Source organism: Peromyscus maniculatus, chromosome 2, assembly GCF_049852395.1.
Source record: "Peromyscus maniculatus bairdii isolate BWxNUB_F1_BW_parent chromosome 2, HU_Pman_BW_mat_3.1, whole genome shotgun sequence".
In the NCBI taxonomy this organism is placed as follows: domain Eukaryota; kingdom Metazoa; phylum Chordata; class Mammalia; order Rodentia; family Cricetidae; genus Peromyscus; species Peromyscus maniculatus.
This window is the reverse complement of record NC_134853.1, coordinates 125795464-125939642: the sequence shown is the minus strand read 5'-3', so window position 1 is coordinate 125939642 and position 144179 is coordinate 125795464. Positions and strand designations below refer to the sequence as shown.

Sequence of the window (144179 nt, the reverse complement as noted above, 5' to 3'; positions counted from 1 at the left end):
TAGTCCACAGTGAGCTCATACCCTAGAGATGTCTTCAGACTGTATCACGTCGTGGGGCGGCCAATCTCATCTACAGCTTCATGTTCTGTGACTCTCTCACCTCACTCAGAAAGGGCTAAATGGTCTCCCACTTCCCCTGTGCCGTCACTCTCATGGGGAAGCCTCTGCCTCCCCACCCCCCCACCCCCATCCCCTCCATCCCCACCCCTACCCCCACCCCCGCTTATTTGAAATCTGGCCTCACTCTCATGCAGCGGTCAAGGCCACCTGGGTTGTGCACTCTGCCATGATGATTTCAGTTCCTCAAATGTGTCTTGCTGAGGTTCATCTTCCTTTGTCTTGCTCCTTCAGGCCTCAGCTTTATTACTACTACTGTGACCTCAGCCTCCAACCCCATTTGGGTCCAGTTCATTGCTGTGAGTTCTGTGGCCTGTGACTCTCCCTTCCCCGAATGCCAGCTCAAATCATGGATGAGATTGGTTGGTCTATGCCTTTCTCTCCCTCATAATAAATTGCATAAAGCCATGGCTTCTCTTTTACGTTTTAGAGTTCTACACATCACCCCAGCAGAGTGCTACCCAGGGCAGGAGTAGGAAGACCTGCTGCTGCTGCTTGCATGGCTTGGGTCCTGGAATCCTGACTAGGGGTGACGAGGGAATAAAAAAAAAAAAAAGACAAACACAGACACACAGAAACGCTAAGATCAGGTGGACTGGCCTGTCTGCTGCAGAAGCCAAAGTACCCTGGAAGCTCGGTTGGTTTATTATATACAGTTAAACAGGGAGGCAGGTCTATTACAAAAAGCTGAGCATGCAGAGATTCTAGTATACCGCTGAGTCCAGGAGGCAGGTCTAGCTCACCTCAGTAGGACTGGTCTCTGTCGGGGACTAGCCTTCAGGCCGAGAGCATCTGGGAAGAGAAAGCTCCAGTGGACATTTTCAGTACACACTATCAACATTCACACTCAGACCCTGAGGAAGGCTTTGCCATCTCTCTGAGACTCACTGGGTAAGGGCTTTCACACTCCTATTGGGATGAAGCATGGCCATGGCCATGTCAACAATACGCATTCACTCAGGACTTCACATACTCCCTACAACCTATCATAAGTCCACCCTACCTTCTCTGTTTTACTATGAATGCGACTCCTAACAGATGTTCAACAAATGCCAGTGCCAATACTACATTATTTCTTTATTGCTATAGGCATCCAGCGCTAAGGTTCTCTCATGCCTGGGCCACTGGGATCAGATACCCAGAGAATAAGGCCAGCTGTCTGTGCTTGGACAAGCCTACTAGGTAATGCTAATGCACCTACAAGCTCAAGGACTACAGGACCAGACAAGCCCATGTCCTTAGAATAGAAAAAGATGGGTGGCAAAGTGTTTCCCTTAGCTCCAGAATTCTCCAGAAACACGCCCAATGTGAGAGCCTCCCAACATGGGATATTTATTTATTCTTTACTCCAACACAGATTATACTTGCACCTGCTGCATAGAGCTGGGAGGCAAGGTGGTTTATCAGTTATCCATCATCTCTTTAACTTACTCCACTGGAGAGTGGAGCACATGCTGGGTGTGTTCCAGGGCTCACTTCAAACCCATCTGAGTTTGAATATGGGCTCCTTCACTCTCTGCAAGGATAAAAATGAAGGTTGGCAAAGGTTTGGGAGAAAGAAAATTGTAGAGAATCCCAAGGTCCAGCTCTACCCATAGGAAATGGTGGTCCCTAGGGGGCCTCTCTCAGGGTGCGCGGCTCCCACCTCTGCTCAAGGATCCCAGCACAGCTAGAAGGCGCTCCTAGCTGTGCTGGGAAGGGCGTGAGGTGGGGTGCTCAAGCAATGAGCACACGTGTTTCGTATTATATGCAGCATTCTTTGTGGGAGCTCCAGTTTAAAAAAAAAAAAGTGACATGGCCAACCACCCTTCTCAGAAGGAAAGGCTGCAGGAAAGGGGATTGATTTTTGGCTGCTGGCTTTATCAAAAGTCGGAAACAAAGGGAAGATTCTGTGCTTCTTAAGAAGACAAACTTTGTATTTGGGATTTTGACGTTAAGTCTGGAGGGAGGGCGGGAAGATCAGTGGATACCTGAGGAGTCCACCTGGGACTCAAGATAATGGTAGGAAGTATACCACCTCCCCCAGCTCCCTGGTGCCTTTGCTGTGTGACATGAAGGGACCCACCTGCCACACTGAGCTTCCGGCTCCTCATTCTCCACTCCAACCTGACAGGGCAGACCATATGCAGACAAGGGGAAACTTCATCTTCAGACATGCCTGGTTAAAGCATACTAGAGAAAAGGGAAAAGACGGAGGGAAACATTGTTCAAAAACTAATCTAGCGGCATCACACAGTGGGAAGAATATGGATTTGAAGTCTTAAGTCTTAACTGGCCACAAAGCCCACCTTCACCTCTTACTGGCTCTGGGGCCTCATGTAAATTACTCGGCTTCTCTGAAACTTGACTTTCTCGTCTGCAAAATAGGGGTGAAAGTAACCGCCCCACCCCACCCCCCCAGCAATGAGATAGGGCAAGGACCGATCCTGATGCTCTCTTTCAATATCCTTGGTGCATAGACAGAACCGGATACAAGTAACAGCTCCGCCCACCGACCTGGGCTCCCAGACTCTGAGAGTCAGCACTACCCTCCTTTTCCTCTTCCAACTGCCCCCCCCCCCGCACCCCCCACCCCCCCACCCCCACTGACACGGTCTGAGAGCCCTTCATCGGGGTTCTAGCAGGGCTGCTTGTGGCCTCCATCAAGGTGCAAACCGATCTGCTTTCCCCTTTGCAAAGACACCAAGGTGAGCCAAGAGTTCCCCTTGAAGCAGCGTGGCCCTAGAACTCCTCGGTCAGACACAGGGAAAGTGTCACCACCGCCGTCCCCAGGCTTATTCCCTTGTATGTGTCTTCTTCAATTTCTAGGTCCCCAGAAACCAGTTCCAGGTTCCATTTCTTCCCAGTTAAGCTCCTTAGGGAAGCTTTTCCGGAAGAGTTTCCCAGCCTAGTTTAACCCAGCGGGTGTTGGTGAGGATTCTGACCAGGGAAGGAGAGTAGAAAGTAATATTTGTAGCCCATCTCCAGCTCCTCCTAGGCACAACTTTCAAATGCCATCGTGAGGGCCACGTTACCGGGGGGGGGGGGGGGGGGGGGGGTTGGCTCCTCTGACTCCTTTGAAGGTTCAGTGAGTCCTGCCTCTTGCAATCTGCCTTTCTTCTTACAGCACATTTTCCCCCCTCATTGCTGGGCATCCCAAGCCCAGGCCAAGCACTCTACCACTGAGTTACATTCTCAGCCCCAAGTAGGTATTTAGTGTCTTGGTGAATTTCATGGGGTGGGGATGCAATCAAGTATTTCATTTTCTAATATTTCCTTAGCTCCGATCACAGTGCCTGAAACAGAGAAACAGCTTAATAGGTGAATGTTGAATGAATGAATTCATGCATGAATGAACTAATGAATGCATGGAATAATCATTCTCAAGGCTTTCTATGTGGTAGAGATGACCACTTTCTGGATTTTGAGAAGAAAGGCTCCTCTTGTGGGCCCCTGTTGCCTTGCACAAGACTGAAAGGCAAAATTCACTTACCAAGGCAGCACAATTAGTGGTTGAGCTGAGATTTGAACCTAGGTTACCACTGGGCCTCGCTGTCTCTGATTTGTTTTACAGTCAGGCTGGAAACACTGTTGACAAAGGCAATCTTTCCAAAATAAAGAAGTGGAATGTGTCTGCCCATAATTCCTTCCCCACCCCCAACACAGCCTGCTCTGTGCTGAGCAAGAGGATTCTGAGAGCGCTGTGCAACCCACGCAAGGCAGAGGGACAGAGACAGGGGCTGCCCTTGTCCCTCTGCTGCCTCCGACTGGCTCCTCCGTGGAGCCCCTCCCGGCCTGTCCCCACTCAGGCAATCCTTGGATAAAAGTCTCAGAACAAAGCCCGCATTTCCCGTCCAAGTAGAGAGGCCACTGCTGGAGAAACAATGGCCTTGCTGCGGATCAAAGGAGCTGGGCCCAAGCTGGGGACAAAAGCCTAGCTTGATAGGGGTGACAACCTGCCCTGCCCCTCCTTTCACAGAGGTCGGGGGAGGGGGGGGTCTGCAGGCCTCCTTGGAGGCCTACCCCACCTTCTCAGCGCACCTCCCAGCCTCTGGTTTCCTCCCCGCGCTCAGAGCACTCAGAGAAGTGCTTAATGGCCTGTGTCCCTCCCTGGGCCTCCTCCTTTTGCTTTCGAGGCAGCTGCCCTTCCCCCACTTTCTCCTCCCAGGCCTCTCCTCAGGCTTCATCCCTGGAGATGCCTCCCTTCCACTCTCCCTGACCGTCTCAGTGGGTCGCATCACAGTCCACTGTGCCTATATGTAGAAGTGTCTGCTGCTCTGATTACAGCATTCATCACACCAAATGATCGACCACTCCTGGGTGTAATGCCTGCCATTCCCCTAGACGGGGACACTTTCACAATCTTATAAGGGCATCGCCTAACTCGAGATGCTGAATGAGGACAGCAAGGAATGGCAGGGAGGAGGCTTTTCAAAATCTGGAAATGCACTTGACTATCACTCTCCCTGTTGGAACCCCACCTGTCTGGTCTCTCCATCTCTTTCATTTTCATTTTACTCAGCTCATATTTTTAAAATGCCACCTTGGTGCTGGGAATGCAGTGACAGCCGAAACAGTAGAGTGAGTCTGACTGGTCAGAGATGGACAGGCAGACTCTAATCAACTGTGTGATTTGAAGTTCTGGTACACGTCATGAGGCCGCAGCAAGTGGCAGTGCAAAGAGCACATCCCTGGGCTATAGAGATGGGTCAGTGGTTAAGAAGGGGTGTACTCCTCTTCCAGAGGACCAGAGTTTGGTTCTCAGCACCATGTTGGGCAGCTGACCACCACCTGTAACTCTAGATCTACGGGGATCTGTCACCTCTAACCTCTGCAGGCACCTGTGCATGCATGCACACACGTACACACACACATACACACACACACACACACACACACAAGCATACACACACACAAAATCAAAATAAAATAAAGCCTTTTTAAAAAATTAAAAAGAGTTCATGCTGGTATTTATGCCCAATATGCGCCAAAACCCCACCAAGTGCCAGGCAGCATCTGGGCTGGGAATGACCCAAGTACCTTCCATGCATCTAACCTACCCTGTAATGGGGGCCGCTGGTTCAGGGTGGGGAAGAAGTGACTGAGCCACCATTGCAGGAATGAGTCACCTTTAGGGCAGATGAAGACAGTGTGGGAAGGCTGAAAGTAGGTAAGGATTGGTAGCATTCAATGGGGTGGGATTGCCTCTGGGTAAGCATTGAAGTTTACTGAAATGTCACCTAAGAACCTGAAAGCCGAGTTAGCAGGATCATCCAGGATGTGTTACCTAACACTCAAAGGCTGGGAGAGACTTAGCATTTTGCCCATATCCCCATCCTTGCGGTATATGGAAATAAACATGTTTCTTTGATGCCCTAGTTTCAGTCCAATAGTGTCCTGTTAGATGAGAAAAACCCATCTGAATGGTAGGCAATGGTGGCACACACTTTTAATCCCAGTACTCAGGAGGTAGAGGCAGGTGGATCTCTGTGAGTTCAAGGCCATCCTGGACTATATAGGGAAACCTTGCCTTGAAAATAGATAGGTAGATAGATAGATAAATAGATAGATAGATAGATAGATAGATAGATAGATAGATAGATAGATAGATAGATAGATAGATATAGATTGCCGAGCACACTCACTGAAGCCATCTCACGTCTCAGAACACAGTTCAAAGCCCCAGGTTTCAGAGTCAATGAGTGCTGTGCTCTAGTGGATTTATTAGCTGGTGTCCTTGAGCAAGCTGCTTCACTGCCCCTGGCCAGTGTTTCCTCTTCATCACTTGAAGCCAGTGCTCTCTACCATCAAGGCTGCCGGTAGAACCAAGTCTTCTAAGGTTGCCATAGCCATGTGTCACAGCCTGGTGACTTAAGTCCCGGAAATACACATCCTCACAGCCCCAGAGGCTGAAGTCTGTGATCAGGGTGGAACACACACACACACACACACACACACACACACACACACACACAGACTGTGGTTTTTGTTTTGTTGTTGTTGCTTTGGTTTTGATTTTTTTTATTTATTTATTATTTATTTATTTTGGGGGGTGAGAGGGGGACACAGAATCTCCTTGTGTAGCTCTGGGTGGCTGGGAATTTGCTAGTAGACCAGACTGACCTTGAACTTACAGAGATCCTCCTACCTCTGCCTCCTGAGTGCTGGAACTAAAGGCAAGAGCCAGTCACCCTTTCTTACAAGACACCCGTCACACTGAATTAGGGACACATGCTGAGATCCTGGAGGTTGGACCCTCAGGACAAGGAGTTAGAGCAGTGGTTCTCAACCTTCCAACGCGGTGACCCTTCAGTACAGTGCCTCGTGTTGTGCTGACGTGCAACCATAAAATTATTTTCAGTGCTACTGTAATGGTTGTAATGTAACCCTGTTGTACAGGATATCTGATATGTGACCTCCTGTGAAAAGGTCATTCAACCCACACACAAGGGGTCGTGACCCACAGGTTGAAAACTGCTGATTTAGAGGCACCATCATCTGCCTCTAACAGATGGAATTGTCCATCAAAATTTCTGCAGAGGCTGGCGCACAGCAGACCCTGAACAGATAGATGGACGATGTCTTTGACACCGATACCATGGGGAGGAATTTGGGACTCAGCGGCCCCAGTTCTTGCCCTAGGCTGAAGAGTCTTGGCTTCTAAGCCCTGCCTTGCTGCCTGAATGACCTTGGCAAGATCTTGGTGCCTTCTCCATGATAACCAAGGGCATGCTGAACCCCGTAAATCCTGCGTTCTTTCCTTTCTCACTAAGTCCTAATGTAAGTTGCCAAATCTGCCATGCCAGGAAGAGCCTGAGAAAGAGGAACCTGACAGTTTTCAGAACCATTTGCCTACCAGGAGCTTTGCTTCCTATCATCACTGCTGTAGACAAGCTGGGACAAGTCTCGGACAGTCCCCTTCCCACCCTTCCCCTACTGCCCTTTAGAAAGGGGTACCAGCCGCTGTCTGAGAGGAAGCCAGGGGGGACGCTATCAAAGACCTAACTTTGGAAACTGTGCCCATGAGGTTCATTTGTCCCCAGATCACCCATTGGTATTTTAGGCCACATGCATTCCTCTGGCCCCCTGCCCTGCCCTGGTATGCTGGGGACAGCTAACCTAGTAGCAACTGGTGACAAAGTCAGAATACCAGCCTTGAGGTCACTTTCCCATTGTCCTGCTTCCTGGGTAACATATAAGAGAGGTTGTTGGGTGGTTTGGGTTTGTTTGAGGTATTTTCGTTTTTCTTTGGGGTTTTTTTGTTGTTATTTGGTTTTGTTGTGTGTGTGTTTTTGTTTTGTTTTGTTTTGTTTTTTAAGATCATATCGGCACATCCAATTCATAGCTTGGGCCCAGGTAGTTCCCAAAGACAAGCTTTAGTTTGATGTTTGTGTTTTTTCTTTGAACCCAGTCAAATCCAGATAGTAACTGAAAGAGATGATTGAGCATTAGATAGATGTTGAAATGGCACTTTGGTACCCCACCCCCACAAAATAATGAATAAACATACAAATAAAGCATTTGAAAATGCATTAATTGTCCTTTAGACCAAAGAGGAGTTCCTTGTACCCCTTTATGAGTGCCATATTTGGCATTCATTTTCAAAACAACTCATGTTCATTATGGGATTGGGAAATGGAAAGACAAACTGTACGTGCATTCATGCAGGCGCACAGGCCATACCCTAGCAGTTAAGATCATCATCACTGGTGCTGGCTTGCTTTTCTTACTTCTTGGGAAACTGGGAGTGTGCTAGAGTTAAGGTTTTATATCTTTATTGTTTTAACACAATGTCCCCCTGAAACGTCTGCATAGCATTCTGTTACGCTGTGACGTGCCACCATTGGCTTAACATCCTGCCACTTTTAGCTGGCTGAGCCATCCTCCCACCATGGATATCTGCGGCTTCTTGTTGTTGATGTCTTTTTTGTTTTATTTAACTTGCCCAGTTTGGCCTGAGTTTTCAGCAATGCTACTTCTGACATCCATCTCCTCCATCCACCTTTTAAAATCATGTCCTTAGTTTCACATGCTATCATCGTAACACAAGGATGAGAATTAAGTGGAGACTTGTGGTGAGAACTGATGATTCAAGACACAAGGCACAGCTGGTAAACGCAGAGCTGAAACACAGCCTGCTCATTTTTGCCTGTTTGTTTTCAGGGCGAGGGGGGTTGTACTAGAGTCTTGTGTGTGCTAGGCAAGTACTCACCGCTGAGCTACATCTCCATCCTTCCTTTTGATTCTTTTATTTGGAGACAGAACCTGCCTAATTTGCCCCGTTTGACGGGAGACTTTTGATTTTTTTGCCTCATCCTCCAGAGCAGGCGGATACTATAGGCATGTACCCAGTCCTTTAGGCTCTAAGGCCCTTGCTCTTCCTGACAATCTGTGCTTTGAGTTAGGAGGCAGGTGACAGGAGCAGGTACCATTCTCCAGCCGGGGACCGAGGCAAAGCTGGAAATGCTCTGCCTTTCAAAGGAAAACTCAGAAAGCAAAAATGTCTCCCAGCTTCTGCCATGCTGACAAATTTGTGGAATGAAAATAAACAGACTTGTCGTAGGCAGCCACAGGGTAGAATTCTAACATCTATATGCAGATTAGAGCAGATTCCCATTCAGCATAAGAAGCATGTATTATGCTTTGGGTAAGCACAGGAAGCTGACATACACAGACTTGAGTTTGAATTCTCACTCCATTGCTTACTGTGTGACCTTGGGAAGGTCATGTGTGTTCTCCATAACTCATTTCCTACATACCAAAGTATTCCAATTTGATCTGAGGATCAGATACCATGGCCACTTAGCATATGAGTTGGTATGCAAGAGAGCTCACAAGATGGTCATCATGATTTTTTTTTTTAAATGATGGGTTATAGCTGTCTAACCCTGGCTGCATGGATAATCAAACAACACTGGGAGGCTCATGTGCCCCATAAGTGGAAGAGGCAGATTGAGAACAGAGTGATCTTTAATGTCTTTGGGGAAAGAGGGAAGGCAGAGTTTGAGGTTGCAAAAGACTTTGCCCCATTGCTTATCTACTGAGCTGTTACAAGCAACACTACCTTGAACAGCCTTCTGCTTTATCCACCTTGGTTCACCAACAGCCATTTCATTCATTTTGAGTCTCGTTCAGCTAGCTCATCAATGAGATGACTCTCCGGGGAGCACATGCACAAAATAAACCGTGCTTCTGATAAAACGGCTGCCATCAGCCTCCACGGCCCTTAACAACAGCCCCTGTAGTTTACAGTGTTCGAGAAGAGAGGCAGCCAGGATGACAGGCACTCTTGCAGCTCTCGGGCTTAGGATACCATCTGTGGAATTAGCTCTCCTTCCCCCAGAAATGTCTGCAGTTTACAGCGTAGGCTGCCTTGTCTCTAGGATGGTTCAGGATCATGAGGGCACTTCCCTGGCCCCCTCACCTCCAGCTATGGGACATTCGTGGGTTTCAGAGAGTTGGCCATTGGGGTTGGAATGTTAGGAGTGCAGCCTGACACATCTTCCATCAACTTCCTTGAAAAGAAGGATCCCAGAAAGGCAGCCTGCCCTCATCACCTGACCTCATCAGCCCAGCAATTTGGGGTCTTTATCTCTTCATTGATCTCAACCCTGACTGATGCCCATCACTTGAATGCCCATTACAACAGGCCACACATTCCTCATCCTCACAGCACAGACTCCATTCGTCACTAAAGAATGGACAGAAGCGCATTCAGGGGAGGGGCAGCTTGAAGCAGCTTCACCTCGTAAATTCTGACTGGGTACATCTCATCCAACTTTCCTTTTCCTTCACTGAGCGTTTTGAATTTGGGTCTCCTGAAAGCAGAGCCCAGCAAATAAAAGCTCTGAAGCCAGGCAGCCCAGATTTGGCATTTCTGATATAGCATAGAGCCTTGGTATGAACACTGATAAAGTTATCTGCCAGAATAACCACAGGATTGCAGGCAAATTCTCTTTGTCTCTGTGTAACTGTGTCCTCATCTGGGAGAGGTGACAGTTACAAAAGGTGTGTGGGAAGGAAGCACAATACCTTACACTTCTTTGACCTTACAAATCATGTGTCCTTGGCATATTATTTAATTATTGCACAGTTCAGAGCTATCCCTCACAAATAAACATAACCATCTTTCAAGGGAACAGAGCTAACACCTGGAGAGTACATTCTGTGCACTGTCAAGACCTGTTGTTGCTCTCATTGTTAATAAAAAGCTGATTGGGTGATGGTTAGAAAGAATGCTGGGAAGAAGAAGGGCGGAGTGAGAGATGATGCCATGAGATGCAGAGCGAGCAGGATGGGAAGTATATAGATGAGGTAAATGAGCCTCAGGGCAGAGCCTTGTGGTAGCACATAGATTAATAGAAATGGGTTAATTTAGGTGATAAGAGCTAGCTAAAAACAAGCTTAAGCTATCGGCTGGGCATTTATAATTAATAATAAGCCTCTGCGTGGTTATTTGGGCACGACTACCTGGACACAGAGAACTCCACCTACAGTACCTAACATGAAAAGCAATGTGACCTTCACTGACAGAGTGATGGCCACCCAAGGTTTCCATGCCAGGAGACATCACCCTCTTCAAAGGTTGACATAGATGGTCACCAGCCAAAGCTGCCCATGCCTAGGCAGACAATGAGGCAGGCAGTGTGGTACAACTGATGAGCTTTACCAGTGAGATCAGAACCAGACTGCAGCCCCACAAGCAGCATTACACACTCCTCAACCACTGCCTTCTACCCCTGGAAGCCTGTATCCCACCCTGGCTCAGGGTTTGCTATTCCTCTCGAGTTCATGGATAGACTCCCTGCTCTGAGTTTCTATCCCCTCCCCACCTCGCTGCTTTCTCTGGTCATCTATTACCTAAAAGTAGTTGGGTCACATGACCCTGGCTGCCCAAAGTGCATAATGAATCTCTAATATCTCCCAAACAGAGTTTAACTTTAAAGCAATCATGGAGGCTTGCAGAATTTTCCACAGTCCATCCTGGTAAGCAACCACGGCAAAGTAGGAGCTCCAGACTAGGTGACATACGTTCTCATTTAAGGGGCTGGAGATATGACTCAGTAGTTAAGAGCACTGACTGCTCTTCCAGAGGACCCGGGTTCAATTCCCAGCATCCACATGGCAGCTCACAACTTCCAGGGGACCTGGCACCCATGTTGAAACATCAGTGCACACAAAAATAAATAAACATACACTCTCATTCAAGCCTGAACCATGCCACGTGACTCAGGAGTACAGGGAAAATTTCCAAGAAGAAAAGGAGATGAGGGCTAGTCAGATGGCTTAGTGGATAAAGACTTTGTCATCAAGGGTGACATCCTAAGTTTGATCCCCAGGCCCCACATGGTGGGAGCAGAGAAAAGTGATGTCCTTTGACATCCACTTGTGCATCATGGTGAGTGTGTAAACACACAGACACACAGACACACACACACACACACATCATACACACAAAATATAATCATTCTTTTTAGAAAAGAAAGAGAGAGAGAGAGAAAGAAAGAAAGAAAGAAAGAAAGAAAGAAAGAAAGAAAGAAAGAAAGAAAGAAAGAAGGAAAGAAAGAAGGAAGGAAGGAAGGAAGGAAGGAAGGAAGGAAAGAAAGAAAGAAAGAAAGAAAGAAAGAAAGAAAGAAAGAAAGAAAGAAAGAAAGAAAGAAAGAAAGAAAGAAAGAAAGAAAGGGAGAAAGGAAGAAAGAGAGAGAAAGGAAGAAAGGACTTAATAATCCTCAGGTACTACAAGACAAAGCATGGCACTGAGCACATCCACATGTCATTTTGTCTCTTTCCCACAACAACCTCCCTGAAGGAGAGACTCTTACTATCTATGCCTTGTAGATGAGACTCGAAGCCATGACCAAGCCACACAAGCAGCCCATGACTGCCCTCCTGCTTGTTCTCTGGGGATGCTGAGCAGGCTTTCTCAGGAAGTATGAGGACCCTTTCTATTGTGAGGTTCAAGGCTCTCCCATAACACCGAGGCTGTGGTAGTGAGTGGTACTACGTGTGGCCTCCTCATGCCTGCTCACTCATCATGCTTGCTCACAGGAAAGCCATAGAGACCAGCATGGTGCCTGGAAATAGCCTAGATTCGAGATAGGGAATCATTACATCGCAGCAGAGTCCTATTTGCTCTGAGTGGGACATGGTTTGAGCCTTTAGCTGATATCTCACAGACTGGAGGGTCAGTCTATGACATGGAATTTTAGGAAACTGATTGCATTCACATGAGGTGGAGCCTCGAGGTCTCTAAGTCATTGAGGTCTGCCTTCAGAGGGGATTGCAGGACCCTGGTCTCTCCCTGGCTCCTCTTGCAATGTCCTTTCCCCTTCTCACGTGAATGTGACATCGTTTGCCATTAGCCCCTTCCAGGAGGCCATAGAGGGTAGGGGCTGGGGGATGAGAACATAAGGGAATGGAATAGTTGAGCTGGAACATGGACAGAGCAGGAGAGCTAGTAAAGAGATACCATGATAAATAAAGACATCATGGGGATAGGGAAAAACGGGGTGCTGGGGAAGTTCCCAGAAATCCACAAGGATGACCTCACCTTAGACTACTAGCAATAGTGGAAAGGGTGCCTGAACTGATCTACTCCGGTAATCAGATTGGTGACTACCCTAACTGTCATCAGAGAGCCTTCATCCAATTACTGATGGAAGCAGATGCAGAGATCCACAGCCAAGCACCAGACCGAGCTCCAGGAGTCCAGTTGAAGAGAGAGAAGAGGGATTCTATGAGCAAGGGGCATCAAGATCATGATGGGGAAACCTACAGAGACAACCAAACCAAACTAGTGGGAATTCATGAACTGTGGACCAATAGCCGTGGAGCCTCCATGGGACAGGACTAGGCCCTCTGCATAGGTGAGACAGTTGTTTAACCTGATCTGCTTAAGAGGCCCCTGGCAGTGGGATCAGGATCAGTCCCTGGTGCATGAGCTGACTCTTTGGACCCCAGTGCCTTACACAGCCTTAGTTCAGGGGGAGGGGATTGGACCTGCCTCATCTGAATGTACCAGGCTCTGCTGACTCCCCATGGCAGGTATAGCCTTGGAGGGGGTGGGAATGGGGGGGAGACTGAGGGGGAAAGATGGGGATGGGAAGAGGGAGGAGAGGGGCATCTGTAGTTGGCATGTAAAATGGACAGAAATTTCTTAATAATAAAAAAAAGAGAAAAAAAATCCCCTTCCACGCAACTAGGAGCTAAATGAACATTTTTTTTTCCTCTATGAAGTTAGTCAGCCACAATATTTCATTATGATGACGCAATTCGCCAGCACCTTTTACTTTCATTTTTAATGATTCTCACTATGTGTTATGGGAGTTTTCTCATGCCTTTTCCTTTGGGAAATTCTGTGAGGGCTTTGGTGAAGGATAAAAATGTATACAATGGTAGCCTCTCCAAACAAAATAATTCTTTGAAAAAAAGCCCAGCCTCCATGGAACCATAGAGCAATGATAACTCTGCCTACATCCATACAAGTTAACACCAAGCTGCTAGAAAATTTAGATACATAACATCTGCTTGACGTTTGAGAATCAAGATTTGTGGATTCCTAAAGTCTAATCAGGTTCACAGTAGTATTTGTCTAGCTTTGTCTTCGCTCACTTTTAAGCTGTTCTATAAGGGAATGTCTGATCCTGAGGAGCCTGCCTGACTCCATTTTAAAGGCAGGAGCCATTATGCTGTATTTTTAAAAATAAGTTTCTCTTTACTATGGGAGTTGAGTTGCTCTCTGTTTCCTGGAACCTGACCTTCCCCAACCCATGACCTTGTTTTTGAGAATACCCTTACCCTCCCTGATCCTCCATCCCTAATCACATGGTGACCACACGATTTTTTAAAACATTTTTTTGTATTTCCAACTACTGGTGACTTTACTCCTTAAAAGGGCCCAAGAAATTGACGTGGGGCTGCTCTCTTTAACCCGACTTAGGAGGCAGTCACTTGTCAGCTCTTGGGTGCACCCCAATAAAAATCAAGCTTGCTTCAAATGTGGCTCAAATTGTGGTAGTGGTCTTATTCTCGCTATTGGGATTAACAATCCCTCAAGAAAAGTCCTTTTCCCAAAGTCAGGCATTTGAGTAAGTCCCCATTTCCTCAGGGGCTTGAAGAAAGTGCCCTCTTGCTAAAAAGGGAGACAAATTCTCTGGCAAGAAGAACTCGTGACCCTCATTAACACATGACTGCTGCCTATTGTCAAGGTCAATGCTAGCTTCCTCAAGCCCTGACCTCAAGCCCACACCCCCTTTTTCTCCCATTTAATCCTATGTGTAACTGTAGAGTTTAAAAAGTGTATTCCTTCTTCAATAAAGTGCCGCCGGATTCACCTTCAGATTATGTCTGTCTCCTCCTTCCCTTCGCCAACTCCACACATTGGGACCTGAACCCCACCAAAGCAGATACATCGCAATAAAGTCTTGAACAGGCTGCATCTACTACCTAGCTTCAACTAAGGCTGGCCTCCCTACTTTACATTGCCCCATTTGTTTCTCAGCTCATGTTGTTACACAGAGTAGGGAAGGAAGACTGTAACACTGATGATGGTAAATATCATACCTGATCAGCTCATTACAATCTCTGCATCCACCCAGTGACTGGAAGAAAACCAGGGCCACATTACTGGGCGGCAGTGCTCACACAGCCCCACTCTCAAGTGAAAGGAACAGCTGAGAAACATGAGCTTGGTACATACACATGGATGAACTCAGGACCTGCTGGCCAGGATTTGCCAAGTCATGTAGCAGCAAGCCTAGGATAAGATTAGTTACACTCCCTGGAGGAGGCAAAGGTTTCATCTTAAAAGGTCTGAATGCAAGTCCCATTCTACCCCAACTCACACTGTATGACCTCACAAGAAGCAGCCTTCTTCCCGAGTCACACACACTCCAAACTGAGATACTCCAACTCAAAAACAGGATTTAAAAAAAAAGAGGAAAGAAACCCTGATAAGGGGCAGGTTAGGAGGCAAGGCTGTCGTTTACCATTGTGTCTACTGCCTGTTCCTGGGATGCTAGATTCTTCTTTGTCCCAGCCTGGTCTACCTGAGCACAAAACATGGCCTCATCCAACTTACCCAAGTCTGTTCAAACGCACATGTCCATGCTCCCCATTGTTCTAGTTTTAGTGTTGATGCTGTGATAAAATCCCCTTCAATACCAAAATCAACTCAGAGAAGAAAAGCTTTATTTAGCTTACAACTCCAGGTCCCAGCCCATCGTTGAGGAAAGGCAAGGTAGGAACTTGAAGACTGTCCTGTTTGCTCCTGCACACAGCGTCATCACTTACTAAGGAACGTGCTTCACAGCCAAAGACGTACAGGGCGTCCTAGTTTGTTTTTCTTGCTGTGTTTAAACACCACGATCAAACAAAACCTTGGGAGGAAAGGGTTTATTTGTCTTAGAGGTTACAGTTCATCATAAGGGGAAGCCAAAGCAGGAACCTGGAGGCAGGCATGGAGGCATGTTATTTACTGGCTTGCTCTCATGGTCTGTCTGTTCAACCTGTTTTTTTACACAACACGGAACCACCTACCCAGGGGTGACACCACCTACAGCGGGCTGGGATCTCCTACATCAATCACTAATCAAAAAAATATCCAACAGACTTTCATGCACGCAATCTGATGGAGACATTTTTTTTCAGTTGAGGTACCTGCCTCTTCTTAGATGACTCTAATGTGTCAAGTTAGAAAAAAAAAACTAATGCAGACAAGCAGGAACTATGATAAATCCTACTTACTAACTGGATGGCAGGTGGGCTTATATTCAGCTAACTTGCTTGCTTGTTTGCTTGCTTTTAGACATATGTTTAATTTATGTGTGAATATTTGCCTACATGCATGCATGTGCACCATGTTCATGCCTGGTGCCCACAGAAGTCTTGAGTGCATCAGAGTCCCTGAAACTAAAACTAGACAGTAGTTAGCGATCATGTGGGTGCTAAGAACTGAACCCATGTCCTCTGCAAGAGCAGTAAATGCTCTTAACTGCTAAGCCGTTGCTCCAGCCCCTCAGCCAGCTTTCTTATATAGTTCAGGTCCGCCTATTGAAGGACAGTACCACAGGTTAGGCCCTCCTGTATCAATTAATAACCAATAAAATATACACGCACATGCTCACAGGCCAATCTGATTTAGGCAATTCCTCAACTGGGGCTTTCCTCTGAGATGACTCTAGGTTGTGTTGAGTTGACAGTTAAAGCAGATGGACATCCACACAGCTGCTAGATTCGGATCTTTCCACACAGCCCTCGCTATCCTACCCATTTCCTATGCTTAATAACTCTTGAGGGTCGTCAAATGGCTGCACGGCTCAGTTTGGAGTCTCTCCAAATAGGACAGGCACTTAGCACAAAGGAAGAACCATAGGAGATTTCTAATAATTTACCACCTTTGAGCCTCAAAAACAGTGATTTCGTGTGGTTCAACCTAATTCATTAATGTACGTCCTTTAAATGCCATCCCCCACCTTCACAGTGACAAGATAGTTTCTATTTTAGGATAAGAAGACAAGGTTCCCAGAGCTTAGGCCACTGGTGTGGAATACATGCTTATTAAGGAACAGGTCATTTGAAATGCCTGATGCACACTGCCTTTCTCTGGTTTCCAACAGCCCTGTTCCTCAGGGGGAGATAGGACGAATGTGTGTCATCTCAGCCATCTCTGTATTCTCAGATGGCTCAGCCTCTGACTCCACATAGGGCCCTGAACGTCTCTGGAGGCCTGAACTGTGCGCACGTTTCCCAAAGCTTCATTTCTTGTTGAAAACTGAAGTGTTTTTCCTGGAAGGGCTCTTGGAAGGCAGCAGGGCTGCTGGTTTGAAGGAAGTGGCTTAAACCTAAGTGTCTTTCTGAATAACTATGCTTACTCCAGGCAGGGAAGGTGTGGCCAAGGGCCAGCCTGAATTAGCTGTGACTTTCACAGAGCCTTTGGGCTTGATGCCCCCAGGGGATTAGTGTCCTCAAGTGGCCTGAGGGCTAAAGGGAGTGTCTCTGTCCCCAGAGTCCACAGCTCTGCAGATTGAACCTTGGAGGGACTCTGGGATAGAAGAGAGGACTGAACACAGACTCACCTTTGTGGCTGTCTTAACTGGCAGTGTGGGCCCTAGAGGAAGGAAGGAGCGGAGAGGAGGACGGCACTGTCCAGAGGATCTACTACATCACGTCTGTGACCCCTGACTCCCCAAGGCGCCCTTGGTGTTCTCCTTCTTGTATAGAGACCATGAGTTTTCTCTTTTTGTTGGAAGCATATTCTTGCTATGTGTCCTGAACTGGCCTTGAACTTATAACACTCCTGCCTTCTGTCTCTTGAATGCTGGAATTATAGATAGGTGCTAGCCTGTCCAGCTGTCATAACTTTATAAGTGCAAAAACCAGGACGAAGTTAATACTGTCCCCCGACCTCCCCAGTTCCTTGAGGATTTGAGCCCAAGTCTGTCTGGTTCTAAAGTTCTGGAGTTGATTCCAAGAAAGGTGGGAAACAAAGGGAGGGGACTTACATTTGGCCCAGAGCTGGCCTAGGCTCTTCCTTCTCTGATGTTTTTATTTGTTCTGCTTCCTATAGAGAATGCATCACCATACCCATTGCACAGGTAAGAAAACTGAGGTCCAGGCCATCAGGAGCTTGCTTTCTTAGCATCACTCAGGTAGTAAGTAGCAGAATCAGGCTGCAGCCCAGTCTAATCTGAGGGTGCCATTCCTGCAGGCTGCTTCTTGAACACTGTACCCCAAAGTCTGAGTCTTTCCCTTACTGTGCAGCTACCCAGGTGTGTCACTTGGAGCAAATCAGTTATCTCTCTCCACCCCAGTTTCTCCTTCTGTATTATCAAAGATCTCAATGACCTCTAGAACCCCTCTTCCTCCTGCTAGGCTCCAAGTATTCTGTTGCTGGCCTTGGAGCTGACTGCAGATATCTTAAGAGATACCAGAGAATTGATATCATTAAGAATAGATGAGGGAGGGCTGGGGGAATGGCAGTGTGTGTGTGGGGGGGGGCAAGAAGTCTGGAAAATGCTTGAGTGCAGGGATACAGGCATGGGCTGGGCTCTGGGCTTGCTTACCAGACATCGCAATTTCTCTCCTCGGCCTGTAACAAACGTTCCCCAGATCCTCACTTGCACTGTCAGCCTCTCTGTTTTTTCTTCTCTTCCTCTCCTCACTCAGGGATGGGACCCAAGACTGTGCACCTGTGGGCAATCATTGCTCCAGCTCCCCTTGTTCTTTCTTCCAGACCTCTCCTATTGGCAAGAGTCCAGGCTCTGTGACCCTTTTGCAGAACTCAGTCCTAGGGCACCGGGCAGAGCTCAGTCAAACTCCACTAACCACCAGGAGAAAAGGAGCTGTGCGCCTGGTCCACTCTATGCCAGGCTATATTCAATAAAGAAACATACCCCAGTCTGGTGTTGTACATAATGATAAAAAAGCAAGACTAAGACCAAAGTAACTGCACATATGGAGCTCTTTTGTGTCATTGCCCTGGCATCTTGGCCTTCATTGTAGTCATCATTACAACTAAATAAGACAGTTGCTATGACTGTACCTTTATAATACAGTTCCTCAGGCGCAGAGTAGAAGAGTCACTCACAGGAACCCACAGAGGGTGGCTGGCAGATTGGGCCGACGAACCTGGGTCTCTTTGACTTGAACGGTTTGGCGCTTCATCTTTAAAGTAGGAGGCCTCTGGGACGACTGGATTCTCACATGTCACCCTGGTCGAGGTGTTTAGCTCTCTGAAATTTCTCTTCTGCTTCCGTAGAGTAGAGCTGTGTGAGGACCAGAGCAGATGCTAGATCCACCCATGGCAGTGGACAATGATGTCATACCCCGGGTGGGGGTCCCTGTAAAGTAGAGCTGTGTGAGGACCAGAGCAGATGCTAGATCCACCCATAGCAGTGGACAATGATGTCATACCTCGGGTGGGGGTCCCTGTAAAGTAGAGCTGTGTGAGGACCAAAGCAGATGCTAGATCCACCCATGGCAGTGGACAATGATGTCATACCTCTGGTGGCCGTGGTGGGGGCTTTGATGTGTCAGGCCCAGAGCTGAGTGAGGCTCTGCACTGACCAGGACAAAAGGCAGGGATGCAGCATCAGAGGCCACCAGGGCATGTCTGTCTGCACATCCAGAAGCCCTCATGGCTCTTACAAACCTTGTGTAAATGATTTTTAGGGCTATCATGTGCAACATGAGGGCTCATCCACCTTGGGACACTGACTTCCTGATGCTCCCCCTCAGCTCCCTCATTCCTCAGAAGGATGCCTGAGCCAACCGGAACTGGACATGAAATTGATTTCAGAACTTGCAACACATTGGATTTTTCTTTCTTTCAACCATGCAGGAGTGTTGGGCCTGGAAAATCCCAAAGGTGACTCAGATGGTCAGGGAAAGTGACCAACGCTGAGGCTGTTGAGCCTCTGGGGTCTGTACACTGTAGCCTTCCCTGACCAGGAGCCGGGGCTGAATCACAAGGGAACCCAGTGAGGGGGTCTCAGCTTGTAGTGCTATTTAACCCTGTTAGCAGAGGAGAGGTCTCTGGGCAAGTCTCTTCAACATTGGTGGCGTCATGCTTGAAGTGTGGGTGGAATTCCTCCCCTTGCTCCCACCGAGGCCACTACAAACACAGAAAAAGGGACGTGCTGTCTCATACCGCCCTTACCTACATAATAGAAGTCATTCAATCCCTATCAGCATTTACTCTATATCTAAAACTAACAAGGTGGTTCTGGGGAGCTGAATCAGCAGGGAAAAGCCCTTGCTGTGAGCTTGACAACATGAACTCAATGTCCAGAACCTACACAAAGGTGGATGCAGAGAACAAAGTTATCCTCTGGCCTCCACACACATACCGTGGCATGCATGTACCCACTCACTTCATGCATGCACACACACAATAATAACAACACCAACAAATTATAATTAATGAAATTTTTAAAAATATATTTCAAAACTAACAAGGTAATCATTACCAATGACGCCTGTGAGGGCCCAAGGAGGGAGCAAGATGGAGACACCAGTGATGGGAGCTGTGGCCTTGGGCAGAGGAGCGGAGATGTTTATGGTAGCAAACAGGAAGCAGAGGAAAGAGCCCTGCCATATTTCTCCCAACTCCCCACCTAATTGTGATGGTCTCAGTGTGATGGTCCCATAGGCTCCATATTTAGATACCTGGTCATCGGGAAGCAGCACTATTTGAAAAGACTAAGAGGTGCGGCCTTGTTGAAGTAGGTGTGGCCTTGTTGAAAGAAGTGCGTGACTGAGGATGGTTTGAGATTTCAAAAGCCCATGCTAGGCCCAGTTCTCTTTCTCTCTGCCAGAATGACTCCATGCTCCTCTCTATAAAAATGGACTAAACCTCTGAAACTGTAGGGAAGCTTAATGATCCCCAGTTTAATGATTTCCTTTATTAGAGTTGCCATGGTCATTTCGTCTCTTCACACCAATAGAAGAGTGACTAAGAAACTGTTACAGGAAACACAAATACAAACGGGCCTGAAACATACACTGGAAATGGGTGGGGGTCATGGGACTCGGATCAGGGAGAGGAAGGAGGATGGTGGGCTCGCAGGTGCAAGCAGAAGACCCTGATGGAAGGCACTGGGGCGACACCGTCCCCTCTCCACTTTAGAAGTATGAGCCTGGGGTCCAGAAACCAGCAGACACACACACAGAAAGAGACATACACCGACACACACACACACACACTCACACATACAGATACACACACACACACAGATACACACACACACTCACACATACAGATACACACACACACAGATACACACACACACTCACACACACAGATACACACACATACACACACACACAGATACACACACACTCACACACACATACACACACACTCACACACACAGATACACACACACATACACACACACACACACACTCACACACACACACTCACACACATACACACACATACACAGAAGGACTGACCAGCTGACACCACCACTACCACCCACGAAGCAGCAGCAATGGCTGGTCTGTGTCTGCCCCAGGCTGTCAGCGGCTCCATTCTCCTTTCTTTTGATTCAGAACCAGCTCACGGCTCCTGAGCATCCTCCTGGTGCTGACACAGGGTCATTTCATTCGCATTCTCCCTAGCTCTGTGACCTGGTTGCTGGATAGCTTTATGTCAACTTGACACAGGCTAAAGTCATCAGAGAAGAGGAAGGAACTCAGTTGAGAAAATGTCTCCAAAGATCTGGCTGTCAGGCATCTTCCTCATTAACGATTGTTGGGGGAAGACCCAAACGATTGTGCGTGGTACCATCCCTAGGCTGTTGGTTCAGGGTTCTATAAGAAAGCAAGCTGAGAAAGCCAGGAAGCAACACCCCTCCATGGTTTCTACATGGTTCCCCACCCTGCTGAGTTCTTGTCCTGACTTCCTTCAGTGATGGACTTGGATGTGAAAGTGTGAGCCAAATGAACCCTTTCCTCTCCAACTGGCTTTTGATTTTGATCATGGTGTTTCATCATAGCAACAGTTACCCTGACTAAAACATCTGAGCACTGAATTTTCATCTTACCCACGAGGAATGTGAAGGTCAGATGAATTCAGAGACTTATCCAAGGCTCCCACAGCAAGGAGGCAACCCAGCCAGGGCTCCTCTATTTTCTGTTGCTGTATCAAAATACCAGAGGTTGGGCACAGTTGGTAAAGAAAAGTGATTTCTACAGCTCACGGTGTTGGAAGCTGAACGTCAAAATAGCATGGCATTGGCTGTTACGAAAGCTGTCTTATCTGTGTCACATCTTGGCAGATGGTTAGGTGATAGGGCCATGGATGTAAAAGTGACAATGGAATTTAGGAGCCAGGGCAGAGCTCAGTCCATTCTTTTTATAACAAGCCTCTCTTGAGAACTAACAAAGGTCCTGTGTAAACAACCTTAGGCTCTTCAGAGAGCAATGTCCCAAAGCAACAAACCACCTTGCACTGGGCTCCACGTGTGAAAGGTCCCACCACACTGAGGACCTAGCTTCTGACTCTTGACCTCTTAGGGTCACACAACAGCCATAGAAACAAGGCTTTTCAAGTCTGCCAGGCTTTGTCCATCCCAAACCTCATCTTCACTGTGCATGAAGCTGGCCACCTCCTCTGCCCTCCTTTTGTTTAGCACCTCTCATCAGCCGCCGCCTCCTCCTTCTCCTCCTCCTCCTCCTAAAACTTTGCTCCTTTCCTGGATCTCACTCTGTAGCCCAGGCTGGCCTCGAACTCACAAAGATCCACCTGGCTCTGCCTCCCGAGTACTGGGATCAAAGGCGTGCACCACCCCCACCCCTGCACCATCAGCCTTCTTAACTGTAGACTTCAACCTTGGACCAGCTTTCTGGCCCAAGGCATGTCCGGTGGGGGTCCTCGCCAGGCCAGATTGGGTATTAAAGCATCTTTCTCCTTCACAGGAAATCTGGGGCACTTCTGGAGCCAGGAAGGCCCGTGCATCTCCCTCCTGCCCAGGGGACACAGTCTGCTGTGGTATGGTGACCCCTGGAAAAGTTGGCACCATACAGTCACCATGATGGCTTAGGCTTGCAGACTGACCTTTCTGCCAGGATCTGGTCTCATTGTGTTCTGCAGAGCTGCCACAAAGTAAAGACTATTAGCACTCCCTCTTTACGAAGGAGAGAGTTGAGGCTCAGAGAGTTTAATTTCATAATCAAAGGACACAAAGACAGCAAGTGTAGGGCTGGGCAGCAGCCCCAGTGGGTTTAACTTCCTCAGATGCTCTTTGTCTGTACTGGAAAGCCCCAAACAGATCCAATACTGCCCTGATTTTAAACGTGAGGGAGAGGGAGCGGTGGCCTGTCAGACACAGAGGCGAGGCTAGAGCCTGTGGAGCTAAAGCCACAGCTGGGCCCACCTCCTGGCAGTCCAAGTCTTCCTCTCGCCCACCAAACTCTGCCCACAGGCTGAGTTTCTCACTCACAGCTCCAGTGTGCGGGGGTGAGCACTGCCCTCCAGGAAGCCAATTTGCAGGACCTTCATGGGTCTTGCTGTTGACCTATATTCTTCTAATCCAAACTGGAGCTCAGCCACACTGCAAGCAACTTCTCATCTGAGTCTCAAAGCTTTGGCTAGGAAACAAGTGAAGCCAACCCCCTTTCCAGAGGCAGGAAAGCCCCCAAGGGTCCCATTCCCCAGCTCCCTTCAACCCACAAGAAGGTTGCTCTGAAGCCAATGAAAACTCTTGCCTTTCCTCCCTGCGATCCTCAGTAGGACCGCTGGCTAGGGTCACTGTCACCTCCCAACCAAGCCTACCTATATTTACTTATTTATTTTACAGATTTAAAAGACATGGTTTGGGATGGGTGGGGGAGGCAGCGTGGAACTAATTAAATAGGCAAGAGTGTCCTTAAGCGTCTGATCCTCTTACCTCTCCCACCGAGTGCTGGGTGACAGGTGTGGGCCACCATGTCCCGTGTACACATGCTGGAGAGCCGAGGGTCTTGTACATGCTATGCCAGGAACTCTACCAGCAGAGTTACACCCGCATCCCAAAGGGGAAACACCTTTTCAAAACCGTTCCTGGAACCACTGGGGAAATGGAGGCTTGTGGGGAAAGCAAGCCATGCTCCCAGCTGCACCGTAGGGAGGTCAGAGGTCACCAGAGGCAGGCCGGAAGCCAGGCCTGTCCTGCGAGGTCTAGTTCTTACAGCACACTCTGCACTTTATTTGTACTGATAAAATATCTTTCCAAATAATAATAATAAATTAATAAAAGAAAAAAAATATCTTTCCAAAGTGTTTCATATTATTCTTAAAATTCTGAATGACTGGAGCCAGGGAGACAGTGAGGAAGTAAGATGTCTATTGTGCAAGCCTGATGACCTGAGCTGAAACCTTGAAACCCACGTAAAGTAGAAAGGAAAAAAATCAACTCCATGGAGTTGTCCTCTGAGCACCACACATGTGCTGTGACACATGCATGTCTGAACACACACACACACACACACACACACATACACACACATACACACACACACACACACACACACACACACACCATGCCCAGACTTAATGAATAAAGCTTAAAACAAATTCTAAATAACTATAGATGTCTTTTCCAAAACACATCTGTGGAAATAAGAGAAAATAAAGCTGAGAATTGCATGCCCCTTTCTTTCATTACTTAATCTGTTTTATTGCTTAATCTGTTTTCCTCAGAGTGTCCTGGCCAAATTCAGTCTTCTCCTTTCCCTTGGAGACTTGAGAGAAGCAAGTTTAGGACACAAAGGTGGGTTCGGTGAGCTGGTGGCCTCAGTGAGCTGGTGTCTGTGCATTGCCTCCGTCCACAGATGTTTGTGATCGCATTTGACCACAGCACTGTGAGGTAAAGTCACGCCTGTGGGAGGGACCACGCAGCCTGGCTATGATGTTACCTGAGAAGAGCATGATGACCCCCTCACCCCAATGACTCAATGGTGACCCCTCACCACTCTAGGCAGAGCTCTCCTGTCCCGCAGTCACTCTCAAATTACCACACAGAGCCTTAATATTCATTATAAATGCTCGGCCAATAGTTCAGGCTTGTTACTAACTAGCTGTTACAACTTAAACCATTTCTGTTAATCTAGGTGCTGCTCAGAGGTTTGTGGCTTTTACCTCTATCCCATTTTGTATGTCCAACTCGTTCTCTAGCTGGTTGGCAATTCTTCTAACTTCATCCTTCCTCATCCCCTTATTCTTAGCTTGACTTTCCCACCGAACTTTATCCTGTTCAGCTATTGGCCAGTTAGCTTATTTATTAAACCAATCAGAGTGATATATATTCACACAGTGTATAGAAGAATTATTCCACAGCATACCACAGTGACCAGATCATGGTGACCCCTCACCACAGTGACTAGAGCATGGTGACCCCTCACCACAGTGACCAGATCATGGTGACCCCCTCACCACAGTGATCAGATCATGGTGACTTCTCACCACAGTGAATAGAGCATGGTGACCCCTCACCACAGTGACTAGATTATGGTGAGCCCTAACCACAGTGAGAGGGTCCCAGAACCAGATCTGGGGACCAGCACACACAAACTGTTGGAGCTCAATACTGTCTCCCTTCTCCAAGCCTGTTTCCTTGGGCATAAAATGGGTGTCATAGCACTGAGGAGTCTAGCATACTACAGCTCTCAGAATGTGTAACTGGAAGTTATCTTTGCATTGGCCTCTGACAGGGACTACATTTAAAAAATGGACTTCACCCCTGGGGTCTGTTAACCTAATACAGGCAAAAACTGTATCCGAAGGGTTTTTGATAGATTCCAGATGACAAATCCATAGTAGAAGCTAGGTACATTCAGGATTGGCATGCCACTGGCTAATTGAATCACAGGTCTTCTGGGGATCTGCTGGGGAGATGTATGGTTTGTTTCTCTTGGATGTGAGCTGGAGAAGTGTAGGCCTAGAGCTAGTAGGCACCATCTTGACACAATATGGATACTGAGAAGGAAGTCAGAGTGGGGGAAAGGGGCCTGGATGAGAGGGATGAGTATAGAACCTGATGACATACTTGCCCCCCCTTCCTCCAAGTCTTACCCCAGGGCATTGAAACTGTGTGAGTGGATTCATTCCTTCTGAGAGAACAATCTATCTAGTTGTCTGTCACTAGCTAGTGAAGGAATCCAGTTACCACACAGTTATTGAAAGGGCAGAAGTGACACTGGAATCCGGTCAGGAGGGTGGAAGGACACACTGGGTGAGGCACATGGACACTCCAGCAGGGCTTGCAAGCTCCCACGTCTTTATCCAGACGAGGGATATTGAGATATATCTAGTCCTATTCCTTATGCCTGGAAATGGCGCCCAGTATATTGTGAAATCTACCTAAAGAGTGCAACCAATATGTTCATATGAGTGAGAATCAAGTCTAGAATCACATACATATAAAAATAGTTATGTCTAGAAAGTGAAATTAGAGTGTATTCTTTCACTTTCTACTTCAGATTGTAGTGAATTAATAAAGTTAATTCCAACTGGGTATGGTGGTACATAATCCCAGAACTAGGGGGAATGAGGCAGGAGGATCCATCCAGAGTTTGAGGCTAGGCTTATGATAGAGGAAAAACCTGTCTGGGAAGTGTGGGGAGGGTGCAGGGCAGGAGTTGGGGAACAGGGAGGGGGCAAGAGAGAGAAAAAGTGAAACAAAGAGAAAAGAAAAAAGTTATTTTCAACCAACTTTCATTCTTTGAAAAATGAGGGCAAGTGCCATGTTCATTGTAAAGAGCCAGGGTGGGGGAGTGGGGGGGTGCTGAAGTCCCATGATGGTAAACTTCAGCATATAATGTGTAATTCCCCACAGTGTTCAATGCCAGGGTCCGAGTGTGCAAATGTCAACTCCTACAGCTAGCAAGTGTGCTTTGACTCTCCAGAGTGTGGCAAGCATAGAACAAGGAAAAGGCCAGCCTCACCGGCATGAGAATCTTATTTCGATCTAAAGAAATTAGGGCGAACTGAAGTACTCTCACCCTGGCTTGAGAACTTTCTTTTATAAACATTCTATCCTCCTGTCTTGAAGAGTCATTCACAGACATTAGACGCATGCCTACATTGGCCATCCCATTTGCTCGATCAGCTTCATTTTCCATCCTTTTCTCTTCAACAAAAACCTCCGTCGGCGGATGGTGTGGTCTCCTCTTCCACGTGAGGAGATCAAGGCTGAGGGTGATGGACTAGGTGACTGGGCCTCCATGTCTGACTTCAAAGTTCACCCTACTACACTCTACTTTCCCCATGCTGCTGGGAAAGCCTCCCAGCTGACTCAGCCCGAGCTTCTTCTCTGGAAAACAGGGGGTGATGAATGGCAAATAATCTTCACCCGAGTTTCCACATTTCTTCCCCCAGGAGCCTCAGTGTCTGGGACTTTCTAAAATTAAGCTGCTCGCTTCCTTTCCTACCTTGAGCCAGTTTTAAATATAGGCCCTCCTATCCATCTTCCGTGTTCTCGGATTTCCTCGGCACCTCGTGGACCGTCAAATCCGGCAGTACTTTTCCTATTGCCCTCTTGACTTCCTTCAAGAATCTTAGTGCTTACTCATTTTGGACTCACTGGCTTGTAGATGTGTGTTCCCTTCTTCCCTGATGCAAAGGAAGAGAAGGTCCCAGCGTTTCAGTCCTCCCTGATGGTTGGGCTCTAGGATAGCTTGAGGCCTGTACAACCTGGTCTCGAGAGTGAATTTCTTGAAGACGGTGAGATGTGGAGAAAGGATAAGCTGTGTGCCATTGCAGATATCCGTTGCTTCCTTCTAGCCTATAGGTGACATAGAATACTTTTTTTCTCCAAGCCAAACATAAGGTTTTAATTAAATATTCTCAGTTCTGTCCCCTGGTACTTGAGAGTTTTAAGGCAACTTCAGTTATTAGAGTTATATATTTTATTTATGTATTTTTACATTATACATTACTATAATTATGTCATTATAATTATGCCTATAATTACATATAGAAATAGTGGAAGCTGCAGGCTTCTGGAGCAATCTCCACACGACCTCTAGTTACTATGTGACTTTGTATGGTTTCAACTCAAAGTGAGTTTTAAGATCATACTGAGCTGCAGACAGTGTGATGCACGCCTTTAATCCCAGCACTCGGGAGGCAGAGGCAGGTGGATCTCTGTGAGTTGGAGGCCAGCCTGGTCTACAGAGTGAGTTCTGGGACAACCAGGGCTGTAACACAGAGAAATCCTGTCTCAAAAAAAATAAAAAAAAAAATCATACACTGAGCTCATGGGTTAAGTCACTTAAAATAATCCTTGTCCCTTGTGTCCTTGTGAGCAGGCAATTTCTGTGATCTATTTTTATTGTTACATTGGCATGCAGTGGGCTTTTCTAAATGCCAGGCTCTGTGATAAACTCCTTGCATTCTTTCCCTCATTCACAGTAACATGGCACACACATTACCTCCACCATCACCACCATCCTTTGAGCTGGGAGAACGTGATCCACAGAGAGGAGACGAATTGTCTCAAATTCCATATCTAGTTAGTGACAGCGGCTGGGTTAGTGTCAGGCCATCAACGTCATAGCCCCCCTTTCACCCGCTGTGAGCTTATCACCCCTGGCTTCCAGCTCCTTCCCCAAGGAGTCCCCTTGGCTCCTTCCTACCCTGATGTCTCAGAGATATATCCACATTAATCTTCGTTTCCTTCTGCTATTTATGTTCTGTTACCTTGCTGATATCACATCACAAGAGTTGATTCATCAGAAATTATGTCTCAGTGGTTATGACCCTAAGGAAATGTCCCAGCACATTCCGGAACCTCCACCAACCTGCCCCATGACTTCTTTCAGTCATGAATGATAGAGTGCTTATCATGGGGCAGAAGGCAGTCTATTGTGGGAATACAAAGGCAAAGGGACCAGGTTAGAAGACCTATAAGACACTAGCCTCACGGGGCTACTGAATAAGCTGCTGTACACATCGCCTACCATAAACAGGAGGGGTCAGTCCACACTGCTGACAGGCAGAGGCGCAGCCAGAGGCAGCGAGCCAAGACTTAAACCACAGGAGCTACCATCCTCTACAGATAAGAAAAAAGCTGTTCGTGGTAACAGACTCCCAGGTCATTATTCCTTGTCCCCAATCTAGCCCTCTTTCACCAAGTTCACTTGCCCTAAGGAAATAAATGCCTTAGATGCTCCTGTCCCCACAGAGCAGAATGCACCTGCCACTGAGGACAAACTTAGTCAACAAAAGTAACAGCAAAAGGTAAGCAATGTTTACACATATCCTGAAATGCCATTTCCCCCTGAGAACTGCACTTTTTTCTCTGTCAAAGCCACTTTCCCTTTAAGACCACGACGTTTTCTGAGTTAGGAAGGCGGGATGATGATAAATCTACTAAGCACAGCAGTCCCTTCCATCAACTCTTTAATGAGAAACACGTGGAGGTGGAGGGGACCATGAGGGTGCGGTGGGCAGAGTTCAGGAAGCCCCACCCACTTCTGGTGTACATGGGGATTTGTGGTATATTTCAAACATCCCAGCGTTCCTAGGGGGAGGTGACAGATAGCACAAGTCCCACTACAGCTGGCAGATGCGGGTCAGCAAAGATAACCGAGGCCTCCTCTGGGGAAAAGCCACACTCTGGTGCTGCCCTGTTTTCAATGCCACAGCACGCACTCTGTAAGGAGCCATTGTTCCATCCCCGGCCCCGGTGCCCACAAGACCTATCATGTTTACAAATCATATGAGGCTACAGTATCTCAACACAGATCGAAGGGCTGGTGGTAGAGTGCTTACTTAGAATTCATAAAGCCCTGAGTTCAAACTCCAGCCCAGCATAAAAACCAGGTGTGGTACACACCTGTAACCCCAGCACTTAGGAAGTGGAGGCAGAAAAGATCAGAAGTACAAGGTCATCCTCGGCTTCATACTGAGTTCAAGGCCAGCCTGGAATACAGGAGACCTTGCTTCAAAACAAACACACAAATAAAACATCTAAAATTGAAGATACTTGTTTAACGTCCTAAGCCTGCTCCCACTTTTGTGTTCTCAGTAAAAGACAATAATAATCACCCACCATTTAGCTAGGAAAAAAAAATGTCAGGGTTTTCATTCTACCTGTCATTTCCATATGCAGATGATAAGCAAAGGTAACTGTCTGTGCTGAGAAACGTCTCCCCAGCATCACTTTCGGACCAGGAGCACATGCTCAGACCTCTTCACCTCTTCCTTGGCCTTCTCATCGCTGTGGTCTGCTTCCCCCTGCCCACCTACCTCCTCTGCCTATGGACACGATCTTCCTGCAAACCTACCTGCTTGCGCAGCCCACTATTCTGTTGACTGCCTTTTGCTTCAGACCTGTCCATACTCCTTATTGGAGAGCACAAGACCCTTAATAACAAAACTGTCTGCCCCCCATTTTTCTCCCCAGCACCTCTGAAGGCTGATACCTAAACTATACAGTGCCATCACCCATCAGTCACTTCCTCACATTCTTATCTGTCCCTGAGACTCTTCTTCCTTCATCCTCTTGAGGAAGTTTTGGCTGACCTTCCACCCTTCCCCACACTCCATAGTCATCTATTGCTGCACTGGGTGGCCAGAGTGTCAGTCACCTGTGCATGTGACATCCTTCTTATTTGGTTCTTGTCTCAAGGACTAAGACTGTTTCATCTCTGCATCGCCCACTATTAGCCAAAGCCCAGGCCCAGTGGGAGAGGAAGAACTGAATAACTATAGAATGAATGGATGGGTGGATGGACGGACAGACAGACGGACGGATGGATGGATGGATGGATGGATGGAGGAATACTTGATGTATCTGATGGGCTTTTGAGGAAAAGTGAGGCGCCTAAGAGGAGTCAGGTTTGGAGACCCAATGAGTGGTACAATGAAGATGCCTTTTGTAAGCATATGAAATGCATAAAAAGCAAAGGTTTGGAGAGCGGGTGGCTGCCTTGAAAAGGGGGAGACATTTGGAAGGCACGGGGTCCCTATGCATCCCTTCAGTTTGAAACAGAACTATGGCTGGGAGATCACTGGAGTGTCGTCAAAAGGAGGAACTGTCAGTCATAGGGTCTAGAATGAGGAAAGCAGTGCAGGACAGCTGGGAATGCTGGCATTAAAGGCTGAGCAGAGAGGACAGTTCCATGTGAAAGACAGAGAGGAGCAGAGGAAAGCACTTTCTGAGAAGAACTACTGGTTTCTCCACGAGTGGCAGGCACAGACACCCGTGGGAGAGGAGGCAAGGCCCTTAGTCACCTAGCCCCTGTCTACCGCCAGGAGATGCAAGCCTACAGAGCTCAGGTTCTCTGCTTAACCTACACCATTTCACCTCCTCATACCTTTGCTCAGACGCTCCATCTGCTTTCAAGGTCCACATACGGGCATCCCAAACTCTCATTATCCACTCAGTGACCTCTTGAGCTTATCCTCCTGAAAATCCTTCTTAGCCTGCCTGGCCCACGAGGCCTCCACACTTTCATGAACTTGGCTCTTGTACATCGTCTGTATTATATTTTTCTTCCCATGTCTATCTTCCAGGCAAATCTGAGGTTAGCTTATTTACCTCTACAGTGTCAAGACTAGACGCAGGGTCTGGCATCAAGTCAAAAGTATATGTTACTTACTGGCAAAGAAAGAATGAAGGACTTTGTACACTGATATCACTCAGCATGAGTCAATACAAGCATAAAACCTACAAAGGTTAGTGGAAGTTTCTCCTCTACTGGGTTTTGGTTGAGTGAGGTTCCTTTGGAGATGCCTGGCTTAACATTATACAGGATATGGAAAGGACTGTTGTCCTAGCCTATGTGAGCTCCTCACTGAGGCTGAAATGAACTATTTTCAGTGGGAGGGATCATCTTCGGAGGTGGGTTATATAGAAACATCCGTTTGTGTTGAGGCTGCCAAATTGCCTTACCCTTACCCTCACTACACGAAGGGTGTCTCATAAATGCTAAATAATCATAATGACCATACTCAAGGGGATGTCAGTGGCCATAAAAGCAAGTTTTTATGGATGCTTCCCGAGTCTCCTAGTGGGTGGTTAGAAACTGCGTAGGCCTGATGGCCGGAGGTCTCCATACAGGCTGCATCTGAGAGACCTATAAGCTTGGGTGGCAAGAAGGCACTCCAATCATGAGCAGGAACGCCCAACCATTGATTGATAGTGGAAGGCCACCCACACTGTGCCTTCTGGAATCTCTTGGTGAGTCATGGGCCAAAGGATTATGTCTTCAATCTGGGCCATTGGACCTGATATTGAGGCATTTCCTCCTCACAGCTTAGGGGAGTTGTCCTGAGTGAGGGTGATGACCTCTAAATCCAAGACACAACTAAATGAGAGAAAAGGCCTCATCTCATTTACTCCTCTGGAGGTGGCTTCCCAGGCCCTTCGCATCTGAGTCTGCATTCTCTGGAACCCGGGTATATATTCACTCTGCCACTTCCCCATTGCATTTCTTCATTCCATGGCCACTAATTGAGCACCTGTGCTGGAGGCTAGGTGTATAAAGGTCAAGAAGAAATGAATCCCACTTTTACTGAATCAATAATAGAGAGGTAACTATTCCCTTGTGATTATATATATATATATATATATATATATATATATATATATATATATATATATATAATATATATATTCGAGGTGAACACAAAAGGAAGAGCAGGTGACCAGAGGCATGACGTTTGCACAGTTTTGAAGAGTCGGTAGAATCCCATCAGGCAGGTACAAGGGAAGAAACCCATGCCAAGTATGAGAGGCTGGGGAAGTGTGAGGCAGGCTGAAAGCCTCTAACTGCACTCTTCCAGGGGCACCACTCATGAGTGCCTTTGGCAGTTTGCAATGGCACATGTCGGGACCATGTGTCCTTGACAGTCCTCATCGGGACTGTCAGGAGTTCTGGGTTCTATTCCTGGTTGTGCTTAGTGACTAGCTGCATGACCTTGGACCACCCTCCTCACATTTCTCAGCTTCCTCAAGCAACGAATCAAGAAGCTGGGCTGGATGTCTTCCAGATGCAAGCCTCCCTCTAGAGTCATCTGTGAGTCTCTGAGTCTGGGATGAGATGAAGGACTTGTAAAAAGCCCCCTGTTCTTGATTTACACAAGACGGTTAATTATTGATATATAGAACATTAGAACTAAAAGGGCTGTTTAATTCTAGTGATTCATTTTCCAGAAGCAGAAGCTGAGGCCCAGAGAGAGTAAACAATTTACTCAAAGATACACAAGTCAAATGAGGACCCAGGCTAGGGTCAAGACCAAAATGTTCTGTCCTTGACAGGCATGGAACACACCTTTAATTTTAGCATTTGGGAAGCAGAGACAAGTGGATCTTTGCGAGTTCAAAGCCAGCTTGGGCTACATAAAATTTTTAAAAGGTGTTCTTTCCCCTAAGCAAGTAGTTATCAAATTTGGCTATGTCTCCCTCTGAAGAGCATAACCCCAGTGGCCTAAGTTTTAAGCCTATGAATAAAGGCAGGTAGGAGACAGACTTAGCATCCTTCTGTGGAATAGGACGCTAGCTGATGAAGCCTTCAACGATTTTTTTCCCCTGACTGTGACCATCCTGTTTCCCAGTGCATGCAGTTGACAAGCCTGGGGATAAGGGACTGGTACTTCTTTGAAATATGACAGCCTAAGCAATTTTCCACATAAGCAGGTTAAACCTCTGGACATACTCAAGTCACTTTAAACATGACCAGAATAGCCAGAGCACCACCCATTCCCCAAGGCACCCAAATGAACATTTCACATGTAACCAACTATTTCCTTTGCCCTTTTCTGCCTTTCTCTGACTCCAGCTAAAAAAACGAGGCCCTCCCTATCTCTACGTCACGGCCACACCCTTTCTCACCTGGCCACTATGTTAGTCATCGATTGCCTTCCTTCCACTCTCTCCCCTTGACAGCTTTGACCCTCTCCCCTGCTCAGGACATGCCACACCTACCAGCTAGAGCCTGGACTCTTCACCCTAACTTACCATGCCGTTTCCAGTTTCTCCTACTTCTCATCCCTGCTTATCTCTCAGGCACTCACACGCCACAAGAACTCATTGCTATTATTCACAGTTCAACAAATGCATTGCACTCCTTCAGGCCTGCATACTCTTGCTAGGGTTGTTTTCTGTCCTAGGAATGCTTCTCCATCCTCAAATCCATCTACCCAGGACATCCTTTTTGCATGTGTCTGCTTGGGCGGCCATAACAAATCCCCAGTCTAGGTGATTTAAAAATAGACAGTTAGCTGGACATTGGTGGCACATGCCTTTAAACCCAGCAGGCAAAACTCTATGAGTTTGTGGCCAACCTGGTCTAGAGAGTGAGTTTGAGGACAGCCAAAGCTACACAGAGAAACCCTGTCTTGAAAAACAAACAAACAACAACAAAACCCCAGACATTTCTTTTCTCTGTAAGTCCATGGTTGCCGTCTGAGCAAAACTGGTTTCTTGTGAGCGTTCTCGACTGGCTCACAGCAGCCGCCTTCTCTGTACCCTCTCATGCTCCCCCCTCTCTAGGACTACATAGACTACATCTTTGGGGCTTCTTCCTTTACTTTCAGTGGGATTAAGGATCACACTTCAAATATCATTTAACTTGAACTATCTAAAACCTCTATTGGCAAATACAGTTGAATTGTGAACCGGGGCAGAGGTGTGTGTGTAGAAGGATTTTTTTGTTTTGTTTTGTTTTTTGTTTGTTTGGTTTTTTTTTGGGGGGGTGGGTTTTTTGTTGTTGATGATGATGTTGTTTTTGTTGTTGTTTTGAGACAGAGTTTCTTTGTGTAGCTTTGAAGCCTGTCCTAGAACTCACTCTGTAGACCAGGCTGGCCTTGAACTCACAGAGATCCGCCTGCCTCTGCCTCCTGAGTGCTGGGATTAAAGGTGTGCGCCACCCCCACCCGGGCTAGGTGAGGGAATCCTAAGCCATCACTCCTCTGCTGTAGCTTTTTCCCTCTACGTGTTACGATTATGTATTTTCACATCTGTCTTCTCCACTGGATTCTGCAGGCCTTAAGCTATCTCTGACCCTAAAGTTTGCTAACATCTGCTCCAACTTTTGTGAGACTCCCCCCAAAGTTGCAATGGTGGGCCCTCACTAAGGAAATTATTAAAAATTATTATGAAATGAATAATTTAGTGTGAATTAGGGACCCGTGCAATAAGGCACCCTGGAGTTTCAGTTTCAGATTCTCACAATTCTGCCACTTGGCTTCAAGCTGATGAGCAATTAACATTCCCCCAGACCAGCAGCCCATTTTCCATTGTTTCTGTTTTTCCTCGCTCCCCAAGTAGTTAACGATAACGTCAGCCTTGCCTGAGAAGAAGAATAAAAGAAAACATTTCAGAGCAATACTAGCCATGTACCCTGCCAACCGACAATCTTTCCATCGGTTTACAGGAATCAGGATCACCCAGGAACTCCTGTGCCCAGTGGACAACATGAAAACTACATCAAGAGAATCAATCACTCTCTTCTTGGCCCATGTCGCCACCAAAGGGCACATGGATACCCAGGATCTAGGTCATTACCTGTGATCATGTTGGTGTCCAAGGGCTGTGCCACCGCGGGGGTGAAGCCGATTTTAGTGGCCAGTGCTGTCACCCGGGGCGTGGTATTGTCCAGGCTAGAGTTGCTGCCTGGGGCCATATATGGGTCGGTTGCCCTGCCACAGCCAGGGTCTGTGTTGATGTCTGTAGCTCCTGAGACCATCGAAGGCCATGCCAATGCCAGGGTTCTGGGCTGCCACTTAGGGCCATCTTGGTGTCTAAGGGCCATGCTGCTGCAGGGGCCATGCCAGCCTGAGTGATCTGCACTGCCACCTGGGACCATGGTGACATCTGGGCCTGGGCTGTGGCCTAGAACCATGTCTGAGTCTGTGGTCCTACCACAGCCTGGGTCTGTATTGATGTCCATGGTCCATATTGCCACCAAAGACCACACAGATACCTGGGGGCTGGGTCCTAACCTGTGGCCATGAAGATGTCCGAGGGCCATGCTGCCACCAGGGCCATGCTGATCTGAGTGGCCTGTGCTGTCACCCAGGATCATGGTGTCTTCCAGGCCAGGGATGCTGCCTATGTCTGGGTCTGTGGCCCTGCAGTAGCTGAGGTCTGAGGTGATACCCATGCTTCCTGTTACCACTCAGGGCTCTGCAGATGCCCTGGGGTCTGGTCAGTCACCTGAGACCATGTTGGTATCCGAGGGTCATACTGATCTGGGTGGTCTGTGAAGACACAGGGGTCATAGGGATGTCCAGGCCCAAGCTACTGCCAAGGCCTTATCTGGGTCTATGGTCCTACAGCAGCTGAGGTCTGTGATGATACCCATGGCCTGTGTTAACACAGGAGGTCATTGGAACCATGCTGTGCTGCCCTTGCCCTTCACTGGCCCTGTGGTCAGAGATGTAGATGGGCCAACTCTGAGGGCGTGAAAGCAGGAGAGCTAACCCACCACCGGCTTGTCTGCTATGTGGTGGTGTAGGTGAGAGAAAGATGCCCTCCCCGCTCCGCCCCTTGTTACCTGTGGCAGGTAAGAGAGATGGCTCCAGGGTCATGAGATCGAGAGAACTAGCCCTGTCCCTCACCAGGTGCAGCACACAAGAGAGTGGGCCCTGTACCCTGCCTGGGGAGCACATTAGAGCTGAGCCTGTGGGAGACACAGCCCTGAGGGCAGGAGAGCAGGAGAGCTGACACAACCCTCTCTGCATATGTCTCCTCCGGGAATTGGGAGAGAGGGCCATGCACACTGGCCTGGGTGGTGTGAGTGGGGGTGACCTAGATCTGAGGACCTGAGAGCAGGATGCATTGGGTGAGCTCGCCCAGGTAATGATGATGAGCTGGTGGACTGACCAACCCAGCTACCACCTAGGCCCAGAACCAAGGCTATGAGTCGGCCTACCTCAACATCCACCTGACCTATGAACTTTTGGAGAATGTGAAGGAGATGAACCTACAGATCCAAAACAGCAGGATCTCCACGAGACAGGACAATAACAGGATACCCACGAGGAGCCCCCCGTGGTGCAGCAGAAGCCAGAGGCCTTGAGCCAGAACAATGACTCATGGCAATGAACACTTACAAGTAAAGATGAATGGACTAAAAGGTATACTGTATGACTCAGTGAGCCACACTATAGCTTCCATGACAAGCTTTTTCTCCTTTTTTGTTTTGTTTTGTTTCTTTTAAATGTGGTTGTTTTCTTTGGGGGGTGCATTGCAAGGGCAGAGAGTGGATGCATTCAAGAGACCAGGGAAATAAGTGAGATGGGAATGCATGATGTGAAATCCACAACAAGTCAATAAAAGTTTAAAAAAAAAAGAATTGATCACTCTAAGAATTAATAACCACTCCAGTGCCACCTGGCTATGGCTAAAATTTATCTCCCTAGAAACTCAAGACCCCTGGCAAGGTGGAATTGGGGTGACAGCCTTCCATCTCCCTGCTTCTGTTCAGCTCTTTTCTTCACCTGTCTCTCAATCTCTTTGGCTTCGTTCAGCAGTGGTGGAGCCCGACCTTTCACATGACAGGCTCAGAAAAGTCGTAAACACAATAAGGAACCTAGATGTCTACAGTCTGGATCTGAATCCAGTTTCTCCTCTGAGAGCAGATGAGACCACTTTGGGCAGCCAGCTTTGACATCTGTACTCCCAAGTTTCTGGGCTTCTGCTACCTACCTGCAGGGTTTCCGTTGTTCTAAAGGTAACTGAGAATATATCCAATATTTGTTTCCCAGCTTATTGCCTGTGCTCTCTATAACAATCTGAACCAGTGAAGAAGGCTTTACTTCCTGGTGGCTAGGCTAGGGCCTTATGATGGCTACTCCACAATTTGTGCGCAGAAAGACCAAGAAGCTTCCTAGAAGTAGAAGGCATGGTGTCCATGGTGGTTTAGTGATCACCATTGTACTATTAATAAATCTTTGCCAAAAGAATAGGAAGGGCAAAGGAAATGCAAAGCTTAGAAGAAATAAAAACCATTGTTGGCTAGACTCTCTAGAGGAAAGCAATTCAAAATTCCCTATGGTCCTAAATGCTTATAAGGAAAGAATAATAAAATACCTTTAAAGGAAGAAAGACAGAAACACACACACACACACACACACACACACACACACACACACACACACACAGAAACCCCTTCTGGCAATCAGAAGAGTAAAACACAGGAAAGCCCCAGGCATTTGGGAGGACTTCCCAAGGACCCAGGCAGCATATTTATCTACTGCTTAACACTCCCTTCTTCTCCAAGGACTGGGGAGCTGCTGGCTCTGAGGGCCCCTGGTCAACTGTTCAATAGTGGTGCTGTCACCCAACAACCCCAAATCATGTCAAGCTTCAGTCCCTTCCAGCTTGAGGCTGAAAAGCCAGTCCTCCAATGGAGCTTGAACTCTTCACCCCAATCAATTAAGAGCAATCCCATCACGAACCCCAAATAAGTTTGCTTGGCCTGACCTTGGCAATTTAGTTAAGGAAACATCGCTCCTCTCGAAAGGATCTATCATGTTTTAATGGCTCACACCGGGGTGGAGGAATTCAGAGGAGGGCTGTCTCACAGTCCTGGAAGGCCAGAAGGAGCTCAGGACTCAGAGCCCATCCTTCATTACTGATGAGCAAATCAAGGTTCAGGCACATTTTTCTCAAGATCCTAACTTTGTTACTACACTGTTTAAAAGAATCCCTTACGCTGGTCTGGCTTCCTACGACAAGGCATTGCCTTCTTCCCCTTGAGGGTGTTGGTGGTTGACTGATGGGCTTCAGCAGAAACTTGGCCAGTTTCAATTTCACTTCCTATATGCTGTGTAACTAGTGACTTCGTCTTCCTGAGCCTTGATCCTGCCCTTCAGGTGACATAATGGTGGTATCTACATCTCCTCCGCTCTCCAAGGTAAAGTGAGATGGAGCTAACTTTAAGTTGCCACTTTCAATATTTAATAAGCCTGCCTGCCTTCCTTCCTTCCCTCCCTCCCTCTTTCCCTCCCTTCCTCCCTCCCTTCCTTCCCTCCGTCCTTCCTTGCCCACTCCTTTCTTCCTAAATACTGAACAGGAAATTCTGGCAATGCAAAGAAACATGCATGACAAAGGAGTCTCCCCCAAAGGACGCTATCTCCAAATATGCTTCAGTTTTCTCATCTGTGAAACAAGGAGGGAACAGAGGGTTTCTCCGGTTGTACCCCAACCCATTCACTTCCCTGCAGCCACAGATCTTGACAATATCCAATACAGATTAATAAGCACCCCATCTCCATCAGATCCTCAGCCACCCTGCCCGATACACAGATGTACTGTTCTGTCCCCAAGAGACCTGTAGAAATCTGCAGTAAAGGCCAGGGGGAAACACCCACAGCAAGCATGAAATGTATGTAAATAATTAAAGCACTCAGAAGCCAGCTAGAGTAGGGCACTGTGGCCACATCAGGGGCCAGCAAAGAGAGAATTAGAGGGGGAAACCCAAGGCGTTCTGTAGTTCTTGATTGAAACAAGCAAAAATGTTAAAAGGAAGTAGAAGTTTGCTTAGGGCAAAACATTTCTGGTGATGAAGTCCTCTGAAGACACGTGTAGCAACTATTGATTTACTCTGGGTGTTGGAGACAGTAAGCTTGTAGGGAAAATATAGTATAAAATTGAGGGGGGAGAGGGGGAGGAATGAAGGGGATGGAGAAAGAAGGTGGAGAAGAAAGGGAGGAATGGGGAGAGGGAAATATATGGGAAGAACCGAAGGAAACAGCCTCCAGTTCATACTTCTAAATCCAGTTCTCCAATATTCTTGGCTGAGAATATTCCATGAATGAAGACAAGAGGAGAGGGGAGGAGAGAGGAGGGAGGATATGAGAGGAAGGCAAGGAGAGATAAAGCAGGGGAGAGGAAAAGGGAAGGGAGAAGGAGGGAAGATACTCCTGAGGGCCATAGATAGCCAGAAGAAATGTCTGCCAAATGGGACAGAACAAGATACCAACCAGAGTCTACAGGCAGCCGCATCTGACTGCAACGATATCCCATCACGATAGTCTCATCGCATTCATGTTAACATGATGGAGGATATCACACTGTGAGACAAGGGTGAGGCCACCAGCTCAAGGCTCTGCTCCCTTTCTTCAAAGCCATTAATATCACCACAGGGGTCCCTCCTTCAGGACTTCATCAAACCCTCAACAGCTTTACCTTCTAATGCCATTAACATGAACCTGGGGGTGATTTTCACAACATACAGACCTTTACGGGATACCTTGAAACCATAGCATCATCTTTATTCAAGTCCTTAATGTACTTCTCAGTCTGCATTCTGGTCATGTTGGAACAAGCACAAATGTGCATGTGCAGGGAACTTTTGCCTAACCCTGTGAAGCTTGTGCATTCTCTTCCTGTAGTCACGGGTATATTCTTCCCCCTTGGCCTTGTATCGATCCTTTATATCTCAGTCTTTTTAAAAAATTTATTTATTTTTTCTATTATCAGCTTGATACAGTACAAATTCTTATCCTAATAGTGAAATGTTTCACTGAGACTTGCCCAGTGATTAAGTAAAATCAAAACTTATTATAAGCCACAGTCATCCTAGGGTCCCCCCTGCTATATAGCCTCTCTGGTTCTGTGGTTTGCAGTCTGATTGTTCTTTGCTTTATATCTAGTATCCACTTATGAGTGAGTACATACCATATTTGTTCTTCTGGGTTTGGGTTACCTCACTCAGGATGATATTTTCTAGTTCTATCCATTTGCCTGCAAATTTCATGCTGTCATTGTTTTTCTCTGCTGAGTAGTACTCCATTGTGTATATGTACCACATTTTCTTAATCCATTCTTCAGTTGACAAGCATATAGGTTGTTTCCAGGTTCTGGCTATTACAAATAGTGCTACTATGAACATAGTTGATCATGTATCTTTGTGGTATGATTGAGCATTCCTTGGGTATATGCCCAAGAGTAGTATGGCTAGGTCTTGAGGTAGATCGATTCCCAACTTTCTGAGAAACTGCCATACTGATTTCCACAGTGGTTGTACAAGTTTGCACTCCCACCAACAGTGGAGGAGTGTTCCCTTTGCTCTGCATCCTCTCCAACATAGACTGTCATTAGTGTTTTTGATCATAGTCATTCTTACAGGTGTAAGGTGGTATCTCAGAGTCGTTTTGATTTGCATTTCTCTGATGACTAAGAATGTTAAACATTTCTTTAATGTCTTTCAGCCATTTGAGATTATTCTTTTAAGATCTGTTTAGCTCTTTAGCCCATTTTTTAATTGGATTGTTCAGTATTTTGATGTCTAGTTTCTTGAGTTCTTTATATACTTTGGAGATCAGTCCTCTGTCAGATGTGGGGTTGGTGAAGGTCTTTTCCCATTCTGTAGGCTGTCTTTTTGTCTTACTGACCATGTCTTTTGCTCTACAAAAGCTTCTCAGTTTCAAGAGGTCCCATTTACTAATTGTTTCTCTCAGTGTCTGTGCTACTGGTGTTATATTTAGGAAGTGATCTCCTGTGCCAATGTGTTCAAGAGTACTTCCTACTTTCTCTTCTATCAAGTTCAGTGTAACTGGACTTATGTTGATGTCTTTGATCCACTTGGACTTGAGTTTTGTGCATGGTGTATATCTCAGTTTTGACATTCAGGGCTACAGCCCGTTCAGTAGACAGGAATCATTAGCCTAGGGAAAAACCTAAAGGTGAAAAGAATTCATCTGAGCTCAGCTTATCAAGCAAGGCCTCTGGGGCTGCAGTTGGTACAGAAAAAGCAGTGACTGGTTTGTTTGTTTGTTTGCTTGTTTGTTTGTTTGTTTGTTTGTTTTTCCTAAACAGATTCTTCCAACCAGGATCACCTGGTTGGCCTGAACTTATTATGTAGTCCTGGTTGTCCAAACTCACAGAGATCTACCTGCCTCTGACTTGTGAATGCTGGGTTTAAGGTGGACACCTTGATGCTCAACCTACGGGTAACTTCTTAAGTGTTCATAACGACTCTATAAGGGCTAACTATAGTCCTAGCGGTGAACCTTGGTTCAGACCCCAACACAGGCTAGCGTCTACACATAATCCTTTGGTTTAACTGTTTCCCTGCGGAGGCTGAGTTATTCCACAGCAGGGCCTTGTTGTCAAAAGTGCCTCATCCCACAGGCTCACAGGAGTCAACAAATGTTTACAAACTGACAAAGTGAACCAGTGATGACTGAGGCCTAGGCAAAAGTAACTTTTCCAGAGTCACAGCCAGTAAGCCGCAAGCCTGGCTTGAACCCCTGACCTCATGGAATGTCATCCGTCCTCCGTGGTAGGTCTCCTTCAACATGGTCCTCCTAGAAGCCAAGCCCTCAGAAACACCTTGTCAGTGTCGAAGACAAGCCAGAAGAATTTCATTCATTTTGATCACTCTTGTGTATCTTATTTGCCAGGTCACTGAGGGTTGCTGGCACACAGGAATATTTGGGGAGATTCATTTTTGCACCTCTGATTCCTAATTCTGCCCGTTCACCACTCTTCTTCCGATTTAAGGAGTGTTAGCCAAGTTCACGAAGCCCCAGATTTTCACAGCAGCTCTTGACCCAGGGTCGCCCCTTCCACTCTGGCCCCGCAAAACTACAGTGGCTTTACCAAGCAGCTTCTCGTTAAAGCAGTTTACACTGTGACCCTTTTGGGATGACATCCAGAACCCCTCATGACGTGCTTTGAGAAATTGGGGTGGGGGGGAGTGTAGGAAATGACATGTTCTGATCCCTGCCTTGCCATGCACTCGGGCAGGCACATCACAGGTAATTCCTTCTTGCAGAAACGAGATCCTATCAACACTGGACTTGACCTGCACAGGCCAAGACTCCAAAGTTAGGCCTGCCTGATTTTGGAATATTTGAAAGGACTGTGTGTGTGTGTGTGTGTGTGTGTGTGTGTGTGTGTGTGTGTGTGTTGGGGTATGTGTGTGGTGTGTGTGTGTGTGTGTGTGTGTGTGTGCATTTGTGTATCCACCTAAAATGGGAGCTATGTTCAATAGAGAAGCATGGTATCCGATGTCAGCCCTGCCATTTGACTTACTTTACTGTCAGCAAATCTCTGGGCGTCTAAACCACAGTTCCTCAGGTGTGTGGTGATATTTTATTTGTATGTTAATAAATAAAGTTTCCCTGGATCAGAGGACATAGATAGCCAGCTATAAACAAAAGTCAGGCGATGGTAGCACATGCCCTTAATCTGATCACATGGCAGATAGATTCTCTGTGTGTTCAAGGACACAGCCAAGCATGGTGACACACATCTTTCGTCCCAGTACCAACCATAGAGATCTGGAGGTCTGTACAGAAAGGCAGTGACAAGGAAGTGAAGTAGCTGGGCTAAGAGCCAATGAGAAGGCAGAACAGCAAGGCAATGAAGGCACAGGTTAGACAGGAAGAAGCTGGTTCTCTTGGGAAGCTAACGGCAGTGTGGTGAGCTAAGGTTAGCTGGTGGCTCTCACTATTTCTCTGATCTCTATGGCTTTCACCCCTGTATTTGGCTCTGTGTTTCTTATTTAATAAGACTGTTTAGAAATTCGGCTACACAGGTAAATCTGAGAATCCAAATGTCTGCCCTGAGTGTTTAGCAATCCCTTGCTTTGTGATCTTAGATCCTACTCTCGGCACCCCCCCCCCTTTCTTCTGTGCCCTTAGCATTATAGCAGAGCAGGAAAGCACAAGATCAAACATGCAGTTTAATCTTGGGAAGTTCTTCTCCGTGCCTCTGTTTTCTCCTCTGTAAATAGTGTCTGTTTGGTTGACTCGGTACCACAAAAGAATCTAAAGGACTCACATGGCCCATTGTTAAGCGCTAAGAAAGAACTTGCTTAATAGGTGTGACCCTTATTGGTAAGAAAAAGAAACTGTATTCCTTATTCTTTCACAATTTCACATATATATAATGTGCTTTGATTATATTTATCCACATTTCCCCCCTTAACCTTTTCCAACTCCTGCTGAACCTCTTCTCCACAAGTTCCATGTGTGTGTGTGTGTGTGTGTGTGTGAGAGAGAGAGAGAGAGAGAGAGAGAGAGAGAGACTGTGACTGCGTTTAATTAGGGTTGCCTGCATGAGTGGAAGGGGGTTATTTACTTAAGCGAAGGCAGCTTTAAAAATACTGAAAGCGAAGTCTTAATGGAGCAGCAAAAACCCAGACTGACCCCAGATGAAAGAGCAGCGCACCTGAGACCTGAGCTTCAGCCCAGTCTCACGACTCTCAGGCTGTGATTTTAAATAGTTACCCTCACTGTGTCGTCTCCATTTATTTCTTAGTAAAATGAAGGGGTGAGCACTCCCCAAGGGCCTTCTAGTTCCTACAGTCTATGGGTACCAGGATCTCTGCCCCTTGGCACCTGTTCCTTCTGGAGCTGAATCACTTGTGTCTCAGCCTCATTTTCTATGCCTAGGGAAATTTGATTTTCCTAGTGTATTTCTCCGAATCATATAGACACACCTTACTACTTCGAGCTATCATTAGTTTGTCTTGCTATCCCCCTATGCACCACACTGGGCGTTTCTAGAGGGCATGGCATGGAAGGACTGATATAAAATGTTAAGTTAGGAAGGCAGATGGGGTCCATTTTGATGTCTGCTCCCTACTATTTTGTTGATGTTGGATAAGCCGCTTCAGGCCTCCAAGTCTCGATTCCTGCGACTAAAGAGACAGCAATATCTGAATCACGGGGCTATGAGGATGAACATTCATCCAATTGCTGGAACAGAAACAGGAAAGGGCTGGAAGTTTGCCTGTCTTTCCGGAAACGTAAGGTGTGGCTGAAAGGAAGAAGGAACTACAGCGTTGGTGGAATGCAGGCGATGAGGGACGGTCCACTTGGAAATGTCAAACTCCATGGACCAGGCCTGCCGCATGGATAAACTATCAGCGGCGCAAAGATACTAAGGTTGAGCCACCCTCCTGGAAGCCCGGACTGATGGAAGCCACTAGCTGTTCCCATGGCATTCGGCGGAGCCTGTTCCGCCCACCGGTGGGGCGGTCTCTGCGGCCCGCCGTCCTCTAACTGCGGAGAGGAGGAGCTGGGGATCCGGTACAAAACTCCCTCAGCTGTGATCGCACTCCCTGGACAAAACCACAGCTACAAAAGCAGTCTGCATTTGTACTCTACAGTCACGTGGCCTGGACTGAGCCGCCCAGAATGAAGTTCAAACAGTTAAGGACAACGAAGGCCTCTCTGCCCACCTGGCAGTCTGGCAGGACATAGGCTTACGACAGACAGGCACCCAGGGCCAGGGGAGGAGCCCTGCCGCCCAGGGATCCTTGCAGCTCTCCTGAGTGGTGGGAGGTGGGGTTCGGGGGTGGGGAGGGGCGGGGGAGTCCCTAGGTAAACCCCGGTGGAAGCGAGAAGAAAGCCAAGGCATCAGGAACTGCCCACAGCTCTGGGTCTTTTGCACAGTAAGAAGGGCCACCTGAGGCTGTTGCAGGAGAAAAGGGAAAGTCAGACGATGCTCTTGGGGGAATATGTGTTTGTTGAAACTGACAATAAAGAAATTAGTGCTCTCCCCAGGGCCTGTCACCTCCCCATTCCACCCTTCTATCGCAGCTTCAAGTCCACCCTCACCCACAATCCAATGGGTATAAATGGCTGTCACACTCAAAGCTGGTCAGTCCAGTTCCTCTATCCACCCTCACCTGAACCTGAAGGGCGACATGAGACAGAAGGCAAATGGATTTACTGACTATTCAGTAAATTCTCCACAGCACAGAGGAGAAGGTCCTAACTCTACCTAATAGTATGACTTCCCAAGGGTTCTCTCTTGCTCTACACTACAGTATTACACGATCTTTGTTCTCAGCCTCAAAAATCCTCATCCTCCTTGCTCATCTTGCTCCTGTTTTATTACAGAAATAGATGCAATTAGGCCAGAACTTTTGAAAATCTTCCCCACCCACCCTATACCTAGGCTCCAGCAAGCCCCGCCTTCCTCTGGAGCAATCTTTGCATTATTTTCCTGGGTGGGATATCATAGGGTTCTTAGGCATCTCTAGGTCATTTTGCTCAGTAAACAGATATTCTCTCTTTTTTTCAATTTAAAAGTAGATTGAAACAAGAACAAAACCAAGCCAAAATGGCTCTTTCGGCTCTCGATCTCTTCGTTTGTCTAGTGACCTCCCAGTTCTCAATTCCTATGTTCCCAACAACCACAACCAAAAAGAACTGTCCATGCCAACAATATCCATCTATCTGAAGAGGGGGGGAAATCTGCAAAAATGGAGTACCCAACACTTTCTTAAATTGTGTGAAACCTCTGTTATTAGATTAAGTTGTTGCAAAGAATGCAATTAATGCCAACTGTGAGCACCAGGATTTAAAACAGACAAGTTTTCAAAACCTTGCTGGTCCACAACGTGGCTAGCACCATTCTAGGACATGAGGCAATAACAAAGAATGAGAAAACTTGGTCTGTGTTTCTGCACACCTTATCTAGGAAGTAAGAGAAAAAAACAGTAAATAAAGACCAGTAGGAAAAATACTGGGATAACTAGAGAGCCAGTTTTATGGGCTTAGTCTCGCACTGTGTTAGAACACAAGCCATGTTCTCCTGCCCTTCACCGTACAGACCTCAGCAACTCAGCAGGGGTGGGAGTTTCCACCTGCAAGTAAGCAAGCAGCCCCCAGGCACCGCTGGGAGTCCTCTACCTGAATTCAATCTGGCACTGTCTTCCAGCTCCCAGTGCCAGATCCCATGGGTGGAGGGCTCACTACCCAAGACTGTCTACTGGAAGCCCCAGTCCCAACTCAGGCTTCCAGACCTCCTGATGGACAAGTTATGTACGATCACTGTTCCCATAGCTACCTCTCTGGTTTGATTAACTTGTCAAGTGGCTCATAGAGCTCAGAGTAACAGTGTCAGTCTTCTCTGGGTATGCATCCTTCATGAGCCTCCAGTGTCCAGCAATCTGAAGGCCCTCAAGGCATGTCCTCTGGTTTGTTTTATGGAGGCCTTATTGCACAGTGCGACAGAAACAAAGACAGCCCTGTCCATGGCTTGCTCAATTACTTGCTGGGTTTCTTTTCTTTTCTTTTTTTTTTTATTTATTTTTTTAATGTTTATTTATTTATTTTATTTTACAATACCATTCAGTTCTACATATCAGCCACGGGTTCCCCTATTCTCCCCGCTCCCACTCCTTCCCCTTACCCCCAGCCTAGCCCCCATTCCCACCTCCTCCAGGGCAAATCCTCCCCCGAGGACTGCGATCAACCTGGTAGACTCAGTCCAGGCAGGTCCAGTCCCTTCCTCCCAGACTGAGCCAAGTGTCCCTGCATAAGCTCCAGGTTTCAAACAGCCAACTCATGCAATGAGCACAGGACTTGGTCCCACTGCCTAGTTGCCTCCCAAACTGATCAAGCCAATCAACTGTCTCACCTATTCAGAGGGCCTGATCCAGCTGGGGGCCCCTCATTGCTGGGTTTCTTATACAACCCAATATCACTTGCCCAGGGATAGCACAGCCCACAGTGAGCTCCTCCCACCCAACACACACACACAGACCCCAATCATTAATCAAGATAATGCCCCCACAGGCTTGCCTGCAGAGTGATCTGATGGAGGCATTTTCTCAATTGAGGCTCCTGCTTCTTAGGTGACCCTACCTTGTGTCAAGTTGATGGAACAAAACGAACACTGCTTTACACTAGAAGATCAAAGAGCTGCTCTTGCAGAAGGGTGAGGTAAGCAGAGAGCTTAGTGACAAAAAGGAGCAAGAGCTGGAAGGACGCAGGGAAGAGCATTCCAAGCAGAGGAACACTCCAAGCCCCGAGGAAGAGAATGTAGATCAAAGCAGGTCATTGTCACTATTTTGGCAAACCAAGTCCAGGAGAGACACAGGGATTTGTCAGTCTCCCACACAGGGGAGTTAGGTTGGGGTTGAACAGAGTGAGAAAGTAGTTATTGTGTGCACAGCATTTTCTGACACGGATCAGAGCAATGAGGTCCTCTGCTCTATGGAAAAGCAGTGGTTTTACTGAATATGACCCCCAAACCAGCCCACCCTCCTCACCCTTCACTGCCTGTCTCGGCCATGTGTCTCACCCACATCACACGGGGCTTCCGCCCACCATCTCCAGGTGTTGAGTCCTGATGTTTATCTCCAGCCCAGATGTCTGTTGTAACCATCTCCTGCCTGTTGACTCTGGAAGTCTGCCTCCAGCCCAGATGTCTATACTGAGCCAGAGCATCTAACCACCCACCAGAACAAAAGCTCTGCTCTGTTGTATACATGGTTGTGTGTCCAAGCCAGACATTTTGGGAGAATGCTGTAGATGTTCAATAAACCGGTATTGAATCAGTGACTTATACAACTGCATATGCAACTTTAATTTTCCAGACTTGTCTACCTTAATGCCCCATGAATAGCAAAAATTCATGTCCAAAGCGGAACTTAAGCTCTTGGTTTCTTCCAAACTGCAGTTACCCTGTATTCCCTCCCTCTAAGATTAGGACACACTCTGAAGACTGATAAGGTTAGAAGTGTGGGGACTGTGCTTCTGGGTTCCCCTATATTCACAGAGGAAGAAGTCTTCCCAGTTTTCATTCTTCCCATTTCTAGAATCCACATCTACTTTGTGGTCCTTTGTTGTGTTTGAAGTCTCATCACCTTTCATTTGGGCAATGGGCATGTAATCATCATATTTCTCTCCATCCCACCTAAGCCTTGTTTCAATCTGTTCTGCAGGTTTCATCCCATATTTTTCCTATTACTTAGTAAAATAGACTTGATAAAATAAAGCACACATCTAAAAATTTGGTAAAATTTTACAAGCAAACTACTGTATCACCGAGAAATAAAGAACTTGACAAAAATGAAATTACTAATGCCCATTATGCGAAAGTCAGAACTGTTTGAATTGGGGGGGGGGAGGGGGAGGGGTTCAATTTCTCCTACAATTAATCTGCATAGCTCCCTCTTGCTCTTTTAAAGTAAAACCAACTCACTGTGTTGTTGCTGTGTTTGTTGGCTTTTTTAAATGTTGAGACAGCATCTTATGTGGCCTGTGCTGGCCTCCAAGTATATTGTGAAGGCTGGCCTTGATCTCCTGATCATCTTGCCTCTATCTCCCAACCCCTGCAATTACAGGCATGTACCTCCATGTCCAGGTAAATCTCTGTATTTAAAGTTTGAATTCTTCTGTAGTTGAACTTCATCAGGAGTGCTTTTGGGTATCTTTAAAGACACTTTGAGGAACCATATTTATTGAGGGGAGGGGAGGGATGCCACAGAGCATGTGTGGAGGTCAGGGAACAACTTTTGAGAGTTGGTTCTTGGTGGAGGCAGCAGGGTCTTGCCTGTTTCTACTGCAGTGCTGTGGGTGCCAGGTTAGCTGGCCCAGGAACTTCTGGCCAACTCCTCTGCTTCCGTCCCTCATCTCACTGTAAGAGTGCAGGGATCCAGAGGAGGACCACTGTGTCTTCCAGGCTCTAGGGTTGAACCTTAGTAGGCAGATATGCATGGCAAGTGCTTTTGAGGGCTGAGCCATCTTCCCAGCTCTTTCCTTTATCTTTAAATATCAAGTATATCCACTTTAAAATATATCAGCTGAGCATAATCATAATTTATCCGATCATTTTTCAATTACTTAGCATGTAGTTTTGTTACTATGAACAGACTTCAATGTATATTCTTGTACATACATAATTTTGTCTATGATTATCCCTTTGAAAATTTTCTACATTTAATTATTATTAAATACTATTAATTATTATTAAATATTATTAAATTATTATTACTTTATACTATAAGGACTCTTGATGTATTTGTCGAGATACGAATCAAGTCATGTTATTCTCCTTTAAAAAAATCTCTAAAGATAAATTGTGGACAACAGTTCAGACTCCTGAGGTAGGGTATTCTGCAGACTTGTCCTCAGTTTACCTCTCTGACTTCAGCTCCTGTTCCTGCATATGAGCCCCTTCTTCAGCCGTATCAATAAAAAGCCCATAGTCTGGGCCAGAGCTTTGGGCCTGACTGTGTTTGTCTAGAAATCTGTGCTTCTGCTGCATTTTCTGCCATCTAGATAACTATTTGCTTCAGAATTTTTCGCTTTGTTTTGTTTTTAGTGTTTTCAAGACAAGGTTTCTCTTTAGCTTTTAGAGCTTGTCCTGGAACTCTCTCTGTAGACCAGGCTGGCCTTGAACTCACAGAGATCTGCCTGCCTCTGCCTCCCAAGTGCTGAGATTAAAGGTGTGTGCCACCACAGCCCAGCTTGCTTTGAAATTTAACAGTAAGCCTCATTTATGTAAAATATGTAGTATGTCTTCCATTTAAGTGTTTGTTGGGAGTCAGAATTGGCTTAAAAAATCATGTCATTTTAATCACAATGTTTTTACATAAGGCATGCCATATCTGATATCCGGCTGAAGAAATAAATACAATTAATGAGCAGCTTCCATGATACAGCCATGGCCAATCAGAAATTTAAGGATTTTCTGTCTGGTTTTGTTTTAACACTAAGCTCACGTTCTTTATCATCATCAGTTGCTTCCTATATAATCTTCCTATCATTTGGATTCCTCCTCTTTCAGAAACATCTCGGCCTTTGTCTTTCTCTTTGTCTACTGTTTCAACTGCAGTTGCCTGGCTGCCAGAGCGGTGTTTAATTCTCAGCACGGAGAGACATTTGCCTGCTGATGGGATGCTGAGTGACGAAGCCCACGTTGGTAGCATTTTCACAACTCTGACCTCAGTTTTCCCTCATTTCCTCTCCTGCCACTGGGGCCGACGCCATGAGCCAATCTCCTTGGGGACTGCCACTCATTTCCTCTGATGCCTTGATTCATGCTGGGATCTCCCCACTGAGCAGGTGACTCCATGGTTCGGAAACTCCTCTGCCAATAACTATAGGCCCCAGACAGCGTGCCCCGGAGCAAGCACCAAGAGAACCGGACTGAGAGTGCCAGGAGGAAGCTTCTGTTTGCCCACATCTGCTAGGGAGAGAGGAAGGGCACCTCAGGCACAGGACGGGTGCTTGGTGGGATGGAAAGAGCCCACTGTGCACGGCAAGAACCAGCCTCAAAGAAGGACAAAGAAAAGGAAACATGGCCCGTGGCATGTGAGTCATATCGATGGGAGCCACTTCCCACTGCCCTTGCAATGTGAGACTTATCCACCTCCTCCCAACACTTTGAACCCACAGAAGCTTGCCATTTACTGTGTTACTACAGTGGGTTCTACCCCCCATAGCAGGCACCTTTCCTAGCAGGAAGTTCTTGACTAAGAGCTGCCTGGACCACATGTTCCACAATTCGATCACCAAAGCACTAGTTGTTTGTCCTTTCTTTCTCCTGTCTAATCTCACTGCAGACATTGCAGCATCTTTACAAATGTCACCCACACAGGGGAAGTAGAGTGAACATGCATATCTCCAACCACACATTCAGTCATATATATGTGGATATACGTAAACCCATATATATATATATGTTGACATACACATATTAACACACCAGCTAGAGGAGAGATGCCCACATTAACACACCAGCTAGAAGAGGGATGCCCTCATTCTCCATTTAAGCAGTGTTCATCAAATAACAACTGTGGCTTTATCCTAAGAAAAAGAATTGGTATCACTCTCCAGGAAGTTTCCCATCAATAGATGAGATGGTAGACATGTAAGTAGTCGGCTAGAGACAAAGGAAGCAGAAAAGCCATCTACCCTTACTCCTCCTCCAGACAGGTGCTGAGATTCACTTGCCTGGAGGAAAAAGAATGGAGAAGAGAAGGCAAAAGCCATGCAGTTTAAGGGAGGCCATCATGGAGGCCAGCCACATGAGGACAAAGCTGCCACGTGGTGTAGCATGAATCTTAAAAGTTCTTATTAATAAAATCAAACCTGAGCCAGGTATTGGGGTGAACTGGAAGATCAGAGAAGCAGAACAAGCCACAGCTATCTCACCTTGCCGGATCCTCAGCTGGTCTTGTTTCCTCAGACTGGAGGCCTCTGAGTCCTCATCCAGAATGGCTCTCAGCTGAACTGCTGCTAGAAGCCTGAAAGCTTAACCAGCCAAATGCTTAACCAGGCCAAATGCTTCTAGTTTCTGGACCTCACGCCTTATATATCTTTCTGCCTTCTACCGTCACTCCCTGGGACTAAAGGTGTGTGTCACCATGCCTGTTTCCAATGTGGCCTTGAACTCACAGAGATCCCAGATGGATTTCTGCCTCTGGAATGCTAGGATTAAAGGTGTGAGTGCCACCATTTTCTATCCTTTGTATCTAGTGGCTGTTCTGTCTCTGACCCCAGATAAGTTTATTAGAGTGCACAATATTTTGGGGAACACAACACCACCACAACATGGTATGGAGGGGGGACTTAGAGGGAGAGTAAAGAAGCCCAGAGTATGAGAAAAATCATACTTCAGTTCTGCCGGCACCGGAGAGAAAGAGACATAGGAAACAAAGGAGAAAAAGGGGAAGAAAAGAAGAAGAGAAAGAGGAAGAGGAAGAAGGAGGAGAAAAAGGAGGAAGAGAAGGAGGAGAAGGAGGAGGAGGAGGAGGAAGAAAGAAGAAAGCAGAAATATGTGTCTCTGAGAAAGAGCAAGCGGAGCCTCAGGACAGCTTGTTGGGTTGGTGCTAGGGGGCTCAAATTTGGGAAGGAAAAGTACAGTATCTCATTCAAGAGATAATCATTCTGCCTATCGCTTTAGCAAGGCTTAAGGTGAGCCCGCCTTCCTAGGGATGGTCCCTTAGCCAGCCTGACTGGATTAACTCTTTTCTGTTTTGAGCAGCTTGGAGTGTTAATTCTCCACTCAGGCCAGAAATTCATCCTCTTGACCAGAAGGAACTAATTTTTCCTAACGGGCCTGTATTGCTGCTGGGTCACACTGATGTGCTTATCTAGTAGAAAGTCATTAGTAAACACTTTAGTCAATGAATAACTGAAATTGTTTGTGTCTGAATCCCAGTTTTCTTCCAAGTTAGAGGTGTCAGCTAAGAAAAGAGTCTTTACTGAGCCTGTTCGTCCCCGATTCAGAATAATATGTTTTCAGTAACTCCTAAAGCAAAGACAGCATTTTAAGCTTTTCTGAACTTGAAGCCTGTTTAATTGGTGGTTACTAATGGTCATGTGGCTTGGTTACCTGGCTGCTGGTTAACTGGCTCAACAGGGGCTATGTTGTCCCTGACAGGAAGGTAGGATGCAGGCAGGGTGAGGCATGCTTTTGACCCAGAGCATCTCAGATTTGTTACAGTGAGTTCCTTGTGTAATTCTGGTTCATAAAGCTTTGAGGTTCCTGATGTCTGACCGGGCATGCACTGAAGCGAGCCCCGTGGAGAAACAGTGGGGGCAGTACACACCTCAGCAGAACCCGAAAGTTTGTGGGACAAAGCTTATTACACAGATGAGTCCCCTGGGGATTTTACCTATAGGAAGTGGCCTGTTCTGTAGGTTAAGGTTGAGGAGGGTCTCCTACTTCAAAGTTTCTACCATGCTGCTCGGGGATGCAAATATTGTTACTGTGTGGACCACACGTTGAGAACCAAGGCCAAAGGCCCTGAAGTGGGGCTATTTTCTGAGGACAGTTCAGCACTGTTGGAGGAGAACGGATGAAAGACTCATCATCTCAGGCATCTTAGATTCTAAAAGCACCAGCTCTTCCCCCTCCCTGACACCGGGAAGTCCTAGTCTCTCTGAACCTTTGCTCTTCGGACTTGATATAAGGCTGGAAACACATTAAAATGTTGCTGGTTTGTTGGGGGCGGGGAGGGGGGGCATGGCCTGAGGGCAGCAAATGGCAGGCTGATTTCAGAGGCAAAGCTAGGAGCTGCATGGTGTGTGTGTGTGTGTGTGTGTGTGTGTGTGTGTGTGTGTGTGTGTGTCTACACCAGGGACTGAACACAAGGCTTCAGTGTGCTAGACAAGTACTGTACCCCTGAGCTATCCTTAGCCCTCTCTCCCCCTTTAATACAATGTCTGTACCGTTATACTATGCATGTTCCCATCATGGAGTTTTGGGAGCATATAGCTTGAGTTTTATCAGGTCACAGATTGTTCAGGTCCCTGGAATCTGAACCTTGTGTTACAAAGCACAGGGGAATTTAGTAGCAGATGGAATTAAGTTTTCTAATTAGTTGACTTTAGCATAGGGAGATGATTTTAGATGATCCAAGGATTCAGGCAATCACCAAGATGCTACATATGGAAGAGGAACAGAAGAGAACAAGAGAAGACAAGGTGAGGAGGAAGAGGCCTGTAGCCAGGGAATGTAGGTGGTCTCAATGTGGAGGCCCACAGAGGTTTCCTGGTGAGATCTGAGCTCACTTTACCCAGCAGGGCTGCATTAGAGGATGGCTTGACCATGTGTGTGGTTACCAGGTGATTGGAAAGGGTCTGCACTTGGCTGTGCTAGGGGGAGGTCTTTTGCTCCACCCCTTTGCATTCCTATAAAAGGCCCTTTAGACAAGACAGAAGGGGCTGGTGGATAATGATCCAGACCCTCCTGAGGCTATCCTGTGTTTCTGTTTCTCTCCCCTCTATCCTTCTAATATCTCTTGTCTCCCATTTCTCAAGAGTACCCTGTTGTAAAATGTGGGAGCCGGTCTCCCACACCTCAAGAAGCTACAAAAGACAGGAGCTCCTCTAAAGAGTCCTGCCCAGGAAGGTAACAGATTTGTGTTGTTTCAACTTCCCAAGCTGTAGTAATTTGTAATTATTTTTACAGCAGCAAAAAGAAACTAATGTAAAGCCTGTCCTACAACATACTGGCAGGCTCTTAGACAAGTTACATCATCTGCATTCCACAGCATCCCTCCTTTCTCAAGCTAAGAACTGCTCTGGGATGTAAAGGGACAACCAGGTTGAACAGGCTGGCACACAGATGCACCACACAGGTGAGTTTCCTTTTTCCTTCTAGGTAGGGGGTTGCCCAGGGCAGGAGAGGGCGAACCCAGGGCCCTCCTCCTTTGATATGGGCTGTGGGAAAGAGTCTCCCTTAAGCTCCCCAAGCCCACTTTATCTAGGGAAGTCTCCATATCTATCTTTGGGGGACCCACAGCTCCCACCTCCCACATGAAAACCCTTGAGAGCACAAAAGCCCTTTTAAGAGACTGGAAATGAGAGCCAGCCCCCAGCCTCCTTCTGCAAACAGGCTTCAGAGATGAAAGAGCAGTTTCCGTATCCTGCCTCTGCAGTGACCATGATTGTTTCCCACTGACACAATCCGGAGCTGCTGTCCCATGGAGGCAAGCCCACTCTGAGGCCTGCCCACAACCTCTCTTCCTATCTCCCACAGACCCCCCGCCCCCCAAACAGTCCAGGCATCAATGCCTTGGTTAGTCATGTTATGAGCTTTTATTGAAAAAGCACATTTAATACACGTTTAGTTTCGCAGATACACGTTTTCACTTTGTATGCCACAAAAATCTTTGAATATTATTCTCTTTACAAAACGGAACCTTACAAAAATACTGACAATTTAATGTTTTTATACAGTTTTTCTCTAGTTGCAGTTATTTCTCTCCTTGTAAAACAATGGCTACCACAGAACTATGATAGTTTTAGTTGAGATTTAAAAAAAAAAAATAACTCAATGCTCCTTTTAAGCAGCTAAAGTCAATAACACAGGTCGAGACACAGTTTATGATCATAGTGGATATAGCTAAAATTGTTTCAGACATAATATCTTACATAGTTAACCTTTAATGTTTTATACATTATTTATATAATATTTATATATAAAATCATAGCTTGCTATATGTTGAAATGAAAGGACAGAGTCTGTGGAAGGACGTGCATGTGGTTGATCCATATGGTTACGTGTAGCCCTTTGAAAGATTTGAAAAGCACTTGTCTTCCTTCTTCCTTTCCTCGGAGGTTCAGTAGAAGGCTCTCTGTCTATTGTCTAGAACGGGACCTTGCTTGGAAGGACACTTGTGGATAGAGGGTGAGGAAAAACTCTCTACGCAGATTTAACCCACGTGTTCTGCCCAGCAGAACCCACCAAAGAACTGTCCCAGGGATCAACCCCGAGACAACAGTGCTTTACACAGCAAGATCAACTCCTACAAAGGCCTTCTGGCTCCCTATCTTGAAGGGTAGCCTTGCAGGCATGAGACCGTCTGCTACGCTGGCTCTCTCTGATCCCAAGGAGCCAGAAAGATAGTTCATGTCTTCATTCTGCCCTTTTCCCTCCCTTCCTGTCTCTGTATTGAGGCTTGTTTGATCAGCCAAAGGGCTACCATGCCTGTGCTCATCCCTGGCCCTCACCTGACATCCAGGTAGGCACCCAGCAAGGATCTCAAGGGGACAGCAGTAACCGCAGTCTACCATTTCTACGTGTGCAAGTGCCCAGTGATTGATTGATCCTGCAATGGCAGTTCCGCGTCACAGTACGGTGCGCCAGAAGAAGACACCCTCCGCGTCTTCTGAAATTGTGCTATTTGTGAAGTTTACTCTTCCACAATGGGTCCCCCAATCTCTAAAAGTGAGGGCCTGTGGTTGTGTTAGCCTGGGGATGGGGAAGAGATGACAGAGGCCTCAGGGTCTGGGGTTTGGATTCGGGATCTGATCACTCTGAGCCAATGCTGCGCTCATTCCTGGTATTTCAAAGCGCAAAACTTCCTGGAACCAATGTCACAGTAGAGTGAGGCAGGCAGAGGGGTTGATTCGGTGCTGGTTCGAGCCTTGTGTGCTACACATGAGCTCGAGCTGTTCTCACTGGCCTGGGATTTCTTGGGTCACAAAAGGTGACCACAGCCCCCTGCTCAATTATTCTAGTGTTTTGCTCCTGACAAGCCTGTGCTCACTAGAACATGAACACTTAACCAGCTGTGCAGCCGGGACTCGGGACTCTGGTACTGTTGTCTCCACACAGGCAAACAACCTATTTTGGAAGGCCACAAGATAAGGCTTTTGTTTTTTTGTTTTTTGTTTTCTTTAAATGTTTTCAAAATCCATTGGGCGAAAAGCTTTTCCCTACATTCTACTGTCTGATGAGATTGGAGAGCAGCAGGAACATGCTGTCGGCAGTCACTTCGGAGGAAGCCCTGTGGAACTGCAGCACCTACACCATGTTATGGTGGTTGTTCCTGTCGATGATGTCCACAGGTGACAGGATCTCCTTCCTGATGGCAGGGGCAGGCAGTGAGAGGCTCGTCTTGGTCTTGAAGAGGTCGGACACGAAGAAGACCTAGGGTACAAATCGGAGAGCCAAGTCAGTCAATGCCTAGTGTGGCCCGGGAACAGGCCAAAGGGACAAACAGTTACAGCTCTTTAATCAGGGGCCGGGGTGGGGTGGGGTGGGGAGTGGGGGTGTCAATCAATATCTTTAACTCTCTAAATGGGGCGGGGCACAGAGGTCATATCTTCCAGCAATCACTATGCAGACAGGAAACTGAGGCAATGACTAGCCTGGTCTGCGAGAGAGTAAACCCCACTTTTATGGACTTTGAGCCAGGGCTTTGAATTTGGAACTTAACATTTCTGATTTCTCAAGGCAAATGTGTTATGAAAGATAAGTTCCCAACCGGGGACGTACTCATAATTACTCAGTTATTAATTCACACCACTTTTTCTTACAAAGGAATCCAGAGTGGGGCCAAAAGAGATCAGCCAGTACAAACTCTGACCAGCAGGTGCTGGAGCAAGGAGACAGTGATGACCACATTTTCCTGAAAGCCCCATGATATCGACCATCTGAGGGGGGAGGGGCCAAGAAGTCTTGACACCGAGAGTCAGCAAGACACGGGGAAGAAAGGTCAGTGGACAAACCCCCTGCTCTCATTCCCAGCATTCTTCCTCCTCCCCAGCATGTGACCTTCCTGCATCTTTCTCATAATGATTGGGAAACATTACAAAACACCCACTTGCAAGATGGCTCAGACGCGGTTGCCGTCTGAGTGAGCTTCTGATGAAAGAGTCAAGAACCCGGTGAGCCTCTCAGGGAGCAAAAGCAAATGCACAGACCCAGCCTGAGATATTCAGCAACAGGAGTTCGTATTAAACACGCCATTGTAAGTGGCAGCTGTCAGTCATGTCATTTAATAGGAGGCACACAACTGAGTTCATACTGGGAGTGAAATACATAAAGATCCTGGCTGGGGACATAGCTCAGTGGTGCCTACCTAGCAGGCACAGGTCAAATCTGCAATGCGCAAGCGCGCGCACACACACACACACACACACACACACACACACACACACACACACACACACACACACAGTTTTCTGTGTCCCTCAGCTTTCAGAGCCGAAACTGTTTTGCATTGCCTACCCAGCACAGTGACTTCATTCTGATCACTTAGTAGGAAGATGAAATTCTTCATAAGAAGTCACCCAACAGTCTCTACAGCCAGGCCCTGGCTACAGTCAGGCCTTGGACTGACTCTTTGCTGAACTGATCTCCACAGTGTTCATTCTGCAGTAGCATAGAAATCACCAGAGAGCTGTAAAAATTCTAAGAAAAAACAGGTGCTGCTGGTCACAAGAAGAGCAGATAGAGTGGCCACAAGATAAATGTGCAATAGTCCTGCTAGTTACCACCAAATCCTTTGTACCATTTAATTTAGAGCATATTTTAACAACTCGGCCATTTCTATTTTTTTTGTTGTTGTTTTTTTGTTTGTTTGTTTGTTTAAAAAAAGAGTAGGGAAGGCCAGGCTGCTCCTATGCTACTAGAAAAAAAATGAAGTATGAGCCCCAAAATGTAAACCCCTTAATAAACATATAGCTTGAGAGTCAGTGAAGAAATCAAGGAAAAAGTGAAACCTTTATCCCTTTCCTTTTCAAGCTGTGGTACAAGAAGTGTTGTCTTCTAGACAGAGTCAAGCTGGGATATGTGGGGCGGGCATTAAAAGCTACCTGTTTACCACTTGCTGGAGGCTCGAGGCTCCCCTGCTGGGGAGTCCCTTAAGAGAGAGAGAGAGAGAGAGAGAGAGAGAGAGAGAGAGAGAGAGAGAGAGAGAGAGAGAGAGAGAGAGAGAGAGAGAGAGAGAATAAAATGCCCCTGGTAGATGTTCGCACACGCGTTCGCTAACGGTCAATGTGTTCAGCGCCTGAGCTTGTCATCCCTTTCTTATGTCAAGCCCTCCCCACGCTTCTCCAAATCTCCGGCTACACTAGAATGACGTCATCGCCCAGCAGGTGCAGAAACAGTAGCCAATTCTCTACCTGAAAATTAGCCTCCTTTCATCTTAGCTGTGTATCCCAGGAAGACAGAGCCATGTCTCCGTCACTGGCTCTCCCCTCCACTTCCTTAGCTTCACAGTGAGATTATTCTCAAAGCCTGGCCTGAGAGACCTTCACCCAGATTCCTTCCATCTACCATGGGCAAATACAGAAAAGAACAGCTCCACCATCCCCCACAAACACTCATCTCCCAGTCTCATTGGATGGGCTCATATCCACTACACACGAGTATTTCTGTTTCCTGAATGGTCTTGAGAAGGCCTATTCTGTCTGCAGCAAAGTTCATGAAGATGTGTCTTCCCTTCATGCTCTGGACTGGAGCATGGTTAGTGGACCTAGACTAACCCACAACCGACTTGTTCTCATGCCTGCAAAGACTCGCTTCATGAGGTTAGTTCAGCTCCTTGTATTACACTACAGCACTTAATTTATCTGTGTATACAACGGGTACTCAATACATGTTGGCAGTTGAATTTATCAAATGCGCTCTACTTTCTGGGAAATAAGCACTGTGGCTTTGGACCACAAGTGCATACACAACTGAGCCCTGCGGGAGGTGGGGGCGGGGGCACACACTGAAATGGCCACATGTACCCAGCCAAGTGACACAGGGAAAGCTTGGGCCAAGACCCGGCAGCATCCTGCCTACAGCCCTACAGCCGCACTTCGCCTTTGGCAAACACTTTTTGGGAATCAGGAAACATGATCTTGTCAAGACTCAAACAGGGTTCAGTCTTCCTGATGCTTGGACAGCAGAGTCCAAAGAGAACCGTCAGAGGTGAAAAGGCCTTGGCTTGGAGATGTCCCATTCCCTCCAGGAGATGATTCCCTACCCAGAAAGGGAAGACAAAGGCCCAGCTTGGGGATGCTCTGCCCAGATTCAGAGCTGTGGCTGGACCACAAGAAACACCCATTTCCAACTCACAGCCCTTCTCCACAGTTCTTCTCTGCTCTCTGAGAAGTAAAATCCCAACAAATGAGTAAATGAAGACCCCCCCCCACACACCAACAGCCAGCTCCCAACACTGCCCAGAACACTTGCCTTCAATTTCATTCTGATTCTTGGAGTTTTATAAGCTAACCATTTTGAGAAAAAAGAATGAGTGCAATCAACAAACACCTATTAAGTAAGCTCCTAGTGTGCAGGAAGCTCTTGAACATAAAAGGCAAGATAGAGAAGACAGAATTCTTTGCTCTGCAGGAGCTCAGAAGCAGTGCAGGAGAGAGCCAGGTAAACCGCCAACCATATATAATACTGTGGTTAAAAAATTAAATTATACTTATTTATTTTGTGTCCATGTGTGTGAACATGTGCATACTACAGCATACACGCTGAGGCAATGGATAACACAACTTGCAGGAGTTCTCTCCTTCTGCTATGTGGGCCCTGGGTACCAAACTCAGTCTGTCAGGTGCCTTTATCAGCCGAGGATCTCACTGCCTCCACTAATGCTCCGTTTTAAGGACCATAACAGAAGGAAGCACAGAGAATGAAGTATTTAACCCAGACTGAAGGGTTGAGAATGGACTTTAGGACCTGGCGCCAAGGACAGATATTTGAGCTTGGCTTTGAAGACTCAGGTCGGGGAGTTGGCCGGGTGGTGAATGGCAGACATGTTGTTACAGGCAGGGCCAACACAGCCTGCAAAGACAGCATGTTCAGGGATCGAAGGAAGCTCCGTAGGGCTAGGACCGAGAGATCAGCGATGCTGGAGAGAAGAGGGCCCCATCTTTGGGCATATTGAGATATCTTTCGACTCCAGAAATCATTGTAAAGGGAAGCATCACACTGGAAGAGAAGGAGCCAGCAGGCACAGCATGACTGAAGGCGGCACAGCAGTGTGGAGAAGAGGCAGGGAGGACATGGAGAAGGACACGGATTCTGAGATGCCCAAGAGGGGGCGACAGCTGACGGAGATGGGGGAGTGGTCTTAGGGGGAAGCAGTGGATTTCTTTTAGTTCTGTTTTCAACTCCATACACCTCAGCACTGGTTACAGCAAAAGCTGTTAAAAATCGAGGTGATTCTGTCCAATGGCTTTCTTCAGCCTTCTAATACTTGGGTCCCTAAGGTACTGTCTGGGGGAAGTGATTCTGACCTACTGCTGAGTTTGAACGTTGGCCACTCTGTGATCGGATGCAAGGGCGGAAGATGACCCGCTTTGCCCAAACACTCTGGACAATGTCCCTCTTCCTCCAGCAGCAAGGCGACACACAAACAAGGTAGCTCTAGGAACCCACTCACATGATGAAGAGATAAGAAGCTCACAGTGTGAGGCCCCTGAAAGGCCTGCTCGCTGTTCTGCTGCCCTCCTCCGCCTCATCTAACCAGAGGGACTCGGAAAAAGCTTTACTCTCTAAAGTAGACTAATTTTTCAAATCCAAGTCTTGCTATTACTGGGGACACAGTACCTTCCTCGGGGGGTTACAAGGTACAAATGTGGGATAGTGCCTGATGCCCAGAAAGGAACTAGTCAGTGGCAGCCATCATCACTGGCTGGTGTATTCAATGCCTAGTTATATAAAAATTACTTATTTTCTCTGTTCCTAATGTGAAAAGACAAGAAAGAACTAGAAGAAGTACAATGGCAGGCACAGGGATGAATGTCTGTAATACCAACACTCCAAAATCTGAGACAGGAGGATCAAGATTAAAGCCAGCTTCTGCGGGCTATGTATGTAATAAAACATTGGTGCAAATATCTATATCTATCTATCTATAGATAGATAGATAGATAGATAGATAGATAGATAGATAGATAGAGATGACAGACAGACAGCGCACATGTGAGGCAGATACAGATGCAAGCTGATTACAGAGCTGAGTGGATGGGAGTTTTCCATACGACAGATAGGATCTACTTGCAAAGGCCTACAATTTCTAGGGCTATTTTGAGGAGTGAGTCAGCATACTGGCAAAAGGCTGTTTTTGATGTCTCATCACGAATCTTCACCTGCTGTGGAGATGCCAGCCACCCCTAGGGCACACAGCCCCATCCCGCTGGGATGTTGCCCAGCACGAGACCACTGAGACCCAGGCAGGCCAGAAACGGGAAGTCAGTCAGCAGCCCGGCTTCTGCCTCCACTGCGGTGGGTGGCTGAGTCAGCAAACCTTGCTAAGGCATTTGGCTCAGAGCACATCATGGCAGTGAACCCGACTTGCAATGTTCAGGAATCCTTGAGGGTTTCAACTCCTGAGACTATGGAAGTGAGCCCCTTGAAAGATAGGAATCACACCCACACATGCGGAGACTTTTAGAAGCCCCCACCGAGTCTCCATACCAGCATGGGGCAGAAAACATAAAAGCCAGAGAATTTTAGGATCTCAGATGTAGATGAAAACAAGAGCTGTCTGTCTGGTCTGGTATTTTGCCAATGCAGTCTTTAAACCACCTGCTTCAGAATCACCTGGAAGCTTCTCAAGAGAGCAGATGTCTGAGCATCTGGGTGCGGACTGGAATTTGTACTTTACCAAACATTATGGAAGTCTGTGGTATAGATGAAAGCTAAGAGAACAGTGGTGGACAGTGCAGGAGGGGGATGGGGGACGACGATGCTCGAACCCTCCACCTGCCATCGCCCTGACCGGCGATGCTTGTCTCCTTGACAGACGCTCCTTCATCGGCCCCTGAGAACCACCAGAGCGGCCCTCACCTTCCATTTGCTTCTCCTACTGCACTGTTAATAACCCTCCATTTTGCTGTTACAACACAGGCTTTGATGTGTGATCTTCTAAATGCTGCATCATGCCTCTCTTTCCAGACCGTGAGCTACTCCAGGGCAAGGATTATGTTGAGTCATCGGGAGCCCAGAAGTTGCGGCCCTGGATAGAAGCTGGCCACTTTCCAGGTAAGTACAGACACCAGGGCTGCCTCTCTTCTTACACGTTCAGAAGTAGGCCTTGGCCTGGGGACTTCCTTTCAGGTTTCTAGTACACGGTACAGAGCCATCTCTCAGATTAAGGAGAGGACTTTCTTTGGGGAAGAAAGCCCTGAGAACTGACTCACCCTCATGGCCTAGTACAGTAAGCGCTGTCTGAGGAAAAATTACCATTGGCAGCCTGGTCTTTTGACTACAGGGGAGTTACTCAACTGTAGTCATTGCCTTCTAACCCCAATCAGAGGCTTTCAGCGGCTGCTGGCACGGTGAGTCGCCAGTGTCTGTGGAGTATCACCCTGCTGCATGTGAGAGGGAAGGAGCGTGATGGGGGAGGAGAGTGGCATGCTGACCGTCACACAGCAGGGTTCTTGCCACCCTCTTTCTCTTGCTGCACCATTGACTCAGGTTAGGCCACACTCCTGTGCAGTCCAGAATTGAGTGAAGAGCTTCTCTGATCATCTACTGTTACTTAAATAAAATTTTTTAAAAAGTACTGCGATTGGAGAGATGGCTCAGCAGTTAAGAGCATGCGCTGTTCTTCTGAGGCCCCGGGTGCAGTGCTCAGCACCCACATGGCAGCTCACAAATGCCCTCCAGTTCCAGGGGATCTGACACCTTCTTCTGGTGTCAGAAGGTCTCTAAGGGCACCAGGCACCCATGTAGCTCACATATATACATCCAGGCAAAATACACACACACAAAAACTAAAATTTAAAAAATTAAAAAACAAACAAACAAAACAAAACAAAAAAATAAGAGCACTTGCTTTCTTGTAAAGGACCAGAGTTTGGTTCTCAACGCCCACATCAGGCGGGTCACAACTGTCTGTAACTCCAGCTCAAGGGGGATCCAACAGCTCCCTGCCACTGGCATCCCTATGCATGTATATTCTTCCCTCTTGTCGCCTACATACTCATAACTAAAAGCAATAAAAATAAATCTTAAAAAAAAATCTAAAAACTAAACTGCTTTCTCAGATTACCATAAGTCTTGAATGGAATAAGAAATGAGAAAATGCCTGGTAGCTGTGATGGACTGTTCAAACCCTACTCAAGTTACTATGATTACGGACCAAGAACATGAAGGAAATTAAAAGACTACAAAAAGAATTAGGAAGGTTTGGAGAACTGGGACCCTTCTGAAGGAGAACAGGGCTCTGCTTTACTGAGAAGCCTCCCAGAAGGTTCCTTAGGTTATCACGAAGCCGGAGTCTGTAAGGACCGACCCAGAAGGCTACTGATCAAGTGGATGCTGGATCTAACAGGAGCTGAGGCCCAGGAACAGGGTACCACTGGGTAACAGAGAACTGACAAAGGCCATTCTTCCCAGACAGCCCCTGATTTTGAAACCAAAAGGAAGCAGGGATGACGATCACCAAGCTCAGCAGATCCACCCAACAAGTTTCCCTGGTCTGCATCTCCAGGGGCAGAAGCCACACTGTGTCTTCTCACTCATCTCCCTGCCTCAGTGGTATTCCTTCTACATAAAGTTCACGCCCTTCCCTGGTGTGCCTTACAGGAAATGCCCACTCATCTTTCAGAAGTCACCTCCTCCAGGAGTTCTTCCTAGTCCCCACACACCCTCAGATGTTCATTGTCCCTAACCTTTGTCATCCTGGTTGGTCTACAGTATTGGGTACCACGCTGGCACCTGGGCCTATCGGCTATACTTGCTTATTTCTAAGTCCGTTCCTACCACATCACTGTCCAGCCATTAGCAAGTTACAAGAACAGTTAGGGGATCACCACCAGCATTTTGAAAGATAAACTAGAAACTGGTAGACATAACCTGCTAACAGGTCAACTAGCAAGCGCCAGGCTTCTACCTCATCCCTCTCTGCAAAGGAACAAAGAAAGAAGATTCTCGATGGACTGTGCAAACTCTGGAGTGCTGTAAAGCTACGGTTAGCATTTACCGAAGACTTCCTTTCTCAGCCACATCCACATTCCTGCCTACCTGACAGTGGGGAACTAGGGAGCAAGGTCAACTTGGGGCGCTACTCTGAGATGTTGGCAGGGCATGAGACATTAGCTCAGGGATGTGGGTGTCACTTCTTCCTTTCCTCTGGACTCGGGCAACACTGGAAGACATCCGGAGGGAACAGGTGGGTATCTCCTACTAGAGAAGGAAGAAGGCCTACAAATTCTTGGGGGAAGAAAGCACGCACGCTTACTTAGTGCCGCTGTCTTTGCTTCTGAAACAAAACAAGGGACCTGGGATCAATTCTGACTCTGTGTGGACTTGGGCGTGTGCTGGGCTCTCTGCGCTGAGCTTCCTCCCACAGGGCTACCGTGGCTGAACTCTTCCTCACACGAGCATTCTTGCCCCTCACTCTTCCCAAGGTCACTGCTCTGGGGCAGAGACAAAGAATGCCCTCGCCCTTCCCTGCATCCTGGAGGAAGACAGCAGGCACAAAAGAGCAACTGCGGGTGGGGGCCACACCCCCAGGAAGAGAAAACCAGGAAAGACCGCTGCGTGTTTATAAACCTCGGGAGCAGCTGCTTCCTCTACTGAACCCGCAGCCATGGAGGCCTGCCCTCTGCTGACCCCTCCCAGTGCCCCCCTAATTTACCATCTGTTAGAGGGTCAGTAAGGAGGTGACCAGATATGCAAGTTGTCACTAGACAGGAAATGAACTGATGTCCGCCCCTTTGTCCCCCTGCCTGGTTGAATCCAGGTACAGGGCTTGAAGCTTTGGTAGGGGGAGGGGCAGGTGTGTGCAGGTAGGAAGGGCAAGGGTCAGTGTAGCAGCATTTGGCTCTGTTTGTCTGTCTGTTCTGTGCACCTGTAGGTCTAATCAAATGAAATGAAAGATAACGCATGTCTGTTTGTCAGGGAATGTCTCCTCTTCTGGGCTCTGGGTGTATGCAGGCTGTAGCCCCCTGCCTTGTTCCTCTGCCCCCATCCAGCAAAGGTGTGCCTTTGTATGCTGTCCTGCCGGACTGAGTTCTAGCATCTGACTGAATCCAAGGCACTGTGAAGCTCTGTTTAATCAGGTTCCATAGTCTTCCCTTTCTGGAAAGCACTCAGAGAGCAAACTAAACCCACTCTCCTTGGGCATATCATTTTTGTCTAGACAAGTCTGCTTGCTATGACAAAAGCAGCCTCCGAAGACCTGGATGAAAGTGCTGACTGTCAGACTGCTGTCCAAGGCTCTTCAGGGACTGAACCATGACCAGGGCAACATACTAAACCATGGGGAGACTTAAGGGCGAGCACCCAATTTAGAGCATGGTCAGATTGATTGCTCCACCTGAAACAGCCAGCCCAACTTAGTTATACAGACGCTGTCCCACTGAATAAAAAATGGAGAGCTACAAGGCCTCAAAGTTTAATTCACAGAGAAAGAAACTAGGATCAGGGGGTAAATCCCACCCAAGGCCACAGCTCATTCATCATTCATGATCTCCCCAGTGCTGATCAAACAACCGATGTATGTCAGCTACCACACCAGGCATCCAGAATAACCACAAGATTAAGCCATGGATTCTGCTATTAAAGCATTGGCAATCTAGTTAAGGAGGCAGACACATGAGCAGGTAATTGACAGAAAAGGCCAAAAGCCATGGCAGAGCAAAGCACTGGGGGCTGGGGGAACACTAAGAGAAAGTTGGACTGTTCTAGTTTTAGGGACTGGGGAAGGTGTGGGGAGCTGAACACTGGTCCCTCAGGTATCCAGAACCCACTCTCCAGACCTGTAATGATATTATCTCACACCTGACTAAGAAGACTTTGCAGATGAGATTAAGGTAAGGCCATGGAAATGGAAACATGATCCTGGGCTATCAATGTAATCAACATACCTGAGGAGGGGCAGGCAGGGGAAGAGGCTATGCACCGAGGAACACAAAGAAGCTGTAAAAGGCAAGGAAAACTGACCCTCCCTTTGCCCTCCCCATGGAACACAGCCTTTCCACACCTTGATTATAGCTTAGTGAGGCTCATCTTTAGTTCCTGATTCCCAGGACTTAAAGAAAACAACTTTGCTGTTTAACAGCTGTATTGTGGATTGGGCTTATTTGTTACAGCAGCTATGGATGGCTCATACAGGAGATTTCACTAGAGATGAAGTGAAAGTGAACTGTGTTTTATCAATGGGAGTGGGCAGCTATCAAGGGTAAGAGTTCAGTGTTATAAAATAAGTGTGGCATGCCAGCAGGTGAGGGAGTGTTGGGGGCAAGGGAGGTCTTAGAGTGATGGCTTTGTGTCAGACTGTGGGAGTGTGTCAGCTCTGGTTTCTCTACATCTTCTCTGTGTGCCTTAATCCTCCTTGACTCCTGTATGAAACTGTATGAAACCAGTTGCCACAAACAGGGAGCTCTCCACAAGCATTAGCAAACCCACACCTCTGCTCAGGCCACAAGAGGCCTCAGAGGCTTGGAAGTAGAGGTTTTCTGGCAGAGGAGGAAATGGATTCTGAGCATTATGGCACCCTGTGGCTTGTGCAGTATTGTGTGTTCTCTTTCTCTGGAACCTCCTGACTCCGGGAGATGACTCTCAATGTCAAGAATCTTGAATACATAGTAGGACACACCTTTAAGCTCAGCACTTAGGAGACAGGGGCAGGCAGATCTCCATAAGTCTGAGGCAAGCCTGGTCTACATAATGAGTACCAGGTCAACCAGGATTACATAGTGGGATTCTGTCTTAACAACAACAATAATAAATATCATAGATATACTATTGTGGAATATTTGTTTACACTGTGAAGATGTGTCTTTGCTAAGGCACCTTCCGATTGGTTTAATAAAGAGCCGAATGGCCAATAGTTGGGCAGGACGAGGTTGGGCGGGACTTCCTGGGAGAGAGGTAGAGAAATGCCAGCAAATTCAGAGCAAGTCAGACATGCTGTACTGGGGAAAGGTAAAGAGCCACGTGCCAGATCATAGATTAAAAAATATAGGTTAGCCGGGCGTTGGTGGCGCACGCCTTTAATCCCAGCACTCGGGAGGCAGAGGCAGGCGGATCTCTGTGAGTTCGAGGCCAGCCTGGGCTACCAAGTGAGCTCCAGGAAAGGCGCAAAGCTACACAGAGAAACCCTGTCTCGAAAAACCAAAAAAAAAAAAAAAAAAAAAAAAAAAAAAAAAAAAAAAAAAAAATATAGGTTAATTAAGTTATAAGAGCTAGTTGGAAATAAGCCTAAGCTAAAGGCCAAGCTTTCACAATAATAAGTTTCTGTGTTGTTATTTGGGGGCTGGCGATCCAAAAACAGACAAGAAAGCTTGCTACAATATACCCCATCTATAAGTGAGAAGATCACTTGTGTTCCCCAGGATTCACTGATCTTAAGGGACACTTTTGTCATAGGGTATAAAGCAGAGGTCAGAGGCTACAGCCTAGAACACTAGGGCTCCCTTGCATATGGGAGCTGATCGAGCTGAAACCTGACAAGGCAAATCAATGTCCTCCACCCTCTTGGTGGACCCCGGGCTAGACACCCAGTGTCCTCATCAGACACCCCCTCGAGGGCCAGCGTCTCTGACTCAGTGCAGCAGCCGAGGAGCTTCGTGTCTGTCTTTCCTTGTAATCAAAACCAGGACCACACTATCCAGCGTCTCTCTGTGGGAAAGGACACGCTGGCTTCTTTTTTCCCCTGCTGCGCTTTCTTCCACTGAGCAACCAGCCACAGCTTCCAGAGCCTTCTCTGCCCTGGCCTGTCAGATGGGTTTAAGCACACCAAATCTCGCTGCACTGGCAAGCTGGTGGGACCAGAAGTCTTGGCTGTGCACCAGGTGGAGTTAGATATCTAGAGAAAAATGGTCAATGAGACTGAGTCCCTGCCATCCCATGTTGACAGGTAAAAGGGAATATCTGTCACCTCTTCCCAAACTGTCTACTTGGCGAAAAGAAACTTCCAGACTCAGAAGGCTAAGCGGATCAGCCCAAGGCTTGGGGAGGCCCCTACCACACACTTTAAATGACACTCTTTAAACAGCTGTCTACACAATTTCTGCCCGAGGAGGTAGCTCTGGCTGGCCCGGTGTCTGGTGCCCTTCCCCCACTACTAAGCACAGAGGGCATGGCTGTGAGTCATTCTCGAAGCGGCTCTTTGGCCTTGGGTGACCCAAGTCAGCTCTGAAAGCCTGAGCTGCCCCATCAGGGCAAGTGACCCCATGTGCCTCAAAGAAGTCACAGGGCAAAGTATCCAGAGAGGCGCCAGCAAACAGTAGGTGCTTTACAAACCCCGGGTTCAAAATTCTCAGCCCACGTTACCGTCACCAGGTGCCAAACAGGATAAAAGTCAAACTCCCAGATTTCCTTCTGGAAAATCAGCCTTCATTCTCCCGGGTTTTGTCTAATTGCCCATGGCCAGTGCTCTGGAGTTGCCGTATAAAAGAGAGGAAGGCCGGGAATGATCCCCACACCTTTTAATTTTTTTAATTGGGGGTAAGGGAGACTCCAATTATGGCGCCCACGCTGAAAGAAGCCCAGCAGCAGCAGGCTCCATGAGCTGCCTGCCCTCCTGCGGAGAGCAAAGCTCAGGAGGGGGCAGGCAGCGCAGAGTTACCCTGCGGTGCAAACACCCATCCCCCACTGTCACCACATATTAAAGGGCCAGGCACCAGGGGACACGCTGGAGGGTGACAGCTGCTCTGGGTAACAATTGGCTCTCCTAATTTGCTTTCTCTTCTGGAGAGAAAGACACACACACACACACACACACACACACACACACACACACACACACGCATGCAGAGCAAGCACACATTGAAGACAGCCATCAAGACCTTAGTCTCCCAGGCAGGCCTTCTGCACCTAAGCAGTCATGCAGGTCAGGTGCTTCTTTCATTACATCCACTGTGTCTACTTTGAGCATCCTCACACTGACCCTGTGCTGCTGACCACACTGTGCTGCTGGCCACACTGCGCCGGGCCTTTGCCGACCTGCTGAGGCCCCATCCATGTGTCTACTGCAGTCCCACTGAAGTCCCCGAAATTGACTTCCTATGGCATTGGGGTGAGCACCTCTAAGAAGAGCCTTAATACCAAAGAGTGTGCACACTCAGCATCTGGAATGTAGGAGAGAGGCAGGAAAGGCAGGGAGGAGGAGGCTCAGGGAGGTGGAAAACCCTATCCCACCTTCACGAGAATCAGGATGAAATGTGTAAAAAAAAAAAGCCATCCATCTGTTTTAGGGGGAACCAATAGGTGGCCCACCCCAAGTTCAGTCTCTATGGAGTTCTGATGATCTGCAAGGTCCTAGGCCAGGGGAGGGTTTCTCCTCCAGCAAACCTCTGGTTCTCTAGCCAACACAGACCAAAGTCCCTGGAGATCATAGAAGGCTACAGAATTTCCCAAGGAGCAGAGAATAGCACTGACTAACTAGTGTCGACCGTAGCTGTGCATGAACAGGCTGTGTCAGGAGATTGCCATGCTACCAGTTACTCACATGTGTGCTTGTGCAACATTCTAGTCTACTGGGATCACACAGAGAGTCAGTTGGACAACATCTAAGCTGTCTTTTAATTGCAGCATTCTAGAAGCCCAAACTAGGTGCTCACGGAGAAGAGGATTCAAAGACCCTATCAATCGATTCTCATCTACCGATGGGGTGCTGGAGCCAGTGGCTCTTGGAACACTAGGAAGAGAATAGGAGTTTTAGTCACTGAGCTGGAAACATTTAACAAGCCTCGGTTTGGGGCTTCTGTTTGCAGGCTGAGGCTTGACAAAGGGCTACTTACTATGCAGCAGGCCACCAGAGCTCCTTGGGCAAATCCTGCCAGGACATCGCTGGGATGGTGTTTGTGGTCGGATACACGTGACAATCCCGTGTAGAAGGCCATCATGAGCAAAGTGAACTGCAGGAGGGGCCGGAGCAGGCGGGCCCCTCGCCAGGTGAAGCGGGCCTGAAGGTATAGCTGAAGGAAAGAGAGAAAAGAAACGCTAAATATCTTCTCCTTCATAGACTCCACAACACCGGACCAGCATGCGCTCCAGTTTTTGCTAAGGAACTATCTAGACTTGGTGTGATAAACTGTGGATAGAGTATTCAACTTGGACACCATGCCAGCCACTGATCTTTAGTTTTACAGCAAAAAAAAAAAAAAGTTTATTTAGAGGGATAAGCTAAAGAGTATGAATAAGATAGTACATACGAATGGTTTTTGCACAGTTAGGCACACAGCAAGCATTTCATTAACTTTCCTCTTATCTTCTGGATCTACACTACGTAGAGAACAGTAACCAAGGCCTGCAAAGGCATTGTTGCAGGATTGACAATGATTTTCTAACACATTTGTGAGTTTTCTCAGGGATTACAGCTGCACAGTCCCCAGGGACCAGCAATCCCCTGCCTCAGCAATGAAATACCAAGGAGGCTTTGAGTAAGTTGTCCTGACACTCCCAGCTAGGGGATGTTTCTGCTTTGAAAGAAAGTAACTCTATCCAAGAGAATCGGTATCCAAGTCATCAGTAGGAACCCGGATTCTGAATCAGCAAAGGAGGAAACATAAACCAGCCAGACAATGCCAGGCAACTTTCAAGGGGAGGCTGACAGATACTGCACGCTGGGTGGGGTGGAAGACTAACCTGAAGAAAAACGTAAGAAAAAGACAAGAAAAGAAAAGGAACCAAAAACCCACCCCAAACACCACCTCTGGCCCAAGGAAAGTTGAAATGACGTCAACTGGGTATTGTCCCCTCCGGAGTTATCTTGCTAGAGTTTCCGCTTTAACCTCTGGGCACAACTTACTTCCCAGGTTCCTGTGGGAACTTGGGAAATGAGGGGGAAGAAGCAAGAGGAACAAGGGGGAACTTCCGACTACAAATCAAAGCAGGGGAGAGGCCAGGGGAAGGGAAGAGCAAAGGGAGGGGCCGCTGCCACACGGCAGACCCGAGGCAGGGGCAGAGGCCAGACCTCCCTTCCAGAGACAATGGGGCACTTTCCTTTTGGTGGCCAGGAAGGGGCATGCCAAGGGCCAGGAGGCCTGGCTGAGGGGGCAGAGAGAGAATGGAAGATCCCAGAGGCACTTGGGCTGTGAAGGGAGCCTTCTCTAGGACAGCATGCTCAACGGCTTGGAAAACACAAGGCCGCCCATACAGAACAGCAGGTGGTTCTACCAACATTGTGACCCGAAGAGTCTAATATTAGGAAATTTAAAAAGTACTGAATGAAAAACTAACAAGAGGGTATCCTATTGTTTGCTGCTAAACAAATTTAAGAAAAACATCAATGGGTTTCTCCTACAACAGCAATAACCAGTTAAAACCCAAAAGAAGCAACAAAATCACCATCCCAAAGGCGAAGACAATTAACACAAATAAATGTACCCCTCCCTTACTTCCTTTGTGAAGTAAGAGGCATAAAGGACACTTTGAACAGAGATCTAGAATCTTTGTTTATAAGAACAATGGATGTATAAATGAATGTATAAATTCAATTAGCATTTGATGCACATTCTAGAACACCTGGAGAATAAAACTGAAAATTTCGTTCTCAAGAAAAAAAACCCCAAAGAACAGAACCATGGACTGGTAGATGCTACGATGTGTGCTAAGGACAGAGAAATGAGACGTCATCTCCACTCCGTATAGGGTTATGGGTACAGTAAATGTACTAATGTGTCTCACAGACACCATGTAAGTAGGTGGAGGGCAGCCAGTGAGTGTCATTGCCGCCAGGATGATGGACTTGAACCATCAAGACGGAAGACTCTTTGATGGAAGTTAAGGGAGAATTGTGAGGGCAGAGAGTGCAGTACTTCCAATAGTCCAACCTGGCTGGAGAGGAGACTGTATGAGGTATAAGGAGGAAGAAGGTTGCAGAGGGTCTTGGGATCAAGCCAGGGAATCTGCTCTTTGTTGGGCAGAACAATTTCTCTCAGACTGTATTCCACCGAATACTAAGGGTGTGACAACAGAGACTGGTGAATGCTCTATACTAAGTCCTTAATTCTGTCACAATGCTTAAAAAAATTATGAAAGGGTTTGAATCCTTGGGGGGGGGGGAAAGGCCCATTAGCCCGAAATTACTTATTTGAGAGAATATCTACCTATTGGAGGGCGGGGAAGCATTAGAAATCTGAAAATTGGCTTTAAGCAAAGCACCAAGTTGGATAATCTAGATGCTTCATGTGGAGTATGGACAGCATTAGGTTACCATAGGCAGTGTAAATGTCATGGTGACTCTAAAAGTCGTCACCTCAACACCAAAAAATCCTGCCTTTAGCCCAGCATGATGCCTATAATCCAAGCAGGAAGCACAGACAAGCAGATGGTGAGTTCGAGACCTGCCTGGATTACATAGCGTCTCACTATGGGAGCCAGGATGGAAGTCATGTTGGTCTCCCGGTGACCCAAAACAAGTTTCAGGAAGGAGGGACACAGTCTGTGTGCCCACTCAGGCTTGCCTACCTCCCGCTACTCTTGACAGTGGACAGACGGGTGGATAACAGAAAGGACACAGGTTTTCATCAGAAAGCCCTCATGCCTCAGTTTCCTTTCAGGTGAAGGAGCGCAACAACCATTGTCTTAGAGGCAGAGGTATGGATTGGTGGGCCACACCAATATAGAGGACATAGCACAGCATACAACTCAGTCAGCACAAGGTTTTATTCTTTAATCACGCTTCTTTAAGCACCTCTAAGATTCTTCAGTTTCCTTCTTTGAAAAAGCTACAGACCTCGGAAAGCACTTGTGCAGAATCCCACCCTTCCCCTTGCTTGCTGCCTGCAGACTTAGGTCACAGGCCTTGGAAGCCAGGGTGGGGCAGAGGAAGGGTGGGCTTCCCAACCGGACAAGGCGACATCTCCCCTGCCACTGACTCAGGCTTCAGGCTGGGGCTCCAGAAAAGAAAAATCTCATACCGGAGCGGAACTGGGGAGGAGACAGGCTTCAGAATAGCTCCAGGAAGAGAGGAAGGGAGTGCTTGTGAATGAGAACAGAGTATGGGCCATGGGAAAAGAATTCCTCACACGGACTGGGAATGACAGCCAGCAGATGCAACTTGTGCCTCCATTCCATCAGGAATTAGAACACTGTGGAGCAATGGCCTCATGGTCAGGAATGACTCTGATGTCCACAGTGGAGACACCCCTTTGCCTTGACATGATAGTTATTCAATGACTGTGACAATCTTTCCAAAACAAATAAATTACTAAAGAAAGACCTTGTGCAATGACCTTCTACTTAATGGATGCATTTGAAGTTAGTTGACAGTGGCAATAGGCTTTGTGGCTGATAGTGGGAGCCACCACACCTACCAGTGCCACCACCAGATGCATGGGATCTCCAGGTGCCTACCTCAGTCCCCAAGAGCAAACTCGGGACTGCGGTTCAGGCCTCAAGAGGTTCTCTACACGAATTCTGGAGCTTAGGCTCCACTCATTCCCAGTTCACGGTACTGGTCCAAGTTACTCAAGAAGACGACTTGCATGCCTCCAATCCTGCACCAAAACAGACTCTCCCAGTTATCAGTGAGGGCCTGCAGGAGGAGCTTCAGCAAGGTCCTCAGCCCTCAAAAAAAAGTTGTTTAGGAAAGGAATAAGGAGAGCTGGACAAAACCAGAGTGAGTTACCCTAACCACATCCAAGCTACTGCTGACATCCTGTCCTGCCTGTGTTTGTTTCTCTCTGTGAAGGACTCCAGGCTGAGGAACCCACTCGCTAAGCATGGCTGGGATACTGCAAGAGCTGAGCTCTGCAGCAAGAACAACTGGATTGCATGTGTGCGCCTCAGCTAAGTCACTCTACTTTTCTGAAGTTCTCTGTTCTCCTATACAGCCTGCTCATTTTTTAAAAAAGTATTTCTGTTTATTTTATGTGCATAGGTGTTTTGCCTGCATGTGTATCTGTGTGAAGGTGTCAGAACTCCTGGAGCTGGAGTTACAGGACAGTTGTGAGCTACCCTGTGGGTGCTGGGAATTGAACCCGGGTCCTCTGGAAGAGCAGCCAGTGCTCTTAACGGCCGAGCCACCTCTCCAGCCCTCAAGATGTGCTCATTTTTAAAAATGTTGCAAGCATGTGTTGTGTTCAAAAACTGGAAAGACACACACCAATGAAATATGTTCTGCGACTGAAAATAAGAGTACTAACAATACTCGTGTGTCCTAACAATTTTCCTTGCTGGTACTGAGATTGCGTTTCCAGTTGTTAAAACAGAACTGCTGGTTGGGGGTGTGAGGATTACAATAAAGGTAAGGAGGCTGACTCTCCCCAACCCCTCAAAGAAATGCATATGGAACCTTGGCACCCACATGGGCATCCAGAAACAGAACTCTCTCCCTGACCCTAGCTTCACAACTGGGGTCCTACAGAATTGGAATTCCAACAAGATCTCCTTATGCCCGAGTTTCAGCCTGGTGCAGTCTACCTGGGTCTGAGCCTGGTGTGTGAGCCATGCTCTAAGGCTCCCTAATTCTTGCTAAGTCATTTGTGTTGCCTGCTAGATTTGCATACTGGAGAAACAGGCCCGTGTAGTCCTCTCCCAGCTCTTGGGACAGGTGGGTTAATAGTGAAAAGGCAGCTTTCTGGGAGGCAGCATAGGTCACCCACACCCAGAGAGACACTTTCTCGTTCTCCAGTCTCCTCCTGGGCTCCCTACCTGGCCCGGGCTCAAGTGCTTGGCAGAATGTCACATGATGTAAACCAGTTTCCCTCTGTAGAGTTATTAAACTGCTTTGAAGACAAAGGTTTTTTTTTTTTTTTTTTTTTTAACCGGACCCTTTCTTCCTTTCCAGAAAATCAAATCTCATTTTTCCATCACTGTCAAGAGACGGAGAGGAAATGACCATTCTGCCAAGCACTGAGTTAGACACTGGCTAGAAGCTTAATTACCAGCAACTGCCACAATCATCATGTTAGGGGGACACCAGGGTGCCCATGGCACAGATGCAAAGACTGAGGCAGAAGAGGCTGTGTTACTCAAGGCACCAGGGAGCTCTGAATTACGTGGAAAAATTGCCTTTCTGAGTCTACGATCTAACTCAAGAGCTGCCAGTCTCTGTAGGAAATTACTTATGTACACGGAGTCCTCGTTTTCTGAACTTATCTCTTCAGTCTTCGGAGAAAAGACGCCATCCCAGGGCGTGATGCAGTTGTCATCTGGGACAAGCTCCAGGATCTCTGGAGCTGTAGGCTCCTCCTCTGCACTTGTCTCACGTACTTATAAACACCCACGGCTCAATGGCAGACATACGGCCTGCATACGTGAGTGGAAGGCACTGGCCTGGAAGTCTCTGAGCTGACTTAATCAGTGGAGTAACAGCCCTTCCTTTCTCTCTGTTCCATCCACTCCCATCACGAATCAGGGAGATTCTCGGACTCAGCCACAACTGTATGCTTTTATGGTTTTCTTCACAAATTACGAGCATCGTTGGTGTTTCTAGGTGCTCACCTAGGTTCTGGCTCTCAAGTGCTCACAAATGGGTGGATGAATGGACAGATGGAATGGAGTAGAAAGGAAAACCATCTGGTACAGTGGTTGATGCCTCTCTCTCCCTAGAAACAGCAATCATGTCCCTAAGAGATGGTTAGAACATGTTCTTCCAGGGATCTGTGGGAATGCCTCATGGGCAGCCCAGACCCTATGCTCTGGGATTTCAAACTTATTGAACAAAACCTCAATGACTAACAACCACAGCCTGGAGAATGTGGCCATCGGAGGTCAGCCACTTCCCTGTTTCCTTGGTACCCACCAAATCCTGTGACATATAAACAGTTCTCACAGGACAACACAGAAAAAGCCAAGGGGTGAAGGGTTCAGTAAAGAGGTAAAAGCCTTGTCCCTGGACCACATGGCTCTTAGTAATCTAACAAGTCCATGAGTAAGTAGGATGGAAAGAAGTTTATTAGAATAGAAAAGATCATTGCCCTATGACAGTCAAATGGTCTGAGATTCATCCAAACACTCATTCATTCATCAAACATTCACTGCACACGTGTTAAAGATGTGAATGGGGGAGGTGAGGAAGGGCTAGTGATGGCAGAGGAGGCTATCTATCTTAAACAGGGCAGTCAGGGAGGGCCTCTCTGAGAATGAGACTTGAGAAAAGACAAAGGGTAAGGCGCTGCCTTCTAATGAGGAGCCTGGATATGAACCCACCGCAGCCAAACGTGCACTGCAGGAGGGAAAGATGGAGCGTGTGATCCCGGAGCTTAGGGATCAACTATCAAGCGTGCACTTCACTCCCTGCTGCCTCTGGCCACCAAGCAGGAAGTGCTACACATGAGTCTATGGACTGTGGGTTCCTCCAGCTCCTCCCATTTTCATGGTACCAACGCCACAGGAAGCCTTCCCTGGATTTGTCTTCATCTATCTGCCCCAGCACACCACAATTCCAAACAGACGCAATAACCTACCCATCTCCCGATCTCTTGAGCACAAGGTGCCACATTATCATCGCTGTCCTCCTGGGCCTCTGTCTGATGAACTCTTGAAGCACCGTGACCACGCCTTACCAAATTCCATCTTCCCACTCCCAACATGGCACTTGGTGCATATCAGCCACTCCCTGAATATTTGCCAAATGCTGAACGGGTGATTTTTCTTGTGGATGATCCCAGGTCTGAAGCATCTCAGGAGCCCTGAATAGTATCCAGGAATCTGGTCCACAGTGGAGATACCAAGTGTGCTACATAAACTGATGCCTGCCCAAGTGCTGGTGTTTTATCCAGGTAACTACACTGTCCTCATACCTCGACCATGGAGGCAAAGGACCAATCTAGATGTGGTCTTCTGGGATATAGGCCAAGACCCTGAGGTGGGAGGCACGGCGGATGCTTCTATGTGCTCTTTTTGTTTTTATTAGCATCTACATCAGTCTCTAACAAACCTTAACCTCATCCTTAAGCTTCCATGCCCAGAGATAATTTGGTGTTTGGGTCATGGTTTTTCCAAGCCGCCCATTTTGCAAATCCAAACCCAATCTGGAGTGCCCTTCAATGCTATGGAAGCTGTTGCTGGTGATGGCTGAAGCTGACAGGTCTGCAGTGGGGATGCCTGGTGTTTCTAGTCAGCCCCTGTCTGTGAACACCATGGCTGGATGGGCAGAAGTTTGGCCCTCGTGACTTCCCTTCCTCTTTTCCATCACAGAGAGGACTTTAAACGCCTTCCAGAAAGAAACACTTGGCTGAGTGATAAGTAACTCCTTTTTCTTTCACGTGACAGATGGAGAATGTCGGGCCAGCTCAGAAAAGTGGCAACCACTCTAGAAGACAGATGCGACAGTCTCCATTTTACAGAGGAGAACACAGAGGCTGTGACGTATAACCACTCAGAGCTCACAACTAGCCACGAGCATAGCCAGAGCAGAGTCCGCATCTGGCTGATTCCAGAGGCAAAAGCAACCAGCGCTGTGCTCAGCTGGCTCACATATGATTCTCTCCAATGCTCCAGGGAAGCTGTGGCTCTCAGGCTGTTAAAAAAAAAGCTCAGGGTGCATAGAGGTAAGCCAGGATCCAGGCCCAACTCCAGCACTTCCGGGAGTCCAACAGAAAAGCCCCGAGGGATGGGCGAGGGCCTTGCCTGACTGATCGCAAGATTTCCACTCTCCGGCAGTGTGAGCTTCAAACTTCCTTGAGAACATTTTTGCAAGTGGGACATTGGAAGGACTGGGACTTCTGTGAAACAGTCACACAAAACCAAGTTCTAGAAAAGAACACTGCTCGAATTTTCAGTCTTTTGCTTCTGAGACCATCTAAAGCCAGATAACCTTGGGGCTGGGGGTCAGCAGGGAGAGATCTGTGTGTATGAATCTGCATGTGTTGGCGTCTTCAAGAATGGACATTGAATACGTGCACAAGTTCCTAAGACCCTGTGGTGTGTATGTAATCAGAGGGGTGTGTGTGTGTGTGTGTGTGTGTGTGTGTGTGTGTGTGTGATAATATACCAGGAGGCAAGGGCTAAGCATGCCCCTCTCTCTCTCCTCTCATTTTCAGCTTCCCTTCCTTCTTCCAGCAATAAGAAGGCACTACAATTTTCCTCTCCCTCCAAGAGCTACAAATACATCTTCCATGACAGTGCATGCTGCCCCCCTCCGTCATCCTGTGGGCAGACTGCCTTCTGTGACCACAGCTAGTGAGGGGCTATAGAGTGGAGGGAGCCAGCTTGGGGGGGGGGGGGAGTGTGGAACCACCTCAGCTGTGAAAGAAGATGTGGAGAAGGACAGTTCTCCTCTCCTTCAGGTGAGGTGGGTCAAGAGCTCACATTCCTTCCGCTTTTTTCTGAGAAGGTTCTTTTTTGTTTTTGTTTTTGTTTTTTTTTTGGTAGCCAATATAATGAAAAGAGGCAACAGTGCCCCTTGGAGAAGACCACCCTTCACGTGCCTTTCTGTTTTACTGGCTGTACGATGTCCTTATTAACTTCTCAGATTCAAGTCTGTTTCCACAAACAAGACCATCAAAGCCAAGCCCACAAGCTACAGAGAGATGCGAATGTTTGTGGTGAGCTGTAGGCATAGTGGCTGGCACCCAGCAGGAACCCCAAACCTGCACCCCAAACATGTCAGCACACACCTGGGCAGCAGCAGAGGATATCCTGCCCAGGGCTGGCTTCAAAAGAACTCAGTATTTTTCTCTTGGAAGAAAATGAAGGGAACATGGGGGGTGGGGTGGGGGTTGAACACATACAATTCTCCTAAGCACTTTTACAAAATACTGAAATTACATTTGTAAAATTGCTTCCAGCCCTGGTAAAATACACACATGGAACAGAAACCTAAATATCTTCTAAATTATCCTTTCTGAGAGCAAAACAAAAACAAGCAACTGAAGAATGGAGAGGAGTGCCACTCGTGAATAAATAAGGTCCAGGTCTACTGTTTTTATAGGCTGGGGCCTACCTTTCAGCATTGCATCCTGGGTAATGGGAAGCCGGAGGCCTCTGAACTTGGAAAGGAGTTGGGGAAAAAGCAAAACAAAACAAACTCTGTTTTTTTTCCAATTCCTAATTATGTTTTTAAAATAAGTTGAAATCAAAATGTTCTTTTTCCAAACAGCTTACACTCTTCGGAGCTATGTCCGACCTCTCTGCACCTTCTCGCTCTGAACTCAACTGGAGCAGCTGAATGCAGGAAGTGCCTTGGCTGGGGACCTCGTTCAAGGGGAGGGGGGGGGGGGGGAGACCGTGTTTCACTGACAAAGGAAAGCAGAGCGGCCTGCTGTCCACCGGGCAGCTGGAGTGGAGGAGCCTGTCCACTACGCTGTCTGAGCATGCCCGAGGAAGCCAGCCCGGGAAGAGCAACATGCGAATCCAAATCACATCCCCTGCTCCAAGGCAAACGAACTCAGACACACTTCCTAATGTCTCTGGATCCAGGAAATAGGAATACAAATTTTGCACTTTGTGAGTTCCTGGACATTAGAAATACTTGGTAAAAGTCAAAAATCACTCTCAGCAAGCGAGCTAACGAAGGCCAGTGAGAGAGCTCAGCGGGTAAAGGCACTTTCTCCTTGACAATGCAAACAAGCCCAATGATTTGAGTTCAGTTCCTGGAAGCCAGGTAAAGATGGCAGAGAGAACTGATTCTGACTGCCATAGGCACACCATAGCGTGTGCAGGCCTCCTCCCATATAAACAACTTAAATTTTTTTGAAGTGATATAAATGAAGCTTCCTGAAGTTCTTCTATTGATATACTACAAAACAAACCCACACAGTGCACAATACGAAGAGCCAGATCAGAAGCCTTGGGTTTGAATATCACTGCGGGTGCATTTGTAAATTTAGCAGTTCACTTAGACCCCCTGGGTCTAATAATCCTTTCCCACTACAGAGCAGCATCTGTAACATAAGGTTATTTTCAAGACCAAAGGAGTCGTGGCTTCCCAGAAAGCAATGCTTGTACCATAAACTAGTACACAAGTATCCTCTATCCCTCTGTTATTTCAAAATGGACACAACAGTCCCTATTTAGCAGCAGGGGGAACGGATTTTTATCTAAATAATAGAAAAAGCCTAGAAATGAACAGGACTTCTGCTATGGGAGTATTGAGCTCTGATGAGATCTAATGTGCCCAGCTCCACCCCCCCACCCTCCCCACCCCCCCACCCCCGCCCAAGGATTTCACATGAATTATATCCTCAATGATACCAAGGGGGTAAGCTATGGTTGGGCACTGCTCCTGTTAGGGGACAGAAACTTACCACCAGATACAGCATAGTAAACATGGAGAAGGAGGCGTGGCCCGAGAAGAAGGACTTCCTGCAAGAACAAGAGAGGACCATGAAAGGACCATATTCACATCCCCAGTGTTCGCTCTTCTGTCTTCCCTTCCCTAGACTCGGAATCTTGTTCACTTTTGCATCCTTGGTAGTGCTTTGATACATGCCTGGAATGTAGCAGGCACCCATAAATAAACAAGAGAATGAATGAATGAATGAATGAATGAATGAATGAATGAATGGGTTTAGCAATGCCATATCACAATGATCAATTTACACATCTGTCTTGATCATTTGGCTGTGAGTTCTTTCTTTGAGAGCAGGTACTACGCTTTCTTCCTCATCTAAACCAGAGCCCAGCACCTGTGGTGTTCTGGGGGGTGCTCTCTAAACCTCACTGTGTCAAGAAGGGCAGGCACCTGTTGTGTCTGTGTGGTGGCGGCATCCTACCTGGCCTCCTGGACTTTGCTGTCTTCTCCTCTGCACCTATAGTTCTGAATGTAGCCCTCGGAGCAGTTGATCTGACTGAAATCAGGGTCACAGACACTCAGGAAGTGAGGCCGCAGACGCCCGATGGACACCTTGGCGATGTCTGTGAAGGACTGGCTAATGGCGCAGCCGAAGAGGAAGCAGCCCACTTGCTTATAGAGGGCGGCCACGTAAGGGTTCTGAATGGTAGATCGGGACTTCTCCTTGAGGTAATAGATCCGGTAGAATTCCCCTGTGATGATCTGAAATGAAACGAATAAGGAAGTTAGGGAGAGCTGAGACATCCTCAAAGCTGATGCTGTAAAACCACACTACGTGACAACAGGAGAACACAGTCAGTATTTAACTATAAGGTGTAATCCATAGAATCTGCCAGGTGGTGGTGGCGGCGGCGGCGCTCGCCTGTAATCTCAGCACTCGGGAGGCAGAGGCAGGCGGATCTCTCTGAGTTCAAGGCCAGCCTGGTCTACAGAGTGAGTTCCAGGACAGGCTCCAAAGCTACAGAGAAACCCTGTCTCAAAAAAAAAAAAAAAAAAAAAAAAAATCCACAGAATCCTAATTTCCTACTTAAATATGTATATTTAAATAACACAAAGAGAAACAAAGTGTGAACATGGCTGTCATTTTCTTCTTTAAAAAGATTCTTACATTGCCATAGTATCTCTGCAACAACAATAAAACCCACCAAGTATAAATATATATATATATATACATATAATATACATATGTGTGTGAGACTAATGTATATCTGTATATATGTACATCAAAAAGGACTCAACTATAGAAAACAAAAGAAAATAAAGGCTCAAGGGCACGATTAAAAGGGACACGTCAGGGACCCCCGTGAGCAAATCTTAGGGTTCTGGGAGGTGGTGAAGGATTTTTAGTACTAGTTCAACTCTGGTGAGGGTCCCGTCTTGGTGCTAGCATTGATGAGCATTTCCACCATCCATAGTGAATCCAGGCTCTGCCACCTCCCTCCACCCTCCAGCACTAAACCTCTCAAGCTTCACATGCCTCAGCCTCCTGCCCCATAAACAGAGGTGGCTGGCCTTTGCAGAGTCGCTGGTTTATGTGAGATAGCATTGGCAGGAAATGTGCTGGGTCATGGAAGGGAGACTTTATTATTTTTTATTATTTAACATTCATTTATTTAATTTTCTATAGAGAATTGAACCCAAGGCCCCATAGTGACATCTCTAGCCCTATTTTTTTTTTTTACACCTATAGTCTTATGAAAACAACAACAACAGAACCACTGGACTAACCTAGGCACAGTGACATACACCTACAATGCCAGAAAGATCAAGGGTTTAAGGCCAGTCTGGGCTCCATAATAAGACCCTGTCTCAAAAACAAGAACAAAATAACACTGAAATAAAAGCCAACATTCAATACGGTACCTTTAGGTACCCGAATTCCTCAGCTGGGCTTTGTTGTCTCCTTAGGCTTGAAAGCCAAAGAAGGAGGCTGATTTGCATGCTCTTCCATGATGTACTATATCCCCGCTGCTGAAACTGCCTGGCTTTCCAGCAAGCACGGGCCAGCTGCCACTCCATAAGGTGAATGTGGACAGTGTCTCTCTGCCGTTAGACTAAATTGCCTTGGGTGGATGCACAACCGTGCAGCCCGCTCCCCTTGTCTTAACTCCACGGCACAGCTGTGGCCACTTCCTGGTTGCAACCCCAGGCCGGGGACAGTGATGGTCAGCTCATCGCTCACCACAAAATTCCCTTTCATACTTCCTCCCCTGGAGGATGATGAACCACACTTGCCCTTTCAGCAAGCAGATACATTCACAACCACAAGGGAAGCAATAGATTGGCACATCTGGGGCACTCCTTTGCAGAGGTTCCGTTATTCCTTTACAGTGGGGTAAGGCATCGAGGCGTGAGTGTAACCCAGGTCCTCAATGGCCTCAAAATGCAGGGGTGGGTGGTGCATAGAATAAACACACCAGCTGGGTCCAAGGACAAGCAGGTGCCAGGGTGGGAACAATGCTGACACAAGAGCCCTGGGTGACAAATGTACTGTATTTGTAAGTGCCACACTTTCCCCAGATCGTACTGAGGATGATTCTACAGGACAGGGATGGTTAAAGGCTGGCCCAGCCAGCGTACCTGCCTAGCTGTTCCCTGAGAAAGCAGACCTAATATTTAGCTCCCCATGGGTACTCAGACATGGTCACTGAAGGAACAGACAGATGTCAGGCAGTGGGAGGGAGATAGGTCAGTCCTCAGAGATGCACAACTGGAAATGTCCCCTAGTCCTCGCCAATGCCCCTCTGATAACCTGCCACAGAGATGAAAAATCTGAGAGGTATAGCAAGTCAGATACAAAAGCAGCCATTCTATGCTGATCAGTCTAGAGCCCCGATTCACCTGCTCCCAAAGACTGGACCTAGGTGCACTTGCTCTTTGCCCAATGTTCTTTCCTACCATTCCTGATCCAATTCCCTTTCCAACCTGTTTGGACTTCTACCCTATGGAATCTTACAGGCTAACACTGTAACAATGTCCCGATGTCCATTACCACAATCTTGCTCACTGACTTCTGATTCTTTATTTATAAATCACACTCAGGTATGTTTACATGGAGGGGGATGGGCACTGAATGAAAAAATCAAGTAGCCTCGGTTGGAGTCCTCACCCAGTGAGTGAATTTGGAATAAGTTCTCTGTTTGCAGAATCATGGTTTAGTACTTCAGAACAGTATTGACATTTACCCTCAACGCTGCTGTGCGGGCTTCCTAAGCAAGCAGAGGGAACAGGGAACAGGAAGGAAGGTTTCTTGTGAAAAACACCTACAAGCAAGGAGCAGCAGGACCAAGGCCCTGGGCACAATGCCTGCCCCTGGATTGCTCCTGAGTTTCCAGGACCAGGCCACTGACTTAGACAAAGACATCCTGGCTCAAGCATCATTCGGTGTAATTTTCTGTTCGTGGTAAGAAAGAACATGTGGGTTTCTCCTGCAAATGAGCATCTTTTACACGGACTGACCGGCTAATTTTAGGCACGAGTCACTTCTGTGCAGGACACTTTCGGGAGAAAGGGTTTTATGACAATTCAAGGACACTCTCTTCAGGCCTAACCTCTCAATATTCTAAAACTCCTATGGTGTGGCCATCTCAGAGAGCTCTGAGTGAAGATCCTGGTAGGATGGGAAGATCAAGAGGGAAAAAGAGATCGTATGCCACCTCAAACCCCTGACAATGTTGCTCCCAGCAGCCATTTCTCACAGTTCCTTTGAACTGTTGTTCCATTTGGTCCACAACTCTGTCCAGAAGGCAAGCCCATTATACAGATGGGGGCTCTGGGGCTCTGAAGGATGGAGCCTGGTAAATGACAGAGGAGTAAAGCCCCACTGTCTCTCAGTTCAAAGATACGGCGTGGGCTACCCAGAGATTAGCTTGTTAGTTCTGTTATTATCAAAACGATTTTCTACGGTGGAGGAGCAGTTGTGTGTCCCCAGGACAGCCGGGCTGAAGCCACTTAGCAGACACAAGGCTCCAGGACCACATGGCTTCTGGAGCCACCCTGACAGATTGCACCGTTAATGAGCAGCAAATTATGTATTTTCTCCGTCCCCTCGTACGGAAGGGTCGAGGAGTCGACAACACAGCCATAAATCATCATTATGAACCAGGGGACTCAGCTTCTTGTAATCCTAACCCTTAAAGGCTGTTTAATGAAACTTGGGCTGCACCTCGGCAGGAGAGGCAAGGGCTTAAACCGTTCCCTGACATGTTATTCGCCTACTCTGGAGTCTCAGATTTACTGCTTTCGGACTTTATTCATTATTCACAATGTTTTCATTCCTGGGTCATAAAATGAGCACCCCCTTCTCTCCAAAGGCTTGGTCCCCACCCCCAGGGTCCACATTTCTGCCTCAGTCAGCAAGGTTCTGATATGTAAATTTCACTTTGGAGAAAAATGCCTTCCATGTTGATCTCTCTCTGAAGCAGCGAGCAGCCGATCTGGGGGCGATGGCCGGCTGCCAGACCGGCAGAGAACTCTCCTCTACCTGCCTTTTAAGGCCCTTGGCCCGGAGTCTGGAAACTCATACAGAGGAAAGCATGGCAATTAAGCTACAAGGGGACAGAAAGGGATGGGTCCTGGCCAGCCAGCCAGTGGTCGGGAAGCTGTCTCCAACTGTAAGGGAGAGCCTCTTCCTGCCTTTTGTGGTGAAGAGGAGCCCAGATACCCACGTCTTTTCAGATATGAACTGTTCTGGAGAGGAAATGGAGAGGGACATTAGGCCAGCCTTAGTGGGAAGGACAGGGCATAGTATAGAGAAAGAAGCACCAACCCGGGAGCCAGGAGGTCTCAGTGTGATCCCATCTATTACTTTCCAGCCAGATGACTTCACCTGTCTGGGCTTAGGTGTCCCCATATAGAAAACAGCATTAATATCCACCTTGTGAGGCTGGCAGGGGACTCCATAGGTGATATGTCAAATGCCCGGCACCTCCAAAGCTTTGGTCTGTTTTTTTTTTTTTTTTTTTTTTTTCCATCTTCTTCCATATTTAGGAGGGGTTGGGCAATATAATAAAAAAAAAAATCAAAGCACTCTTTAAGAATATCTTTTCCAAGAGTTCTTTGCAAAAGAACATTTCAAACTGGATGTAGGGAGCATAACCTGGCAGGGCAGAAGCAGAAAATGTGTGTGTGCAGACGCTGGTTTCGATCCTTCCAGGAAAAGAAGGAAAGAAAGAAAGTGCAGAAGGACCCCCTGCCCCCCCCCCTCAGCTGCTCTGTGTTATTTGAAACGCTCTGCTCTATTTATAAATCACCCCCAAGAAAAGTAATATTTTTATGCATTACATCCTAACAATTCCTCTGCTAGAGACTGAGAACCCCCCTCCTGTTGACTCTGAAGGGCTAACGTCCCTATATTCTGTTCGGCTTTAATAATATTTACACAGCATTTTACAGCTTACAAAGCGCTTTTCCCTCCTCCGCATTGTCCGTTTCTCACAGCACCCCGCGGGCCACTATATGATTACCAAGGCTTTTTAAGTAAGAGCGGTGAAGGCCACCAGAGAGGCCAGTGAGCCACCCTGAATAAAAAAGGGGTGGTGTTGGGGGGGACTGCTTGACAGCCCCATCGCTGACACCTGGCCTCCTCCTCACTCCTGTGTTCTTCCGGGTGTTACCAAGGAGGCCGTTTCTTTGAAGTCCCAGTGGGTAGCTGGCCCTTATGTCCCAACGACAGAGACATATTCTTGTCGTATGCTGGCACTTGTAGCCACCTTCCCAAGTTGTTGGTTTTGCCTTACCCAAACCCCTACATCTCATGTTTGTGGGTCAACAAATTTCTTTGTGCCCAGAAAAGATTCATTCAACAAACATTTGATGATGGAGAATCATTTTTCTCAAGTCCCAAGGCAAAGGAAAAATATAATATACTTGGGTTCTACCTCTCAAGATGGAGTCAGGAACGAAACGGTACTTTCTCTGAAGGCAAATGTTCCATATACTAAAAGAAACTGCCGTATCTTTACTTAAGTATAAGTAAGTGACTGGAAAATTCCCACTTGACTGTCTTCAGCACTTTGCCAATACAGTGCACGCTGGCTGGGAAAGACCATAAAGACACTGGCATTTCTAAGGCCACAAGTGGTGATCCTGGGCTTTATGGGTATGACAACTCTGACCTCTGAGACAGGGATGACCAAGAAGCCAGAGAGAGACCTCAGAAGCCCATTAGGGCTGCAATTAGCAGGGCTACCTGTGCCCACAGGCCTCGTGAAGAACATAGTTTCAAGGGCCACTATTTTCCCAGATGGCAGGATCTCACATTCAAAGGCCTCCTTGAAGAGATTCTCTGCCAGTCAGTCCACGCGAGCGTCTCCGGGCAGCTCTCTCCAGAGTGTTGCACACTCCCGAACCCACACTCCTTTTCTACGTTGAATGTGTCAGGCTTCCTTAACATGGTACCGCTGTGTGTTTCTTCCCATTTCGATGCTACTCTCTCCGTTTCCAATGTCTCCACATCTGGCTTCTACTCAACAAATCCGAGTCTTCGGTAGATTTGCATCCCCAGCTCGCGGCTGTGATTTTAGCTCTGTCAAGGTGATCTCCTGAAGAGCAAATGCCCCTCCCTCCCCCTGGTCAATCCTGTCCCAGTCTCCTGCCAATTCACCCAAGTGGACATAACGCCCGTAGGTCAAGCTAGCCAAGTTCAAGATTAAACCTAGCCCTGCCCTTCACCACCAAAGTACTTCCCTCACCCTGTATTTCTGTTCCACGTGTCCCTAAACATAACCGCAAAGAGCCCGAATCGTAAGCCTTCTCCCTTTTCCTTATTCCACTGCTATCAACTTCCATTTGCCCAGCTATCACAAGGTCCCTCCAGTCAGCTTCCCCCTGTTCCCATTGTATTGCCACCGTGAGGATTCAGGCTTCATTCTTACCATGGCTAGAAAACTGACCAAGCTAACCTAAAACAACATTCTTGTCAATCTCTATCAATTAATTGGAGTGTAAATTCCTCAGTCAGAGACCTCGACAGTCCTGCCCCAGTCTCTGTCTACCTGAACCTCGTCAGCGTCCTTGTCCCCGTCCCTCCAGCCAAACAGGTCTGCTCTGCAGTTCCTGCAAGCGGACCAGAGTTGCAAAATCTCCTCCATTGTCAACAGAAATCCCTTTCTCCCTGCAAGTCAAGGTTTCTGGTGAAAAATCCTGTAAGGCTCAGGTGCCAGCTGGTCTTGGCTTTTTCACCTCTGCACCTGGAGTAAGTAGGGGCGCTAAACCAGGCTCCTCATCCACAAACGTGAGGGTGGTGCTGGTTATCAGCAGCTGAGAGTTTTCTGATAATGACACAGGACATACGCTCATTAAAAAGATGATCAAGTCTGTGTGTGTGTGTGTGTGTGTGTGTGTGTGTGTGTGTGTGTGTGTGTGAAAACAGCTCGAAGTCCTCTTCCCCAGAACTCCCAGGTACTTCACACCATCTACATTTGGTGACCTCAAAGCCGGAGAATAATAAATTTTTCTGTTTATTTCTTAGTCCCAAGTACAAGGAAACTTTGACATGCATTGTCCTTAAAGAACTCTTGTCCCTAGGGCCCACTACTTTGATTTCCGTTTTTAATTTTTTCTCTAATTTGTTTCCCTCCTTGAGGCTTTAACAGGACGGCTGGTCTTGCTCTTGCCTTGCATCCCCTTTCGACCACATTTTTCAAGGGCAAAATCACACCTTATACATTAGCTTCTGGGCCCCAGTGTCTGCCACCAGGGAAAGGCCCACTGAGCATCTACCTACACAAAGTAGGTGGTGGCCACCATGGCTGTCGTTACCCTCCTCCTCCTCCTCCTCCTCTTCCTTCTCCTCCCTCCCCTTCTTCCTTTTCTCCTATACTGGGGGCTGAGTCTAGGGCCATGGGCTTAGCCTGTTCCCCCTGTTCTAATCGTTTCACACAAATCACTGCTGCACACTCTCACCAGTGGCCACTTGCCCAGAGGCCTGGATGTTTTGTCTTCATACAGGTAGCTCTCCAAGGCCAAGTACTAAAAGCTTTTATAGCTGACTAAAAGAAAGATGAAGAACACTCTACACAGCACCTAACATACTGTAGATAAAAACAACAAACAAACAAATAAACAAACAAGAAAAGAATGTCTATTAGAAGACTTGGGCTTTAAGCAAGTCAGACCTGAGTTTGAATTCCCACCTTCACTTTTTTTTTTTTTTTTTGGTTTTTTTGAGACAGGGTTTCTCTGTGTAGCTTTGCACCTGCGCCTTTCCTAGAACCCACCTTCACTTTTATTCAGCATAGTAACCTTGTATGAAATCACTGACTTCACTGTCCTCGATCACCCCTAGTTGGGGAAAACAATGCCTACCTCATATCGCTGCTGAAGAACACTTAAGATAAGGTAAATTTGTTTCTAGCTCCTCAGCTAGCTCATAAAGGGATTTGGCTGTCCCACTACACTCTGACTCCCCCAGAATCTATCCCTCGGACTCCTAAGCATTGCTACTTAAGGCAGAGGCTACTGTCACCTTCATGTTAGCTACTGTTTGCAAGTAGTCATGAACGCTAAGGGCTGAACAGAACTAGAGAGGAACTGCTGTGGGCCCCATTCCTTTCCAAAGGCTGGAGTGAGCATGGGAGCTGGAGAGAGCGAACGAAACCCCGGACAGAGTCAGTCAATGCCCGTGTTTGCTAAATCACAAATAGATGCCCCCTCCCACAAGCCCCCAGGGATAAGAGGGTCTCTGCAGCCATCTGATCAGGGGACAGCATAGCCGAAGGATTAATGGGGCCTCTCTCTGTTGGTGGTCTTGGTAATTGCACAGATGGAGTGGACTGTAAACTGGGGGACTGGGTCTCCCACTAACTCACTGCTGGGCCAGCACGGCTTCACCTTTTTTTTCAGTTGAAAACTCAACTAACCTTTAATGAGGAGCAATGTTGGGGACCTTGTTTTCTTGGCAGAACTCGTGCAGATAAAGGGAGATGGGGTGGGGGTGGGGGAACTAATGAAGTCCAGATGTGGGCCAACTGAAGCCTGATCCTGAATAAACAAGCTCTGGAGGTATTAAGCTCTTCTTCTTGTCTCTCCAGTAAGAAATTTGCATGTGGCACAGAGTATGTCCCCATGTTCCTCATGGAGCGTATTTAAGGCTTCTGGGAAACAAGCAGGATCCTCTGGCATCTCAGGCCCATTGCTTTTGATTTTCTGCCCATGACTGAAAGCATCCTTGGTGATTTTTGTACACTTTATATAAAGCACCATGGCCTGCATCTTGAATCAACACTATTAGATCATATTGGATCAGTCCCATCTCCCTCCCCCGCCACCTCCATTCCCCCGCCCCGTACAGCTAACAGGACACAAACTTGGAGACAGACAAGAGAAGTCAGCACCCCAACAACAGGGTCAGAGGTAGGCTCAGAGTTCTCTGGGATTTCTGGAAGGTGGGGGAAGGTGGTAGCCAAGGAATGCTCCCTGGAGACGCCCTCTTGGTGTCTGTTCAGTGCCTATCACATTCCATCAGAGGAGGCTCTCAGGAACCTGTCATCCAGCAGGAGGGACCAAACCTAGACTGGAATCCCACAACAAGGCAACGGGTACTAAAGGTACTATTCGCTTGTTTGAGATGGGGCACTTGTTGGCTGTGTGATGAAACTATGTGCACCTCACCACCATGTGCCCCCCACCTGGTGCACTAGAGGCCTGTGAAACAGCTGTGGAAGGGAGGCAGACTAGAGAGGACAGCGGAGGCGTCAAGACTTTAAAAGCCTTGGCGGCTGTGGGATCAAGACTGTTGCCCTGACGTTGCCAGCCCTATGAAAGTCACTGATCATCCTCGAGCCCGGCTGGCTCAGCTCTTGACATTCATTCTCCCAGGATGACTACCGGGGCTAATAAAGAGAGCGTGCGCAGAAGAGCTGCGTCACCAACTAGGCATCACTACAGAAAAGCAAGCACGGATCTCACAGATCACACACACGTAAGAGCACTTGACCTGAAGGCCAAAATAAGCCCAAGGAGTTAATGACTGGTCAGCCCACTTTTACAGAAAAGGAAAGTATAGCTCAGAGAGTTTCAGTGGCTTGCTCACTGTTAGCACAGGTGAAAACAAGGAAGAACAGAAGTTGAGACACAACCCTAAGACGGATGGTGCCAAAGTCTGAGGTTTTTTTTTTTTGTTTTTTAGTTAGGAGTATTTTTGCACAGCTGGGTTTTCGAGGGTAAGTAGCATGCTTATGGACAGCAGGGAGGGAGACTGACTTACGATATACCCACGCATCAATTCCTAGATACAGGGAATCTATGTAAGCCCATCTTGGGGTCTGATCATGGCAAGCACTGAGCCCATGTTTATTGAACAGGACAATGACCATTGCGGGGGGGTGGGGGGCATTAAGACCTTTGACCTTAATAGTCTTGATGGGCACCACTGCAAGGCACCACTGAAGGAAAGCTAAATAGGACGTGGGCTTTTACTATGAGTTGTTCCTAGCCTGGCTGCTGCTAGAGTCATTAAGCCTTTGCAAGGCAGGTCAGGGACTGCTGCTGTGTGGACCTGGAAGGAATTCTTATGCTGTAATTCCAGAATCTGATACACATCTGAAAAAGAGGTCAAAATGACGACGTTTTTTCCACAGGTTCTGCCTCAGAAAGGTGTCTGCTTTCTCTATAACCTCTCAAGCTTTGCATCTTGAAGCCACCCTGATCTCCTCCAGCACCATTCCAATCCTTTGTTGTGGTGACTGGGCAAACTGGATCCAGGGCATGACTCAGTCAAGGCTCCTCTTGCTGTGTGAAACAAACCTGACATTGAGCAGAAGGTGCAGGGCAGTTGGTAGCAAGCTGATGCGATTTCCGGTTCGGCAGCCTGCTCCCCTGCCTGACTGTCCCTCAGGCTCTCTGGTCAGGAGTCGATTCTGGGTGACGGCAGCCAGGCTCAGGGGGCACTCAGGTTGAGAGAATGGGAACTGTGTCCTGCTGCTGCTGTCTGTAGCCCGGATAGCTTTTCCAGAACCGAACATAGCAAAGCGAGTTATTCATCTGCCCCTGAGGTCTTCGCTGACCTCTTCTCCAGGAGCGCTCTTGGCATTACGGCAAGCAAGCAGGCTAGTAGACCTCTATAGGTGAGAGCACACACGTCACATGTGCCTCTAGCGGAAATGCACTGGCAGCTGGAGCAGGAGGCGGAAGTACTGTTGCAGAGAGAAACGAGAGGCAAGAGGCCTCGGATCTAACTAATGACATGAAAAGATTGGTCGTGGTCAAAAGTGGGGGTTGCTTTCCAGACTCCATTTTAACTATATATATATATATATACATATATATATATATATATATATATGTGTATATATATATATATTCGTGGCTCAGTTGAGTCACCATATTTTGACACTGTGTCTTCATTTGCAATGAAGACAGCTAACATTTATTGAGTAAACTTCACTGTGCCTGGCACTGAGTTTCTCTCTCTCTCTCTCTCTCTCTGTGTGTGTGTGTGTGTGTGTGTGTGTGTGTGTGCGCGCGCGCGTGTGTGCTGATCTCATTTCAAAACTTTAGCAAACATGTCTACTTACATACTCTTTCCATATAATGCATGAATTTACTGAGGCTGACCAAGCTCAATTAACTTGCAATAGGACCCACAGTAGACGAGCTCAGATATGCACCAGAGCCTATATCTTTAACTAGCTCTCGGTGTTTCTTTGAGGGTGAACTTTATTAACACTGTCTCCATGTTTCCCTGGCACACAGTAGCTCTTGACCAGGATAGCAGTTATTGTATGTATTTTTTTTCTATATATTTAAAAAATTTTTACCATTGGCATAGGAGGCTGGCACGTGTGCCACATTGACCATTCGGAGGTCAGACCAGAGGAACACTTTTAGGGGTTGATTCTCTCCTTCCACCTTGAGGTGGGTTCCAGAATCGAATTCGTGTCCCACACCAAGTCCTCTACCTGCTGAGCCATCTCACTGACCCTGCTGTGGGCTGTGTATCTCGCCAGGTGTTTCTCTGAACTATACAAGGGCTTGATTAAAACCTATTTTACTGACGCCATTGCTCATCCTATGATGAGGGGTCCAGCACGGAGTGTGTCAAGGAAACCTGGGTACCCAGGGGACATTTCAGTGAAAACATCAAGGTGACAATGATAAAGGACAGGGACACGAAGCACCTAAGAACAGGTGTGAAAAGGAATTAGGAACGTTGGGACCTCTGGAGGAGGCACGGCGTGGGGGAAGACCTGCTGACCAGGACTTCTGCTTGGAAAAAGAAAGACAGGAAGGAGATACCAGCCTTTGGAGAAGCCGCTTTAACATTTTCTTGTCTATTGTGGGGCCTGGGAGAGACCAAGGGCTGTTCCCACGTACAAGACTCCATCTAGCACACTATACAGGGCGTTTGTAGGGCCACGATGTTTGAGTTGAATCCTCTTGAGGAACAGTGGATACCATTTTGATTTTATAGAGGAGGAAACTGAGGGTGATGGGTACCAATCTGTCACTCGATTCACCTTTGGAACAGTGTCTGATTCACCTTTGGAACAGTGTTTAATTCACTTTCTACTGTGTGCCTAAGAGCAGCCCCCAGGGCATGCTGGGAAAAACACCTGGCAGAGCGCCTGAACAGCACGTGATGTACCTGTCCTGAACCTGTTCTTATCACAAGACTCCTAGATTATAATGTGCTCTCTTAAAGTATTCAATTAACCAATCCTCTGTCTGTCAAGAACACCTGTTCAAACCTCAGCAAGACATACTCTACAATTACCTGCTTTCCACAACAAATGCCCTTTTCAAGAAAAGCCATTCTTCCCGAAGAACTCATTTCCACAACCATCAATTTGGAGTAATAGTAAATCGGACCTTTCATTTTTTAGCTTTTGAACAGAGATCCTTCGTGCACCTTCCCAAGCTACTGTGACTGCCAAATGGGCTGTTTTTTTCTTTTCCAGATTGGAAAGAGTTCTACAAGCTTCCCTTGCCATTGCCCAAATTCAAACTGTTGATTAAAAAACAGAGAGGGAGTTTCAGGGTTTACAACCAACCCCCAGAGTGGGCAAGTCACAAGAAAAACTTGTGTTAGCAGTATCTTACCAGTCACCACCCGGACCAGGCCAGTTAAGCTAACTGTCTACCCCCTGAAGCAGTCAGCTCATCTGGAGAGGCTGGCCATCCTGAAGTGCATGTCTGAAAGATGGGAGGGGGGCTTTGAACATCCAGGCATAGGCTTGGACCCTAGGTTTTACTAGCTATAGGCTCTGAGCATGTCCTTTATCTAATCTGTCTGGGCTACAGATTTTCCCTCTGCATAGTGGGGCTAGCAGGCCAGAGTTCCACCTCCAAGTTGTGTTCCTCAGAAGAGCAGTTCAAGGATCTCCGGGATTTATGGTCCTCCAGGATGTATGTGTTGCCCCTCCTTTTCACCCACAGGGCCGGAGTTCAAGGGCAGAGCACAAACTTAGAAAAAGCTGGAGGAGTAGACAGCTGTAAAACTGTAAACCTCACACACCATAACAGTGGCTTTCAAAGAATGACCCTTCCTGTCTCCGGTCTCACGTGGACACACCAAAAGAGGGCAGGGCCCAGGTGGACCACACCCAAATTCCCACAAGCTAGCACTGCTCCAAAGAATCCTGGACCTTGTCACAGTCCAAGTGTGTCACATTTCTGCAGCATTGTTCATGAGGGCTATATCCTTACAGGGAAGCAGTGTCAGGCTGGACTTTATACGTGCACCCCAGTAACCCGTTCAGCAATTAAGCATTCGCAAAGTATTTTAATACCGATTGTGCTGTTAGTTTTATGTTAACTTGACACAAGCTAGAGTCATTTGGGGAAAAGAAACCTCTATTGAGAAAATGCTTCTACGGGATTGGCCTGTGGGCACGATATGGGGCATTTTCTTGATTGATGATACTCGTGGGAGGGCTTGGTTCACTGTACATAGTACTACCCCCGGGCTGGTGGTCCTGGGTGCTAGAAGAAAGCAAGCTGAGCAAGCCATGGAGAGCCAGTCAGTAAGCAGCACTCCTCCATGGGCCCTGCTTCAGTTTCTGCCTCCAGGTTCCTGCCCTGACTCCCCTCAGTGTTGGACTGCTACCTGGACATACAAACTGACACAAACCCTTCCCTCCCCAAGTTGCTTTTGGCCATGGCATTTACCACAGCGGTAAAAAACGCTAAGACATTCATGATCTTTTATACTTTTTTGTAACACTGTGAAGCAATGCGCTCATCCTCACTTTTAAAGAGTCAGGCTTGCTAGTAGAGGGTGGGGTCTAGATCAAGTAATCTGAATTCCAAGTCCTGTTTATTTTACCACCACAGCCACAGGGCAGGAAAATGGAATAGTATGCTAGAAATTTGCAAGGACATGGTCACTCCCACCGCAGCTCAGCAAAGGTGAGGCAGGAGCACAGAAAACACCTTGGCTAGCTGCCAAGGATGGGACTCAGCCTCATAGCACAGTGGCTCAGAGATGAGACCTTGGTGTAAGAGACGCCTCAGTTCGAATCTCAACTCGGCAACTTATTAACTAAGTCTTACTCTGTGGACACTGGAAGAGAAAACCAATAGTTAAACTCCATTAGATTGTCGTGACGATAGTTTAGAAGGTGTTTCTAAATGTGTATATGTTTATCTCCCAGTAAACGTTGGTTTTAGAAATAGTATTAGCGGCAAAAGACAAAAGAAGACTGGACGAGGTTCTCTTTGGTGGAAGTCTCTCTGGGCTGGTTGCAATGGTTGCAAACCTCCAGTGGCTCAGATATGGTGCAGTCTAAGACAGGAGGCCGTCAGATCAGTACGGCAGAGGCAGGACACTTACCGCCAGGATGGCGATGACGATCCCCACTGCACAGAGCACGGCATCGTTTATGGTCTCGCTGACTTTCAGGGGGTACTTGATGCTCTCATCATTACAGTAAAACCCTCGACGATAAGGCTTGATGGTGCTTGTCTCGATGATGAGGAAGGGCAGCGCCGCTGGGGGAACACACATGGGGGGGGGAGAAAAGGGAAAGCATCAGTGCAAAGGAACAGAAGAGGAACATCCTGCAGCACAGACTCCCCCAGGTATCGGACAGAAACGCTAACGTAACGCCTACATTCGTGCTAGTCTGCAGCCTCTGTGGAGCTTTCGTGACATGTATCCCCTTCTCCCCTCCCACCACCCCGGAGAAAATGACACCCCCCCCCCCTTCTTCCCCTTGAGTGCTGTAAGAGAGGTAGTGGAAGGGTTGGGAAAGAAGTCTTCCATACTCTGCTAAAAGTTAAAGTCATATTTTTTTTTTTTTTTGGTTTTTCGAGACAGGGTTTCTCTGTGTAGCTTTGCGCCTTTCCTGGAGCTCACTTGGTAGCCCAGGCTGGCCTCGAACTCACAGAGATCCGCCTGGCTCTGCCTCCCGAGTGCTGGGATTAAAGGCGTGCGCCACCACCGCCCGGCTAAAGTCAGATTTTTAAGAATGAGTAGTAATACAACCCAAGGCTAATGCTGTTCAGTCAGGTGTTCAGGGTGACGTCTCCCGGGTCCTAACCATCTCTGCTCTGAGAAGCTCATCTGAAGCCTATGCGTGTTGCTCACAGCTGTGCAGGCATCAGAGTCAGATAACTTGGAAGCTGAATCCTAGATTCACCATTTCCTAGCCATGTGGCTCCTGTTCTCAGTCCACCTCCCTCATCTCAGTCACGTCCCATGTGTGTGATGAGCAGTCTTTTCCTGTACATAAAGCCTTTGGCAAAGGGTCTGCCTCCGTAGATGCCATTTTCAAGTCTTTTCCCTCACTGTGCAGAGTCACAGACTAGAATTGAGCTCAGCCCTTCCAACTGATATCCCCGATAGGAGCCCAAGGGCACTGGAAGTACCAGGTCATTCCTAAAGCAGTGACTGGTTATCAGAGGCCAACTAGTTCCCTTCTCTTAAAAGTCACAACTAATAGATTTTACCACCTGCCCGGAAGTTCCTCAAAGCCCAGAAGCACAAAGCAGAAAGTCTTGCATGAATGAATACCGCGGTCACCTCCTACTAGGGTGCCTGGCCCACAGTGCCTCCTCCACACACCCACCCGTTTACTTCTCTTTGTTGTTGTTTTGAGACAGGGTCTCATTACATAGTTTTGGCTGCCCTGGCACTCATTATATAGACCAGGATGTCCTAGAACTCACAGAGATCCACCTGCCTCTGCCTTCCAAGTGCTGAGATTAAAGGTGCCATTATTCCTGGCTGGTTGAAAGGCTCTTACCATGAGCATGTTAGCTAAGGCACCATTAAGAGCTCTCTCCATTGCATGAGGAAAGCAAGATCTTTAGCCCCGATCGGAGGAAAGCCCAGAACCAGAACCTCTCTCCTGCAGCCTCCAGCTCTGCCTGTCCTCCTCTGGACACCCAGGGAACAGGTACAGGGTCTGGCTCTCATTGTTCCCAAGGACTGAACATTGTTTTTTGTTTGTTTGTTTTTTGAGACAGGGTTTCTCTGTGTAGCTTTGGAGCCTGTCCTGGAACTCACTCTGTAGCCCAGGCTGGCCTTGAACTCAGAGGGATCCGCCTGCCTCTGCCTCCCGAGTGCCAGGATTAAGGGCTTGTGCCACCACCACCTGGCATAAGGACTGAACATTCTAGTAGCCCAGAGACCACTTGAAGGCATCATGTAAGGACTACTGCCTCCCTTCTTCAAGGGGGAAAACAAAGAGACTCAGCATCTTTAGCTCATTTAGGGCTTGAAGTCCACCCTTCTAAGTGCCAAAATCCCTAAAATTTATCTTTGCAAATTGCTTTCATCCAACTGTGAAATTCATTAGTGGAGGGTGGGGGCGATATCCCAAGATAAGCAGTTGTTTAAGAGATAAAATTCCCTTTTCATTTCAAAAAATTATATTCATGTCACGTTGCTCAAAGCCCCAGACCGCCTCTGAAAAAAAGCACCACGAACTCCACAATTTTTCAATTACTTTGGTCCAGACCAGCAGCGATAAAAACACTAGCTTTCCAAAAAAGTGTATTTATGTATCACAGTGCATACACACATGGATTTATTTGGTTTTATTCTTTGGATTTATTTGAATTCTACGGCTATTTATTTTGTGACCCCTAACTGCTTCCTGCTAGAACAACAATTTACTTTATCAAATTCATACTAGTGCTTTGAAAAGAAGAACAGCAACAACCACAGTATCGGGCCTGACCTTCTCAAAGTAAACACAGAGGGGCCCTGAAAGGCAATAACCATTAACTTTTGAAACTCTCTCTGCCCTGGAGTAGAGGGGGTGGGGAGGCAGTGGATAAATGTGTTGGTGTAGTAGCGACAGAAGTCAGCTGATGTTCTGGGGTTGGGGGCCTGGGAGGGATATCATACGGCCTCAGCCCATCTTTACTCCATGGCCTAGAGATTTTGAAATGGGACCAAGTTGGCTCTGAAGAGGGGCTGGGAAGCCAGGCACTGATATTATAGCATACTTTCAGAGCTCTTCGAATTGTGATGATGAGATGCTTAGCTGAGCTGCGGCCTCTGAGGTGCTTGGGAGCCAAGCATTGCTAAGAAAAAAACCCTCAGGATAGGAACAGACTCCCAGTGCCTGACATTTGTGGCTCGCACTTAGACCTCCAGCATCTACACTCAATAGTTTTCAGGTGCCTGACGTGTGTGGCTCACACTTAGCCCTCCAGCATTTATTCAATAGTTTTCACATGATGGGCCTGTCTGTCAGCCATGTTTCTGAGGACAGTAAGACATGTGTAAAAGAGCTCTGGAGTTGGAGCTACGCTGATGATCTCGGGCTTGCTGTTCTACTAGAGCAAGTTACTTCACATCTTCAAGGATTCCCTTTCTCATCTGCTAAATAAGAAAAACGAAAGCGCAAGTTCAGTTTTACTGGGATGACGGGATAAGCCGATGTGTTTGTTCATCCATTCACCCAAGTATGTACTGGCTTTGAACTATGTTTGTTCAGTGCAGAGCTACAAACCCACCCAGACACTGCCCTCAGGGGGTTTCCAGTCCAGTCAGGGAACACATACACACACAGCACATCCTCTAGGAAGGCTTGCTTGAAAGAACCCCAAAGCAACACACAGGCAGGAACAGCAGAGGCTAAGACACACTGACGACACTTGATCAATGTCAGCAGGAGGCGAGGGGGGCCCAGGGAGATGGCTCAGAAAGGCAAAGCATCTGCCTTGTTCCTCTGCCCTCTCTTTGGCTGGGAACAACACAGACGCTTTCTTTGCCTGTGGCGTGGGGTGGGTTTCCGCTTCTGATTATATGGCTGATGACTACAAACAGACAAGAAGTTGGATCTAAATAGTTTCTGTTTATTTTCTTGAAAGGCGTGGAGATATCATTTAGAAAACCCAATGGCCTTTTCTATCTCCTTTACAAACTTGTGGTATTTACTGAGGGTGATGCCAGTCAAACCTTGTCTTTGCTCCAGAAAGAGTTGACGAAAACTGAACACTCCCCCAACTGGACAGCTAGTTCTCGAGCCAGAAGACTAGGCCTGGCTTCAGGAGAGCAATGAGAAAAAGAGACGCCCTTTCCAAAGCAGGGTGTCTGTTCCCATCACTGCCACCATTCGTATGATCTTCTCTTGTCTTCATTTAGCTTCAGAAAACAAAACAAAACAACTTGACAGCAGCAGAGCATGAGATGCTCGGCATAGCTTCTGCCCTGGAGAAGTCCAGAGAAGCTCATGTGGTTGTTAAGAAGTCACAAACCAAGGGCCGGGCGGCGGTGGTGCAAGCCTTTAACCCCAGCACTCAGGAGGCAGAGGCAGGTGGATCTCTGAGTTGGAGGCCAGCCTGGTCTACAGAGCGAGTTCCAGGACAGCCAGGGCTACACAGAGACACCCTGTCTTGAAACAAAAACAACCAAAACAAACAAAAGCACAAACCCAAGAGTGTCAAAATATTACCAGTGCAATGACAGATGCTTTCACAGAAAGGCACCGAGACAACAAAACTCCTGTACAGGGGCACAGAGGTATTCTACAGGGGATGGAGACTTGAGTTAACCCTTGCATGAGCAGAAGAAAATTCTGGGCCCCATGGACCGTGTACACCCCTGAAAATGCAATGCAGATTAAGGACTCCCGTCCTGGCAATTACAAAAGGACAACTACTGCAGAATACAGTCTCCAACTTTGCTGTAGTCATGAGAAGAGAGCTAAACAATGGACACGAGAAAGAGAAACACAGAACAAAGACCAATAATGATAGTTAGCATTTACTGAGCAAGCACTATGTGCCCACACTTGAGGATTCCCACACGTACGATTGCGGTCTAACAACCTAGTTACTTACTGACCGGGCTAGGGAGATAAAAGAGGCTAAGTCCCAATCTCCAAGGGGCCCAAAGGCCAATCCCAGAGAACCTATGGTTCAAAGAGATTAAAGTGATTTAGCAGAGTCACTCTGTCAGTTAATGGTGAAGCTGGATGGAGTTCAAATGACCTGACTAAATCTTGGGTGCTTTCTAGAGTGAGTCACTTAAAACAGAAGCATCCATGAGTATGAATAAATGAGCTGAAACTCCCCCAGTAACTCTCATGCCTCTGCAGGGAAAGAGAGAGAGAGAGAGAGAGAGAGAGAGAGAGAGAGAGAGAGAGAGAGAGAGAGAGAGAGAGAAGGAAAGAAAGAAAGAAAGAAAGAAAGAAAGAAAGAAAGAAAGGAAGGAAGGAAGGAAGGAAGGAAGGAAGGAAGGAAGGAAGGAAGGAAGGAAGGAAGGAAGGAAGGAAGAAAGAAAGAAAGAAAGAAAGAAAGAAAGAAAGAAAGAAAGGGCCTTTGAACAGTCAAGGCAGCCCTCGTAGCTATGTTCACTGAAAATCCACTCTTCATGCCACACACATACTAATTAGATACACACGTGTCTAATTCAATCAAAGATCTGAAGCCAATATCCTAGAATTTAGATTTATTGATAATAAAATGTATATTATGAGCTCTCTGCAAATCAGAGCCAGGAGAGATAGAATAATCTAAAGTGTCTAGGCCCAGGCTCAAGCCTCTCTTCTCCTTTTAATCAAGGATCAATTAACTTCCTATACCTCTAGGGGCTTCGTGGGATGTGTAGGCTGCAGAGGAGGCGAAATCTGAACTCAGTGACAAACACTTAATGGGCAGAAAATCAAAGCATGAAGAAAGGCCGCTGTGTTGGGTTCAGGCCTTTGAAACTTTGCTGGCTTTGAAAAACTAACACTTGGGCAGGTTGGGTGGTTTGGGGGTGGGGTGTAAAAAAACACAGGATAAGTTTTCATGGCCCACCCATCGATCAAGTCATGTGGGAAGTGTTACCAGAGTGACCCAGCCCCAAAGCCAACTCCCCGCAGCCATGGCTTCATATCTGCCCCAAATTAAACACAGCCTCTTCTCTCAAAGTGCTTTTTAGAAGCCCTTGGTGAGGTAGGGTGAGTGGGGCAGGAGGGTGAAGCTGAAATGACTGTACTTCTCTGCGTGACCAAAACCCAGAGCATCAGAGAGGGCACTTCTCATCTGTCCCGTAAAACAAGGCCTTGCGATGCCTCTCCAGAGACTCGCCCAATTTTCCACTTGAACCGATCTGTACTTATCTTCACCTGATCTTGGGCAAAAGGCTGAGAAGCAGTTGGAGGTATCTTCAAATAAGCAAAGTCTAAGATCTGTGAGAGTAATAATTAAAGCAACATCCACAGAACGCCTACGTGCTTACCGGCAAAGGGACACAGTACGCGCAACACACACACAGGCGTTGGCACGGCGCAGCCGCTGAGGCCAAGCAGTTACCAGGGCTCCCTGGTGGGAGCTTCATCGATCTTATCAATAGGATACAGTTATGAGTGAGCACTGTTCAAGTCATTTACAAATAAAACCACCGAAGATCAGAAAACCCAAACAAGTTCATCTAAGTGTAGAGCAAAGGACACTCATTTGGACCAGATAGCAGAACTACACCTAGAACACAGTGAGTTCCCTTTGAAAGGGGTTAGACTCTGTTTTGCAATGTATTTAGTGTCTACGAGAACTGGGAAAATGTATGTGTATTGTTTTTTTTTTTTTTTTTTTTCATTTGTACTCAACAGATAATTGAAGACAGTTGTTTTCTATTCCCCAAGGTCTCTGAGTGCATCCTTAGGTCAGTCACCGGGATTAGAACTCAGCTCTGTCTTTCTTTTGGTTCATATTTTCTTCCTCCCTGACCTGACCCTTCTTTATAAATGCATTCCCTGTTAAAATATGACTAAGTAAAAATCACTTAAGGTCAGAATGGTCAACCTAACAACTACTTAGAGGTTCAAAATACAAATATTTATGTTGCTGGTAAGTGACAGTATTTCTATTTAAAGTAATTAATTGCTACTGGTCTTAGAAGTGTGCAAACTTGCTTTGGTTTATAATATTTGTCCAGATTTTTAGACTGGACAGAATCCAGATGAGCAGAATCTAGGTTTACTATGAAGGCATTTCTTCAGCTTCGAAACAAGCTCCATGAAAAACACTTGCAGTTGGCGGGTGTGAACAGGCAGTATTCTGGGCTGAGGCTTTCCTTGACAAATGCTCATTCTTCGGGGCTAGAAAGTTCAGACCTCACCGGAGAAACTCATGGCAGATAGAGTCCTGTTGCTTGTGTTTCCTGAGCCCAAGTCCAAGGTCTCTTGCTTAGGTAAACAAACAAGAACCGACAGTTCCCTGAGAACTGGGCACTGTGAGAGGTGCCTGGGCCACAGTGGTAAGTAAGGGCTTGCGCTGTGTTTCAGTTTCCCACCCTCAGGAAGTCTGGGGTTCCATGGCAAAGAGAAACCTGTCTGTGGCCTAATCCTGGGTATTATAAAGAACTTTGGATGCCCTTACTTGAAAATGCTGACAGTGAAGACATTACTAGTTTTCAATGCCCAGGATGGAATTCAAGGCCTCGAACATGCTAAACAAGCATTCACTACCAAGCTGCAAGTGTAGAATAACTAATATCAATCTTCAAATCTCAACTCTGACTGTTTTAGCATTTCTAGTTGGATTCTTTGAAAACAAATCATTTATTATTATTATTTTTTAATGTGTCTGTTGCACAAGCATATGTCCTTGTGCCACAGCATACACATCAAAGGACAAATTTCATGAGTCAGTTTTCTCCTTCACTGAAGGTCTGCGGATAGAAAGAACTCAAGTCATCAGGCTTATGAGGCAAATGATTTAAGCCAGGGAACTATCTCAGGAGTCCCTTAAAAGCTGCCACATTCACCTAGAAATAAAACAAATCAGTAGACCATGGTTTGCACCTTTCATTGGGACAACTGGAGATCTTCTGCCAACTTTATATATTCCACAAACAAGATCTTTCTCTCCAGTAAATGCAACCAACAGAGCCTATAGGTCTTACTATCTGTTCACCTTGGGTGAAACAGAGTCACTTCAAGACTTCTCTCTTCTCTTTTAGGCCCTCTTTTAAATATGGATGAGAATAACTCTGCATTCACTGGGCATCTATTATGGTCCAGGAGCTTCAGATATATCAACAGATTTAAGTTTCAAAACAATCTTTTTTTGTTGTTGTTGTTAGTACATAGTCATAGTCAAGGAGCAGAGAGGCTACAATTCGTCTGTGTCCACTTGGTGATGTGAGGAATACCCAGGACACATAACAGAACCATGAAGCCCAAAGTCCATTTGAAGACGGGGCCAGATAGACTCTCTTGCTAAACACAACAGTGTCTCGGTAGACATTCATTTGCGCACTCCAACTACAAAGCTGGTGAAAGTCATTTGGACTGAACAAGGACAAAAACCAGGACCCCACCTGGCACTACACTGATCCAGCCTATCTGCCTAGGTCTCCACTATGGTTCAGCAGTTTGGTTACTGGAACTAAGGTACTGTGTGTGCTTCGGAGCTCTTACATAAAGCAACCACATCTGATTCCTATGACAACAGAGGAGGCATGTTTTAAGCTCCTGTATTAAAACCCCACTGGAGATCAATTACTTCTTTCTTTTTCCAGTCTATTCATGACGTTTGTTTGTCATTTAATGTGTATGTGTTTTGCCTGCATATATGTCTATGCACAACATGTGTGCCTGGTGCCTATAGAGGTCAGAAGAGGGCATGGGGCCACCTGGAACTGGAGTTAGAGTTTGCTTTCAGCCAGCATGTAGGCATTGGGGAGAGAGTGCCAGTCTTTGGGAAGAGTAGCCAGTGCTCTGAACTGCTGAGCCATCTCCCCAGTCCTCATCCATGAACTCTGGCACATAGGATTTCATCTCTCACCACCTGTCAGGACTGTGTAATGACCTGTAGGTCACTCTACCTCTCTTAATTTTTAACATCATACAATGGGACTTTAAGGTACAGCGGTTCTCAATATACAGAACTATGAGGGCTAAGATGCAATTTAGAAAATGTATAATTGCCTGGCTCGGTAAATATTAGTTCTTACTCCTGGATGTGCCAGAGAGCCAGCCGATAGGAAGCCTTAGTGTCAGGAACCCTTCTAAGGAGGAGTAAGATGTGACCCGAGTTCTGTCCAGATTCTACTGAAGCAGCCATGAGCTCACTCAGCCACTTGCCAAAGGTAGTCTGATCCCAAGAGAAAGAAAGACATGCTTGGAAAACCCTAAAATTCTAGGGACTTCTCAAAAGTGGACAAACAGACAGGCCTTTGACAGTGGTTAGCAGGACCTGCTTCCCTGATGCCAGGAAGAGCTGTCGCTGCTGGAGGACTGACAGACATTCTCAGATCACTCCAGGTTTAAGAGCAGCAAGTGCAAAATGAAGTCAAGGGAAAACACAGCTTCTCATTTATCCGGTGGCGAAACCTGCCCTGGTCAGCACATGTCCATCCATCCAAGCACCGCTGTCCAAGTGTACAAAAACGCCATGTTCACGTGGTGCAAAATAAACAGCATGGACTGGCAGGACATCAGACACACCTGGAAGACAGTTTGATAGTCAAAAGCCAAGGCCACAAGCGGGTGTGGGGGCAGAAGGTTAGGGCAAAAGCACCCCTGGAGGCCTGTAGGAGCAAGGCTGTGCTGGTTGGCAATCCAAGGCATGGGTGGACTGCCGCGCACTTCAAGGTGGATGGTCTAAGGTTAAGGGTCAAGGCCACACTTTGGCAGTCCACACCAAATCTGCCTGGCAGGGATATTCTATTTGGCCCACCCAATGCTTAAAATTGTTTAAAATTAGTGTTCACATTTAGTAATAGGCAGCCTCACATAACACCCAGATTCCCAGCTTCTTAGGTGAGCAATATTGCATGTGGCAAGGCCTAGGCCTAGGCTGTATTTCTTCAGATGAAGCCTGTGTTCTCCAGGGGTCCACCGATCCTCATCATATCCCTAACACTAAGACTGGTCACATATTCATTGCCATACTCATCCACCTGTGCTGCGGACTTTCTTATGTGTCGTGGTCTCTTTAGTGATTTAAGGCTCTGTAGATACCCGACTTTGCTATCTCTGCAGTAAAGAATAAAGACACCTCTTCAATATTAAACCTACACAAACAGAAATAGCCCTGGTTCAACAATGTCTTCCACTGTAAGCACTGGCCACAGCAGACATGTGAAGGTGTGTACTGTCTGGTACATAGGTATACGACTCAATCGTAATTAGACCAAGGTGAGCCTCCTATGTTTTCAGGCAAGCACAGCACAAGGCGGGTAGTTGTGTATTTCAGATGCAGGAAAAGTTGAGGACCAGGGAAAGGCAAGCCTTCTTGAACACCGAAGCCACCAGCAAGTTTCTTCCACAAGTCTGGTGGTGTAGCATGGAGGAGCACCTCCCTTTTTAGCCAGGTAAACAAGGTGTGTCATAATAAATTACATGGCTATGAAGCAGAAGATATGAGCTAACCTAAACTATGCCTGTCTAGGTGATCCTAAGTGGTATTATCATAGAGTTCTGTTTTTAAGGCAGTAGTTATCTGAAATAAAAACAATAACAACCTTCATATGATAGAAGCTCACTAATCCTGAAGAGTAAATGCCAGGCGAGAAGAAATTTATGAATAAAAGCCTATTAGATATGCTGGTATCACTAATCTTGTTCAAAATGGAGTTAGGCACATACACAATAGCATCCTAACACCACAGTGATCTGACATATCATTATTCTATTTACCAGGTGGGGAGACTGAGACCCACCACCCTCACATAGAAACTAGTCTCCTGTACCATCCAAGAATCACTTCAGAAAACAATCCATTTCAGTATCCCTTGGAACAAAGAACCATACCCAGCACTCAGTGGAAGTTAACCAAAAGCTGGCAGAGCTGACTCCTCACCAAATGCATTATATGACCTGGGGGTCCTTTACTTTCTTGGTGAACTAGAATCTCATGAGTGGCTGAAGGCCACAACACTCCTTGATCTTCAGCTCTTCCTCAGGCTTTTCCACAAAGTGAAATGATTGTAAAATACTTTTTGAGCTCTTAAGGGAAGGCTGAGGCATCCCAGGGATTGAGCTATTATGCCTCCAACCCACCCCAGCTAATCCCAGGAGCTAAGGGATCAATTTCAGCATATCCCTAAGATCCTCTTGGAGAATCAAGTGAGAGGAAGCTTATGGATCTCCAGAAGGTAGCTCAGAACTGGGCTTGAAACTAGTTTTGCCACTTAACAATCTAGTGATCTTCAGCAAGTTGCTTAACTTCTCTGAGCCTCGCCAGTAAGAGGATGCCAATACCAGTCTGAAGAGCCCGAGGAGGAAATACGCAGTATGGGTAGGTATTAACAATTAGTTCTCCCCTTCGTCCTCCATCTGGAGCCTGAAAATCTCCTAGCCCTGCTCACAAGATACCACTCAACTAGACTGAATGGTTTCCTCACTAAGACAGCCGTAGTAATCAGGACGGGGGCCCTGTCACCTCAGACCAAGACTACCACTTGCATTGAGCAAGACTGGAGCAGTTCCAGGGTAATGTGGATAAGATAACTCTCACCCCAGGAGCACACTCCCCATTCCCCGGCCTGTCAATGTTCCTTTTGTAAAACACAGAAACCTTCAAATCTGGCAGCTGCCACCTGCACAAATAATTCAGGGATGTAATTTTGTAACCAAATACAGGTCCCGAAAAGTGAAAAGTCTGAAGTCCAAAATAATGGCTTTGACCTTCTGCCTAGATACTCACTAATCATGTTTTAATTTGCCGTTGATTTCCTCTCTTTAAAGTGCTGTCTTTACAGGTTGCACCGTCATTTTAGAAGCATCCAGGGAGTCAAGGCCATCAGGAAACACCTGATTAAAATACAACCCCAACTTCTCCCCCAGGCATCTAAACCTTGGTCCGTGCCTCATTGAGTCTGCAGAATGGCACTGGGTAGGCAGAAAAATAAGGGGGAAAAAATCTGTTTTGAAGAAGGAAACTCCTTACAAAGAAAATTATGGGCCACAGAAACTAATAAGATGGGGCCCCTGCCCTGTAAGAATGCATTTGTAACCAGTGCCAGGAACATCCACGGTGGCATTGCTTCAATGCAGGCATGAGGACACCTGTCAGTGCATGCCTGCAGATAAGGGGCATGTAAATCCTGTTTACTGACTACCCCTCAAAATGTACATCAAAGACTCCTGGCCATCATTTAAATACCAATGATGCCTTCAATGCTGCATTAAGACAAAAACTAATCACAAAAGAAGAATAAATTGCCCTTGCAAGTCCCTCCCCTCCCCAACTTCCGTCCCTAAGAAAAGAAGTTTGAGGGGAGCCTATCTATCCCTAAAACCTAGATGCTGAAAAGATGCTTCTAGTAAGAATTTCAACCAATCATTTCAAATGTCTTAAACCCAGAAGAATTCTCTTATTTTGGGGGGAAAGGGTTCTAGCTGAATCATCCCTGGAGTTAACTCACAATGAAATCCAAAGGAACCAATGGAGACGTTCATTCAGCTCTGCATCTGGTCTAGCAAATTAGTCAGTCTTTTGCCTTCTTTGGGGGTCTGAACCAAACAGATCAGCCAGTCTAGAGGGCAAAATAATTCATTACTGGTGTTTGGCTCAGAAATACCATAAGGTGCTACGAGTGGGTTTGGGAGGGTTAGTGAAATTTCTGTTGCCAACACGATTTTTAAAAATCCCAAGTAGACAACAGTGGTTGACATTTGTGTTTGTTTCTCAGTCTTTGTTCTTCAGGGAACTGACAGTGTGGCCACCAGACCTGCTTTCCCTCTGCCCTCCAGTCCCTTTCTTCATGTGCAGCCTGAGTAGGGTGGTTTGTCCTAAGGGTCTCATCACCTATCTAAATTCAGAGATTAAGGGCTTTGCCCAAAGAATATGGAGTCTTTTCCAAATGAGAAAGTGTTGTATCCAGGGTCCCTTAACCTAGGACACATGGGATTCACCAATGACTCTAACCTCAGCCGAGGTTCCTGCTGCTCTTTAGTTGGTGAAGGTAGATGCCAGGCAGAGGTTTTGGAAGTCAAAGGTACTCATTTTCATGAAACAGCAGCCAGGTGGGGGTACTTCTTGACTGTACCCTTTCTCTCTTCAAATGATCCGTCTCACAAGGGCCGGAACCGATGCTCAGAGGCCCAGAGGAGCACAAGAGGAAACGGCAGGGTCACCTGACTTTCTGCAGAACTGGGCAGCTAGTCTTCCACTGGAGCTGTTAGGTGGGCCTCTCACATAAATAAAAAATCCAGGTGCTCTGGGCCTGCCCTTAGAGGCTCCCTCCCTACCCCCTCCAGCAGGGGGACAACAAAATGCAGGCATTTCCATACCCTAGGGAGCACTGGCGGTAGTCACTAACTCCTAGGAGGCTTGCTATAGGAACCCCATTGTTCCAGGAAAGTCTCTCCAGCCAAGACTCTCCAGGAAGCCAAAGCTCTGGGATGCATTTTTCAGCTGTGGAGAGAAAGAGTTCTTCCTGGGATGTTTCTTCAGTGGTGTTGGGAGCCAGGTCCTTAATCCTTGCAAAGCAGCATGGAGCCAGCTTCCCTCAGAGGGACACCATGTCTAGAATCCTTCTTGCAAACCAAAACAGAAAAACTCCCTGTTTTTTCCTTTACAACTTCTCTCAAGCAGAGAGGGGAAGGGGGATAGCAAAGCTCAGGGGAGGGGAGGGGAGGTTCCAGGCCTCTCTGATGCCCTCCTTCCTTATGACCCTACCCACCTGACCCTGGGCAGAAGTAAGTTACAAAGTCCCCACTGTTCTTTCTGCCTATCTTTCCCCTCCCACCAACACCTTCCCCTCCCCAAACACACACACACACACACACACACACACACACACTTTTTTGGAGGGCAAAATGCCAAACAACATTATTCCCCTTCACCATGGTATTGCCATGAGAGCCGCCTGGTATGTTTGCCAGAGAAAGGGAAGGGTTTTGTGGCTATCACATCACCCTCCATCCACAACGGCTCCTCCCTTTGTGGAAATGGACTTGAAAAGAAAGGGAAGGGTCCCCAAGTGGAATCTAATTGGTAAAACAAGAGGGAAGTACAAGGCTATTGGATCAGGGATTTGGGGGGGAGTGGTACAGGATTGTGCCTATGTGAATGCTTACAAAGGCATAAACTCCAGCATCTCTCCATCCCCCAGCACAATGTTAAATGCTGCCATGGGTAGCCCAGTTTAGAATGAGGGTGCTATCATATGAGGTGGGAGGGCGAGACCTTATAATACAAAGGAGAATCCTCTGTCTCTCCCAGTCAAGGAATACTGTGTCACAGCCACAAGAAGTCACTAAAAAAATAAAAATAAAAAATGGCCTGGTGTGTGTGTGTGTGTGTGTGTGTGTGTGTGTGTGTGTGTGTGTGTGTGTGTGTGTGTGTTGATTTGGTTTTGTGCTTGTGGAATTAGCAGGCTTAGGTACAATCCTCGGCACTTTGGCCAAGTCAAGGCAATGTGACACCAGACTGGTGAGATCTCAGGACTAAGTGTCCTCAGCTGCAAAACAGGTTCGGCCTGCAGTCTTGAAAGGCCATAGCGGGGATTTCCTGAGATGGTGTGCTAACAGCTGGCCATGGAGCAGGTGCTCGGCCCAGGCATCTTCCTTCCCATCCTCTGGATGCACAAAGAGGAAGGGAGCTGTTCCTAGGAAGGGGGCAGGTTCGTGAGAAATAATCCATCGCCTGCTGGTACTGAGAACAAGCTGCATATGTGGGCTGCTGCTTGTCCATCAAGATGACAGAATGGGTCTCAGGGAATTAATTATTCAACAAACTCGCCCTTCACAAATCCCGTCCAAAGGAATGGCTTGATTCCTTTCAGTGCGCTGACTATACAAAATACTGAAAGTCCAGTACACTTCAAAAGCCTCACAAAAACCCAGGCCTGGCCTTGGCAGGAGTTCCTCAGCCACTGGGTTTTTCTGTGTGTGGTTTATAATAACATGCAAGGCCGATGCCAAGTCCTAATCTATTAAGGGACTGCCAATTAGCAGGGGGCTTAGAGTAGTGGGTTTGAGGACTGGGGAGTGGGGCCTAATTAGGCTTGCAAATCATTTCTCTCCATTGCCTCTCACAATCTGACACAAGGCATACTAGCCAATTGTTCTAGATAGAACCGTTCTGTATCCCTGCGCACACTGGGTTTTGTTTGTGTTAGGATTCCAGACCTGAGTGCTAGCGCTCAGGTTCCTGTCTGCACTCATGGGCAAAGGTGGGACTGAGCGAGGCTATAACTGGGTGGTGGGTCCCAGAGTCAGACAGTCACTATCAGGGGCACTTTTTAAAAAATCATAGTAAGATGCTGGGCTCCGCCTAGACCTACTCAAGCACTCAGTCAAAACAGCACAAAGAAGACGAGAATGAATTGGCACTCTCCCTCGCCTCTCCCATCCCTCCCTCCTTCCCTTCTTTCTTCCTTTTCTCCCTTCCTCCCTTCAACTCTGTTAGTACTTGGGAATAAATCCAGGTAAGCAAATGCTTTACCACTGAGCTACATGGCCAGACCAAGAACTCTTATTTTGAAGATGATTCTATCACAAGGTGATTTGACAATCACTGCTTCTAAAATATAATATGTCACCCTTGGCTAGAAAGGCTATATAAAAATCATGTGTGCGCGCGCGCGTGCGTGTGCGCATGCACACACACACACACACACACATTTTTGTATATAATGTGATTCACATATGCACACACTAAGACAGTTTTAAACTGTATTGAATAGCAAATATTTCTTAAGCAGCTACTGTGTACCGACCGGAGCTGGGAAATACTGCGAGGAGTTAAAAGGGGCTGCAGCCTTCGAGAGCTGCCTTCCCCAGCAGGAAAGGGAGTGGCTGGGCAGGCACAAAAAGGCCACTCTGGTGGCTGCATGGGCAGTGGTCTGTAGCAAAGGAGGTAGAGTCAGCTGGCTCCAGGGAACTAAGGTGTCACTAACCACCTTCCATGAATAGCGTGGGCATTTCACACACATCCCCTTCCACCCAGAGTGAGATTCTGTTAAGGCCTCTGTCACCACACTGCCACTCCAGATCCTAGACAGCACAACCAACTCATATAAACACCGCCTGCTCTCCAGGAGCATATGAAGCTGGCTCCATCTCAGGCCCACACACCTCTCTAAACTGAAGGCTCGCATCCCCTTACATAGACCCCTTCAGGCGACCTTAGCACACGGCATAATTCCTTCCACAGTACACCTGGGTCTAGACTAGAACGGAACAGTTAACAGACAAGCCTATGTGTTAGCAAGGAATCCAGAAAGGAAAACACTGGTACAGTATACTTGTCAATGAGTGCATTCCGGAGTCACACCCTCGGGAGCTGGCCTTCACCTTTAACAGGTCCCTTGGCTTCCCAATGATATGGGAGGATTAGAGAGTATGTGAGTATGCTCTGACAACCCCGGCACACAGAAGGTTCAAGAACTGTTACGTCTGAGAATGTAGGGTATCTTCCCTAAAATGGAGACGAGTGTTACTTGGTATAGAAGGGAATCCATTATTACAAATGTAGATACTGAACATGAAGCTTTTTGGTCATTTTTCTTGTTTTTATGAAATCTGAGGGATTGAAAAATGTCTAAACAGAGTATAGGCTCTGGGGTAAAATAAATTTGAGTTTGGTGCTTTGATCTGCCATTAAGTGATCTATACAAACCTTTAGGCCATCTGTAAAATGGGGACAGTATGACTAATCCTGAGGAGGTGCCAAAGGCTATTATGGATTCCTGAGAAGTTAAGGTGTGTGTGTGTGTGTGTGTGTGTGTGTACGTGAACAGCATTAATCCATGGCAGAGACTGTGTGTTTCTCATGGTTTTCCCTACAAAATACATTAAAAAGGACGAAGATGACCGAGGTGGCTTTTTGTCCCTATGATTTACATAGAACCCTTAAAGCAAGCAAGAGCATATGCAAAATTCAGGCTTCCAATGCTCAGCTCCATGCTAAAGGAAGACAGGGAGTTTTCTCAGAACTCGATGCAGGTTTGGATGGAACGTCCTTGGAAGTCCCCCAGATTCCTTCACACTGATAGCTCCATCTCTGTCCCATGATGTATTTATTCATTCTCCCTTCATTTGCTAATTTCTAATAAATATTAAGCACTTACAATGAACAAAGCAGAGGTGGGCATCACAGGAATCTTAGTTCAGACCCTTCACTTGTTATTCCTGTGATGAAATCAGGGAGCAGTCATTTGCCTGAGAGCTGTCAATGGAAAAGCACCACGCAACTCCAGGAGACAGACAGGCAACTCCAGGAGACAGGCAACTCCAGGAGACAGACAGGCAACTCCAGGAGACAGACAGGCAACTCCAGGAGACAGGCAACTCCAGGAGACAGGCAACTCCAGGAGACAGACAGGCAACTCCAGGAGACAGATAGGCAACTCCAGGAGACAGACAGGCAACTCCAGGAGACAGACAGGCAACTCCAGGAGACAGGCAACTCCAGGAGACAGGCTCACTCAGGGGCCTTCACTTTCAGTTGGGGCTGAAACTCTGATGGTGGTGTTGGCTCTCCTCCAGGAGGGCGCTGGCTCAGCAGGCACCATCGGCCCCTTCTGCCCACAGCTCTGGCAGGAGTTTCCACCTCCCTCTGAACCAGACGGACGCCCTGAAGACCAGGGGTGGCTGGGATCATCCATGCTATATTGCTTCGTAGCCTTCCCTCAAATTACTGAAGCATACCTGAAGTCATTTATGCAAGAAAAAGAAACCAAAACCTGGAGGGGGTTAAGAAGAGGAGGAGGAGGTGGAGGTGCAGGACAGGAGGGGGAGAAGGAGGGAAAGGAGAAGGGGGAGGAAAGAGCAAGGACCAATATCTAATACCAGTTTTCCTTGGAATGTGGTCCAATCACCAGAGAATTATTAGGATGTCATACAGTCTATAGGTCACTGTACTCATTGGATTTTTCAAAGGAATGGGCCTAGCTCGCCAACAGGCTTCATAAATGCACAACTGTAATTAAACTTCAGCTACGGCTAGTATGCTGCATTTAACCTGGGTTTTAAAGAGCATCACAGTGCGGGTCAAAATCAGTTACCTTTAAGTCAATAACCATCCAACATTGTCTCACACCAATCAAACTACAATCAAAAGAGACAGTAGTTTTCCCTTACTCGTGGCCTTTCCCATTCATGAGCAGGAAACAGGATACGATGCAAACAGACCATTTCAGAGGCAGACACACGAAAGTCAAATCACATGCTACTTCTCGGGCCCCAGCTTCCTTACAAACAGATGAGGGGCGATTATAGGTTGAAATGTATCCCACCCAGAAGTCCTAGGTTGAAGCCCTAAGAGATTGAACTAATTCAGATAAGTCTCTCTAGACAATCAAGTTAAATTGACATCCCTGGGGTGAGTTCTAGTCCAGTAAAATCGGTGTCCTTGGAAATGAGAAATTTTTCACCCAGGGATGGGCTTTCAGGGCATATTAGAAGGGATCACATGACATGGAAACAGCTATTGACAAGACAAAGAAATAAGCTTAGGACTGACCCTTCCCTCACAGCCTCAACCTCCAGAGCTGTGAGACAACACATTTCTGTCACCTAAGCTGCCTGATTTTTTTCCTTAGTACAGCAGCCCTGGCAAATGGAGGGGCAAAGATCCGTCCCAGGGGTTTGTCTGGGCAGTACAGTAAACTAAACTGAACACGTGGGGGACAGACCAGTATGCAGTTAAGGGTAAAGCTCAGCTTAGGGTGGTTAAATGATCTGGTGAAGTAAAGATCGTTTTAATCATCAACACACAAAAACAAATGTCCGTGCTCTTAATTAATTGAAAAGAAATTAAATGAAAAAGGAAATATGCTGAAATGACCACAACATACTAAATGGCAGATTATGTGTGATTTTTCTTTTCCGAATGTTGGCTGATGTAATTTAAAGCATCAATAATGGGAATTTTTTAGACAAAAGGCTATACATGTTAGTGACAGGAAAAAAAAATAGGTGGTTTCTGTTTTAATTTTTATTGAGCATCTCATGTATTGTATTAAGGACCCCATGAGTGGATGAATTCCTACCCTCAGATTTCCTTGTCCAGATTCTACAGAAACCTGTTTCTTATGAATCTCTCTCTATTTATACATAGAAATATAGCATTTTCTCTGAATTGTACTGTCACTCGAATACTGGAGTTAAGTTCTGTGCTTAACCTCTGAACACAAACAGCAGGAAACTCTCTGCTCAACGTCCTTCAGTTAACCAGAAAGCTGCTGTAGCCCTGGTCAGATCCAACTGTCAAAGTGCTTCCTCCAAACTCAGATGCTTCCATTCTCGGATCAACGATACACATTTGGGGGAATGGAGGAAACACATGATATTCCTAACTTATGAAAACTTGTACCGTCTTGCCTGGATCCCATCTGTTCAGCAGAATCAGTTTTCAAATGTGTAACCAAAGAAACCACTGCTCCTCTTTGGAGCAGCAGTTTAGTTGACCCTCCCAGCATTATGTCCTGCTGCCAACACTTCTGACAGACCCAGCCGTTTCCTTACTTATTCCTATTGTTTGTTCTCTTCACCTGGCATCTTACCACAGAGTTGACAGGAAGTGGGTCTTTTCTGGTCAAGGAAGATTCTGCTGTCTAAGTAAAGTTCACACACACACACACACACACACACACACACACACACACACACACGGTGGGGTGGGGGGCTCAGGAGTCTTCTCCCATGCCAATGGCCCTCACCTCAGTGTGCTGTCCCTGCTTTCCTCTGTTGGTTGGCATGCTGCCCTTTAGGATGTGTGTGGTGATGAGCATTACAAGTCTTACTTTCAGGAAGATCCAATGCAAAACCCAGTTAGGATGCAGGAGGAGGAGCCTGGTGGGTGGGTGGGTGGGTGGGTGGGTGTGAACACTTGCACTGGGAAGTGTTCCTCCAGAAATCTGTCTCTATACCTTCCAGTCCTCACCTCCCAGTCGAGATCCTGAGCCCCTGAGTGGGAATTGTGTCTTGTAAATTTTGCAGCCATGGCAGCCTAGTATAAAGCGGGCAGTCAATAATAAATACTGGGTGATACAGTGGCGAGATGAATGCATTGATTTCAGTGATGGCTTTGGGCCCTGCAAGAAAATCTCTGATCTATCTCCCAGTGAGCTGCTCTTACGAAAAAGGCAATATCCACGGACCTTTAATGGATCGCTCCCCTTTCTGGTCAAAGACAGACAGAGAGTGTTGTCAAGTCCAGGTTTTATAGAGTGTGCCGACTTGGCCGGCAGATGACAGGTAGCTTCTGAAACCAACTTTCCAGGGTTCCAGCAGAACCCCTCACTGTATGGGGAAACTTTATACTTCCTCCCTCGATCGCCCGAATCCCTCTTCTCGGCAAGTCCCAGGGCACTCTTCCAATCCCACAGTGCTCTGTGCTGAAGCCAAAGCTCAGTTTCCTGCCTCAAAGGGCCCTTTGTTTAGGCTCTCTTTCCCAATCAGCGTATCCTGAGCTTGAACCCCTAGCTTTTGAGAACTCCGAAGCCTTGGCAGTAGAGGACTTGCCAGCAGGTTTGTGGTCCTTAACAGCTTTCACAAACCTCAATGTGAGGGAATGTCTCTAGCTAAGAAACGCTTTTCATGGGAGGGAGAGGAGGGAGTATTATTTTAAGAGTTGCAAAAACAACTTCAAATCGACTCTTTAGTCTTTAATTGCTACCAGAAGACTGAGAACTTCTTGTTCTCTCATACTTAATTAAGATGATAGTTTTAATCAACTTGAAATGATATTGGTTAATATGCTCTGCTCAATCTCTCGGGCAGGTTTTGCATCAGAACCCTGGAATGCATTAAAGACAAATTTCCAACATGGTCTCCCCACCTGGAAAACACCTTCAGCGAGAGCAGATGGAAGTGAGCTACATCTGCACAGCTGCCGCCACTGAACTCTCCGGGAGGCTCCAGCGCACTTTGCAAAGGTCAGATACACGCGGTTCAATGCACGTTGAGTCCACTCACTGCAAATTCAGGGGGCACTCTCCTCTGCATTTACTTCTTCTAAAGCTTGCCAGTCGTCTATGGCACCTAGCAGTTCCCAAACACTTCTGGGGTCAGGGCACAATAATATCAAAGAACCTACTGTCACTAGGCACCTCCCAATCTCCTGCCAGGCTGCAAAGTAGAAATTGCCGTCCCCATTTCACAGATGGAAACAGAAGTTCGGAGAGGTCAGTGATAAGCTAGCAAATGAAAGGTCCAAGATTTGAACTCAGAAAAGCCTGACTCTAAGACATGTTTTTCTATTGTGGCACACTGCTTCTTAAGGTTTAGAACTTCCTCACTATGGGATTTATGATGGGAAATTGTGTCATCTTTCCTCCTCAATGACATCTAGCAATCCAACTGTCAAGACCTCCAGTGAACATCGTCTTGTGGGCACAAGCCTTTTTATCCCCGAGGACTTCTGAACATACTAGATACCAGTAGGCAATGAAATTTAGACACCATTGTGAATGATTTGTTTACGGTCACTAACTAGCTAGCCCCAGGGCTGACATGGCTTGAAGTTATGATGATTAAGGACCCAGGTTGTGTGGTGATGGGGTAAGGTGCAGGTAGAAACCAGCTTTCAGAATGGGTTCTCCTTCTACAACCCCATGAGAAGGAAAAAGCATGGGAACAAAGGCTAGATGCAGAGAACTGCCTGTTGCTTCTTTAGAAACACTGAGACTGACCCATGAAGGTAGGAGTCAAAACAAGGCTGACGAGAGCCCAGACTCTTGAACATGGGCGTGTCTAGGGAGCAGAAAGGGAGGAGAAGGTGAATGGGGGTCACCTCTCTTTGAAAACAATTTTATTTGGGGGATTTCTTTTAACAATATTACTGTGCTTTGGGATGCTCTGTTATGGTCTCCAGGGCTTTGTAGACCACTGACATTGGGGATCAGCAGCTGACTTTCAGAATAACCACACCTGGCCGTTAAAGAGATGTTTCCCCCGTATGGGTTTGACCTTGAATCTGTTCTATGTGTTTTCTTCCCTCTGGAGTCTACCCATTTTGGGAGACATCTAACTTCTCCGAGTATAGTTTTCCCATCTATAAAATAAGGATGGGAGGGGAGGACCTGATGCTTGAGTCCTCCCTACCTTGGGCACGCTAAGATTATGCTAAAGATGGTCATCCATACTGTCAGTCAGAGGCAGCACCCCGCTAAGACGGTTTCATCAGTGCGGCCCGCTCCTTGACAAAGGGTGGCAAATGTTACTTACCGCCTTCAGCGTTCTTCCTCCAACCCCCTTCCCAACATAGGGATAATAACCCGAGTCTGCTACTCCTGCACAGAGTACATGGTATATTCATGTTACCACATCTGCCCGGCATCTGCTCCAGAAGACACAAGGGCAAGGACCACATCCCATTCATCATTAGATCATGAAAGCTGCAAAGCTAGTGTAGTTCCAGGCATAGTCCCAGTCCCCAAAAGGACTTAATCGCTGCAATTCACCACGATTCTTATAATTATAAATAAGGTGATATGGTGATTACTGTTATGATAACCATTACATGCCTACGCTATGCTAAATAGTACAGGGTTAAAATGATAAGAAGACTGATTTTATATCAACATAATCTTTGGAACAGAACGTTTGGGAATTGGAGGGGTTGATGATGGAGTAGGAGGACTAACTGAACAACACCTTTGAAATAAGACACACAGATCCAAGGTTAATTCCTAATACCTGACCTCTTACGCCTTAGTCTTACCATCTGTAAAATTAAAGTGACACCCCCCCACCCCCTCCACCCCCCACCGTGGGTCCCTACCATGTATCTCAACAAAAGAGACAAACCCTAAAAAGGCAACACACGCTCTACAGTGTTGGCTCTTCTTTCTTCTGACCCAGACATTTTGGTTGTTTTTCTCAGTCCCCTCAGAACCACGAGACACAAGATTGATGCGGATAAATAGCTAAAGAGCGAATGTGACGAAGGACCCACCCTACAGAGTCACTTGGGTGGTGGTGGTGACTCTGTCTTTTGACCCAGGGTCTCTCGGTGTGGCTCAGGCTGGCCTTGCACTCTCCATCATTTTAATGGCTTTCCAGTGGGTAAGAAAGCAAGAAGCTAGACATTGAAGTAACAGAACAAGTGTCACCACACACAGCCAGGGAGCGTTCCTTGGTCAAGGCAGCCCAGTCAGTAAGTTAGCCACAGTCAGGCCATAAGTAGAGATAATTTTGGGTCTCCCAGCTCAGGCATCATTTCTCTAATAGTCATTTTAGCAACCAGCAATGTAACTCAAGGGTAGAGGGCTTGTCCAACATGTGTGAGGAGCTAGGTTCAATCCCTGCAGCACAAGAAAATCATTCATTCATCCATTCTCTCCTATTTTTTTCCTGTTCAAAACCTGCTACAAGGTAAGGCTAAAATGAGGCAGGTTAAACTTTTTTTTTTTTTTTTTTTTTTTTTTAAAGAAGCCACCATGGTTAGCACAAATTCATTTTTGTTGACCAAGTTTATCACGTCATACAATAATATAAATGCTAAATTTAAAAGCCTAAGTTGTTTTAAGTTAGGTGCACACTCCCAGTCTCTCAAGTTCCTTAAACTATTATGGACTGTTACGGACTCTCACCAGTGACTTTTTTTCCATTTCATCACGATACGATGGCTTACAGGAAGCAGGTATTAAGCAGTACTTAGCTTTATAATTACACTTAATAATGGAGCTATTTACAGAAAAAAAAAAAGATATTGTGTCAGTGGCTACCTTGAGATTGTGGAATTATACGAAACAAAAAATGTACTGTCCTCTTTGGGTCTATGTCCTTACTGTCTAGAATGCAGTTTTTAGTTATATATTTTTATATATTTATATATATATAAATTTGAGAGCTGTTTTATAAAAGAAACTTCAGATTTAGAAAGATGGCACCAAGGCACAAAGCAAACCCATTGTTTACATTTTACTTCATTTTTGAACATTAGAAAGATGAACACAAAGTGGCACGACACCCACAGTAAGGCTTAGTCTGGCCAGAGGAAACGTCTGAGACCCTGACTAAGAAGAACTGGGTAGCACATTCCCCATAGGGAGGAAGAATGACATGGAATGGGGAAGGCTAGGAAAGCCACTTGTGCCTCAGTGTGCCTCAGTGAGGGAGGGCAGAGAGGGACGGGATGGGAGCAGGAAGGGTGGAAGACAGAGACTAGGAGGAAACAAATTCTGAAGGCCCTCAAGCATGCTGAGAGATGCACTCTACACTCTTGGGAACTTAGTTCTGAGGAGAAGGGGCCTGGGCGTGCAGAACTACCATTCAGAAGCACAACTCTTGGGTACACACTGCCCAAGGACACCTATGGATTGCCACCTAGAAATAGAATCTGCAAGGACATTTTTCCATATCAGATAATAGCATGTACTTAATGTGGGGCTTCAGAAACGGGGACAGTAGAGAGCACATTTCAGACAACACCACATTCATGTCACAAATATGAATGAATATTCTCAAAGTATTTCCTGTTCCCATGGCACACCATCTGTCTCAACAACTCATGCTCATTTTACCATCCACCAAATGGCAGCAATTTGCCAAGGTTCCCCAGCGAATACCACCAATTTTGAGACTGAACAGCAACAAGCTGCCTCATAGACCTTTTACTTTTCTAATTGCATTCAAGTATCAGATCAAAACACCTGGCTGTGTTCACCAAGTGCTGTGTGACTGACTTCTTGCCTTCTTACTTGCTCCTTCAGCGCAGGCTCCTCCTCCTCCTCAGTATATTTCTCTGTGTCTTCCCCTAAGGCATTGCATGTATCTCAATAAACAAAGGGCAGAGAGACAACAGCCAACCAAACTCAGGAACGTTCTCTGTGATGGCTTTCTAACAACAGAGAATGGTGGACAGCCAGGGATTCCCTTTCCCAGTTGCCTTGTGGGTATTTCCTGTTGAGCTGTGAGCCGCGCAGGAAGAAACCTGCTATGATGCCTAAGGAGCCCATCTCGAGCGCTTCTGCTCTGCATTCTAAGTGTGAACGATGTGTGCAAAATGGGACCGCTCTCAGCCTTGTTTAACTTCTCTGTGTTTGTCAAAGCTCTATGCCAACCCCCTCAGAAAGAAATGCCAGAGAACTTCTTTTAGGAGGTAAAAAGACCTACTTTATACACTTGGTCTCATGCTAATCAGAGCACCATTGAAATCCCAGCTGAATAGGAGCCCTACAATAGCCTGGGAAACACTCGGTGGTCTTTCCAAAGCCCAGGCTGCTTCAATCAAAGCATTTCACTCCCTGGCTTTTTAACTCCTTTGGAGAAGATGGATACCAAGGGGAATTAACACTGGGATCAGAAACTGCTACTCCTCTGCAGAAAAGTCCCCCCGCTTCTGCACGAAACTTTCTGGGTTCTCTCGCTGTTTCTTCTAAGGCATTCTCTTCAGTATACATGTAATGGAAGTGGACACAGGGTCCAGCGACCAGCTCTAGAGAGATCCTAAAACTGCACTTTTCTGGGAATCTTAGTAAATGATTTCTGCTAGAGATCAACTAGTTGAATTATTAATGTAGTATGTCACCAGACACCAATAAGAGCTGAGACCGACCCTGCTGACCAGCTTTCTGGAAAAAAAAAAAACTGGAATGAATGCCAGCCTCCCCCTTTGCAGGGTTGTTGTGAAATTCAAGTAAGTTAATAATGCATGAAATGCCTTAGTGCACAGCTTACCACATAATGGGGATTCAGTGAAGTCCATGCCCTTCCAGCCTGAAGTTCAGACTCTCGCCTCTATTCTCTTGAGAATCTACACAGGAACAGGAAATACTGACACGGACAGAGGGCTTTAAACCCCAAATCAAACTCAAATACTTTATAGGGCCTGAAACTTTGAAGACATTCTGACCGGTTCACTTTATTCACAGGCTTGTTAGTTCGCTCTTGGAGAAAAGGATGTAGGTATCGGTGGGTTCACGGCCAAGAGCGCCACCATTTTCTATCCCGAGGCCTGTCACTCAGTCTCCCTGAACAGCAGCTGCCTCATCCATGGCATCAAGTAGAGGACGGTGGCTCCTTTGGGGCTGTAAGATCTGATGAGATGAAGACTTGCCTGACTACGGGATGGTTTTCAAATATCCACTTTACAGTGCTGCTTCTCCAGGTGTCATGATGGCGGGTGGGAGTGGGAGGGGGTGTTTGTTTCGGGGTGTGGTGGTGGGGAGCCTGAGGGAGCTACAGTGAGAAAAACTAATGGAAGCAAGACAGACTATCTAAATACAAACTCTCAGGCGGACATAACGTCGTTTGGCAGAATTTTTCAGCGAAAGGTTATTAATTGATAATAAACCCTCAATTTCACAGCTGGGACAAGCACAACTGCAAACAATCACTTTAAGGCAAACTCACAATGGAATAATTCCTCAATGGACTTAGGAAAATTAAATCTAATATTCATGACAGCTTATGTCCCCTGGGGACGGAAAGCCCTGTACTTTCAACGCTTTGACCCAAGATGTATATTTTATTTTCCCAGCCAGTCCCTAGGAGGTCTGCACTCATACAATGCCTAGAGTTCAGGCCTTTCACAAAGGTGCTAGGAGCCCACCAGCCCTCCTGCCATGTCAGGGGAATTGCTCTCAGAAGAGATTTCAACGAGAAGCCCCTGAACAAAAGACTCCCTCGTAAGTAAGTGGGTAACACCTTTGGAAATGTTTTTAAGATCTCAGCTTTCCAGAAGTTCCTCCTCATGAGCACAGAATGTGCAGTTGCTGCGGAGCAAAGCACCAGGCACTGAATCAAAACAGCCACTAAGGGCAAGATGTCAGCAAATGCAAAGATGAGAAATGATGTGTTAGGCTGTTCCTCCCTAGAAGCCTACAGAGGCCAAATTGACCAAAACAGCCCCTTTGGGCAAGTGTCTAATGAAATGGGCTGTGTGGCTGAGAAACATTTCTGCCACTTCCTGTTGGTGGTTGCTAGCTTTATAACAATGTGGGTCATTTGTGGGGAAGAGGCCAAGAGGAGAAGTTCTATTTACTGCATTTAATGAGCGAGCTGCATCCGCAGACACCAACCAGAGAAGCTCCGAATTTACCACTACAGCAGACTGAACCCATGGCACAAAAAGGGTCACGAACAGAGTGACCCGTTACTGCTGCCTGGTGTGAGCTACAAAGGGGCTCTAGTTCAAGGCCCTCCCACCCCTTAGGAAGCCTTCCCACGGGGTTCCAAGATCCAATACTCTCCCCTTCCTAGTTGAGGGCTCTACACCTTTCAAGGTACCAGCATTTGCAGTAGTGAAGATCCCCGAAGCTCCTTCTTGCCCTCTCCCCGATTACTTCTAGAAATATTTTCAACCATTCTCTACTTCTGTTAGGCAAAGCATGAAGAGTACCGACTGCATCTCCTAATGGACAAAAATAAGGAGTAGGCCCACAGTGAACTGACAGATGTCACTCAAATCACACATTTAGAATGCGGATGCACGGACTAGTCTAGGTAGATGTTGGGGCTTTTTTTTTTTTTTTTTTTTTAAAGCACTTATTTTATATTATTCTATGTTTACAGATGTTTTACCTGCATATTATGTCTGTGCACCATGTGTGTGAAGTGCCCACAGAGGCTAGAAGAGGGCCTTGCAACCCCCCCACTTCCGCCCTCCCGCCCCTCAGCACTGGAGTTACAGTGAGCCACTATGTGGGTGCTAGGAATTGAACCTAAGTTCTCTTGCAAGAGCTGCCAGTGCTTTTAACCAATGCACTGTCTCTCCAAGTTAGTCGTCAGTAACACACAGTATACATTAGATATTCTTGAGGTATCCAAACAGCCATAGAATATACCATGGTTGCCTTAACTGACCTTAATGGGTCCAGAAACCCCAGAGTGAAAATCACAAATCTAACTCACTTTGGACAACTTGGTCTCCACGGATGAAAAGCAAGCTAGAGGTAGAAGGGGGAAGCTAGGACTTCACAAACACTCTGAAAACCTAAGCAGGAGAGTTGAGCAGTGAGAAACAGCCTCACCAGTCAGACTTCTCATCCCAGTTCTGAAACACACGCACAGCATCATTTAGGGGAGTTATTTTCAACCTCTCTGAACGGAGATAAACATGATTGGCACTTCGTAGGCTCCTCGAAGAACTAAATCGTAATGGATGTACAGCGTGTAACCTGGTAAGAAGCTCCCAGCTAATACCCAATACATTATAAGCAACTGGCATCATTTAGTCAGGCTTCATTCAGTCCAAGTCCCCATAAATATTAGCTGAGTGAACTTGAGCAAGTCACTTACCCTCTCTGAGTGGAGGAGCCAGTGACAAGCATTGGCTTCATTCTGTTTCTGGAAACATGGAGGGATCATGGAAAGCCGCTAATAGTAATGAAGGTTATCTCTCCTTCGCCCTCTTCAAATATCTGTGCTTTCACGTCCCATACATTAATCACTTGACGCTTAGCGCATTTTACCATCACGTGACGTGCCTTGTGATTGCCTTATCTTGTTTAGTATCTCCTGATATCCAGCATATGAGTCTCAGCAACAGATAGGAAGCCATCTGAATTCTGAGATGGTGATTAGAGATTGATCCAGTGGGGGAGGGGAGAGAGAACACTAAACAGATGGGTTGATATGGTGTGGCCTTAAGACTGTGTTAACTAGGGTCTAGGAGTGTAAAATATTTGGACTTCACAGTTTTCAAGAGACTCTGAAGTGGTTTCTTTTGTTGTTGTTCTGTTTTGGTTTTTCACGTGGAAAGTTCAGTCTGTAAACTGAACTTTTAGCTGTTATTCAGGAGGCGGGTGGGTCTAAGTGACCACCCACCCTCTTTCTCAGTCAGGATACTGTTCTATGCTCACTCACCTTAAACCCAGTGACAGGATTTAAAGGATTAAAAAGTCTGTTTCTTTGTGGGAAAATGCCTGAAGAACAAAATGATCCGGCAGTGAGATTTCACAACTATCCTAATTCCTAAGACCTCTGGTAAAACTCTTGTATTTTTTTAAAACATATTTTAATGCATCTAAAGTGGTGCAGATATGATGGAAATAATTTGGCAGTTCCTCAAAAAGTTAAACATCTGATAATATGACCAATCAATCCCACTGTTAAATATATATATATATGAGAATTGAAAACATAAGGACACTCTTCCTATTCATAATAGCCCAAAATGGGAATAACCTGTAGATCCATTAAATAATAAGTATATCAACTAAACATGGTATATCCATACAATGGATTATTATCTGGCAATAAAAATAAATGAAGTACTTACTGATACATGCTACAATATGGATGGGACTTTAAAACATTAAGTGAAAGAAGCCAGCTACTAAAGACCATGTAGCATACGGTTGATTTATGTGATATCCAGAATAAACAAATCTATGGGAGAAAAAAATGATTAGTGGTTGTTAAAGATCTGGGAGAGGTGCACAGGAACGGGGAATGATTAGTAAAGATCAATTTCTTTTTACAGAGATATATTCTACAGTTGGTTATGGTATAACTGTCTAATTCTGTGGTACAATAAAACCCAATGAATTGTGTGCCCTAAATGGCTGCATCACGTGGTATTATAAATTATATCTCAACCAAGCTGTTTCTTAAATATCATTACAACACAAGAAAAACCCTCACACAAAACCAGGAGGGTTTTCAGTTCGTTCCTTCTAAGGGGCATTTGAGAAAATCTGGAGTCCCAGGTGGAAGAAGCGGATGACTTATAGTCTCAGTTTTGTGGTGGGGTGATACCCACGAAGAAGCACCCACTAGTCACACCACAAGGCTTTCTTCTACAGTGCCACCTGTAGAGTGCTGAACAGGAGGCTGACCTCACCCCAGTTTCTCAGCTCCCCACCAGAAGCCCAGGAGGCACCTGGGCTACCTCTGCCATGTCCCTCTCCCATGGGTCCCCATGGCCCTAGGTTCAGCTCTCACGTCTCAAGTTCCCCCAACTCTCCAAGCCAGAGATCTCTCTCCCAAACCTGAGTTAGATTATAATAGATTAAGCCTCTCTTCAAACCTGTTCACAAAATTATACTAATTTCAAAGACCTCTGGAAAACTCCCCCTTCCACTGTAAAGGAACTAGAGATCCGTGAACCACTCTAGCCACTACAAAACAGCGTGGAAATTCCTCACCCAAGTGTGGGGTAACTATAGAACCTAGCAGAGTCTCAAGATCACCGTCGGCAGCTATATGAAAATTTCCATGATAAAAAGAAAGCAAATGGCAAAGACAAAACTCCCTTTGTTCAATAGAAACAAAGTCCTGGAAAATAATGCCCAAGGTCCCCAGCTGTCTGTCATGGTCAGCCCCTCTTCTCAGTCTGGCATTATCCCTGTCTTCCAGCTTCATCTCTGGCCCCCTCTCTCCCTGGCCCTCACAAAGCGAATGGACCACATTACACCCCAGCTTCCACCAAAAACATTTCCTAGTTCTTTGACTTAGGATCCCTTTGGTTCCTTCCCTTCTCACCTAGAACCTGGTTTCATACCATCATCCCCTCCATCACGCCCCACTGTGTTTATATAGGTCCCCCCCTTAAGGCTCCCGAGTCATTAACCAAAGGCTGTTTTCCCTTCCTTCACCAGCCTGGGAATTCCTTGGGGGTAACCTAAGCCACCTAGCTCATAATAGGTACTCCAGGTACTCCAAGACTTGAAAGGCTGGTGCAAACACAGACTTGATCAAATCTGCTGTCTGGGAATTATATGGATTTACTCTGCAAACTAATTGGGGGGGGGTGCAGATATGAAGACGACGTCAATGAGAACGGCTTCCTTCATGAGTGTAATTGTATATTATGCACTTCAGGGATACATACACAGGAATCAGCGCATACTGCTTATTATGACAAGGCACTTATGCTGATCTGCATTTCTCTGCAAAACTCTCCAGGCATATAATTTTGTTAATTTGTGACAAACCTCAAAAACACACCATCAATACCCTGATTACAATATGTACTTTGAAAGCACACACACACACACACACACACACACACACACACACACACACACACACACACAATCAACTGTATCTTTCAAAGGCTTGCTTTTGGGAACTGTTCTTACCCTTGTTCGGTATGTTTTACTTTTTTACTTTTGGGGATTTTTTTTGATTTTTCAAGACAGGGTCTCTCTGTGCTCTTTTCTGGAACTCACTTGGTAGCCCAGGCTGGCCTCGAACTCACAGAGATCTGCCTGGCTCTGCCTCCCGAGTGCTGGATTTAAAGGTGTGCGTCACCACTGCCTGGCACTTTTGGGGATTTTAATGCCAATCCTAACTTATAAATTTACCTGGACCTAAGCAAAGACTAGTACCAAGAAGACATTCAAAGTAAGGCCTCCCTTGCTTTTGAGTGTCAGTGTGTCCAGTCGATGTCTGATCTTCAGAAAATTATTTAGACCCAGACTCCGGTTCTTCCATCAGAAGATGAGAATAATTTCTACCCCAAGCGTTATTCAGAGGCATTTTAAAAAGCCCAGTCTTTGAAAACGTTGAGTTCCTTTTCTTTTCTTCTGGGATACAGTATAAAAGGTGGTGCCTGTTTAAGCTCCAATCAGTATAGCAGTGAGCTGAGGTAAGAGACGCACCTTCTAGAACAAGTCCCGGTCTGAAGAACAGGAATACATCAAAAACTACCTAGTCCTCCAAACTCACCCCAGGAGCCTCCGGCCTCACACAGCGGTGGGGACTAAAAGTGAAACGTGTTTGTCTCCTTCCTCTTTTGACTGGCATTCGCAAGGGAAATAATAGAAGACTCTCAGAGCTGTGCCGCATGAAAGGTCCAATTTCAAACACACGGATATCAGAAAGGCGAGACCTTGTTTCTCCTCCTGCTCTGTCTCAACCCCTTAGCAAGTACTAGCCAGTCCAGGCCTCAGGTGAGCAGGGCATTGTGCTCCCATGCCCACATCATCCCATTTTTTTATAGATGAGAAAGGAGGCCTCAGTGGGATTAGATCACGTAGTCTGACAGAGCTCGGAGCTCTCAATGCAGGAGAGAGAGAGAGAGAGAGAGAGAGAGAGAGAGAGAGAGAGAGAGAGAGAGAGAGAGAGAGAGAGAGAGAGAGAACCCAGCCTCTGACTGAAAAGCTTGGACTTTTCTCAGGCCCTCCCCCATTTGCTCACTCCCTTCAGAAAGGCCTGCTTTTCTGATTGAAACTAAAAACATAATAATAACCTTGGTATTTTTGACAACACAATTCTAAAGATTCGTAAATTTAGGAAATGAAGAATTGTTCCAATGGTTTATTAGTATGGCCCTAGAGAGGCCGAGCCCACCTTAAACCGATACACAGCCAGTCAGGTACCACTGCCAACTCCACTGTCAAGTATGGTCTTTAAGGATCCTGTGCCCCGTACGGAGCCCTGGAGAACGGGTGGCAGATATCTGGACTTTCATAAAAGTGAACCAAGTGAAATGGAACCAAAGGAGCACATCTTCCTTGGGCTATCCTGACAAGTGGGATGAACAACTCCGAGACAGTATGGTGAGCAGCAGGTAATGAGTGCTCTGGGCTGCAGCTTAGCATCATTATCTAACCCATGTGGTTGACCTGCATAAGTCAAGCCGTACCCCCTTCCTTAAACAAAGAGCACCCCAGGAAGTCAGCATTTCATTCATTTCCAAAGACTGATGTCCTTGGAATTTCCAGTCAGCCTCTCCTGCACAGCCACAGGACAAAAAGAAGTGTAAGGCCTAAAATAGGTCATTGGCCCAAATTCTCTGCACCCTTCCTGAGACAGTTGTTTTTTTCCTCCGATGTTACAGACCATCTCCTTTCCAAAGGCAGAGAACGTCAGCCACCAAAGGTGACCGAGGCGCCCGCCCTTTGGCCTTCCCAGACAGGTCAGAAACCTGCCACTGTTTCTTCAGCTAATGGAAACCATCCGTGTCCACTCTGCCAGCTTCTCTTCCTCAGACGTTTTCCCTTTAATAAGTTTCAGGAAACTTTACAAAAACAAGAAAAAAGAAGGGCTTTGTCACAGAACCCTAGAGGGATAGGGAAAGTGGAGGAATCGACACTGCTCTCCTCACTAATACAGACCATGGCAACAGGGCTCCTGGGTTAAGAACCCACTTTTTAACTCTGTGCCCTTCTCTCGTCTCCGCTTCAGGACACAGGTCACTCCTTTGCTGACTTTACCAAGGAGGAAGCCGGGGCCCGGAGAGGTCAAATGACCTTTGTCCAAATCACACCTAGGGGTGTCAGCTTTATGTCCCCTTTGCAGTCTCAATCTGAGCGACTCCACAGCCTGGCCTGCTTTCCCAAGACTTTGTCAAGCTGACTGGATCTGTGTAAGCCTCCACTTGGCAATCCAATGCATGCCTGCTTCACCTTTCACTCACACACCAACCTCACATCTCGGAAAAGACAGAGGCATGGCCAACAATAAACCCCAACACAGCCTAACAATGCAGAAAGTACTGGAACATTTAGTGCAGGGACAAAAAAGCCCGCTACATAATTCAATTGCCCTTAAGACACCACATGCTACACAATATAGTGATTCTAAAACAGGCCTGATAAAAATCAGCCAAGGACTTTATAAAAAAAAAAAAAATACAGAATCCCAGGGCCTGCCCAGAGCCCCTGGGGAAACTTAGAATTTGTATTGCGCACCAGATGGTTCTCTCATCAGGTGAGTTTATTAAACATGGACATAACAGGCACTACCCACATTAAAGATTACTCTCAATACTGTACAGAACTGAACTGACAATGAGGTGGGGCTTCTCCAGAAACATTACCGTCTACACAAGGAAGAAGCCCTTGACCCCAGTGCCATCAGCATCGTGCTGTGACCAACTGGGCGTTGCCAGCCCAGACAGGGGCAGAGAATCTCAATTGACAGGCACTCAAAAGGCTAAAACGTTGGCACTCTCCCACCCAGGCAGCTACCCCCAAGGTATCTCGTAAGAAGACTTTAGGAAAAAAAGAAAGAAAATGGGTAGGGTAAGTGAGGCGGCAACTTTGGACAATAAGGACATGGAGGTTTTCCACCATCCTAGGAAAGCCAGTGGAGTTCACCTACTATAAGCCTAGGCCACCTTCATGTTTCTTCCAATGCCTGCAGGACAGGTGGGTGGGTGGTTCAACAGCAGGGCCATGACAATTTGTTCCTATATTCCGGGGCTCAATGATACATTAAGTTATCGAAACCAAGACTGCTTCATTTGAGTTATTTAAAACACAGTAAGCACAATAACTGAGCAACAAGAACATGAAAGGCACATGCTGGGCTTGTTTACTTGTTTGCTTTTGATTACTATGAATTTCAGAGAGCAGGTCAAAGGACACATCCCGCCAAGAGGTGGGGAGCTTTCCAGTTAACACCAACTTAGGCTAATTTTCTTCATTATTTCTTTGGTCAAATTTGAGTGTCTCCAGCATATCTGCCGGCATATTTACAAAATTATGAAGAACTTGGAGTTCAAGATGACCTAGTCTCTCTCTCTCTCTCCTTTGCTGCCATGATAAAGAAGTCTATGTCTAGAAAGTTCACATGAATTTGCCCAAATCACACAGTTACAAGTCAACACAAGATGGGAACTCACACCTCCAGGCTCCTTAGTTTTTGCAATAGTTCCTAGAAAAAAAAAAAGCAGAAACGTTTTCTTCCTCTCTGTGAGTTCCCAGAGTATTTGACGGTGGCCTGGGATTTTAGACACAATCCCACTCAACAAGCCATTTTGCAGGGGGAAAAAAAAATTAAAGCTCATAGAAAAATCAGTGTGTCCACAAACACATAACTAGATTTGGGAGCAGCCAGTCACCATCTAAGAAACCTTAGTTTCTGTGTGTAAGGGTTCCATTCTGTTCTCTATGCCCACTGACCCTCTCATCATCAAATAGCACAATAGTAACGATGACTAACAGATGAATAGTAACAATGACACTATGTATATACCATGTACGGAAACAGCTCTAAGGTTCTTATCACACTATTTGCAAATCAAAACTGTCAACATGTGAGAACACCAGATTGAATGGTGTGGTTGTTAACCACCTCCACACTGAATTGCTGATAGAAGAGTTAGAAATCATTTATCCTCCTCCTTTGGTCCAATGTGGGGAATGTGAAGAGGTGAAGAGGCGGACAGCTCTGCAACTGAACGAAAAGATCTTTCATGAGGTCTGAATCTCACTCATCTCCAATGGAAAAGGGACTCCACTTAACGCTGGCTGGCTGACTTCCTGGAGAATCGACCCTTCCTACCTGGAGAGGAACTTTTTCTGGTCTATACCACGGAGATGGCTTTAGAGGCGGTACAGTGAAGAGTCTACTAATTGGTTTATATTTTCAAGAGAGACTAACAACTCAGACAATAGGAAATCTTCTCTGTGGTCCTCACGGAACTCCATACACCAGAACTAATGTGAAAGAGAAAAAAGGTGAGAAGGGGTACTTAATTGAAACAAAAACAAAAAGGATTTCAGAAAATCTAGCACACCAAGATTTGCAATTGTATTTAAAAGCAACCAATGGATAAAGGTAACTGTTGATGGGCGGGAAGCTCTCGGCAGGGTTCTCTGACACCACATTCTTTTGGCCTTCAAACAAGAGTGGACCTTTTGGTTTTCACCCAGAGTTTAGCATTCTGAAAAGGTATGTGAAGCAAGTTAAAGTACTTGCATATTTCCACTTACATAACAGGCACCCAGCTCATCAGCTTTTAGCTTTTCCAGATACTAGGAGATGAAGCTTGGTCTATATTCCTATGGGAGAACAAACAGAAAACTGTCTCTCTTCCTAATATATTAGTACCCTGTAATGCAGACCATATGATCAATAAACTGTAGAAAAATTAAATCATACTGACAGTCTTAGGCAAAAACTGAACCAAGTAGAAACATTTTTTTTTTTTTTAGGACTGCAGTGTGTAGAATATTAAAATCACATGTTGTATTATTAAATCTTCTTTTGGAAGCCAAACAGAGTTATGTTGCATAACCACCTCAAGATACATGTTAATCTTACAGATAGTTTTTCCAATTAAAGGTGTTAGAGGCTGTTCAACCAGCGATGCTGTAATATATAGTTTGTGCTTATGCCGAAGTTTGACAACTGGTTTAGAATTTTCACTCTGGAGAGACACTTGCTGCAAAGAAGGAGCTGAAATGCCATGCACATACACCGCACCCCTTAATTCCACCCGGAATACACAGGAAAACATCTTGGGGGTACCGTTGTCCCTGCATAAGTTATAGTTGACAGGCACTGCTCTCCACACACTGTTCAACACTGCCTTCTTTTTATGAGAATGCAACATCTTTGAGAGCACTCCCCGCCCCCCCCCCCCAACCAAAAAGAGTGTCTAGAAGCTAGAGCAATGAGTGTAAAGGCTGTCAAGGGAAGTCCAGCTTTCCTAATGATAAAGCAGGAGGCAGGGGGCTTGCCCCACAGACGGCAGAGAAAGTGCTGATCCCGCCCACCGTGGACACACTCAAACCCTGGGAGGCCTCAGACAAGTGTGCTGCACACAGCTTCAGCCTTTTTAATGTCTTCTCCATATCCCCACCCCACCCTAACAACTGGATTAGAAGACCTTAAGTACTCATCTGTTTCACTCGGCGTGATAATAAGCCTGCTGCCACCAGGAAGGTGGGCCCCCCAGTGACAACTACTCTACATAGCATCTTAATGTTGACCCCCTGTGAACTGAACAGGGAATGGGATCCCCATGAACTACAGCTGCCCCCTTCCCTTTCACGGACTGCAATCTTACCTCTAACCGTCTCTATCGGAAGGGGGGCATTCTTCATTTTAAATTCTAAAGAAACCTATCGACTCACAAAATTCTCTGAGGGTAGTTGGACAAGGAACAGGAGGCCACTGCCTAAACGTCCTCCACAAGGTAGCAAAGCCGGGCCCCGCACGATCTGCACGAACTAACAACCCCCTTCCACGGGGACTGAAACCTCCGTGCAGGAGTTCTATTTTGGGGGAACTGGACGGGGAACACAGATGTTTCTTCAGTTAGCAGTGTTGGCAGAACAGCTTCTGGACGGCATCCGAGTTCTTAATGCAGGAAGGGGCCTCACAAACCATCTACTTGAACCCACTCATTCAACTGAGGAGGAAACTGAGGCCAAGGGGGAATTTGGGTGGCACACCCATCTGGAGGCAGAGGGGCAAGGCTCTGGTGACAAGTTTTGCACACTTGCGTTTACATCAAAATTCACTTAAAAGAAAAAAAAAGAAGTCCTATTTTTACTTCAACCTCGGGACTACGGTGGATTCACGTCAATAGCTTCTCTCTCCCCTAGCCTGGTTCAATAATCGCCCCCCCCCCACCCCCGCCACTCCAGTTCCTTTGACTCCCACCATCCTTCCAGCTGGAGCTTACATCTGTTCTGCAAAAACAGACGTGCGCCAGCGCCTCAACTTTGAGGGAGTGACGCTCAACTGTGGTCCCCAAGCAAGATCGTGGCTGGCTTTCCTTCAGTGGCTTCCTGGGTGGACCCGACTCCTAGCCCCTGCCTGCACGAATCAGGGAGTGAGCAGGTTTAAAACGGATGCCCGCGAAGCTGCCTACCACCTGGCACACAGTAGGCGCTCAACAAGTGACGCGCTCCTCGGTGCCTAGGACCTGGTTGGGAAGAACCCAGTCCCACTCCCCGGGGGCTTTCAACCTAGCGAGCAGCGAGTGACAAGGCCAGCTTGCGCGACTGGCCCGGCAAGGCAGCGCGACGGAAGGGGTGGATGTTTACATGCAGCCGGGACCAGCAGCGCCACTGCTGTTGGAGCCCGGCTTGCCCAGAGACCTAAATGGGTCTCTCTCAGACTCGGATGCAGGGAGGAGAGCCACAGGCTGCCTCCAGATCATGGAGCTCGAGCCCACACCTTTCCGAGGGGCTCTGCCCCGCTCCCAACTGGAGATTACCCCTGAGAAGCTGGTTCCAGCTGCCGCGAATGCACAAGCACGCCCCAACTTGTATTCGCAGGCCTGGGATTGGGGGGTCCGGGAGGGCGGGGAGCTCGCGGCTAGCACGGCGCCCGGAGGATGGCTGCGGAGCCTCAGGGGCTGACAGCGCGGCGGGGCCCGGGGTCCGGAGGGAGTGGGGGTGGGGTTGACCCGTGGGGCTGCGCTCACCCATGAAGAGGCAGAAGAGGTCGAGGCAGATGAGCAACACTCGCTTGCTGCCGCCCTTCCTCGGGTTGTTGTTGAGCGCCGGGCTGCCGCCGTTCTTACTCTCGGGGACGATCGCCTTGTCGTACTTGTAGTTTTGCATGGCGCTGGCAGCGGAGAGCCTCCCGGGACGCTGCGGGCCGCCGCTGTTCAGGAGCGGGTCTGCGGGCTCGGGACGCCGCGGCGAGAGTGCAGTCCGGCCGAGTAGTTCCAACTGCAGGCGCGGATAGGTTTCCCCTCTGGGCGCCTCTGCTTTCCTCTCAACCCCAAACTGTTCGCTAGTCCAAGAGGAAGAGAGCCAAATCCCGAGCAGAAACTTTTGCAGCGCTGTGCTGCCCGGGACGCGCACGGCTGGCGTGCGTCTGCGTGCTAAAGTTTGCGAGTGGGCAGCGTCGGCGTCCCGCCACCGTCCTCCGCAGCTACTTAATGAATGGAGCGGCGCGGAGCCCTGCAAACTCCGCCGCGTCCTGCAGCTCTCGGCAGCGTCTGCTCCAACTCCAACTCTGCCTCCTCCTCCTGCTCCTCCTCCTGCTGCTGCTGCTGCCGCCCGGGCTGCCGCTGTGATCGCTCGGTTTGTTTTCTGAGCTTATATTTCACGAGCTCCTTTAAAAAGCGAGGGGGGAGGAGAAGGACCTCCTTACTTGGCTCCGACGGGATTCTGAAAGCACAGCCCCTTCCTTAAGCTGCCTAAAACGTAGGATAATTAAGGCCACATTTCCCCCACCCCCTTCCAAAAAAAAAAAAAAAAAAAAATCCTAAAAGGAAAAGTTGCTCTCAAACCAGAGAATCCGGGAGCCCCTAGCGTTCAGAAACTCCAAAGTGTCACAAAAGGAAAATACATATAAATAAAAAGAAGCATTTTCTTGCTGGCCTTGGAATGGGTGGGGGGCGCAGAGGGAGGTCTGTAAAACCAAAATGCAGTTTTATTTATTTACAAATTTCAGCCTCGAATGGGATTATCCTAAAAATACAATTTTCAAGGAAAGCTGAGTTTATTGTTTTGGTTTTAACACTCAGCCCTGGATAGTTGTGCTAGGTTCAGAAGATAATATGGTATAAAAGACTCTGGAGCCAGATACCTTGTTCTAGAATCCTGGCTATGTCTCTGTGCCTCAGTTTCCCCACGAGTAAACTGTCTTCCCACGAGTGTTTCTCCCCAAGCAGTCATGGTGGGTATATAATCGATTAATCCACAAAAGCTTCTAAAATAGTGCTTGTACATCAGAAGAGCTCCATAAGTTGAGCCAATACTTTATTACTGAATGTGGGAATACCAAATCCAACCACACCCACCCCTTTGCTAGTCCAGCTGGCCTTCAATGTACCTGTGCCACCCTGGGGAACTCCAGTCAACGGTGGTCCTGGCCTTGACTTTCAAGGAATCTAATGCTTTCCCTTGGATGTTCTCATAATGTTGACTATTTTTATGTGAGTTGTTTTTTCTCTTCAAGATAGAGAATGAACACTTATAGGACCAGGGCCCTCCCTTACCTTACATCTTCCAAAGCACACACGTACATTTCTTCTATGGGTCTTTATTACAGAGATGGAAATGATTCTAGTTTTTTTTTTTTTTTTTTTTTTTGAGACAGGGTCTCTCTACATAGCCTTCATTATCCTGGAACTCACTATGTAGACCAGGCTGGTCTCAAACTCACTCCATCTTCTCCCGAGAGCTAGGATTAAAGGCAACCATGTACAATTGGCTCTAGCTTTTTAAAAAGATTTTATGTGTTCTATATGTATTAGTGTTTTCCCTGAATGTTTATCTGTGCCCCATGTTCCTGCAGCACCCACAGAGGCCATCACAGGTGTCAGACCCCCTAGAACTGGAGCTACAGGTGATTGTGAGTCACTGTGGGTGCTGAGAACCCAACCTAGGTCCTCTGCAAGAACACTAATCACTCTTAATCACTGAACCATCTCTCCAGCTCTGGGTTCTAGCTTTTGGATGCATAGTACCAATCATTGGCTGACTGCCTTATTGGACCATTCCATAACCCTATATCCCACTTTGAGCCATCTTGAATATTCCTTAATATTCCTTTCAACTCCCCCCCCCACAGCTGTCTTACATCTCTGCCTACACTGTAGATCTCCCTCCCCTAACTAGCAAGCTGTTTCTCTGCTGTACACCCTGACCTTTCACCTCCTCTCTGTGACCTGGCTTGATTCTTGCACAGAATTAATTTCACCATCAATATTCTGTTTAGGTCGCTCATGTAATACTCATCTCACTATAACGTGGTGTGGGTTAGCAGAAACTAGTCATTTGTATAAATTAGTATCCTCACTGCATCTCTTTAGTGCTCCAGGTTTGGGGTATGCTGAATTAAGCTCAAACTGGGACCGGTTAACAATAAAAGGTAAGGAAGTACAAAATCCTGTCTTCTGAAAGCAAGATGTGCCAAGGAAGCTTGGGAGCAGATGTGTTAGCTGCCAATCAGAGGCAGCGTCCCATTAGGAGAGCAGGCAAAGGCCCCTGGCACCTAAGACAAGTTCCCTCAACCCCCCTTTCAGGAGAAACAACACAGTCTCTTACCTGTTAGAAGAGCAGCAACAATGGGAAGCTGATGTAATAATTAATAGCCTTCTAAAAGGAATTCGGAGTACCACTGTCTTTTCCGGGGCCCACCCAACCCTCTTCACAGCCGTAACCCTCCTTGAAATTCAAAGGCACCACACCTGGGAATTCCAATCGGAAAGGCAGCTTTTGCAAACCTTCTGCAGCATCTCTAACCTTTCCCCTCCTGCTTGGGCCCCCAAAGCAGCATCGGGCCTCCGTTTCCCACTCTATCTTATTTCACTTTTCACAAGGGGCCAGAATTTGCTTCTCCCAGGCCTGAACCCCGAGGCCTGTCTTGGAGAGCCCAGGAAGCAGTGATGAAAGTCACTGTTCCAGAAAGAGCTCCGTGAAGTTCAGTTATCCCCCTCCGTAGTCCTGACCTGCTCCTCCTCATCTGGAAGATGAGCTGCACTAAGAACAAATGCCTTGCTGGCAGTGGTGGCACACACCTTTAATCCCAGCACTCGGGAGCCAGGCGGATCGCTGTGAGTTCGAGGCCAGCCTGGTCTACAGAGCGAGATCCAGGACAGGCACCAACTCGACACAGAGAAACCCTGTCTCGAAAAAAAAAAAAAAAGAACAAATGCCTTTAAAAAGCCAAACTTCTCTCATTGTCTGATAGCACAAGGCTAAACCATCATTGCTATTTTTACAAATTACTGAGATGGTTAACTTTAGCCCTCACTAGCTTTGGTTCAAGGAACCTATTTCATGTTAAGGTTCTCTGGCTTAAACTCAATTACTTATTAAGAAAGATAAAAATCTGTTATCCCAAAAGCAGATTAAAAAAGATGATAAATGGGTGTTTAAATAAAAGCTTTCTATTTCCATTTACGGGGCTTTGTAGGCCATTACTCTTCCTAACTAAAAGATCATGGTGTTAATTGATGCGTGCAGTTCTATGCAAACAAGATTATATTTGGATAGCTCTCAAGGGAACAGAATATTTGAAATGTTCGTTAAAATTGACTTGAACAAGTCATAAAATAGAGTGTCAATCTAATTCTTTAGGTAATCAGATACAAATCTGCCTAACCAGATATATATATATAAACCTGAAGGCCTCTTGACTTTACCTTTTTTTCTTATTCAGTTTTACCCCTCCCCTTGTCCTCCTTCTCCACGGCTTTAAACCTGACAGTTGAGCCGTCTTACCAACAAATAAAATGCAGTGAAGCCGGCTTCACATAGTTTACGATGGTGTCATTTCAAAGTCATTAAGTAATTAAAATTCCTGGTAAACACAGCTTACGCACACACTCACACAGTAAAATGACAGCCAGTTCACTAGCATGGCTCTGTACATGCTGTCACCCCAGCGGGGATAAATGCCTTCATGAGAGTAACTTACTACGTGTGGTAACCGCAGCGCGTCCTTCTTAAATAACCTCCCTCCCAAGAGGTTTAATAGCTCTCATTTCTAGGATCTCTCCTTACCTCATAACTTTCTCTCTCTCTCTCTCTCTCTCTCTCTCTCTCTCTCTCTCTCTCTCTCTCTCTCTCTCTCCCCCTAATATCTACTTAATCACCTTTTAACCCTTGGTATCTAATTAGTCACTTTTATTTTTGAAAAATTGCTATGAACTGGCTCTGGGAACGTTTGAAGGAGAAGTGGAGAGTACCTCTACATAAACTTGTGCCCTCGGAAAGTCAGAGCCCCGTGTTCTAAGTTGTGAAATTAAGACGACATCAGGTTCGCTAGAAAGTGCCCATCTAGCCGGGCTCTTCAAAACTGAATCATTCCACCTCTGGTACATACTAATCAAAGCTGCCTGGCTTGTTACTGTGAACACTGAATTCGATATCTTGAGTAACTCCACACTTACCCGCCTGAGCCAAAGCAGGACGGAAGTAAGGATGTAGGTCAGAAGATCTGGTCTCTGCTGTTTGCCCTGAGGCAAACTGAGGAACCAGCCCAGCCTTCACTTCCTTCAAAACTTTTAAATGAGGCTGGCGTTTTTCTTCGTGGATGATTCAAGAAGTTTTAAAAATGAAAGAACACCTGAAATCATCTTGACACCTGAAATCATCTGGTGCACAATAGACATGTGAATGTTAAGAAGCCTTGAGTCTGGTCCCCAGCACCGCAAAAGTTGAAATAAACAATGCATTGAATGAAGACTATTTCTACAACACACACAACTTTAGTATTCATTAGGCCTGTTTTGTCCTTGAGAAAATCTAGGCAAGCCTATCCAAACGGGACAGAACCAGTTTTCTTACAGATAAAGTGAAAGCAATTGCCACATTAGCTCACGCAATGCAAAGTCTGCCGCGCTGGAAAATTTACAGAACAGCCCACCCACCCCCCACCCCCAGCACAGGGGACATTTCGTTATGCTTGCTTCAGAAATGCAGAAACTGGATCCTGGAATGATGAGCGCTTGGCTTGGGTCGGAGGTGAGGAGACTCCTGAAGCCCAAGTCAGATTTGTTCATTTCTAATTCAAGACTATCTTCATCATCCCACAAGGCCTTGTTCTGGAAGATGCTCAGAGGTTTCTGCTTCCTCCCAGTGGTTTCCCAGAAGGCCTCGCGGGCTTGCTCCCTGACGGAACTGGCCTTCCTTTGTGTTTGTTAGGAGACCGGGTTTTAATTGGTTTGTTGTTTCTTACAGGACGGTAAGATCACAATGTCGTTTGACATCATGTCTCTGAGACAAGAGATTTGTGTTCATCGTTTGTCAAGCCGGTTGTTGTTACAGAAAGAGAGCTTTAGGAATGAATCCCAAACCGGGCTGCTCCGAGGCGACCTGGGGATCACATCAACATTGTTACTCTTTTCTTTAGCTCCCTGGTAGAGCTGCAAAGAGTGAACGTTACATTACTTCATGCAGTTAATACCGATGGGGCAAAAACAAAAGCCCCGGATATAGGCCAGTTTGAGAAACTGGAAATGAAGATGCTGCAGGGCCTGCTCTCGACTAGGCAAAACCAGCCCTCCTCTCACTCAAAAGGAGACTCATGCTGCCACCTTGTGGCACTACAGAAAAATGCTCCGACTACCGGAGGGAAAATTGTAACTGGCGGCTGAGGAATGGTTGGAACTATTACATGATGCATAAAGCAATAGGCAGAGTAGGTATATTTTGAAGATCGGGATACTGTTCATTTATTTGGTAACTATTTAGCGGATGACTGCTATGTACGCGCCTAACACTTCTAGAGCAAACAGACTAAGCAAGCAAACGAACAAGCTAACTCCTACGGGAGCCTTTAAGCATCCGGTTTATCATATCCATGAATTCATCTTAAATTCTAAACAACCATAGGAGTAAGTCTTTTCCATGTTATGGATGAGGTTCCTAAGCACAGGAAGATGAAGAAACTGGTTAAAGGTGACTGGTTGAGTCCCAGACTTGAACCCGGGAAGAGAGGAGACATCCTCTCTTTAGTCATTAATCAACATTGAATAAACTTTGCCCTCAGTCTAACTTATAAGGAGAAAGATAAGTGTTTCTGAAGGGGCTGCTTATTTGTGTTTGTCTGAGAGGATGTGATGGATGATGATGATGATGATGATGATGATGATGATGATAATGATGTGTGTGTATATGTTCAATGAATTCACAAATATAAGTGTCCTATATATACATCCACTTCATTTCTGTGTGCATAATTACTCACTGTATGCACACATGTGTTTATTTAACATTTAACCACTCATCAGTTTTTTCTGAATACCCATGCTATGCTAGAATTCCCATTAGGACCAGGGGATGACCAGATTAGAGCTTGGGATTGCATCCTTCACAAGCATTAGTTGTTTTCTTCAGAAAGACTATAATCTCAGACAGGAATCAAAGTATGTGCTTCCCATGTTATATGACAAGCTTTCAAGCAGGAGTCACGACTAGAAGAGATTTATGATTCACCACAGGGGCCCCAGAGAAAGGCCTCCAGTGCATACAAGTCACAGTTGTAAACACAGCTGAAGAGGTTTGTGACATCTGAAGTGCACAGAAAGAAAGGCCCCAGGTCTCTACCTCACACACATCCTTGCTCATCTTTCCTGCTTTTAAGGTTTGGGTTGTAGAATAATATACGTGTGCTATGCTATACAAGTAGTGGTTGGGAACCTTTAGATTCACTTGTTAAAATCTCCTATTAACTTTTATACAAATGTGTGTTTGGCCACGAACTACATCCAAATCAAATACCTCAAATGCTTCCCTAACCTCTTCCTACTTAATGATCCCTCACCAAAGCTGACCACTTTTCAGAGCTGAATGATTCATTGTTGAACTTCTTACCGCCAGTATCCGGTATGCACGGGGCCTTGGGTTAAATCCCCAGCATCCTTATGTTTCCTTATTCAATATGATGTCTGAGAGAGCTATCCACGCTCTTTTGTGTCATTCATTATCACTTACTGTATGTCACCTCGCTTCCTGCTAGGTCGTAACTTCCTTGTTCTAAATTGTGCTGTTTCTATTTGTGATCTGTCATGGATAAAGCTGCTAATGAACCTTTTCTTGGGCAGGTCTTGCAGTGGGATATTCTCATTTTGTTAGGCATACCGCACAGGGCGGCTGTGTTCCCATGTAGTAAATACCATTCACGAATGTTTCAGGATAGCTATAATAAATACCACTCTAACTGATCATGATGTCTTTGGCACTTGATACTGTCATGCCGTTGGGGTTTAGCCGTTCTGGTGATTTTACATGGGCATTGCATTGCATTTTTTGTTGTCTTTTGTTTTGTTTTGTTTTCTTGAGGGGGGAAAGAAAACAGTTTATTTGGCGTATACTTCCATATAACTGTTTGTCATCGAAGGAAGTTGGAACAGGAGCTCAAATAGGGCAGGAACCTGGAGGAGGGAGTTGATGCAGGGCCATGCAGGGGTGCTGCTTGCTATATTGCTACCCATGGCTTGCCCAGCCTGCTTTCATATAGAACCCAGGGCCACTGACCCTGGGATGGTCCCACTCAAAATGGACTGCGCCTTCCTCCACCAATCACTAATTATGGAAATGCCTTACAATCCAGCTTACAACCCGATCATATGCAGGCATTTTTTTTTCAGTAGAGATTTCCTCTTCTCAGATGATTCATGATTTCAGCATGTATCAAATTGATATTAGACAACCCAGTCTATTAGCCCAGACTTGCCATGTACTATGTCACTGAGAATTTCTTGGAACACATAAAACTGCGTGTGCCATCCAGTGCTGGGAATACAGGAATGTGGGTCACTGGGAAGGAGAACGAGATAAGGGAATAAATGTCCTCTTAGAGTCCAGGCTTTTCTTGAGGAGTTTCAAATACATAGGGACTTGTGTAAAAATCAGAGTCCATTGTCCACTTGTAAGCTGGTATAGTCAATAGTTCATTGTGGTTTTAATAGGCATTTCTTTAATGTGTTATGTACTCACTAGACATTATTTAGTGAGGTACATATTCAAGGTGTTTGTTCCTCCCTTAAATGTCTTTTTAGGGATCATCTGTCTTCTCTATAGAGAATGTATTTCTCCTATCTGCAACTTACCTTTGTACTTGCTTGATTCTGCATTTTAGAAGTCAGCAAAATTTTTCTAAACAGGGCCAAACAGTAGTTACTTTAGACTTCACAGGGTGTGTGGTCTCCATGGCAACTAACCAACTCTGTCACTGTGCTACTAGAGCAGCCACAGAACCTACCATTGAGTAAGTCTGATGAGTGAGCTTGGCTATGTTTCAATCAAATTTATTTATGGACACTAACATTTGAATTTCATCCATATCTCACATATTACAAAATTCCATCTTCTGAGTTCTTCATCTATATAAAAATAGAAAAACTATTCTTACTTCACAAGCTGCTCGATGGAATGTGGCAGGCTTGATTTGGCTGATAGTCCATAACTTGGCAAGCTCCAGTGTATTTTATATACCTAAGTTCTTCATTTTAATGAATGCCAATTTATCCATCTCTTTTATCATTAATGTTTTTGTTCCTATATAAGAAATCTCTGCCTATTGCAAGTGTTATGACTATATGCCCTCATTTTATTTTATCCTTTTGTTGATGTCCATACTCCCTCTGGGACTGAGTTTTGAGTGATGAGTGGATCGTAGGTCAGTGCTTCTGTTTCTGTACACTCCAGTGACTGCACACCTTTTGCGACTATGACCCATGTGCACGATGGCCCTTCCCCATGTGCCTATGTTGAATCAAACCTCTCCTGGTCATCACCTCAAGAACTACTCATTTAATCTTAATGTGCAACATAGCTATACATGATACGTAGGGGAAGAGGCTAAGTGGAAAAAAGGTCCCAATTTTCCAGAGTATGAACATGGATTACATTTATCAATTTGATGTATGGTCAACAGAAAATAATTATTCTGGAAAATTAACCCAGTTTGTCATTGCAATTCCACAGTAAATGTGAAACTAATCATGGCCTTGGATCATATTAATAATTATAGTCAGATTTTCTTTGGACCGCCAGTTCCCAAATAACGATATGGAGACTTCTTATTAAGTATGAAAGCTTGGCCTTATCTTAGGCTTGTTCTCAACTAGCTCTTAAAACTTAAATTAACTCATTTATATCAATCTGTGTTCTGCCACATGGCTCGTTACCTCTCCTCCATACTGAACGTCCAACTCTCCCTCCCCTCCCTAATTCTCCCCAGCAAATTCCCCACCTCTCAGATTCTTCCCAGAGTCCAGAGTTCCTATCTCTTCCCAGAAGTCTCTCCTGTCCTCTCCTGCTTAGCTATCGGCCATTCAGCTCATTATTAAACCAATCAGAAGGTGCCTTGGCAGAAACACATCTTCACAGTGTACAAAAAGTTTATTCCACAACAAATAATTGCTATGGTCACATGAACATCTCTACTTTAAGTAACTCATCTGCTTCATTTAGTTCTATATACACTCTGAATTCATACACACACACACACACACACACACACACACACACACACACGGATATAGACACACACAGACACACTTCTAAAAGGCAGTTTTTTAACCTGGAAGGAAAATACATGAATGTGAAAAAGTTCCTAATGAAAGCAAAGGAGAACCTCATATTTTAAGAGTCATTTGTTTATCTTATGTGTTTGAATGTTTTGTCTGTCTGTCTGTCTGTCTGTCTGTGCATCACGTGTGTGCCTGGTGCCCTTGGAGTTCAGAAGAGAGAATCAAATCCCCTGAAATTAGAGTTATAGACAAGTGTAAGCTGCTATGTGGGTACTGGGAACTAAAACTATACCCTCTGCAAGAGCAGTGGATCCTCTTAACTGCTGAACCTTCTCTTCAGTCCAAATTTCACATTTTTTATTGACTATGACAAACTGAAAAGTAATCTCTAAGAAAGATAAGCTCAGTGTTCTTAATAGCCCAAACCTGTGAAGTTACCTTATTTAGAAAAGACAGGAGGTGTGACTGCTTCTGATACAATTGAACTAAGGAGCTTGGGGTAAACTTATCCTGCATGACCAGGAGAGCCCTAAAGCCAATGACTTTTTTTTTTTTTTTTTTTTAACAAGAGACAGAAGAAGAGCTGGGGAGGTAGCTCAGCAGTGGAAAACTTGCCTAGGACATACAAGACCCTGGGTTTAATCCCTGAGTATAGGGGAGTGGGGGATGGGGAGGGGCTCACGTGAAGACATGAGCACACAGAAAAACTCACAGTAAGATAGAGGCAGAGATGGCAGTAGTGTGGCCAGCAGTGTAGACCCAGAAGTTGTAATAGATAAACAATGGCATCTTCCTAAAGACTCTGGAAGCTATCTAGGATATTTTGCCCCCAGAACGGCAAAGGCCACACATTTCTCCAGATTGATTAAATGTAATGATCTTCCCCAGTCCACTTTTTATTTCCTAAATCTTGGAAGGCAGAAATGGGATGCAGGATTACAGGGACACATTGAGGGGTGTGATGGATGTTCCTGGTTGTCAACTTGACTATATCTGGGATGAACTATATAACCCAGAAATGGAGGGCACACTTGTGATCTAGACCTTGAGGCAAGAAAACACACCTCTGACTTGGATCTTGAGGCCAGATGACCCACGCCTTTAATCTAGACCTTGAGGCTGGAAGGTACACCTTTAATCTGGGCCACACCTTCTGCTGGAAGGACTATGGAAGAAGGAGAGGGGTGTGTTCAGTTCTTCACCTGCTCACCCTCACCTTGTCAGCACAACCATTCTTCACTGTCCTTGGAGCCTACTTCTTCAGGATTCTAGCATATACAGAAGACCCGCTGAGACACTCAGTCTCATGGGACTGAGCAGCTACTGGATTCTTGGACTTTTATTCACAGCTAGCCATTGATAGCTAGTGGCCTGTAAGTTATTCCAATAAATCCCCATGCATATATATATATACATATATATATGCATATATATGTGCATATACAGATGTATGGATGTATGTATATGAGAGAGAGGAGAGAAATTAATTCTATAAGTTCTATGACTCTAGAGAACCCTGACTAATACAAGGAGTCTCTTCTCTGAGTGTCCATTCCTTGGCCATGTCCCTGTTCACCAGGCCCAACCCTCCCCAGTCTGCATTCTCCATAGAACTTAGCCAACCTTGTATTTTTATTGGT

The 144179-nt window shown here is 46.6% G+C and overlaps 1 protein-coding gene and 1 long non-coding RNA gene across 2 annotated transcripts; both read right to left on the bottom strand.

The window, feature by feature from the left end:
* Nucleotides 1-54819: 54819 nt before the first annotated feature.
* On the bottom strand, nucleotides 54820-133733 carry Plpp3 (phospholipid phosphatase 3). The gene is made up of 6 exons (XM_006987196.3): nucleotides 133024-133733; nucleotides 95450-95607; nucleotides 81098-81378; nucleotides 80630-80687; nucleotides 70232-70408; nucleotides 54820-56675 (listed from the first exon to the last, which is right to left on the bottom strand). Exons 1-6 carry the CDS (start codon nucleotides 133160-133162, stop codon nucleotides 56550-56552), a joined length of 939 nt encoding a protein of 312 aa, XP_006987258.1. The 5' UTR covers nucleotides 133163-133733; the 3' UTR covers nucleotides 54820-56549.
* On the bottom strand, nucleotides 85613-95443 carry LOC143271924 (uncharacterized). Its single transcript, XR_013049258.1, has 2 exons — nucleotides 88896-95443; nucleotides 85613-88811 (listed from the first exon to the last, which is right to left on the bottom strand). It is a non-coding gene; the product is annotated as an uncharacterized LOC143271924 (long non-coding RNA).
* Nucleotides 133734-144179: the final 10446 nt, after the last annotated feature.

Bases quoted from the DNA above. Each gene is read 5' to 3' on its own strand.
- Plpp3 (XM_006987196.3), bottom strand. From the start codon at position 133,162: ATGCAAAACTACAAGTACGACAAGGCGATCGTCCCCGAGAGTAAGAAC. The intron at 80,688-81,097 runs GTAGGATGCCGC...TTGTTCTTGCAG, and splicing joins AGCAAAGTCCAGGAGGCCAG to GAAGTCCTTCTTCTCGGGCC. The intron at 70,409-80,629 runs GTAAGTTTCTGT...TCTTTCCTTCAG, and splicing joins TTACTATGCTGTATCTGGTG to CTATACCTTCAGGCCCGCTT.